The sequence below is a fragment of the Mastigoproctus giganteus genome, chromosome 1, assembly GCF_048544385.1.
Source record: "Mastigoproctus giganteus isolate SK-2022 chromosome 1, ASM4854438v1, whole genome shotgun sequence".
Taxonomy (NCBI): Eukaryota; Metazoa; Arthropoda; class Arachnida; order Uropygi; family Thelyphonidae; genus Mastigoproctus; species Mastigoproctus giganteus.
In genome coordinates, this window is record NC_143575.1 from 162079235 (window position 1) to 162223413 (window position 144179).

A 144179-nucleotide genomic window follows, 5' to 3' on the forward strand; every position below is an offset into this window, starting at 1 on the left:
AACCTGTAACTTAATCATTCACCGACTCAAAATGATGTCTATTCTGTTTACAATACAAGTGACATTACCGAGGAAATTCAAGCATAACTTATAGAATCCATTTCGATGAAAATGGCGTTAACGAGTTGAGAAATTATATGCGGGGGGGGGGGGGGTATTGCGGCATACGCCTTCTATTTTAAGAATCTCGGGTTTTACATTCAATTTTCTGTATTACAGTATTAGTTATCGAACAGACCATTCGTGCAGAAAATCCTTATTCCACTCAGATATTTTTTGTCTCTAGGTTTCCAATCTTCAAGAGCTTCTTTGTCCTTGCTCCAGTCGATTAATTTCAAGGTGGTTTAATTCGGTTGAATACTCTTCTGGAATATTTACGAATATTGTCACACTCAAGCTGTTGCCTTTACTTTTTTAAAAAAATCAGAGTGGAAGAAACCCTAATTAAAATTGGTTCTTAATCCTAAGGGAAGAAATTTAAGCATTAAAACGAAGCATAATTGTTTAAAATCAGGGCAGGATTTATGAATCCCTGGAGATTTGTGATGCATCTCTTATATTGATTATAACCTCGATCATTTCAAGTGTTACACTGTCTGAAGCAAAAATTGGATTAAATTCACAAGGTCCGAGCAGTTACGAACGTATAAGCATTCTCTCTCTCTCTCTCTCTCTCTCTCTCTCTCTCTCTCTCTCTCTCTCTCTCTCTCTCTCCTACCAACATTGTTGCCTAGTTTGAGAACAATTAAAACTTATTTTTATGGAGTTAGCGCTTTGTATGCATAAAGCACTGGTAGAGTCTGTTCAAGAATTGATCAGTCCAATCATATTTATCCTGACAGATGAGGTTTCAATCCATCATAACAGTTCAATGAATGATCGTCATCTTAGAGTCTTTAGCTATATACATGAAAATTCTCTAACGGCAATATAGTGTTGTTAATAACAGTAGTTAAGAGGAAACTTTGATGGTGCTGACTGCTATTACCGTGATCTACATAATCACACAAAAAGGTAATAAGGCCAGTAAGCAAAGTTAAACACAAAAAATATGGTTGGAAACAAGACCCTACACACACGATCGGTGTTTTGTGCTCTTTGCAGATTGACCGCCATGTGACCTTGAGACGATACTGGTGACTGGACTTCTTCTTCAGGTTCTTTCTTCTCATCATCTTGATCTTTTTCTGCATGATCCCTCTGGAAGAAAATAATAACATTTGCGAAATAATTAATTGAATACATTAGGAAGTAGATTAAAAACTAAAATATGAATCTTAAATGTTTTAAATAAGACAATAAACAGCTCAAGAAGCAGGTAATATTTTAACCATAATAATACCATTAATATTATTTAATATTACAATACAATAATACAATAAACTGTAAAAATTAAACTTTCAAAGATGAACTGACATTGCAAGTTTATTACATGCATGTTCACCGCGTTTTCATTAGCAATATAAATCTTGTAATCTTTCTTAAGTCAGAATGTAAACGCGTTAAGCATAATGTTCGGCTTAATGCATTGACGTTAAGCAGAAAATGGTGCTAAACGATTATTGCAGTCCACAACCTTATTATATTTGATACCCACACTAATGAAAAATACATCAGATGTATTTTTTACCAAGCATGGCGTCAACAACCATTAAATAATGAAATATTATTAAATAAACTTACAGCGAAGATCTTGAGGGACTTCCGCAACTCGTACGGTCTAGTCTTACTTCTTGACAGATAATTGACGAGGGTGAATTCTAATAGAGCTCCAAACACCATTATGGAACACACTCCGATCCACACGTCAATAGCTTTCACGTAGGACACAGGAGGTAGCTGAGTCCTCACTCCTGATGCAACTGTGGTAAGTGCAAGCAAAGTGGTAACACCGAGGGTCACCCGTGCTGGAACTGCATCGATATTAAGCCAAAATGACACCCACGAAATCGTTACAATAAGGAAAGTTGGCAGGTAAGTCTGGACCAAGTGATAGCCATTCTGCCTTACAAAGATGAACGTAGCATTCAGGAAACTGAAGGACCCTAATCAGGAAATCAAAAGAAAGTAAAGTGTTTGAAATGTAACTGGGATGAAACATATGGATAACAATGAAAGAGCAGGTGCAACAGAACTCTTTTAAATATTAATTATCTTTTCCAACACTAGTTGCGAAGATTGGTGAGGGTGTAGTTCTTGAGTTTGTGCCAAAGCAACTTAGACCATGAGGTGGGGCGATTCGTGTACTTCATCTGTGAATTGCGCGTGTTCAATGGTTAGTTTACTTGTTTGTTGGATGAAAAATCTGAATTTTAATGAGGAAAAATAGCGCACAAAAATTACTCTCATTTTAACATAATTCGAACCTAGGCGTCATCCACATGGTGTGGAAGGGAAGCGATCATAACCACTGTGGTACATACCAGGGGGTTGATAAGATGTGTTCTAGTGAAAAATATGTGGAATGTGGGCCCTCAACAGTTTTGTTTAAAATAATTACTCCTACTTAAAGCAGAATAAGAATTAAATAGATAATTAGGTATACTTCCTGTTACAGTTATTTAATTAGAATCACGCTGAAAATTCTTAATACTTTAAAGAATCTACTAGAACGTCTACTGAGGTAGAAGTTCAAAAAAAAATAAAATTTGAAATATAGCACAGAACAAGTTTACGCAATGCCTACATATGGCTATTTTCAATCGTTAAATCGTTCGCCTCCATTAAATGTGAATTCTGTGGGAGGAGTTGATAAATTTCGAAAATAGATAATCCGCCGTTTAATAATATTCTATTTCCAAGGGTTATTTGCAAACAATAGCTGTAAAGATTGCAATATTATAAATTGTCATGAGAAAACATTACTTTGAGAAACGTTGAGCAAATTTTAAAAACCTTAACACTTCTTTTGCCTGAATGAGTTAAGCAAGCATGAAAAATACATCATCTGTCATGGCGACTATGCTCACCATCGTGCTTATATTGTTAGTCAGGTCATGAACTCTTAGCATAGTTTATATTCTCAGAAAATGTGATAATCGGCAGATACGATGGAGAAACGTTACTTGCTGGATACTTTGAGGTTCCTGGCTTAAATTCGGTCAGTTTTGCCATAAATGTGTGCTATATTTCTCCTGTGTAAAATTTCACAGTCCATTGATTTGTCATAAAATTATGGAAAGGCAATCTGATGGAGGTTCCCTCCTGACTTTGTTTAGTTCTTAAAGGAGAAACTAACTAATCCTTATTTTTGGCATTGCATCAACATTTACCATATTCAGCGCTGACCATTTCGTAAGCGTAATATTTTAATTCGATACAGTGTTCAAATTGAACGGGAATACACTGGAAAAAACGTTCTGTTTGTGAAACTTCCAAAAAAAAAAGTTTTAGAAAATGCTAAGAGGATCATCGTTGATTGCAACTTCAAGCACATTCATGATTAATCATGGCATCCGAATGAACTAGTATATAATACAAAGGGTACTAGGAAAGTTTTGCAATACAGCTTTGTTTATTTAATTTTTTCAAAGTAATTTCCTCTACATTCAATACACCTCTCCATCCTCCGAAACCAATCTTTAAACCAGTTCTGCCAAGTTTCACTAGGGAGTAAAGCACACTCGTTGTCCCAATAGAAGGTCCGTAGAAGGTCCTCATCACTGGAAAACCGCCTCCCTTTTAGCTTCATTTTCACATTCGGGAACAGTGCAAAGTCGCAGGGAGCAAGGTCTGGACTGTAGGCAGGGTGCTCGAGAAGTTTCAGTCCTGTCGTGGTCAAATATTCGGTGCAGGCTTTGGCGCGGTGAGCTGGAGCATTTTCGTGATGGAGGTACCAGGTGTCCATTCTTGACTTTGGCCGCAGGTTCTTCATAGATCCAATGACTTTAGGCAGGCATTGTTCAGTATACCACTTAGCTGTGACTGTCTTCTGCGTGTCCAAAACGACACGTTCCACAATTCCACTCGATTTGAAAAATACAGCTATCATTTTCTTCTTTACAGATCGGGATTTTCTGACAATTACGGGTGTGTCGTCATCATCAAAGACCCAAACTTTGTTTTGAGCCTTGGTCGGCAGATCGTAATAGTAGAGCCAAGTCTCGTCACCTGTCACGATGTTGTTCACATACCGAGATTGTTCCTTATCAAACTTTTTTAACATCTCCCGGCACCAAGTCACATGTCGTGTCATCTGCTCTTCAGTCAGTTGATGCGGCACCCAGAGAGAACAAAGTTTCTTCACGTGCAAATGATCTTGCAGAATCGAACGAATTGCTGGTGCATTTAGGCCCAAAGTATCCTCTATCTGTTGGTAGGTCACTCGCCTGTTTTCGTCAAGCATTTTCCTCACAGCAGTAACGTTTTCCTCCGTAACCGACGTTCGTGGCCTTCCCGGCCTCTCAGAATCCTCCAGAGTGAAATTTCCCCTTTGGAATTCTCTATACCACCTGAATATCATTGTACGATGTGGACAATCATCATCTAGTGCAAGAGTCATTTCTTCTAAGCACTGGTCTGTGATTAAACCACGCACGAAATTATACCGCAAAACTGTCCTTATCTCATTTCGTGACCACGATGCCATCGCAAGCACTTTACACTCTCACTACTAATGAATAACTGAGCCCATCGACTTGCCGCGGCGGCTACTATGCACGTATGAACATATCTCAACATGCAGCAACAAGCAGCTTCCTGTGATTCATTGTTGCGTCATATTGCAAAACTTTCCTAGTACCCTTTGTATTTGCATGTTGGATAAAATGTTTGACGAAAAAAAATATATATTTGTCCTTATTTTTATTGTCAAATATTAGCATTTCGGTTTAATACAAATATTAACAACAGGAACGCTTGTATTTTTCAATTCCAACCGTGTTTCGATCATAATGATTCAGGCTACGAAAAAATTACCATGGCAGTAGCACAGTGGTTACAAGCACTGTCTTTCTACACAGTTTAGAAAAGGCCTGGAATCTAATTCTACCACGACGGCAATCATTTTTATAGGATCGACCTCGTCCGTCTCGGGCAAGGATCGCATGGCTCACTTCTTCTTGGAAACTGATTTTAAATCCATCAAAACAAACAAAGTGGCATTATTACATATAATTTACAAAACTCAATACAGTGATGTTTCAGCCAGCCTTAATTGCTCTGACACAAAAACAAAACAATAAGCCTTTATTAGTGTTACCTATCTGGTGACCTCCACAAGGAATGAATTGAATAAACGCAAGACTAAACGGAAACTAAAAGAAATTCAATTCTTTTTGGTGTAATATGTTTATGAAATTCATCCAATTTTTTTAAAATACAATCTAAACAAAGAAAATGATAAATGCCATTGATACTTAATGCAACTCAACCTAGTGCGTATCCATCTAATATGGCTTTGGGAATAACATTATGCATATGCTTGTAGAAGAGTGTGAATGAAAGAAAACACTAAATCTACGTGAATGTAATTAACTTTATTGTTATAGTTTAAAGAAGAAAGGCTGCAAACCTCACTACCTAGCACAAACAGTCGCTATAATTATTGATTGAAAACACTAATAATACTAACACTAGGATTCCACTATAGGAAGTAATCCTATCATCTGAAAAAAGTTTCTATCAAAGTTTATATCAAAAAAAGTTGGAGGATGCGCCAATATTCTAAACAAAAGGAAGTTTCGCTTCCAGCAAGAGAAAGATTTTGATTAACAGAGGAGTTGCTTTTCTTCTATTAATTCATCCCCCCACAACTTTTTTTGCCCTGGTAAGTAATCGGATTCCTTAATATAGCCAATTAATAATTTCGGTAGTTGTTTGTGATAGGTAGTCCTTAATATATATTCGAACGATAAACTAAAGTTAATTCTATTTCACATTATACAGTTTTTAGTTTATTTGAACAATAAACTAAACTTAATGATATTCACGTGAATTTGGTGCTCTCCTTCATTCAAATATTTCAGCATTTATTTAATATTCCTTATATTTATCCTGTAGCAGGCCATAACCATTTATGAGCGTTATCCTCCAGGTGGGTAGTACAGCGAAGAGTAGAGTGTGAAAGTTATGTAGTTCATTTAAAAATGAAATAAGGCATAGCGAGGATAGAAGAATTTTTAGTTTGGCTTGTATGAGATATTTGAGTGAAAAGGGAAAAAATCGAAGTTCTATTGCTTCTGAACAGCTTTCAAATAGACTTTCCTTTTAGAAAATTATTTTCAAAGAAGGGAATAATTAAACATTCTTGTAAAATCCTTCCAATTTAAAGGGATGGCCAACAACTCACATACCTGTGTCGATGACCCGAAGGAAGCTGCCATGATAGTAATCAACGATGTCAAATTCTGGTAACTCCATTGCACCTTCAATAATCAATGGCACCTTATCTTGCCATTTGATTGTTACCTGGTCAGAAGCTTGTGCATCTGAAAAATAAAACAGTCACATGCTTATTGTACTAGCCTTACAAAAAATTCTGTATATCTATCCTTTAATAACATTTGCGAGATTAATATCAGTATTCGCCCACTTAATAACCACTTAATATAATCATATCCATCATGTGCGGATAAATTTAGTTCCGATCGAAACTAAATTTATCCGTACATGATGATGTTACTAGAAAGGAGGGATGCTTTTATTTCATTTGCTAAAACAAGATGGCTACCGCTGTATAAGCACCACCCACTCAGAATTGTGTTTACAGTTCCATTCAAATCAACATTTTACTTTTTTAAAAATTAAAAATTTTAATTTTGATCTGCCATTGCAACAACATTAAAATAGACTCCGTTGTGCAGTATTCTGAAAGAAATAGAAACTTCTTGTCTCCTCTGGTTCTAATCTTGGTTAAAACCATATGTGGACATGCGGACATGTGTTTATGTAAGAGGCGGCTCCTAGAACGTCAGTTCAATTCCGTCTCGTATCTCTGTGAAGAACAGTATCACTACAATTGGGCCAGATGTGTGTGACGTAGGTTTGTGTGTATTATGTGTGTGTTCTGTTGTTCTGTTCTGGCCGCTTGGCTACCCCAGAAGCATCAGCTGATCACCTGGGCAAATGATTCTAGGTACTCGTCCACACCACGGGAAGGTGGGCCAGTCCCAATAAAACACGTACCGTCTCTAAAGAGACTCTGACCCACCTAGTGTTGTCAGCAGGTGGGCCAGGAACCTCTGGGGGCCCATTCCAGAGGGAAGAGAGGAGAAAGAAAAAAAAAAAAAAAAAAAAAAACTACCCGTGGTGCAGGTTGTAAAAATAAATAAATAAATAAATAATAATAAAAAATAATAAAAAAGCTAGTGGTGCGTGCAGGTAATATATTTATGTATGAGAAATAAAAATAAAATAAAAATAGATAGTATGGCATATTGAGCAAAAAAGAAAAAAAAACGATAATAATTATAATTCCCAACGGGATATTGAAATCGTCGACTGTTCACGTGATTACCGCCAGCGCTCTGGCTTGAAGCACTGCACATAGCCACCAATAATATTACTATGAATCGGACGAGGGGGAGTACACTTACACCCTATTATAGAATGTACTGCATTGCAGTGCGATGAGCGCTGGCGATCATCACGTGTACGTAATTCTGCTTTACCGACACCAGACTCGTGATACATGATCATGCCCAGCTGACTTGTGCTAATGTAACTATTAATATAAACTGAAGTACACCATTCACACACTAGCTGATGAAGAGGCACTCCGCTTCGAGAGCTACTATGTATTTTAACCCTTTTATTATATATATTTTAACTCTCTCATCTTGTTGTATTTTAACGCTTTTATTATATATATTTTAACTCTCTTATCTTGTTGTATTTTTACGCTTTTATCTTATTTCATTTCTGTTTTATCTTATGTATATATCATTTTTATTTTAATAAATTTATTTTAACCAGTTAGTCGGTCGTCGCAAGAAACTTTGATGATATAATGGAACCCGAAGCACAAGGCCTGTTTTCTAAAGAATAAAAATTAATGCTGAAGATTCCATGATTTCAACGTTTTTCTAACACATGGGATCGTCGTGACAAGCTATAAATACTTGAACTGGCTACGAGTAATCTTTTTGGCTTCATACCTCTGCAGTGCGGAGACTTAATCCACAGTCCATATACCAACTCGACTCCTGTTTGGTATTCCAGTAAGTTATTACTTTTTCATTTTCTGTCTCTTTTTTTTGCCTTTCTCGGGTCAGCCATGAAATATTCGTACGCCTTTCTTTTACCTACCGCTACTTTTTGGTCTCACTTCCTCTTCCGCTAAATTCAAAAATAAATATGGCTTCACCATTTTCACCACGTGTACGTATATTTCATATCAGAAACGGGCCTTACTTCTTGCTGTCTTTCTTGTGGTTTCGACGGTTGACCCTTGATGAAGACGTTGAAATCATGTGATCTTGAGCATTAAGTACTGTATTTCTTTTTTTTATTTATTTTTATTCTTCATGTACCTTCCGGGTTTTCCGTAGTTTCGATTCCTGTTTATATATATATATATATTATTTGTGCTGTTTGTCCTGGTTAGGGGTTAGTGACATGAATGGAACGCTTGTCGTTCCTTCATGTTGATATGTCCAGCCGAATTTTTACAAGCAGGTTGGCCAGGCCTGACGATGGTGGTTTTATTTTGGCGTTTCCTTCACCCGACGCCAATGCAAACGTTTATCGTATTTAGCAGTGAACCATAAAAAATTCTCAAAGAGCGTTTGCCACTGCACTCGCGCTCCTGACCACTCAGTTTATGGAGTATTTCTTCACACCTGTCAGCTGGTCGCAGGCGAGAATTAGTGTAATATATGCAATTTACAGCGGTACGATTACATCTCTTTGCCTTAGTTGCCTTGCTTCAAACTCTAAATACCTCAATGTTTTTGAATAGGCACACTGAGAAATGTTTATTCACGCTAAACAAAAGTTTACTTACACGGTCCAACTACCACATGGCAGTACTGGGTATCAAGAGGATATTTCCGGAAGGTCATGTGACAAGCTAAACGTAGGGTTAATCTGAAAGTAGATAAAAGACAAAACTGAAATGTAATACACAAAGTACTAAAATAGAAATCTGTAATCACAGAGTTGAAATTTGGGATGAACAACATTGAACCTTTGTTGCTAGAATGGCTTCTGATAGTAGCCACTTTTTAAATTTTTCAGTTATATTTTTTAAATTTATAAATGAAATCAACTCGTTCCGTGTACCTTTGCCTACCAATATTATTTAACTAGTTATATAGTATTTAATTTTTTTTTTTTTCTTTTTGTTTGTCGTTTAACAGCTGTTTGCGTTTAGCCGTCGAATCCAATGTTCTATGACAAAATCTGACACCAGTCTCTGGAGTCTCACATACGCCAGCGACAGGTGTCTAATCTTGCCAGAGAGCTTTTATTATAATAATAAATTCTTTATTGCTGATAAGTACAGAATTTGTACTATAGACAATAATACTCATCACGGCGACATGGCCAGGAGTTTTACATAATAAATGAGATTAATTGGAAAAAATCTTTTACCGTTACATGGAAATTATTAGTTACAAAATTAAACATGTAAAAAATGAAATTATAATAATTAAAATATGAGGACTGACGTCATATGCAGGAATTATCCCAGTTCCACAGATGTAATCCACTCGAGGAGCATGTGACGATATTTGTAGTCGGTAGCCAATTTCTGAAGGTCGACTCCAAGACGGAGCAGTGCCTGAATTTTGGGGAGTGCCTGGGCAGGTAGGAACCGACTACACAGTTTCAGCCGGTTGTATTTGAGGGTTAGTGTGGGCTCTGACCTCAAGGATGGCGGAGGATTGTGCCACTGACAGAAATCCCAGATGTTTGGGGCGTTTATCGCTCCTGTATACATTTTTACTGAAGTCATTAAACGCCTGCTGTCAATTAACCTCGGGAGCCTGGGTACATTTAGCTGCTCAGCCATGTCAGTTGTTCTCAATTGAGGGGGTCGGTGATGCTCATTTGTGGCCCATTTCAGGGTCCAGTATTCACACGAGAACACCGGTTTTTGAAGTGAGGGCGACGCAGATGCCCAAATCTCAGCAGCGTATAAAATAGCCGGATAAACAGTGGTTTGAAGATATCTGGTAGATATTATTATTATTATTGGCTTTTCTCGCTTATTTTAGTTCGATATTTTTTAATTGGGTTTAGCAAACGAAATTAACAGATCACAGTTTTTTCAGTAAAAAAGCTAAAAATAATTTTTATATCAAAATTAAAACAAAAAGAGAAGGTGTTTCATAGACTCCAAGCACCAGCGTCTTTGTTAAATTGAGGACACGAGTGATGGAAAGTAAGACTTGACACTCTCTTCGTCTATTGCCTATCCCTGATTCCGTGTAAACTAATCAAAATTAAAATTTTGTCATTTGTATATAATAAACCTGAAATAAAAATGATGAGAACTGTAAAAAATATATTTTATTTTTGAATAAATTTTATCTTTGAATAATTGATGATTTTATAATTTTCAGTTAAATGTTTTGTATAATCTGTAATATTAAATTATCACTTTCTCAATCTTAAACGGTTATTAAACTGTCAAGTGAAACAACGTACTCAACATTAAATTTACTTGTTTTCACGTGCATAATGCGCGTGACCTATAATAACAAGAATTAAGTACTGGGCATGCGCATTTTTTCTTTTTATTTCCGAGGTTTAAAAAAGGAAGGAGAAGCGGTAATTACTTTTAGATGCGTGACATTTATGGCTTGTGAATTTGTAAAGTTTATGTGTTATTTTGTGTTTAGCTTTTGGAAGCTGCTTCTCCCACTCTATAAGACTGTGCTACAGAATATTAGTGATATATCTCAATTTATATGACGCACGTGTCGACATACCTTGTGAATGGGAGTTTGTAGAAGAATTCCTAGTGTCCTACAGCTGTTCTCAATAAATATAATTATCCAGCTCATCTTGCCTAAAGTAAAGGGTTGACTGGGGAATGTATATCCTCCTGGATAACTGCTCAAGTAATTTCTAGAGAATCAGGTAAGCTTTTTATAATATGCACATGTTTTAATATAAGCCAATAAAGGGTATTAATACCATTTAAAAAAAGGTATATCAAAAAGTATAAAAATCTTATAAAAAGTATTAATACCTTTTATAAGCTTTTCATATTATACTTTTTATATATTGGGACCAACCTCGGCATTAGTAACTTGAGCAAAGTTAACTGCTCGATTTGGTCACTAGTAATAAGCCTTCAACATAATATCAAAGGTGAGTACTGTTGAATTAACAGAACTTGAATAAAATCATTAGAATTTTTAAGTGTAGGAAAGAAAGAAGGAAAGATAATCTTTTAATGTTGTTGACTATCTAAAAAGTATATGTCGTATACATAAATAAAATGGATCGAAGTGTGTCTCCCCCAACCGTTTTTTGAATACAGTAGAGCAGTGGATAGGAAATCTCTTACATTGAATAATCTTTTTTATTTCGTAGTGGAACAGCACTACTTTTGTACTTTTAATATTGTACCACACGTACTGTAATATATGTACTTTTAACGTAGGTAAAACTATTAATCTTTAATACAGTATTCCTAAACTTAAATTCAAAATGCTATATTAATAGTTTAAAATGTATGCCTTTGTTATTTAGTATATCTATATTTTTAAATTTAAACTAAAATACTTTTTTTTTCTAAGTCATAAACAAAAGACTTATTGCCATATCTTGTTCATTAATAAATTTTATAAACTATTTCCCTAAGTCAGTCCATTCTGTTGCTACTATACTGTAGTTACAATAACCATGTCATTACTGACCATTTAGATAGTACCGTTTGTCAAAGCAGAGCCATTATCAGAAATGGTTATATTTATACACCGTTCAACAAATTAAAAAACAGTTTCTGATCTTCGGTAGCTCGATATCCGAACTCTAACATCTCTGTTTAAAGTGTATTCCCAGTGGAGTATAAAGGTGTCAATAAATTGTTGTCTTATACTTAAAATTAAAAGATAATATGTTTCTGTTCTAAACTCCATAAGGCCAATGATAATTTTAACATTAATATTTGATGGCATGAACTAGAGCTATAATACTCAATACGCTCTACGTTGATATCAATATTTGTAACTTCTCTTATTCTTTTACAAATTTTAACATTAATATATGTAATAGTCTTACCTTGAAATACCTGTGCAGAAATTATTTAGTAATATGTACTGCATTTTCTCGAATACCTTTCTCAGTTTTTTTGCTAAAAAAAAAAAGCTGCATGTTTTATTGTGGAGCACGTTCATAAACCTCCTAAGGCCTTTGGAGAAATTTAAATGGATAAAAAGTTGGAAAAATCGTTGAATTAAAAATGGTGGAGGAAGAAAAGGATCTGGGAGTTACGATACGGGCAGATATGAAGTTTTCTGAGTGGGGCAGACAGGCAGCCGGAAAGCCCATAATGTCCTATCGATGAGTTATCGAACGTTATCCTGTAGAGATAGGGAGGTCATAATTCCACCGTATAAAGCAATTGTAAGACCATATTTGGAATGCTGTGTTCAAGTATGGGGACCTCATCTGAAAAAAAAAAAAAAAAAGAGAGATTATGAAAGGGTCCACGGACGGACAATTCGCATGAAGAGATTAGCAAAAGGACGACAGTATGTGTAAAGACTCCGATTATGTGGGCTACAGAGCTTGGCAACCAGACACCTCAGAGGTGAGATTGAGGTTTATAAGGCTCTGAGAGGGATTAATAATATGAATGAAGGTGGAATTCTCACTGTTCTAAACAATTCCACAACAAGGGATCATAAATTAAAATTACAGGGTTGAGATTTAGATTAGATTGTAGGAAGTTTTCTTTTAGCAGGAAGTCACTGATTGCTGGAACAAGTTGCCCTCGCAGGTAGTTAAGGCTGATAATTTGAATTCAAAGGTCAACTGGATAGTTACCTATATGAGGAAGGAAACATAATTTGTTTTCTTATCTACTTCTTTTTTTTCCCTTTGCCAGTGCAGCAAAAGCTTGTGGCTTGCTTGCACTATATGGCGAATACTATTACTACTATTAGATTTCGTTTAATTACGAGCTGCAATTTTACATACACCACAAGCAAAAAGTCAGATAATATTAAAATGGTTTTTTTTTTTTACAATTTAAATAATATTCAGATTATATAATTAACAATGCACCAGTCTTCTGGTCAGTTTAGTTTAGTTTAGTTGGGTTTCGTTTCAGAATTAAATAACGATGATATAATACTATAATATTCTCAACGTATGTTAATAGAGACAAATACCTCATACTGAAGAGAATCTCTCCTTGAGGAGATATCTTGATCAGCTTGTTAGGAACCGTGACCATGTGGAAATTCGCTTCTTTCACATTCCGGAAAAATAAATCGGGTTTCCATATTTTCGCTATTATGTCTTCCCCATTCAGTGTAACGGTGTGGTTGATACCATGCGAAGCCAGTTGAAGGCGCTCGTCCACCCAAGACTGACGGAGATAGATATCCATTATGAAATCCTGTAAAATTCACAGGCTATAATCAGCAAATAATAATGTTCTTGTTTATACTTCGGTCAGAGGAGGTTACATAATGTAAACTCCTTTAAAAAAAAAAAAAAAAACTCCTAATGTAATGTAAATTACATTAATTATTTTGACAATGAATGCGAATAAAATCATTAACTGTATTTAGCAGTTACGTAAGCTTGAACCACGGTCCACTCATAGCGCGCGCGCGTGCTTTTGCCCCCCTGATAGGCTTGTAATTTTATGCTGTACAGTTTTAATGTGGTAATTTTTAAAGTTTATTAATACAAATTTTAATTAATAAAATACTACTGATTTTATCTTTTGTTATTTACAACTGGTGGTTAAAAACAACACCGTAACAAAGTGGGAGAGAGAGAGAGAGAGAGAGAGAGAGAGAGAGAGAGAGAGAGAGGTTTATCGGTGCAAAAGGGGAGCACCGAAACAAGTAGAGACACATTACTTATTAATTTGCACATCCCCATAAAATTTCATACGTGCTGTGTGTAAAAAAATTTATACTAATTACAGTTGATAGAATAGAGTTGGATCCGTGTTTGGATTCTAACAATTCAATCCAACTTCACTTTCGGGATCCTCTCTCAGGCTTTTAGACTCTCTTCAAAAGAGGACAATTAGATTAATAAAGACTCATCTCTTACAGAAATAGCTCCATTCTCTCTCTCTCTCTCTCTCTCTCTCTCTCTCTCTCTCTCTCTCTCTCTCTCTCTCTCTTAGATATTTAATTCGTGATTTTCTTTAGATATTCCCATGAAAAATGTTCTTCCGAATTGGATTTTCTAATTCTATCGATGTTTATTAATTTTATTTTGTGTTTTATTCCAAAGCAGTCCGATCATGCCTCTACCAGTCGACATCCATTCGCTCTCCAATTCCAAACTTAAAACCAAATTTTCCTTGTTTATCTATTTTACTTCTGTTGTTTAGGACAACTTTCCTTCACACGTATTTCCTAAAAAAGTATACGTAACTACAGAAATTCATCTTCTTGTACCTTTCGTTTTTAGGTTTTTAATAAAAAATAATAATTTTAAAAAATCTGTGTGGGAACCTGATTGAGGTGTTTAAGGCGATTAATAGCTTTGAAAACTTGATGGAGGCGTATTTTTTCTGTCTGGTATAATTCATACAAGATGAAGTGAAATGAAATGGATAGACAACTGCAGACCGGATGTAAGAAATATGTCGTTAGCCAAAGAGTAATCACCTCTTAGTGTTATTTGTCCGATTATGTGGACTACAGAGTTTGGGAGTCGGGCACCTCAGAAGTAACATGATTGAGGTTTATAAGGCACTGAGAGGGATTAGTAAATTGAATGAAGGTGGAATTCTCACTGTTCTAAAGATTTTCAGAAATAAGGATTGCAAATTCAAACGAGGTTTGAGGTTTAAAAGATTGTGGGAAGTTTTTTTTAGCCAACGAGTCGTTCATAGCTGGAACAAGTTGCCCTCGCAGGTAGTTGAGGCTAACAGTTTGAATAAATTCAGAGGTCTACTGGATACTTACCTGTGTGAGGAGGAAAGTATATAATTTGTGTTCTCTTATCTATTTTTTTTTGTCGGTTTTTTTTTTTTTTTTCGCTAGTGCAGAAAAAGGCTGTCGCTTCCTTGCACTATATGCCGAATACTATTACTATTAATTAAATTGAATGTAGAATGTTAGAAAGTTACCACAGAGGCTTATAGAAGCAGAGTTTATCCGGATTTGAACAGTGATTAGATAAAATGTTTTCCTAGTTTTATATTTTATCCTTGTTTTTTATTTTTTATTTTATTTTTGTTTAGATGATACATAGTCGTTGCTTTCTCACATTCATTCTGCATTGTAATATTAGTATTAAAATGCAAAATGAACTTCTTTACATTAAACTACTCTGACCATGTAGTCGTCCCGGAATATAAGCAGAAAATTTATTTATTTAGTTGCCATGGTATTGCACTACTTTTAAACAAACAGCATTGCTTAAAGGTTCATTTGCTATTCATTTAAAGGATCAGGTACTATTATATCATCCTTTTTACTGAACTTATGGTCCATCATCAGATATCTGGCGGGCTCTAGTAACAATTTCCTGATAAAGTAGTGTTAAACAGGTATTCGATATGGGTTGCTATGTGGTATGTGAGGTAAGAAATGTTAAGAATTAAACATTTTGAAAAGGTCAAAATTGGCTTTTAAAGTTTTCAATCGCATTTGAGGATGAAATAGGCCTTTTAACGTTTTCAATCGCATTTGAGAAATAGCCACGAACGGTTGAATGACGATGAGTTCTGTATATACAAGTTTGACGCGAGGAATGCAGTGGCATGACAATAGGGTGTCACGGGAAGGAAAATGCAAAGAAATTGCAAACACAGTGAAATTTCACCATGGTTCCATCTACTTTTATGTAAGCACTGGGAGAAAGGTGCTGTTAATCTGTTACTGTTCAGTCGTTTGTTATCTCACGAGAATTTCACCTCTTATTTTATCTATATTTATATTATATATACAGTGGCGGACAAAAAATTTGCATCACTTCTGAATTTGCAAATAATGTGTTTTTCGCTGCATTGTGTGTTGTAGAAATGTTCGAAATGCATTGGTTAGATGGGATATATATCTCTGTGAATGAAATAAAGTAAACAAAATAAATATTAAATGTATTTTGTGCTTCCCACTCAGGGCCGATCTAGGCTACAAAAGCCTGGGAGCAAAACCAGTGTCGAGACTTCTTATCTTGATTCCAATGAAGTTCTATATCTGTTTCTATATTCTACACTGGTGTTCAAAGAAAGTGTGCATCACCCCTTAAAATTGTAATTGTCGTCTGAATAACGTAAGTATATGGCAATATTTCTTACAGATTGCATCAGATAAGATCGACACGCGTAGGTGATGGCGTAATATTGCATCAGCTGTTACTTTTAGCTATATAAGCACGCCCTGCAAGAGTTGCAGTCATTCTTGCGTGTGTCAGGATGGCGAGTTACGTGCAGTTGACGACACGAAGAAAGAATGCTATTTTTGCATTACGTGAAGAAGGATGTTCTTCCCGTCATATTGCTTATAGAGTGTCTTGTAATCAGTCGACAGTGAGCAGATTTCTTTCCAAACTCAAGAATGTTGGTTCTGCTGATAAGAAAAAAGGAACCGGACGCAAACCAGTCTCTACGCCAAAACAGGACCGCGTTTTGAAGCGCTTATGCCTTAAAAACTGTAAAACTTCTTCGTCTGAGCTGAAAAGAGAATGGGAATAACAAACATACAGGAGTGATAGCAAGTTCAGTAACAGTCAGAAGACGCCTCTTCAAAAATGGACTTGTAGCCCGTCGTCCTAATAAGAAGCCCCCTCACCAAAAAATGAAAAAGGCCCGATTAATTTGGTGTAAGGAGCATGTCAAATGGACCCCCGTGCAGTGAAAGTCAGTTATTTTCTCGGATGAGAAGAAATTCAACCTGCATGGCTCTAATGGGAGACAAACGATTTGCCGTAGACGTGATGAAGAATACCATCCAGACTGTATGGTGTCTACATTGAAATTCCCTACCAGCCAAATGATATGGGGGTGCATTTCGTATCGCGGAGTACGTCACCTGCAATTTATAAAAGGTTCCGTAAATGCCAATGAATACCTGGCTATATTAGAAGGCAAATTGCTGCCAACCATTAGAGACCATTTCAACCTGCTATGTAACTGCATCTTTCAGGACGACGCTGCTCCTTGTCATCGGGAGAAAAGTGTAAGTAGACACTTCTGTAGTTACTTTAGCTTCATTTCTGCATTACAGGTTCGACAGTAATGTGTTTACATTTGTTATAGGTGAAAAAAATGGTTGGAAGAACCGTCCATTACAACTGTTAGCTGGCCAGGAAACAGCCCGGACCTGAATCCTATAGTATAGAGAACTGTTGGCATCGTGTGGAATCTGCAGTTGCCAGAAAGAAACCAAAGACCCTCGTGAACTTCAGGAAGCCATAATTCATGTTTGGAACCGCGAACTATCAGTTGATTATCTTCAGAAATTGATCTTGTTAATGCCTCGACCGTGTTCTGCTGTCATCAGGGTCAGGGGCGGTTCAACTAAATATTAGTTCGGACCTGGTGAACTTTTCATTTTGTTTTCCATTTAAAATGATAAACTGAAGCAAACTGAGGGCGTCTGATAATATTTCAGCCATAATTGTGTTTACGAAAACTGTTGTATAAAGGTTGCAAATGCTCATTTTGGAATATTTTGAGAGCACCTGTCAAATTTACTTAGCTTTACCTTAATTATTAATAAATATCTTTTGTTTATATTTCTATTTGTGACGGTAGTCATTGCATAGCGAAAAAAGGTTAGAAATGTGAAATTCCTAGGTGATGCACTTTCTTTGAACACCAGTGTATACATATACACACACTACCCCCCTCCCTCCACTTTAAATAGTTCCTCACAGCTACTGCATTCCCCAAAAGGCCGGCACTGCTCTCATTTGTACACTCAGTAATAAATCTATGCAAAATAATGCTCAGACACATCGATGTCTTTAATAATTTACTTCCTTCCATCCCTCTGTTCAGGAACGCTCTTTGAAAGCGAATAACTCAAAGGCTAAACAATCTTTTTACCTCATTCCCTTTTCAATAGCTCTTATTTAGCAGTAAAATTGAGGGAAAAAAAAAAACAATTTGCAGTAAAATTTTCCAACCGATTTTCAAAATTTACGTTATTTTATTTTTTTAATTTTTAGAAAATAGAAATTACCAGGAGAAATTGCTTCTCACAAACGTTGCCGACAAACTAAAGAACGAAAGAAACGATATAGAGCTCGACAGAGTGATGAAATAAGAAGAAACGAGGCTGAAAGTAAAGCACACAAGCGAAGGAATGCAAGATAGGAAGAAAGAGATAGATGACGTGAGCTTGATAGAGAAAGATTTGAAAATAGAGTAGGTGGCTAACGAAACTGGTGAGCAAAATCAAATTTGACTTCAACGTAATGCTGAAAGGCATGTACGAGCAAGAGCGAATCGAAGAACAGCCCAACAAGAAGTGTCTTCCATAGTTGACAACAATTATCAAATTGCATTTTTAGTCACTTTATTACACGAGTCCGTCCACACGAGCAGCGAAGAGAGCCGAGGAAGAGGTTTTGTAATTAATTACTTCGGTATTAATTAATCTTTACTTCTCTGAAACGGTTTCAGCGAAATATTCGCCACGGGCATTCCAGTTATATAATACACGAGTATGAAGGAAGCCGTTAAGTTTAATAATGTGCTTCTTTCCATTATGAATGATATACTGGGTTACTGAAAGTACCTTTCAATTTCATTTAAAGTGGTTAGCGCCTCCACTCAACACATTATTTGTTAATACATCATAATTTGAAAAACAGCTCCGCCATATCGGAACCAAAAAAACAGGGAATAAAAGAGAAGTGACACCATTTTTTCAATGTGACATATTACTAAGACTTATGAAGTTATTTCCCGCACACAGACACGCGCACACGATGCGCATTAAAACATGACGGACGACTTAATAACGTACTGGGTCTCTTATGCGCCAATAAAACTGATATCTTGTTACAGGCATGAAAAGTAAGTTTACTTTATAGATTTTGGGGTGCTGAACAAGGAAATAATTGTTGAAATATTGCAATTATTACTGCAATAAATTTCAAAAAATATTGCAATTATTATTGCAAATAATGTTGCAATATTAAGCAACATTATTGCTTAATATTGCTTCATTAAGCAATAATGCTTAAAATGGCAGAATGGCTCCAGTTTTCGAGAAAAGTAGTTTTTTTTATATTTATACAAGGTATTTTTTAATTATATGGCAGTAAGATGTAGCTACGAACATTCCTGTATCACGGAACCTTTCCGCCTTTCATTTGTGCTTCGGGAGCATCCCTTTTCACTAACCAACAATAATCAGCTAACATGGCCGCACTCCATTTGCTTTTGTATTTTTGTTCCATCGCTGCGATGTCTTGTTGATGGAAGCGCTCACCATGTTCGTCGCTGACGGCACCACAGTTTGGCGGAAGAAATCTAGGTGTGAGTGCAAGGAATGCATCTTCAATTAACTGTCGCGTCCCAGTTTTTCGTAAGAAGTAACAAGATCTTCCACAAGCTGCCCGTAGTTGCCGGCTTTAACATTTCCTAGAAATTCAGTGGAAACATTTTAAAAGGCTTTCCAGGCTGATTTCTCGCCATCGAACTGTTCGTCTTTGAAAAATTACCTTATTTGTGCACCAATGAAAACGCCTGCTTTGATCTTCTCTGTACTAAGTCTTGGGAATTTCTCTTGCAAGTATGTGAATGCAGGATCGTTCACTTCCAAAGTCTTCACGAAATTTTTCATGAGTCTCAATTTGATGTGGTGTGGTGGAAGCAAAACTTTATTTGGCTCTACCAGCGGTTCAAATGCTGCGTTCTTCATTCCAGGTGTTAATGATTTTCGTTGAGGCCAACTCCCCTTCTCATAGTACATATCCCAGGCACGACTGTACCACTCGCAGAGAAAGCAACAATACTTAGTGTAACCTTTTTGTAGTCTTAATAAACGGCGATTATCTTTAAATCACCACATATCTGCCACTCATACTTCTGATAGTGTACAACTAAGAGGATGTTCTCCATGTTTGCGTATGTATTTTTTGTGGACGGCATACTCAACAGGTATTGAAGGCAGCATATTTCCATTGTGTAATAACACAGCCTAAAGGCTAACTTTAGAAGCGTCTATAAATTGTTGCCATTATTCGGGAACGTACCTCGCATTTATTGCTGCCATTAGACCATCAATCTCCTTACAAACATTGAGTTCACCTTCTGTTTGATAGAATTTATCATAGTCTTTATTTCGAGTATGAAATGTTGTCACTTTCATAGAACGACCTAGACGTTTCCACTGTTGTAGCCTCAAGGCCAAAAGCCCTGCCTTATTCTTTATCAGTTCGAGATTCCCGATGAGGCCATTAAGCTCACTTTCTGTGATCTTATGTAATTCAGAAGGATAAAGGTTTGGACAAAAGTGTGAATCCCTTGACGAAGACGGCTGCTGTACTTCTCCGTGTATATCAGGCTGATGTTCATCAGTGTCTTCATCTTCAGAGTGTACAGAAAAACGGTAGATGGTTCAGGAACAGGTATTACTTCACCGTGGGCACTGGACGAATTGCAGATGGTATATCACCTGGGATGTTGGTCTCACTTTTCAGCCTCACTTTGCCAGGATGAGGCAGAAGACGTACGCTGCTCTTTGGGCAGTGCGTCAAGAACTCGTTGGTGTGCATCAGCCAGCGCTGCTTGTTCGGCACATCCTGAGGTGTATTTCGCCGATTCCTCTCTATGCTTCAGAAATTTGGTCATCTGCCCCTGCCTCATACCTACAAAAGTATCTCAGTTTAGAGTACTGGTTGCTTAGATGGATGAACAGGGTGGTAGGCCACCCCCTAACTATCTCCAGATCTATCCTACAAGCAAATCTGGGCACCACTCCCTGGAGACATATCATCATGACAAAAATGTCTTCACGCTCGCACGGCTTCTAACGAGGCGAATTGATGCTCCATCGGTATCCACATTAATCTCTGGCCCGAGGAGAGAAAGGGGGGAGCACCCCGACTCCTGTCTTCCTCTACGTCTTACGCTGTCAAACATTGATTCCCTGAGGAACATGTTTCCAGCCAATTGTCTTCGGATCTTCAATAAATTTAGGATCCACCCTGATAGGTTCTGTGAAGACAAGCCCTACAGGAAGGAAATCCTGAAGAACTGCTACCAGATTATGAAATTATAATACTCACCTGCTCCTGGATATGACAGACTGTTTGTTTTTTTTTGTTTTTTTTTTATATTACTGTATATCTTGTATATTATTGTATATTTAATCCTGTAAATGTCTCGGGTCGAGCACGCATGTACTCTTGTTTATTGTGCATGTGTTCCTCGCACCTTAGTCTGTAAATATTTACACCCTTCTGGCACAGAGCCGTCCCAGGGTGACCCAAGGTTTTTGGGAAATAAACTGATTTAATAAATAAATAAAATATTTGGGTACGTCACTGTCCACTTTTTGTTCATTGTTATTCCTTTTCTAATAAGAGGCACCACACAGAAGTAACAGTCTGTGACGTGATTTGTTGGCTCCCTCCATATCATGGGCACTGCACATAAAACGTCCCTTTCGATTCACCAACGCGTTGAGTTTTGATGAACAGGTAGTGCAGCGTATGTGTGGAGCCCAGTTCTTCTCCTGGTCGCCTACTTTACACCCAAAGTACAAGAAGCAGGCCCTTTTTTATGGTTCGATTTAAGGGACGCTTTCTTGAAGCTAACGTGACTTCTCCACATAACTAATAGAAGTCATCCGGACTATTCATACAATTATTAATCTTACACGACACAAATACTAGGCAAAAAGTAGGAATCTCACAGAGAACAACCGTTAACTGAGAACAAATCACCCAGTACCTATTCGTATTCAAGGATTACCGCAACAGAGTTGAAGAGGCATTTGAGGCGACACCAACTTATCATGATGCAGAGCGAGGCGACAGTTGCCGATCACGTGATAAGTCGTGGTACTGAAACTGCAGCGTTGCCATGCATTTTGCCCAGAGCCGTAGTTGATAATGTAGAGTAACTTGCTAATATGAGATCCCAACTGTAATTCCAAAACAAAAGCCAGTCGACAAATTTTTATGTAGTTTTGTTTTCGTGTTCGGCTGCATAAAATTAGTCAAGATTGGGTATTTCGTTTTCATAACATTTTACAAAATAATGAGAGGAATTACCTCGATATATGCACGTAGGACTGTTCTTTACTAAAATTCTCCTTGAATTAAAGGAATTTTAAAATAATAAATGACTTATAATGCTCGGAGGCAAAACATTAGTGATTCAATGCGCCCGGAATCCGTCGCTCGAGAGCTCTAAACCAGTCACCAAAACACATCAGAACTCCAACGAATTTGTCAAAGAGTAAGAGAAGACATTGTGTCTACAAAAAAAAAAAAAAAAATAAATAAATAAATAAAATATATATATATACTGTATATATATATATTTTTTCACTTTCCTTATCAACTTGTACTCTGCATTTACATTAGTATGTAGTGAGGTGACGTCCAGAGAAGATAACAGATCATTGTCTTTTAAACTATTAAAAAGTGCATTAGAATTTTTTTATATCGAAGTTTATAGCTTGTCTAAATGGTTTTACTATATTATATAGATGAGTGGCTAAGGACGAGAAAGCTGAACGTTTTGTATGACGCAATTGGACGGACGGGATAGTTTGCCTTATGTGGCTTAATTTGACCAAAAAGTGTTCGAATGTTATATGTTCCGGCTTTTAAACCTTTGAGTTGGGCCATTGAAATGTAATCCTTCTTCCGGTATAAAGTCAACGATTTGTTATTTTGGTTCACCAGATTCGGAAACAAGTCTGAGCTAATTTCTTAATAAGTAGAAGTCAGAAATCACGGTATTTAATTTGTCTATGTAATCTATTTTATTTGAGATAGCGAGATCCGGATTCATGAAATATAAATCGCTGGTTTCGAAAAAACCCCTTTCACTGGCAACACGCATGAAGTTTGTAAGGTGTGGCCACTACTTCTATATGGAGTTGAAACATGGACACGCAGGACTTCAGCGGCGAAGAGAGTGGTGTCCTTCGAGATGTGGATGTATAGAAGAATGCTGGACAAAGCGGATGACACATGAACAAGTGTTAGAAATTATAGGACATAATCGGCAAATGATGAACACAGTGAAAAGACGAAAGGTAAAATACTTGGGACACATCATGAGAGGAAGCAAATACGAGTTGTTGCCGGTGGCCCTGGAGGGAACGATGGTGGGGAAGAGGAGTTGGCCGACGAAAAACCCCATGGAGGCAAAATATGTAAATTGTAAAGTGTATTTAGTGTCAAACGGCATCATGGGTTTCTCCCATCTCCGCGTTGCTTTCATTGTAGGCGTACCAGTTCACTGGGAAGGCTAGAGATTTAAAAGTGTATGGATATTGTATGAGTGTAGTGTTGTGTATCGTTGTTCTTCTGGCCATTTAGCCGCTAGACTGCTGGAGCCGAACGTTGCCCACACTTGGCCCCGTGGAGGCAAACTAGGTACAGTATTGAGAAATTATTTACTCTGGCAGGCCCTGCCAACTAGTTTTCTGAGATTTCAGTGCTTGGGCCGACGGAAAAAAAAATATATATATATAGGGGATGATGGACGCTAGAATCTAGTTAAGCCGAAATTGTTCACGTATGCGGTGAGAATTTGGACACTTTTAAAAATTTTTCATTGAATCTCATGGATGTAAAGTGTGTTTAGGGTCAAGCGGCACCAGGGGTTTCCCCCATCTCCGAGTAGTTTACATTGTCAGCTGATACTGTACACTGTAAAGGCCAGAGATTTAAAAGTGTGTGGATCTTGGGGTGTGTAATGGATGGATAACATCAAGAGATTGGCGGGACTAGGATTTGAACAACTTGTCAGACGGGCTGAAGATATAAAATAGTTAAAAAAAAAGTTATCGCCGACCTCTGAACTCAGAGATGGCACTGAAATAAGAAGAAGAATATATTTTATCAACTAATACGACAGTGTCCCCTTTGTCAGCACTTTGTATAATTATGTCATTATTTCTTTTGAGGTCATATAACGCAGAAAGTTTGTTCTTATTAAGTTTTGGTGGGGCGCGGAATTTTTGGATTGTTAACCACCTGGTTTACCAGCTGGATGATTATGTCTTTTTGTGCCATATTTCGAAGACCGAATTTGACGTCTGTCACTAACTGTTTCTTGGGGAAAGTACTTGGAGGTAAACTGCAATTTAATCCCTTTGATAGAAAGGCTTGGTTTTGAGTCAAATTAAGTGAAGAGAGGTTGTTTACATATGGATGGTCTAGTGTGGACTGAGATCTAAAGGGATGTTCATTATAGATACTATGCAAGTCACCAAATTTCTGAGAAATTACGTAAGTTTGTTGCGGTGTCGGTTTATGATTTTTGTTGCTAAAGCCTCAAGGCGGAAATTAATAGAGGTCTTTAAATGAAATCAAATCATTGGAGTGTAAATATTTAAAATAAATAAATTTTCTATTTATACTCCGGGACGACCAAACGATCAGAGAAGTTCACAAGATAGACAGAATACAAGAAACAGCACCGTATTCACCAGTCACGGGCTTGAATCCCGGTCACTCAAGGCACGTGTACTTATGCACCCACGTGCCTGACCACTAGGCTATTTCTTTGATCTGTTGCCTAGTTTTCTAACTTCATGAAGACATTGTCGTTTCTTTGAATAACCTGATTTCAACGCGTTTCATTATAACGCTAATTTCATTTTTTTTGTTCTAAAAATTCTAAATTCTAAAAAATTGTATCTGCAAGCAGTTCCAGTGTTCCCCGCAAAACCGCCGCTGTGAAGAAGCAAAATCTGCCAAGGCCAGATGAAGGTGTGAGTAATGTTGGTATCGTGAATAGAGTGTTGTGTTCTTACTTAGCTGAGTGATTAGCGCAGTATACGTAGCGAGTGATCAACATGAGAGTGCAGCAGCACACGCATTTGAGCTCACGTGACTGTTGAATACGATTAATGGTTGTATTCTTGTCAAAATGATTAGTTATGAATTCCTCTCACCTGTGTGGACGTGCTGGAGTATAAACAGAACATCATTCACGGTGTACTGAATTATTCACAGAGTTGCTGTAATTCCAGCAGACCTTAGCCCAACTGCAGCCACTAGACATTTCAATTAACAAATCCTTTAAAGCATTCATACATGAAGAGTATATGGGGCGCTATGTTCACTATATATATTAGGTATGTCTGAAAAGTTTTAGGACTGCATTCATAAAATATCGAAATCTCAAGAAAAAATTTATTACCATTTAGCCTTCAAAGTACATTCCTCGTAATGCAATACATACACCCCTTTGCACAGCCGTACAGCTTTTGGATGGCTCTGTGGAACTGATCTTGGGGAACCCTGTTAACCTGCCCCCCTTCGGTGACGCTGGTAGAGTTTCTCTGAAATGCTGTCAAAAAATTTTCGCTTCAGGTAGGATTTAACTTTGGGGAACAGAAAATAATCAGCAAGTACGAAATCCGGCGAAATGGGGGATGGTGAAGCACTGTAACGCCCTTCCATGCGAGAAACTGCTTGTTGTTGTTATTTGATTTTTAGGAGCATTAGCAACTAAGGCCATATTGCTCCGGGATATGCGGTGGTCATTTCGTGACCTTTCCGCATCCTTCGTATTTGGTGGTGACGGGCTCGAACCCCGGTCTAATCAAGAAGCGTGTGCTACGCACTGCTGCTCCTTCCCACCTGGCTACGGAGGCGCACTAGAGAAACTGCTTGAATGGTCGTGTTGTGTGAAGGGGCATTGTCGTGAAGCAAGAGCCACTCACCTGACTCGGCCGCGTCTGGCCTAACACGGTGAATTCTTTCAACAGTCTGTCCATCGCTCCTCTATAAAATTCGATGTTGATTGTCTGTCCTTCCAGTACAAATTCTTTGTGTACAACTTGTTGCCAATCGAAAAAAAAAAAAAAAAAAAAATCACCAACATTATTTTGGTTCGATACTTTTAGAACCTGAGTTTCTTCGTCCTCAGCAAATTGTCTCCAATCCATTCAGCTAATCGCCTTTTTTTGTCTCGGTTCGTACGCAAAAAAACACGATTCATCACCAGTTATGATTAAAAAAAAAAAAATAGAATAGATCACTGCCTGCCATCTCAATCAAATCTCGACACGCAGCATCTCGTTCCTCCTTCTGTTCCGCAATCAGTCCATGCGGTAAAAAGTACAAACCACTTTTACGGTATCCTTGCTGATGCGAAGCTGGTCTGTTATCATTCGGAAGCACAGGGAACGATCACCCATTAACAACTGCATAGCTTTTTCGATGGTCGAGTTCGTACGAGACTGGGTGGGAAAACACGCCGTGCATCGTCCTAAATATATTCCGCCCTTCACCGAACTGCACATACCAGTGAAAAACGTTGGATTGCAATACTGCTTCATATTGATTTATGGTTATATATAATGGACAAATAATGCTTTGTAGTTCTAGATGACTAACCTATTACTGGATCGCTAGTTTTAGTTCAGATGGAACTGCTATTTAAGTTAAAGGTCACAGGGTTGTATTAGTTTTCATCCAGTAACTGACTGGGGTGAATCAACTAGTGGAACTATTGACACACACCACATTACTGAGATTTTCATCCAGGACTTTTGGGTGAATCGGATCTTGGAACTGATATATCCAGTATTGTGACTGATAAATACTATTTTTTCTTAGTTTTCCATCCAGTCTTGGGTGTAGGAATTTTAGTTGTATTTTAATTGATAATAACTGGTTCTACTTGAACTATGTCTGATGAAAGTTTTTCATCCTCAGACATGCCTGGGAATTTGACTGTTTCCCCTGAAATTTTGGATAGTTGTTTGAAGGAACCTTCTGTTGTTTTGGAAGATATTCTTTGTTAAGAGTCTCCTCCTATGAGTCTAGCTCGAGGTGGGCCAGAGGCCCAAGTTATAAATAGCGTAAATATTTTAGACCAATCAGACAGTTCTGTAAATATAGACTTTCTATTTGCTTTATGGATTTGTTTAAGGTTAATACTAAGGTTTCTCCACTGATGATGGTGGAAGTTTGCAAGATCTGGAACGATGTAGAAAGGTAATTATAGACCTTACTTTAGAAAACGATAGACTAAAGTGCAAGTTGGATAAAATTTTTATGCCTGCTGCTTCTTCTGCTGCCACATATGCTGGTGTGGCGGCAGCAAGGGCACGAAAACAAACTGCAGAGGGGTTAGTTTCTTGGGGAACACAAATAAAACATGTGGCACTAATACGTGCAAATGATGAATGTAAATTAAAAACTAGTGAAGAAATCAAATTAGCTGTATCAAACGATTTTAAGACGGAACTGAAGCACTTTAAAATCAAATCCATTACAAAAGTAAGAGAAGAAGGAATAATTATTGAAACTGCCTCTGCAGCGATTTAAATAAATTAAAGAACTGCTCCAAGTTCAAGGAGCATAATTTAAACGTGGATTCGTCGCGTAAGTTGAATCTTACCCTCAATGCCTACGAAATACATAAAGAAACTACGGACAAAGATGACTTGTATGTAAAAAATTTCATTGAATTTAATATTAATGAGGGAGACTTTAAGAAAGATGTTAAGGTTAGATTCAAAATAAAATCCAGAAATAAAAATTACTTCCACTGGGGTTTTGCAGTCCCTGCTCAATTTAGAAAAATCCTTTTTAACTCTGGTTCCAGAATTTACTGGTCTGTACACAATGTGAAAAACTTCGTGATTGCCTCACGTTGTTTTAAATGCTTGGGTTATGGGCATTATGACAAGAACTGCAGGCAAACGGATTTCACTTGTGGACATTGTGGCCAATTAGGTCAACAGACTGAGACGCCCTAATAAGGACTCTCCCTTGGTATGTCCAAACTGCAGGTTAAAAAAAAAAAAAAGAAAGCTGATCATTCCTTCCCAAATGCAAAGTATATACGTGCTCAGGAACTGACTAAATCAAGAACTAACTATACCTAATACATTCAATCCGTCCAATATGGATAATTTAAGTTCAGGATTCTAAGTTGTGCAATTAAATTGCCAACGACCAACTTCGGTAATGAGTGATGTATTTAAATTAATTGTTGAATAAAAAATCTTTGTCCTAACAAGGGAAAGGTTAAAGGACTCCCTTTCCAATTGTGCAGTCCAACACAAATTTATGGTGAGGGTGGAAATGCGGTGGCCAGGGTTTGGGCGGCCTTGGTTATTACAGATCCACAAATTACTGTTACAAGGATAAACGGACTTTGCTCTGATCACGCAGCATGTGCCTGTCTGGAGGGTTTTTTTTGGACAGTTGTATTTCATCTCACTCTATATGCAGTGTTCACAGGCTAACCAACAGATCGAACCTTTCCTGAATTACCTTGAAGATGCTTTAATTAAACTTTCAAGAAAATTATCATTTTAACCGACGCAAATGCATCTTCTACCATGTGGGGTAATCCCTCAACTGATTTTGGAGGAATTCGTCTTGTCAAAAGAGCTGTCTCTCTGGAACACTCGAACCAAAATTCCAACATTCGTTTCTGCCTCCGGGCAATCTTTTATAGACATTCATTTATCAAATAGAGCGTTTGGGCGTTGTCTGGCGGATTGGAAAGTCCATTCTTCTTGGTCTTGCAGCGATCACAGTGTTATCTCATTTAATATCGTCTCTTCTTTATCTCTTGATAGTCATAGATTTAATCTTGATTTTCCAAGAAACTACTCAAGCTGACTGGAATCTCTTTGATGAGAACATTAAAGAAGATCTTTTCTTGGAAAATCTCCATCGTATCGGTTGTTTGGCTCTTAAGCCGCAGCTTGATGAAATAATGCATACTATTGCGGCTATTTGTGATAGGTCTCTAGGAAGGAAAAAGAGGATGCATAACTCAGTCCCTTAGTGGTCACAATTTCTAACTGATCTTCGTAAAAACCTAAAAAAAAACTCTAGGAAGGATTTACAACAAGCTAGAAGAAAAAATAGACCTTTGGAAAAAATTGCTAGGCTAAATGAATTATACAGGAATGCCCGTAAAACATACTTCAGTTCCATTTACAGAGAGAAACGCTCTGCGTGGGAGAGCTTTGTCAAGTCCTCTTTGGATAAGGATCCATGGGATTTGCCGTATAAATTCGTAGTTGACAAATTATATCTGGCGGAGATTTTCTCCTCTGTTTTGATGGAAAATAATACTGAATCACTTACATGGGAAGAATCCATGAATTCCATCTTGGATGAATTGATCAAGCAAGATTATACTGTTCCGGAACATTCTGAACAAATAAGACTCAGAAAGGAACACTTAACTTATGAGGGCTCTGCTCAGAAGCAGGAATTTACGCAGGATGAAATTGGTTATGCTCTTCTCCATGAAAGATAGAAAGTGTCCAGGATTGGATCTTATGGAAGTTGCTGTAATGAAGAGAATCTGGACTTGTCCACTGTTTCTTATAAACCTCTTTAATACTTGCTTGAATGAAAGGTGTTTCCCGGTTCCCTGGAAGCGTGCCAACCTTAAAATTCTTCTCAAAAATCCTGGAAAACCTGCAAATTTAATTTTGTCTTATCGTCACATTGCACTGCTTCCAGTTTTCTAAAAGGTTCTAGGAAAGCTTATTGTTATGAGATTCTTGGAAAATTATCATAGTAAAAACTTGTCATATCAATTTCAGTTTGGCTTTGTGAAAAGCAAGTCAACTGTAGATGCTATTAGAGTGGCTTTGGACTCGGTTTCTTCTTCTGAGAATAAATATGTCCTCGGTCTCCTTGTGGACTTCAAAGAGGCCTTAGACATAGTCTGGTGTCAGAGTGTCCTGGCAAGGTTCCGGGAAGCCGAGGTTTGAATTCCCATATACCGTTTGATCTCTGACTATTTTCAGGACCGGTGTCTTGTTGCCTCCTCTGAATTCAATTCTGTGGCGAGACCAGTCATCGGGGCTGCCCTCGGGGATCCGTTCGTGGACCTGTATGTTGGAACGTTGTCCTTGATGGGTGGCTTACTATCAACCAGGAAAACATCTTGAAATTGCATATGCGACTTCGTCGTCATTGTTTATGGAAACTCAAGATTTCGAATTTAAACTAGGGCAAATGAAGTGCTTGCTGATTTGAACGACTTGTGTCAAGCGCACAAATTAGAAATTTCCACTGCTAAAACAAAGCAAATGCTCTTTAAAGGGCGATTAGATCAAAACAGGCCTCCTACTATCAGATTATTAGACCAACCTATTAAATTAGTAATTGTTTATAAATATCTTGGCATATTGTTGGATTCTAGATTAAATTTCATCTCCCATGCAAAATATATCCTGCAAAAAATAAAAGTGCTAACAGGAAAACTAATAAAAGTAACAAAATTCTGTTGGGGTATTAAACCCTCCACTTTGCGGCAGTATTATAAATGTATTTTTATACTTGTGGTGTGCTACGCAGCAGGCGCATGGGGCCCCTGCATTAGTAAATATATTATTAATAAACACATAACCCAGGCCCAAAGGATTTTCCTCCTAGCCACCTCTTGCCGTACAATTTCAACTGCGGCTCTAGAAGTTATTTCGGGTAAAATATCTATAAAATATGAAGTCATTTTAATTATCTTCAACATTTCAGAAGGTACGGTTTCCTAAAACCCTTGGACAGTACTCCATTAATTTTGATGTACCTACTAAGAATGATATAACAAGACTAAGAAATCAATTCATTAGTGATTGGCAAAATTAATGGATAAATGCCAATTACTGCCGGATAACATTTGGCTTTTTGCCTAGGGTAGCTGAATTTGATAAACATTCCCTTTGGTTTAATCCAGGGCTAAATTTAACCTTTTTGCTTTCTGGACACGCCAGTCTAAATTCAAAGTTGCATACTCTGGGTTTGGCTGCTTCTCTGATGTGTAAATGTGGTTCTCCGGAGACTGTCCAACATTTAATATTTGAGTGTAATTACTACGTTGATTATAGGTATGAATTACAGATCTTAATTAATGTAATCTCCCGAAACTTGTTGAAAACAAAGAAAATTTTGGGGCCCTTGCAAATTTTGCTGATAACATATTCCATAGAAGGAGGAGAATAATAAATGTTATCTGATTGCTATTTCTAGATTGAATAATTGGTTGAATCATTTTCTCATTTTAGTTGAATACTTTGGTGTTGATTACCTACTTTGGTTTTCTCACTTGGCAACATTATTAAATTTCTGTTTGTACTTATGTTTAATAATTGTTTTGATCTGAAGATTTTTCAGATCTTACCTAAACTGTACATATTGTAAACTCTTTACTGTAAACGTTGTAAACTGTTTAAAATTGTAAACTCTTTACTGTAAATATTGTGAATAGGTTGAACTTGCCTTTTGGGGTGCATAAAAATTCTGTGTTGCTACTTGTTCTGGGTCTTAAAAAAAATAAAATAAATAATGTAATATGTTAAAGTACTAATTTAATACTCCCCAAACTGGTTGATTTTTTCCTGTCCTAAAGTACATTAGGCAGGAGTATTTTATTGTGCTAGCATAGATTGGAATGTTACTAGCACTCTTTTGTTTGTCTTCTTGTGTTAGGTCCTCTCTTTGGGATTTGTATACTTATTATTCTGCGTCGAAGACTTTAGCATCAGAGTTATATGTTATGCGTGAGGTTGAACAGTAAATGGGTATTTCTCTTACAGGTTCTGGACTGTTTTAGTTTGGGAACTGACGCAGACTATTTGGCAGTTTGGCTACGTGTAAGGATCATGAGTATGAACCTCTCTTAGGACTTGTTTACTTGATACTCTGTTGTTAAGTGTTGTAACTTACACTGTGCTGCCAATTTATTAGGTACGCCCCTACTGTGCACACAAATGGTTTGTCCCACAAGTCACATGACCACCGTTGTGGATATAAATGCATCAGAACAACCTTTCTACTATCAGTTAAGCGTACAAACCGTAGCAAGAATGAGAAAAAGGAGTGATCTAACGGACTTCGAACGTGGCAAGGTAGTAGGTGCAAGATGTGCTGGACAAAGCATCTCTGAAACGGCAGTTCTCCTGAACTTTTCACGCACCATCGTTTCAAGGGTATATCGAGAATGGTGCAACGAACAGAAAACATCCTCTCAACGGCACTCCTGTGGAAGAAATTCGCTTGTTGATGAGAGAGGTCAGAGGAGGAGGATGGCTAGAATTGTGCAAGCAAACAGACAGGCCACAATGTCGCACATCACGTCAGAATACAACCTTGGTGCGCAGAAAAAATATTGCAACGGACCACTAGTCGCCCCAACTTTGTCATGAATGGGCTACAACAGCCGACAGCCACATCGCGTACCTTTGTTATCAATAAAGAACAAGAGAGCATGCCTTCTGTGGGCACAGCAACACCAGCACTGGACTATCGAGGATTGGAAAACAGTTGGTCTGACGAGTCGAAGTTCCTGGTGCATCATATTAATGGAAGGCTCAGAATTTGGCGAAAATAACACGAATCGATGGACCCGTCATGTCTGACGACTACTGTGCAAGGTGGTGGGAGCAGTGTTATGGGTGTGAGAATGTTTTCTTGGCACACGTTGGGTCCATTGATACCCATAGATTCACATCTGAATGCCATATCGTTGCTGACCAAGTGTATCCGTTCATGATGACAGTTTATCCTCAGTCAGATGGTTACTTCCAGCAGGATAATGCGCCGGTGCACAAAGCCCGAATCGCTATGGAACGGTTCCAGGAACATGACAATGACTTTTCTTTGCTGCAGTGGCCCACTCAGAGTGCGGATCTCAATCCTATTGAACATCTTTGGGATGAGCTAGAAAGGGCTGTTCGCTGCAGGCCTGTCATGCAGTTCCTTGAGATTCCTGTCATGCAGTTCGCTGCAGGCCTCTTATGCAGTTCCTAGAGATTCGACGGAGGCCGAATCTCAAGGAACTGCATGACTCATTAATGTCTGCATGAAACTCCATTCCTGTACAACGTTTTCAGCATCTTGTTCAATCTATGCCTAGACGAATTCAGGCTGTTTGAAGGCTCAACACGCTACTAGGTAGGTGTACCTAATAAAGTGGCAGCACAGTATGGTCGGATATGCTCACTGCAAAGAGTCACACATTTGCACCACAGTGATGTGATCGGTCTTATTTCACAGATAGGGGTTGAGAACTAAGAAATTCAGTTCAATACACTTATTTATTGATGTAAACAAGGACGCAATTCCGTCTTGTGTGTGTATTTATTGAAAAAACGGAATAAAAGGGAAATTCTTTTATCAGAAAACGAATAATTAAGGTTTAATTCGCTACGTAGAATTATTCTCCTCTTATCCTTTCTGAAAAAAGTCTGTAAAATTGCAAGTCTTTTATTAGGAACCATTAGCAGTTATAAAAATCCAAAAATTAAGAGACAACTTACCATGTTTGCAGCACTTATAGAGCCAATGCTGTTGATATAAATGTTCACTGTAACCATCGTTGGCACGTCTAGAAAAACAATGTATACACACACAAAAAAATGCTGTTTTAAAAAATAATTATCTTTTTATTAATTTAAAAATATTATAATAAAGGTTCCCTTTCTATATGAACTATTTAAAATTCATTTACTAAAATTAAAATTACTAAAATTCATTTCTATTTAAGAGTTAAAAAATATATAAATGTTATGAGAAGTGCAGTAAAAGTTACACCAGCCACAGCCGAATTAGGTATTTCTACGCCTGGGGCAAAATAAAAAGTTGTGCACCTTACCATTCCCCAAAAACGTTATAAATTAACAATGACATTCCCATTATTTATTTATAATAGTGAAATACTTCATGCACACTCACTATTTTAGTTATTCAAAATTTAAAAAAAGTAACAATAAATCAATAAATACAAGTACAGTATACTTGTACTTATGTTAATAAGATGGCTGGAAGAGCGGAATGTGGACATGTGTGGACATGTGTTTATGTAAGGGGCGGCTCCTAGAACGTCAGTTCAATTCCGCCTCGTATTTCTGTGAAGAACAGTATCACTACAAATGGGCCAGATGTGTGTGACATCGGTTTGTGTGTATTATGTGTGTGTTCTGTTGTTATGTTCTGACCCCTTGGCTACCCAGAAGCATCAGTCACCTGGACAGATGATTCTGGGTACTCGTCCACACCACGGGAAGGTGGGCCAGTTCCAGTAGATGGGACACCTATGGTCTCAGAGTATGAGACAAAAAATAAAATAAAATAAAATAAAATAAAGTAAAATAAAAAAAAAATAAAAATAAATAAATAAATAAAATAAAATAAAATAATTTTTTTTTTTTTTTTATTTTATTTATTTATCTGGAGCGGGCCCCAGAGAAGGAAAAAAAAAAAAAAATTTTTTTTTTTTCCTTCTCTGGGGCCCGCTCCAGAGGGAAAAAATAAAATATAATTAAAAAAAAAAAAAAAAACCGAAAGGAAGAGAAAGAAATGAATAAAAATAATTAACTAAGATAACAAAATAATAATAATAATAATAAAAAAAGGAAATAAATAAATAGAAAAAAAAAAATATATATATATACTAAGTATATATATATATTGGTTTTTAGCATATATACGCAAACATGCATACGTATATATATCAAAAAGTGAAAAGGGAAAAACCAGGGGGGGGGAAAGATCAAGAAAAGGGTAGATCTTCCAGTTGTGCAGCCAGTAAGAACGGCAGCATAAAAACACTTCGGTGCCTCCAGCCAGATGGATCTTATCAACCTCGTATCACTGGAATCATACTTTTCCTTAGTTCAAATACTTCTTTAGCAAATACCTGGAGCATCTGAAACTTACTAGAGTCTCTTAAAAATATAGCTTCTTCTCCTGGAGCTATACTCTCAAGAATTACACGTATCGCTGTCCTGGCATTGTCATATATTCGACAATCATATAGTATGTGCCGCCAGCCTTCCCTGGCCCCGCAAAAACAAAAGTCCGTGTTACTTAGTCCTAATGCATATAATTTCTCATTCATTGACCCGTGCCCTGTTAACAAAAACGACGACTGTAAACTAGGTGTAAACCAATTGCGAACCTTTTTATCATTCAGAAAAGTCACGTTCGGGATAAACAAGTTGGTCACTCTTCCAGTAGTTATGGTATCCCATCTTGTCTGCCATAAATTGATTATTTCATTCATACATCTTTTCTTTTCGCCTCTGCAGTCAGAGCGAATATTTATCTCTATACCAAAAAGTTCTGTAGGAATTTCCCTCTTAATACGGTAGCAAAAACCACGATACAACAAATGTAGATCCAAGGGTAGCGCTCCGGCCAACACCTGCAGCGCGGCAGTGGACACCGTTCTGCACACTCTTACAATACCAAGAAGCATGATGCGTTGTATGGAATTTAGAAATGTAGCTATTTTAACTCTATGGAACCAGGCTCCTGCAGCGTACGTAGTTATAGGAAGGAATACTGCCTTGTAATACAGAAACAGTGTTTTGTTTCTGTATTACAAGGCCCCAGTCAGACTTTGAAATTCTAATGATAGCACCAGAAAATTTCCTGATTTTATTGCTTAAATATAATAAGTGCTGGTGAAATGATAACTTACTGTCCACAATAATTCCCAGGTATTTGGTATCAAGGACCATAGGTAACTGTACACCATTCAAATTGATCTGAGGAGGTCGATTTATATCTAATGCTGTTTTAAATAACATCATTTTAGTTTTGTAAGGACTAATAGCAAGCTTAAAGCTTTGAGCCAAAGAACTTAAGTCTGTCAGCAAACTACTAGCTCTCTGTTCTAAGAGTGAGCGAGATCGTCCTGCAATTATAATTGTCAGATCGTCTGCAAATGCCAGCACCTTACAATTAGGGAATGTGCGAACCAACCAATTCTGTAAAACTAGGTTCCAAATAAGGGGTCCCAAGACGGAGCCTTGAGGACATCCTCTCACAACCTGTTTTCGTAGCTCAAAGTGCTTGGACTTCACTAGCACATATCTATTTGAAAAGTAACTCTTGAAAAGCATATATAATTCCTTGGAACAATCAGCGTTTCTTAACTGAGCCATCGCTGCCTCCCACCAAACAGTATCAAATGCAACTTCGAAATCCACGTACATTGCTAATTCATATTTGGATGTAGAATTCTCAATATGCGTTCGAAATGCCACTAGACAATCTTCACAGGATTTCCCAGGAGTGAACCCATATTGCTGAGGCGATATCATATCCTGTTGCACTAGCAGGTAGGTTAACCGTGCAGGGGCATTGTTATGATGCAAGCGCGAAATACCTGAAGCCCACTTTCTGGCCATTTTCTCCGAACAACATCAGTCAATCGCTGTAGAACGGTTTTGTAGTATATTTGATTCAATGTTTTCATTGTAGGACGAATTCATAATGAACAATGCGTTGTGAGTCAATGCGCCTCTCCCAAATGTTGGATTGGTGGAGCGCATTTGATGGATTGTATGATTTCTCGATTTTATTCCTCTCTTAATTCCTTTCGTTAAAAATATGTGAAGGGCCATATTTACATCCTATCATTACCAGCAATACAGTGGCGGACAAAAAACCTGATATACCTAATTATCATAAATATTGGGTTGTTAAAATTAAAGTATCCCTATGTAGAGGGCTCTGGAGCGAGTTCTAAGGCTCGTAATGAAGAGAAATTTGGCCGACAGGTACAATAAATAAGGCGCTAGCCATTTATTGGAAAAAAAATAGTTACAAAATTTGTCACTATATGGCGCTGTGGCAATACAAATCACTTGAACACCGCTACAATTGTTCAATGTGTCCTCCTCCATTTTGGTCAACAACAGTTTCCATTCGAAGAACAGCATTTTCTACAGCAGAACATAACAACATGTCAACTGGAATAGCCAGCACATGACGTCTAATGCTGTCCTTCAGATCTGCCACAGTTTTACATCCTTCCCGATACACCTGGTTCTTCAAAAAACCCCACAACCAGAAGTCGCATGGGGTGATCGGATGTCCGTTGATCGGGGTGGCCAAGATGTCTGGAAACAACGGCTGATTACCAGTTCGGCCTTAGCAATCTTTGGACATAACGACGGATGTAGGGTGGCGCACCATCTTGCATGAATATGGTATCCTGAAGGTACCCACATTGTTGCAGCTCTGGTATTGCGAAATTTGCCAACATTTCATAATATCGCTTTCCAGTGACGGAACAGGTGCGGGGTCCAGTCGGTGTTACCTGTTCAAAAAAATATGGCCCAATCATGAATGTGGCCGTAAATCCACACCACACTGTCACTTTTGGAGAATAGAGCGGGACCTCTTGGATAACTTGAGGGTTTTCTGTTGCCCAAGTGTGCTTCATCACTCCAAAGGATGTTCCATGGCCAAGTGATATCCACTGTCATTCGCGCCAGAAACTGAAGTGAGCACAAAGATCTCGGATTAGTGTGGGATGATGGGCTGACATTCCAGGCTCACCTCCTGAACACAAATGTATTCCGCTATGTGGGCGATCCGCCAGGAACTAAAGGGAATTCATGACGCCGACCTGGTAAAGAAATATGTTGTCCGATGTGTCTATCCTATACCTCTCTATGCCGCAACCATTTGGTCCTCTGCTCCCACAACACACTTCAACAAGTTCCTCAGCCTGGAACACTGGCTCCTGAAATGGCTCAACTGGCGGACTGGCAACCAATACACCATTTCTAGGGCTCAGTTCTACATAAATCTGGAAGTCACCCCATGGAAACAACAGATTGTGGCAGCAAATCTTCTTACACTTGCCAGACTAATCACAAGACGACTTGACACCCCTGACATCACTGATTTAATAAAAACTCCACGCATTGCCGGAAGGAATCAAATGGACCCAAGGCTCCCACTCACAATCAGCTTGAACAACCTGAAAGGATTGAGACGCATGTTCCCAGGAAACACGGTAGATTTGATGAACAATCTAGCCATCGACCTGGATAGATTCTGCGAACAGCATTCATACAGACGTCAGAAACTAAAGAACACATATGCAAGCATACACTTATGAGACGCCCCCAGAAGGAAAATGCCACCACAATGCATCCCGTTAAAGACAGGTGAAGCCATCGCTGGTCCTCTCTTACTTAGAATCTACTACTCCAAAGACGCCTGGCTGCACTATTACGTTCAAGATTGAAGAATTGAAGAGATACACGTGTAACAACCGGTGAAGGACTGCCTCATTTCTTTATATTTTGTATATTTCCCTCATGCTTATGTAATTTATAGCAATTTTGAGAAAATAATATCCTTTAATTCTTTTAATTATGTAAAATAATAAACACTAAGTTCTGTACCTGTCGGGTTAAGCATACATGGGCCCCATGTAACTGCCAGGCACATGTCCCTGTCTTAACCTCTGTGTGTAATATAACCCCCCTAGCTTCTAGCTGTCCGGGGGGTGGCTCTTTGGCAGAGCAATAAACAGATTTAATAATAATAATAATAATAATAATAAATGAAACGAATATCTGCACCATCCTGCTTTAGTTGCTGTAGCATGTGCTTCTTGTAAGGATAGTACCGCAACACCTGACGCATTACTAGCCTTACGGTGGAATACGGCATGTCCACTTCATGAGAAACAGCTGCCGCACTTGCGCTACCACATGGAGATTGACTGGATAAATCCACGACAGCCATAGCGCCTCCGTAGCCAGGTGGGCAGGAGCAGCAGTGCGTAGCACACGCATCTTGATTAGACCGGGATTCCAGCCCGTGACCATCAAATACGGAGGGTGCGGAAAGGTCAGGGAATGACCACCGCATATCCCCGGAGCAATATGGCCTTAGTTGCTAATGCTCCTAAAAACCAAATTACAAACAAACAAGACAGCCATAGCCACATTTTCAACACGAGAGGAGTCCACTTGTTTTCGACCTCTACCTGGTTGAACAAGTGTGCAAAGTGCAAAGTGTGTTAAGTGTCTAACGGCACCAGGGGTTTCCCCCATCTCCGCGTTGGTTTCATTGTGAGTGTACCAGTTCACTGGCAAGGCCAGAGATTTAAAAGTGTGTGGATCATGTGAGTGTGTAATGTTATGTACCGTTGTTCCTCTGGCCATTTAGCCGCTGGACCCCTGCTGAAGCCCAACGTTGCCCGCACTTCGCACCGTGGAAGCAGACCAGGTAACCACTAGTTTAAATCGTAACTAAGATAGTTATGCGCCATACAGTGACAAATTTTGTAACTAATTTTTTTTTCCCAATAAATGGCGAGCGCATTCTTTATTGTACCTGTTGTCCAAATTTCTCTTCAGTACGAGCCTTAGAACTCGCTCCAGAACACACTACATAGGGATACTTTAATTTTAACAACCCTGTATATTTCCAAAGGGGAAAATGCGTAATTAATGGAAATATGAAAAATCATGCAAATGGCAACCATGACAACCAAACATACATTTTATTGTATTTACGTGTACAAACTGAAATGACAAGTTAACGCAGTAGTATTACGTATTGTAAATCAGCAAAATAAGTCCTTAATATTTTGTTCCTCCTCGAGCTGCAATTACAGCCTTGCAACGATCTGGCATAAAGTTAATCAACTTCTGGATATACGGTTGCCCAATTTCGTGGTACCACACCCTTACAATGCTCTTCTGCAGCTGAATCCTACTTGTTGGCTTCTTATGAGCAATTTTAGACGACATTATGTACCAGCAATTTTCAAAAAACGGATGATCAAAAAACAGTGCAGTTCAAATCTGCACTGTTTCCGGGCCAGTCTACATTGTAATGTTAACATTTCTGAGGTTTGACTGCACCTTAAGAGAGGAGAAACGAGGGAAAACATTGGCGTAAGTATGTTTTAAGCCTTGTGAAACAAGAAGACAAACTCATCATTAAATCTAAATAGCATAAACCTTGCCAATTTTGTTGTGTGGCAAGGTGCTGAGTCCTGTTGAAAAATGCAGTTTTGGACGTCTGTGTGGTGATCCCTAAAAACGGGTTTCAGGCACTCCTCCAAGATAGCAGTGTAGGTTTCTGCATTCACCGTTCCGTTAATAAACTTAATTTGCCCCACCCCTATGCTTATTATGAACCCCCAGACCATCTGACCGGCAGGGAACTTTACAGTCGGTGTTATGCATTCAGGATGGTATGCCTCCGATTTTCGTCTTCTGATATATCGCTTCCCATTCGAGCCATGCAGGTTGAATTTCGATTCGTCAGAAAAGATGACGGTATACCATTACTCTTTTGTCCATGAAACATGCGTTTTAACCCAAGCAAGTCGCTTCTTCCTCATTTGTTGGGTTAACAAAGGCTTCTTCTTGGGCCGATGGGCATGCAGACCACATTCCGAAAGCAGTCTTTGGATAGTTCGTGCTCTTGTTTCAACACTATCTCAGAGGCCATCTCAAAATCCAGTTTTAGATCAGGAGCACTAGCATGGCGATTACGAAGGCATAGCCGTTTCAAATATCGATCTTGGGAAGGCGTAGTCACTCTCTTACGGCCTGATCCAGGTATTCTCTTCACATCACCGGTTTCACGCTTTAATTTCAGCACCCGGGATACTGTTGGCTGGTGGCAGCCTATTTTATCAGCGATAGCACGCGTAGAAAGCCCTTCCTGGGACAGAGCAACAGCTACACTTTTTTTCTTGGTGTCAACTGGACATATGGAGCCATGCTTACACCTCTGCAAAACATGATACTAATGAGCGTGTATACCCGTCCAACGCCGTATTTATAGAAACGGCGGATGCAATTCCTGTCTGATGCAATAGAAGCTTTATCTAAAGCATTACCTTTGCTTTGCGACAAACAAAATGACTGTAATCAAACAATATCTTATACATTTCACTACAAATGTTGCAAGTTTTTAGGGTGATGCAGTTTTTTTGTTCGCCACTGTAGATAATCTCAAAATTCGCACAGTTGTCAAAATGATCTGAGAGCGATTTTTAGCGAAAGTGTAGCGTGATTTTCTTTATTCCTTTTCATTGCATGTTGCAGGTAGCTTTCCTATTCGTAGCTTTCGTTAGCAAAATACTGTATATGCTTACGTAAATTAAGTTGATTTACTACTATTTAATTATTTATTTACATAACACATTACAGGTTTCCCAATGTGTGATGACGCTATATACAATACAATATGAATAACACTTATGCAGTAATGGTATGATATTTAAGCGTTAGTCTATTTGCATAATCTGTCTATTGTCTTCCGCATGTCCGTCAGCATGTAACATCGACTCCCAGTGGGTTGAGTTTCATGAAATTGTGTATATTTCGCTCTTTCAGAACAATTTTCAGATTTCTATTGGTATATTTCATTAAAATATGCCAATAGAAATCTGGGAATTGTTAATCCTTTATTTATTTAGTTTTCTTATGACTATCCATAGACCATATATTGAAGCTGAAGCACTAGATATTATATTTGTTACCATGTATTAGCTAGAGGAATGAATGAGCAATGCAGCGGACATTCAGAAACGAAAATTTTTTTTTTTTTGCTATTAGCATATGTTTTTGCGTTTTTTTTTTTTTTTTATGGAAATCATGAGTTAACCGCCCAAAATGTAAAGCACCGCGAACTTTAACTAATTTGTTTCGTCAAATTTTACATATAGTGATATACGTATTTTCGTTCATAACATGAAGAACGTTTTACACCAGTCATTTTTTTTTTAATGAAAACTTCAAACACGCATGGTATCAGAACCTACGGTACTTAGTACCGTAGGTACCCCGCACTGGTCGAAGGTGGAGAAGATGAAAGATGCTTGTTGACATTAGACTTGAATATCTGTAGATTTTTAATTTTCAGGAAATAGGTGTGAAGGAAAGTTGTTCCAGAAAACAGAAGTTGAAGGAATAAATGAGGAGGAAGAACAGTTAGTTCTGTGAGTTTGAAGTTGGACAATAAAAGGATGTTGACTGGTTTGGAAGAGAGAGGGAATCATAGAAACCAGTTTAGAACAATAGTGCCCATGGAAGTCTCTATGGAAAAGGCATGCAGCAAATCTATCGAGTAAAAGGAATACCGGGAGATCTATATAAACAAACTATACGTATAAAAACATATATGCTTTAAGTTTTGCTCCTATATTAGCTGGACCACTCGCATTTATACAGCATTCAAGTTTATTTGTGCTTGAATTCTTGTCTCAGAGAAAATACCTGCTCCTTGTTTCAAATGTGCTTGCGTACACAGTTCAGTATCGTTTCGTGATATTATCATTTTTCTAAACTGCAGTGATTCTAATTACGTATTTTTTTTAAAAGAACACGAAACAACTCGCTTAGTGAAACTAAATACAAATTGGAAAGACGTGAACAATATACTGTACACTGACCTTACGTAATGTGTATGCAGTACATATGGCTAGTCGATAACTGCAGGCCCGTAATGATCACGAAAAGGCAGTGGGGAAACACGAAGGTCTGACACAACAGCAATTAGGTTTGGGCAAAAAAAGTGCTTTCTATTTCTCAAGGGCATCAGTGAAGGTCTTGCTCACTTGCTGTTGTTGGCTTCTAGATGAACCATTACTTTCACGTATCGTGAGTCTCCTCCATCCGAGAGTGATCGTACTCAAATCCAGCTCTCTTTTTTTTTTTTATTTTTTGTTTTGTTTTGTTTTTTTCTGAGGTACGCATGAGTGTCGTAGTGGCATATTTTTATAACAACATAACGATGAAAATACTAGTACTACTAATAAAATAGTGTAAAGGATTTGTGTACTGGTATTTCGTTTTCCCCTTGGAGCATTACCACTGGTTTAGCATGTAGAATTACATCATGAAATTATAGCGTCAAAAGATTAGAATTACTAATCTTATTGGGTAATCCTGAGCTTTAGCGTCCTTAATTGCGAGTTTTGGACGTTAAAAAGGACGTATTATGATTGGACACTATGCAAGGCACAAGATCGCACAACGATTTGGCATTATATCCTTTTTACAATAAATTAATCATAAAACGATTGTTCAATATATATATTTTGAACAATATTCTGGGGTCACAATGTTTTTAATTACTGTGCGAGTTGTCGAAGCAAACGGTATATGCTTTCTCTGTTCCAAGTTGTGTTCCGTTTGTATCGACGTTGACGGCAGTCTATCACAATTGTAGTATGGAAGTTAAAATTGACGTGTTTGAATCAGAGAGGTAAATGTTACCTTCTGATAGAAAATTGTTTTTTTTTTTTAATTTAATGAAATTATTTAGGGAAAAGAAACGAGTAATTGTCTTGCGATACGAGCACAATCATCCTGTTCTCTCAGATAATTTAATAAACCGTAAAAAAAATCAGTTCGATTCTTAAGCGAAAATCACAGGAAAACCTAAATGAGAGGCCAAGCAAATTGATTAGGAGAGAACGTCAAAGCAATACCTCTTCTGTTATTAGTCATTGCGATCTTCATCTAATAAGAAAAGAAATATATGATGCAAGAAGTTAAAAATTGCGTACCATATCGAAAAATTTAAATGATGCTTTAACTCAACTGTGTAACACGCAAAATCAGTTGGTTACCGGCACTGGAGAAAACTTGGCATATGCACTGTAACCGAAGTGTGCATATATTTACCAGTAAAGAAAACATGGAAATGTTAAGAAACTCAATAGACGTTTTTGCATATGGCGCGTTTTCTAGCTCCCAAAATGTTTTCACCAGTTGTATACTGTTCATGTACGGAAGAAAGGTTTTTATTACTGTTTTATGCAGTCAAAATCAAGTGACACTTAGTATTAGTATTAGTATCGGCCGTATGGTGCAAGAAAGCCTATGGCTTATGCTGCACCAGCCAAAAAAAAAAAAAAAAAAAAAAATCCGAACAAAACAATGATAAAAACAAAAATTAAATAAATAAATAAATAATAATAATTAATAAATAAATAAAAATAATAAAATGAAATTAAAAATTAAATAAAAAGGAAATTAATCCTATGCGCTTCCCTTACCCGAAAGTACTATCCAGATGACCTTTGAATTTCCCCAAACTGTCGGCCTCTACCACCCATGAAGGCAACTTATTCCAGTAATTTATAACTCGCTGGCTAAAATAAAACTTCCAGCAGTCCAATCTAAACATTTCCCCGCGTAACTTGAATTTATGTCCCCTAGTTCTAGCATCATTTATAATCTTGAAAATTTTGTCCTCATTCATTTTACTGATGTCTCTCAGAGCCTTAAACACCTCAATCAAATCTCCTCTAAGGTGTCTAGTTTCCAAACTCTGCAACCCACATATTCGAAGTCTTTCTTCATACGGACGCCCTTTTGCCGATCTCACCAGGCGAGTTACCCTTCTTTGCACCCTTTCAAGAAGCTCGATGTCTTTCTTTAGGTGCGGTCTCCATACTTGAACACAGTATTCCAAGTGTGGTCTAACATAGGCCTTATATAATGGGATTATCACGTCCCTATCTCTACTTGCAAAAGTTCGATAGATCATCGATAGGACACCATGGGCCTTCCTTGCAACCTGTTTACAATGCTCAGAGAATTTCATGTCTGACCGTATCGTAACACCCAAGTCCCTTTCCTCCAGTACTGGGTTTAGTTGAACTCCACCAAGTGAATAAGTTATTTTGGGATTACTGTTTCCCAGGTGTAATACCTTACACTTTGTTGGATTAAAGCACAGCTGCCATTTTTCTGACCATTCTTGAAGTCTATCTAGGTCTCTCTGAAGAAGCTCAGCTTGACAGTGATCATTAACTACTCTACCAATTTTAACATCATCTGCAAATTTAGACATCACGCCCTCTATCCCTTCATCAATGTCGTTTATGAAAATTAAAAACAACAGTGGTCCTAATACTGATCCTTGGGGAACCCCACTTCTTACATCAACCCAATCTGAGGAATAGCCATTTATCACAACCCTCTGCCTCCTGCCCTGAAGCCATCCTTCTATCCATCTAAGGATTTTTCCAGTGATTCCAACCTGTTCCAGCTTATAAAGCAACCGCTCATGTGGGACTGAGTCAAAAGCTTTGCTGAAATCTAAATAAACAATGTCGAAATTATTCCCTAAATCCAGCTCGTGAGTGACCCTTTCGAAATAGCGAACCAGATTTGTTAAACATGATTTTCCCTTTACAAAACCATGCTGAGTATCCTTGAGAATTTCAATTCGATCCAAATGATCCTGAATTCCACCCTTGATCAATGCCTCCATGATTTTCCCTACTACTGAAGTCAGACTGACAGGTCGATAATTTCCCACTTCACTTTTAGAGCCACCCTTATGTATGGGAGATACATTTGCACTTTTCCAATCCAAGGGAATCTCCCCAGAGTCTAGTGATGCTCGCATAACCAGCCTCAGTGGTTCAATGCACTCGCTTGCCGCCTCTCTCAAGATTATAGGGTATATTCCATCAACTCCAGGAGCCTTACTAGTCTGTAGGCTTGAAAGTTTTTTCATTAAATAATCTTGCGAAATTTCAATATCATTAATTACATATTTTTTAACTTCGCTCCCACAATTTCCCATTGCCACAAAAGGCTTTTCATTTGTAAATATCGATGCAAAATAACTGTTGAGTTCATCTGCAACGGCAGCTGGTGTATTTATTACTATCCCCTTTCCCTTACGTAAAGGTCCGATCTGGTTTGTCCTGCTCTTCTTGGCATTTATATATGTGAAGAATTCTTTATCCCCCCTCTTTGCTCTGTTTGCTAGTGATTTCTCATAAACTGCCTTTGCCTGTCGAACCTTTTCTGTGGCTCTATTACACATCACCTTGTAGCTGTTATAGGCTTCAGTACTTTTTATTGCTCTGTAACGTTTCCATGCCACCTTTTTCTGCTCAAGTAATGTGGCAACTTCACTATTCATCCAACTTGGAACCCTTCTCGTGGAGTATTTTTTAATGGTATATACGCATTCAAGGCATCTGTGATTAATGTTTTAAAAGCGTACCACAGTTCAATTGTATTCATTCTCTGCGCGATATCTACCCAGTTAATAGAGGCCATGTAGTACCTTAAGGCATCGTAATTTCCTTTTCTGAAATTAAAACCCATTCCTTTGCCTTTTACTTCTGCTACCTCTCTCGTCATCATCCACTAGAACTCCGTGATCACTTCCTGCTACTGGTTCCTCTACTGTCAGCCCTGTTATGTCATCTGATTCATGTGTGATGATGAGGTCTAGGATATTCTTTTCTCTAGTACTTTCCCTGACATGTTGATACAAATAACAGTCATCTAGTTGATTTAAAAATTTTGTTCCCCATGTCGAGTTTCCTTCCCATTTACTCCAATCAATTAGAGGCAAATTGAAATCACCCATAATAAGGCATTGACGCTTACTTGCCCATTCCATTTGCATGTAGAGGCTTTTGTCATAGTCTTCACAATCACCTGGTCTGTAGATTACGCCTACTGGCATTGTACCTTTGTTTCCAACTATCTCACACCATACAGACTCTATACTAGCATGTGAAATGTCTGAATCTGGGAAAGCTATCGTCGCACTCAGGCTGCTTCTGATAAGAAGCATTACCCCACCACCCCTTCTATCTATTCTATCCTTCCTAAATACATTATACAAGCCGTACTGAAACTCATCATCCCCAATTTCCGGGTGGCACCACGTCTCCGTAAGCCCTATTATGTCCGCGTTACTTGTTTTAACCAGCAGTTCGAATTCGCTCATTTTATTGACGACACTTCTAACGTTACTGTATAAACAATTAAGATTTACTGTTCTTGTATATTTAACAACCCTAACACAACCCTTGAAGTTTTTTAGGCTCTCTTCCCTGATATTAGCTACCTGCTCACGTGAAACGTCTTTGCCCCCAGAACATCTAGATAATACGTCCAGTTGGGGTAACAGATAAGAACTCTTAAGGTATGTAATGTGGTCCACACTTACACTGAAGTGTGGACCACATTAAAGGAAATTTGTATGGAATTTACTGGTCATGAGGTAAACTTTACTAAAATTAATTTCGACTTCGAACAAAGTACTCATTCAGCGTGTTTCGATTTCATCTTGGGTAACGTTGGTACTGGAAAATACAGGAGGACAATAGTCTCAGAAATCATTATGTCAAAATACAGAATAAAGTACGTGACGAGTTTAGCACACTGATTGCTATTGCTACGATAAAAGATATGTCTTTTCCTGATTACATTCTGGACAACTATGTGGCAGAAGACCCCCTTTATCCTCTAGCAGTATGGGCAGAAGAATCTTCGTGTGAACTAAGAATGACAAACGGTCCGGAATCCTTCCATTCTCACTATAATCAGCAGTTTTACACCCCTCATCCCAATATTCATAAAGTCCATATGTGCTTCTGGATATTCAGCCTGAAACGTACGTTAAAATAAACAGTTTAAAAAGAACTTGAGGAAAGAAACCAAAGATCGAAATAAATTTATCCTGGAAACATCGGATGATCACAGTAATAAAAACATTGACTTAAAATTTAATTGTTGTTTATGAAAATAATGGAACCCCGCTTACAGGCGAGTAAAATAGTAAAACAGTAAAACAGTACAGTAAAAATAGTAAAATACAGTAATTAATATAGTAAATATATGATGCAAGAAGTTAAAAATTGCGTACCATATCGAAAAATTTAAATGTCCTCACTCCTGCAGGAGCGAGAGTGGGGAGGGGCCAAGGAAAGGGCAGAGAAGAGACAGGAAAGTGGAAGACAGCATGGAATAGCAAAGCGTAGGCATCCCCCAGCAAAAAAGGAGCAGGAAGAGTGCTAGGTGCAGTTGGGGGAATCCTGGAGGACTGTAGGTAGGGAGAAGAGAACAGGTAAAGTTCAAATTAAAGAGTCCGAGATCGTCACAAAGGAGAAACACGGAACGGCGTCGGCGGGGCTTGCCGCAATTTGCAGTTTCATGACTAGAAGTTTCCGGTGCTGCATATCAATAGTTGCTGTGTGGAGGAGGTTATCTAGGAGTAGTGTTGCAGGTGATGCCAGCGACGACGAATGACCTCGTTGACATAACTGGTCAGTGCACGGAAGGCATCGTTAGATTCCAATAACTTGGTTTCTGGCCGAAGTGATGTAGTGAGTGTGGAGGTCTAGGAGTAGTTGGGTTCTTAGGTCTAAGAATACGTTGCATGAGTGCATCATGCGGTCCCAGTCTTCAGGTTCTCCGCAGATACAGAGGGCACCCTCGACTAGGCCGAACTCTAGAAGGCGTCTCTTGAAGGACCTGTGGCTAGTTAATAGGAAGAAAGCAGAGACGTTAGGAAAGAACCAAGTGGAATGTTGTTTGTTGATTTAGGTTACCTCAGGGAGGAAAGGTTTAGTAGTTGTACCAATTGTGGAATTATTCCAGTAGGTTTGCCATAAGTTTATCAATCTAGCCACACACGTTTATATTGGTATCAGTACAGGTTTGAACAGCGCGTGGAATTCTGCTTCCTTATTCTTCTTAATGGCATGAGAGAGTCAGATAAAAGCGACGTCCAAGGGGAGGCAGCCTGTTAGTACCTGTAGGGCTGCAGTTGATGTCGTTCTACACACGCGGGTAATTTTAGTAGCATAAGTCATTGAATTTGCTGAATTTGACGTTGTGCATGCATTATAGTCATTCGGTGGTACCCCATATGTGACAATTGGTATAAATACTGCTGAATATAGAAGGCGTATAGTTGGTCCTTTAAGACCCCAGTCCTTGTGAGTAAAGCGTGCTAACATAGTGATGTAATTTTTTATCTTTTCTTTGTATAGTTTGGATATGCGGGACAAAAGTTCTCCTGTCGTCCAAAATTACTCTTAGCTATCTTCACCAATCGGTAGTTTTTCAGTGGGCGACTATTAAAACGTATGGTAGGAGGTCTGGAGAAGTCCAGCTTGCCTTTCAATAGGAGGGTTTTGCTCTTCTCAGTGGAGACAGAGTTTATTTTCCATGGCCCATACAGACAGAGCATAGAGAACAACTGCAGCCTGGGTTTCTATGGTGGCGCGGGTGGGGCCCTCGACCATGATAACCATGTCATCGGCATAAGTAGTGTGTAGCTGAGTAGTGTGTGGTCCCTTAGGAGCCAGTCATCGAGTATCATATTCCAGAGAGCTGTCCCAGGATGGAGCCCTGTGGACAGCCTCGGGTTAGATGTCAGGTGATGCAGTGATATTTTGTTTTGATGCTGACCTTGTGGTTAGAGAAGTAGCTTTTGAGGCAATGGTAGAAATGTATCCAACATATAAATGTTAAATATACAAGATTCTGTGACAAAAATAGTTTTGAACTTAATGGTCTAGATAGCTTTTTTGTGAAAAAGGATAGCTTGATTGTGCATATTATAAGTCTCGCATCCATTTGTATTGAAACGGCAGAGTAACTTCAAAAATGAAATTGTTGTTGTTTGGTTTTTAGGAGCATTAGCAACTAAGGCCATATTGCTCCGGGAATATGCGGTGGTCATTCCCTGACCTTTCCGCATCCGGTGGTGACGGGCTCGAACCCCGGTCTAATCAAGAAGCGTGTGCTACGCACTGCTGCTCCTTCCCACCTGGCTACGGAGGCGCCACAAAATGAGATTAACGCCGCGGTGAAAATAATATTTTAGTCTGTTTCTATTCCATGGCCCATAGCGCATATGGGCAACCCCCGGCCGCGGACAGTATCCGGCTCTCTACTTCTTTTGATCCGGCCCTAATCTATTTCAGCGAAGTTTGTCTGATTCATGGTGGGAGAAAACGTGGTATGTTTTACTAACTCACATTAAGCTGACGTCATTGACTTGCGCAAAACACACCATGTTTTTTCCCACCAAGGTCTCTTTCTCACTTTGATTAGCGGCATGTGTGTGTGTGTGAACGTGTTACAACGTGTCAGTTCGGTGCCTGCATTGATGCTGGGTTCTGTTCGGTGCCTGCGTTCATGTTGTGTTCTGTTCTGTTCGGTGCCTGTGTTGATGTTGTGTTCTGTTCGGTGCCTGTGTTGATGTTGTGTTCTGTTCGGTGCCTGAGGTGTAGAAGACAGTTTGTTTGACAGTTCTGAGTATCGCTTATAAATTTGGGACAATGTCAGGGGTTATGACAAAAAAAAAGAAAAGTAGATGCAGAGAATCGTCAATTTCAAGACAACTGGACGGAGGATTATTATTTTATTCTGAATAAAGGATTTTATTCAGAATAAAATTTCCTGTATGTTTGCTGTGCAAGGAATCCGTATCTGTCAACAAAGAATACAACTTGAAGAGACACTTTACTTCGAGACATGCGGATCACCAAAAAATTGATGGACAACTACGAAAAGATGAAATACAGAAGTTGAAGAAGAACTTGGATACCCAGCAGCAAATGTTCAACAAGCAAAGAACGTAGCACCACAGCATTGCCGAAGCCAACTTTGTGGTAAGCGAAAAAATCCCTAAGCATTCTAAGTCATTTGGTGAAGGAGAATTTATCAAAGAATGTCTGCTGGATGTTGCAAGTATAATATGTCCTGAAAAGAAAAAAGAAATCGAGAATATTCGTTTGTCGAGACGTACTGTTGTCCGACGGATAGAAATTATGGCTGATGATATCAAAAAAAGTTTAAAAGAGAAGATTGCTAGATTGAAAGCATTTTCAATTGCTTTGGATGACAGCGCCGATGCCTCCGATACAGCACAACTAGCAATATTTCTTCGAGGAGTTGATGTGGATTTCAGCATCACAGAAGAATTATTGGCGCTTTGGCCGTTAAAAGGAACAACTACCGGTGAAGATATATTTGAAACAGTCACAGTCTTCGAGATATTTGGGCTTAAATGGAGTTCACTATCTGGCATATGCACTGATGAAGCCCCTGCAATAGTAGGAGCACGGAAGGGATTTATGGGAATAGTTCATGAAAGAGCAATAGAACTACAGATCCATCAGAAAAATTTAACAAATTTTCACCATTACCCACCAACAAAATCTACGTGCAAAATCGATTAAATTCACAAATGTTATGGAAGTTGTAGTAGCCATTATTAACTTTATTAAGTCACGTGCACTTAATCACCGCCAATTTAAGGAGTATTTGGCAGACCTATTTTCGGATTATGAAGATGTGTCTTATTATTGTGAAGTGAGGTGGTTGAGTAAAGGTAAAATGTTAAAACGATTTTATGATCTGAGACAAGACATTGCAAATTTTATGGACATAAAAGGAAACACAATTAACCAAGTAAAAGATGAGTGGGTGTGTGATTTAACATTTCTTGTAGATGTCACCGGATACCTAAACGAACTGAATCTCAAATTGCAAAAACAAGGACAATTGGTTCATGAACTGCATGGACATGTCAAAGCTTTTTGTAATAAACTAAAGTTGTTGGAAAGTCAGATAAGAGCTAAAAATTGTTATCATTTTCCTACTCTAGCAACTTAAAAATATCTCTTATAATTGTTATGGAGAAGAGCTGAAGGCACTAATAGAGCAATTTGACAAGGTTTGCCGACTTCCAAAACAAAGACTCCACATTCGCTATATTTGCTCGTCCGATGGATGCTGATATAAATAATGTGCCAGAAAACTTACAGATGGAACTTATTGAGCTTCAGGCGGATTTAGTGCTAAAATCACAATTTAACAACATTGCTTTTACAGATTTCTATAAATTTTATTTGGTGGAAGAAAAATATACAAATTTATGCGCCTTTTCATGAAAAATCATTTGTCTTTTCGGCAGCACATATATGTGTGAACAGTTTTTTTTCGAGGATGAAATACAAGAAATCAAAACGGACAAGAATAACGGACGAAAACCTCGAAAATTCTATGCGATTATCCTTAAGTAATATTAACGTCAATATTGATAGTCTCGTAGTTCAAGTACAAGGTCAATCTTCACATTAAATTGTTATGTCGTTCATTATATTATAAAATTTATGTACAGCTTTATACCAAATCAATGTATTATAAATAAATGAAATATGAAGTAGCAACTTGCTTTAATTCATTTAATATTAATTTATTTTATTTAATAATTTGGTCCGGCCCTTGACTTGGAGACAGAATGATAATTTGGCCTCCGAACTAGGAAAGGTTGCCCATGCCTGGCTATAGCATAAAAATGTCTGCAAGCTCTGCTGTTTATGATGGCTTATCTACTAAAGTGTGCAGTTTCTTCAACTTCTATTTTATTAGCTCAACATTTGGAATGGCTACCACCACTAGCACTAAATGCGAAGTGCCAAAAAAGCTTGATGCAGAAACTTGCATTATGATTCTCGGGAGGGGTGGGGGGTAAAAAAAAAACAGGTGAAAATAACGTTGGTTTTGTTTTTGAGATTCATTCCAAGATCAACATACTAAACGAAGTTCAGGACAATTTAACATCACTCTCGCCAATCTGTCTTTGCCTGTCTTGGTGCTTTGGATCTACAGAGGCGCCGAGATAGTTATCTGTTATTCTCTCCCTAGGGAATCGTGCCAGACACTTCTTTTCCACATTTTTAGGACGAACTTTGCTATCTCCATCTTATTTATACTCGTTGGTCTTTCTTCTCATGTTAATTATTTGCATTCATTCTATGTTCTATGCTTTCTAATCATTCTGTGCATACGAAGCTGTTATTATTTATTTTCCCTCCGTCATCAGAATACTGCATAGCCAGCTATCTTCATTCTTACCCCAGCTGCATGGTTTATACGGGGCTTATTCTTCTTTTTTAGCACTTCAATTTCATTTTCCTTCTAAGCGAGACTCCTTCCATTTTTAATGCAGTTCCAGATCTAACTTACTTTTTTTTTTCTTATATGTCTTTCAGTTCAGTAGGAATGTAAGAGGACAATTCTCTCAATACTGAATTAATGGTTCACCTCCAGATTTATGAATTTTGCAGTTTCCGCGATACCAGCAGTCATATCCACAAGTATTTCGAAACATCGTCAAAATTGGTCTTTAAATGGTTGTGTTTGTTTTTGTAAAGGTTTCTTTCGGTCTGGTTTTAATATACTAGATCACTGATAAACTAAAAAATTTACGTGGAATCCTGTTTTAAATCTGTTATTAGAATTAATTTATGAAGAATATTATCGACTGATAATAAATATTTTTATCAACTGGAAATTGACTTTGCATCAGTTCAGTCATTTCTCATCTGCTGTAATAATATTTTGCGGGTAAGGTTGTCGTATTATGGTGTGGGGGTGGGGGGAATAAATTTGCTGCTTATTACTCCGGGACGGCCACAAGCCAGGAGTTTACAAGATAGATACCGTTGACTAGAACCACGGTCAACTCAAACGCATGCAGCACTGTACCTTTGTGTTTGAGCACTCGGCTAGGGCAGACACATAATCAGCAGAGAAAATAGGAGGCTGATTTCAGATTGTCTACAAAAAAAAAAAAAAAAAAAAAAAAAACATTTTAGAGAAGCATTTCTGGAAATTGCTGCTCAGTTTCTCAAATTGCATCTGATATCACTTTTATTGTTCTCACCTGTTACAAATTTTGTGATATGAAATCCTTGCATAGCTTCAAAACATTCAAGAATGTTTTTTTGCCAAGGAAGTGGTCTCAAGTTTAATTTGTTGAATTATAGCTTCTGTTTTATCCTGCGTGTAAAGGGCAATTCTGCTCTCTCTCTCTCTCTCTCTCTCTCTCTCTGAGAATAATAATAATAAACATATGAATTGCCCCTCACCGAGCTTCAAACAAGCATATTAATAAAAAAGGCGTACAGATTTTGAATTCCTGCGAGATGTTCAAATGGCTTTCTCTGGTAGTTACAACCATACTCTCCGGCGAGCTCTTTCCACGTCACGGTGTCATACTTGGGGATACCGTAGTTCCACACTGATCAATGCGTGTTTGTATAACATTGAACCTGAAGGAACAGATCAATGCGTGTTTGTATAACAGTGAACCTGAAGGAACAGATCAATGCGTGTTTGTATAACAGTGAACCTGAAGGAACTGCTCAATCCATTCCAGTGCTTTGGAGAATCTGTTACTTGACACTGGATTTGGACTTGAGACCTGATTGCGATTTTTAAATAAGAGTAAATCTGTAGATTGCAAATATGTATCTATGTGGTAAATAAACTGTAAGGGGAGGGGTTGCTAAGCTTTGACCAGTACAACTAAATAGTACAATAAATAAATTTAAAAAATGCAGTATCAATATCAAGGAGCATTATTTTATCAGTTTATAATTTTAACTTTTTCATTCAACAATGATTGCAATATTACCTACTGCCCTTACTGCAACTCTTTCTAAAATAATACAGAAATCCCTTAACTTCCAAATCTTGCACTATCTTAAGATTTATTGACTTAAAGGCATGTCTCAGGTATTTGATCGGTTTGACATAACGGCGTTCTAAGTAAACCCTGCTGGACTTTGGTTTGATTTTTGCAATTCAACTACTACTTTTCTTGTCCTCTCCAACACGCGCATATAAGCACCCTTATCCTTATCCTGAGTTATTCGATCTCAGGTGAGATATGCATGGGTTTTACTCCCTGAAGCGCAGGTTTTCGTACAGCAAACGGGTAAGTCGACCACAGAACATATTAAATTTACAGACATAATATAAAGTATACAATACAATGTGGCCTAAGTTGCTGATGCCTAAACCCTACAAAAAACGATGACTAGTTTTCTTTCTACCTGTCTAGCTTTCCAGCCAGTACTAAAGTATCTCGAAGTAACTACAGTATTTTGACCTGATGGAGATTCTGTTCATGTTTTTGTTGATGCATAATATTGTTTTACTATTATGTTTTTTTCTTTCTTGATACTCTTTGCTGTGCATAAACCACGTAATCAATGCCACCGGTGATCAATCGGTGGTATGCGTATCCCTGGAATTATGTGAGGTTCTTTTAGGAGTACGTTGATAATATCAAAATAGATTTTCCCCCTTCCCATTACAATCATAGGCTTCTTATATTTTCATATAAATAACCTTTCTTCATAATAAGTAAAAAATAAACATAATGAAAGTTTTGATTTAACTTTAAAATGAACTAGGGTATCCGAAATTTTTCAAAAATATTGACTACCACTGATAGAAAGAAGCAAAATATCCAACCATATTCCCTGACGAAACCACTAAGAGTTAATAAATAATGACTTTCAGGTCATTCTATTCTCTAATGAAGGATGGAAAATCCAGTTAATGTCAAACATTCTAAAAGTTCACCTTCCTCCCATTTCAGGTTGAGTTCGATTTCGAGGGGATGACTCTTCGTTTTCACCCAAGCAAGGCGATTATTTTGTTTGCTGTAGGGTTTTCAGGCGCATCAACGACTTAGGCCATATTGCACTGTTTTAACACAATGTTTTAAGAAATAGCTTTAATGCAAATACACGTACAATACAGTTATATGAACAAAAATCAATAATATTTTATTTTACGTATTTAAGATAGCTTCCTCCCACGTTGATACAGCGTTGCAACCTACGCTGGATACTTTAAATTACCTTATCACGAAGGTCGTGATCATTGTCAATTTCTTCAAAGGGTTCTCGATGTAACTTTGCAACTCTTGAATTGTTCTGAGTTTGCGTGCATACACATTATCTTTGACCACTCCCAAAAGAAGAAGTCCATTGCTGTAGGGTAAGGCGACGTGGGTGGCCATTCCACTACTGCTCTTCGTCCGATGACACAACCGCCGAAAACTTCATTCAAGAAATTAATAAAAACGTTAACTACGTAATGGGGTGGTGCGCCATCATGTTGAAAGTACAGTTCGTCGCGTGCTGCGGACCGCGTAAAAGGTAATTTTGTAACGTTTCTAGATAGGACATTCCAGTAACGGTGGCTTCGAAGAAGTATGGGCCAACTACACCGAAAGAAGAAATACCTCTCTAAACACACAACTCCTTGTTGATTGAACTATTCTTCAATTGTGAGGTGGAGATTTTCTCTATCCCAGTACACACAATTGTGCCTGTCAACATGACCCGATAACCTGAACATTGCTTCTTCACTCCATACAATTTTATGGAGTATTTGGGATTCATCTTTCAATTGATTCAACACTATCTCGCAAAACTGTAATCGCCGGTCATAATCGTCTTCGAGCAAGCTGTGAATTAAACGAGGGATGTAAAATTTAAATTTGCATTCCTTCAAAATGCGTATCAAGGAACGGCGTTCAATGCCCAATTCGAGTGACACTCGGCGTTGATTTTCCAGGACATGGAACCACTGCTTGCGCCACAGCATTCATGTGTTCTGTTCTTGCCGATCGTGGTCTGCTACTCCTTGGAGCGTCTACCACGGCGCAGCGTTTTATAAAATTGTCTCTCAGACGGTAAATGTGTTTTAGAGTACGTTTATTACTTGCGAACTTCTCGTGCCACTGTCTCACAAGAGCAGTTTGTTTGTTTGTGGGCTTTACGGCGCAAGGACAACATGGCCATAATGCGCCTATGGTACACAAGAGCAGTGGCACCGTCTTTGTAGACGGTTTTTAATGCGAAAATCCTTTCTTCCTTTGACAACATAACTGCAGTCTACGTCTTCAAACGAACTAGTTAGTGTCCCACGGCATGCTCTACACGCACTTACGCTGTCCTTACTTTTGCTCTTTTGTCCTTACTATGCCCTGACTTTTGCTCCACCCTGTATATTACGTTTGTAAATTGCATGTGGTCTGTGGCCGATTTGCCTGGTTGTTGGGCGAAAAACCAGAGTTTTTCATCCAACAACCAGGCATATGCTACCCTCTCCTGAAATCAACTAACTCAGCCACGTTGTGAAAAAAAACCCATAAAAATTCCTTACGTTATTGACGGAACTCAAACTCAAGTCATTTCTGCTGGAGGGGGAGAAGGGGGAAGACAGCAATTCTACCAACTGTGCTACTGCGAGGGTGCAAGTCGATTATCCGAACTTGTTAATTCCCAATTCGTTCGGAAAATCGACGTCTCACTGTACTCTTTCCAGCTTGCTGAGACTGCATGAAGAATCCAAAGAAGACTGTTACGTCATAAATAGCATCCACCAAGTGAGACCTCTGGTGAGGACAGTGCTATTTTCACGAGACATCATATTTGAAAAACTTAAGCTTTCATTATATATTAAATAAAAAGAAGTATAATGAATAATTTCTTGAGCTATTTGTCTTGAGATTGCAAAATATAAACATAAAAAATCGTATCTTAGTTAAGAGGCGGTTTGAGAACTCTCTCTCTTTCTCTCTAATGGTAGCATAAGCGTATTTACCTGTTCCATAAGTAGGCCAAGCACGTTTATCGTAACCTTTTAACATATTGTCGAGGAAAGCAAGTCTGTGCTGTTTTAGTGATACAAGTTTGGACTCGTCCTGAAGAATTGCAAGGGCAGATTGATCAAAGGACGTCGCCTCGTTTCCTAGATATCTTCCGTAGTGCCTCTCTTTCTCACTAAAAAAAAAAAAAAAAAAAAAAAAAATCTCTACTAGAACTAAAATAGTAAAACCTATTAGCGTGAATATTACGTTCTGTAAAGTGAAATAAATAAAAATAAATAAATGTGTGTATAATGTAAGAACGAAAATGCTTAACTGTTATTACTCGTAACTTAATGACCCAGTTTTTATTGTTTGGTAGAATACTACTGATTTTCAAACTGCACAGTTCACATATCAGTATAATAAATAATGATTTATTGTATTTTTACAGACGGCTCTTTGCAGCACCTAACTAGGGGCAGTAAGGTAGTAGACTCATGAACAAAAATGAATATTAGATTTAATAAAAATACATAACGTCTCTTTAGAAAGATAAACAACGAACATGATTTTCACATGATTTTATACTTCTATTTTTGCAAATTACAAAACAAGATTTGTAAATACAAGTTTTGTTTGGTGTTATTTGTGCAAAGGCAGAGAAAGTCATGAGGCGTCAGTGAATTCTATGGTAGGTTTGCTTGCTTTGCTGAATAAGAAGCCAGAGTTTTTTCGGGTATGGACGGTGAAACCGTAGCTCGGGACCGACAAACTCTGCCATGATGTGAAAACAATAAATTACTTATGAGCCTTCATTCATTAGTGGAATCCAAAAAACTTCCCCATACCCAAATTCAGTTTGTGTTTTCTTGTCCCATTACTAAAACCGTTGGCCACAGTTTCTGATTTCTTTTCTACTCGTATGTAAAGAAACTAAATGATGCGATGACTTGGAAGAAAACATAAATTCCTATTGTCGAGATAGGATTCAAAGCTAAGCCGTTTCCGCACAGTGAAAACAGACTGGGTGTTACCTGCGAGGACTATATACTGGAGTCCTGCCCGTGTCCATTGTGTTAGATCCGCACTCGAACCCAACCACACTGTTTATACCCGTAAACAAAAAAAGAAAAGAAAAGAAAAAGGAATATATTGAGGAAATTTGTCTTAATTTGTTTATACATGTATATCAATATTAATACAATAATAAATCACGGTATCAACAATATTGATTTTTTAATTGTATATCATATACAAAAAAGTATATATATATATACAGTAATAATAAACAAATAAATAGAAAATTACTGAAAAATATATTCATTGCATAATGTATAAGTTATACATTAAATTCTTGAAATTATTTTGATAAATTACAAAAAATTTCAGAGTTGCGAGGCTCAATAACTTCCACGATTTTTCAATATATTAAAAAAATAAGAGATTACCTCAATCTTTTTCGTGGAATGCTTCCAGTCAATTCTCTCCAAATGTAACGAATAAAATAAGATGAAAAAAAAATGAATTAATGAATTCCCTCACTCATAGAGATACGAATAGTGATTTTAATTATTTATTATTAGAAGCGGTTTTAATTATTTTTTATTCTGACACAATGTCTTCTCGCACTTATGGTCTTGCTGCGGTGGTTTGATGTGTTTCGGGGTCGGGTTGGGTTTCTCGGTTTTCGATTCCGTTGCGCGTCGAATTTGGTCGTATCTCTATGAGTGAGGGAATTCATTAATTCGTTTTTTTCATCTTATTTTATTCGTTACATTTGGAGAGAATTGACTGGAAGCATTCCACGAAAAAGATTGAGGTAATCTCTTATTTTTTTAATATATTTGACAAATTACATAAAAGACTCCTGTACAAACTGGAGTTTTTTTCGTTTATTTATTACACACAATTTACAATTTCAAGATTATATACATCAATTTATATACAAGATTTATTTACATATATTAATATGCTCTCCGTACAATCTTATTTCATGTATGTATAAGTGTGTATTTTCTTGTATCGGAGTGGCTTCCAGGCATAAGCCCATCTTCACCTTGGCAACCTGTGTTTTGTTGTTGTAGAAACTACATAACCGGCCTGAGGATCATTTAGAATAAAATTGTAAGGTGAGTCCTGGTTTACTATTACCGTATGCGCATATTGCACGAATTGAAGGGGAAAGCCTTGTCTGACAAATTTGATTGTATATTATGATGTGGTTACAAAGGAACTGGATGCAAAAAATTATTTTGATATCATATACAGTACTTGAATTTCAGGAAAGCTTTTAACACTGTTACACATGGAAGACTACTGTACAAATTTGAGCAGAATGGTATTAAAGGTAAGTTGCTATAATGGATAAAAGGATGGTTGAGTGGGAGCAGACAGAGGGTGCTAATCAATGGGCACTGCTCTTCGTGGACTAACGTTATTAGTGGAGTTCCACAGAGTTCAGTGTTGGGTCCACGGTTCTTTTGTATATTTATCAATGATATTGATGAAGGTATATCAGGCTTAGTGTCGAAGTTTGCAGATGATACAAAGGTTGGCAGGGTTGGTAATGGCAGTGTTACTGCAACAGGATCTAGAACATTTGGGAAGATGGGCTGAGAAGTGGCAACTGAAGTTTAACATTGACAAATGCAAATACTGCATATGGGTAGAAGTAACCCCAGAGCAACGTAACAACTGTGTGGTACTACACTTCAGGTGGTAGAAAATGAAAAAGACCTGGGAGTAATTGTGCAGTCAGATATAAAGTTTTCTGAGCAATGCAGACAGGCTGCCAGGGCAGGTCATGGGTTTTTGTCAATGATATACAGGAATTTTGTTAGCAGGGAAAAGGAGGTGATTATCCCTCTGTATAAGGCAATGGTCAGGCCACGCCTTGAGTACTGGTCTGGAGGCCTCATTTTTGGAAAGATGCAGATTTGCTTGAGCGTGTACAGAGAAGGGCAACATGATTGGTGACAGGAATAAAGGGACTCTCTTACCAAGAGGCTTAAGTTCTGCAAATTGCAGCGGCTGGAGACTAGGCACCTGCGAGGTGATCTGATTGAGATGTATAAGGCCCTGAATGGGATTCTGAATTCTGATGGGGTTCTTCCACTTATTCAGATTACGAACCTAAGGGAGCATAAATTCAAATTGAGGAAAGACAGATGTAGAATAGATGTGCGGAAATTTGCCTTTAGCCAGCGGGTGGTTAATTGCTGGAACAAATTTCCATCTGTCGTTGTGGAAGTTGATAGGTTAAATAAATTTAAGGAGGAACTGGATAAACATTTATAGGGAATGGTTGTGTGAATTTTCTTTCTTTTTGGCTGATGCTGCATAAGCTCATACTCTTGCATTCTTGCATCACATGCCACTACTACTACTACTACCTCACCCGTAGGAAGTAGTGCAATACCAGTGGGTGCCTGCAATCTCGCTCTCAGGCCACCCAAACTTGAGAGCAAAAAAAAAAAAAAAAAGTGGTAAATAAACCGAGGCCAGACATCACAACAAAATTCAAGTCTAGCCTGCCAGATTCCATGAAGATCACCAAGAACCAAGGAAACAAAGGTTTCCAAGTACAAACTGGAGCATCGTGGCAACGTTAATCCACGAAGAACAATGTCAATGGACATAGTGTTTGGGGAGGGGGCGCCACAAGTGGTTTCCCGCAACGTCGCCATAAGTACTCTTAGAAGTATACATCACATGGTAAAAGCCAGACAAAAGTATTGTGTGTTGTATATAAGAAGTATTATGAAAATGAAAGTGTATTGATGTCCAACAGCACCAGGGGTTTCCCCATCTCCGCGTTGCTTTCATTGTGGGTGTACCAGTTCACTGCGAAATGCCAGAGACTTAAGTGTGTGGGCTTTGTATCTGTGTGATGTGTACCGTTGTTCATCTGGTCGTTTAGCCGCTGGACCCCTGCTGAGGCTCAACGTTTCCCCACTTTCGCCCCGTGGAAGCAGACCAGGAACCCAGTAGACTTATTTACTCTGGCAGGTACTGCCGCGTAATTTCCTGAGATTTCGGCGGCTAGGACCTAAAAAAAAAAAAAAAATTAACTAATCGATTGCGCGATGGTGGTGTCGCTTGAATTTGAAAAGGCCAAAATATGGGCGAAAGGTGATTTAACATATAAGAAGTATTATGTTGGGTTCTGTTGTTATTGTCTGGCTTTTGGCAGCAGGACCCCTAATGGGACCCCCACGTTGCCCGTACACACCGCTAGGAGGTACGCTAGGCTGCTCATTATTCTCTGGCAGGTCCTGCCACCTAATTGCCTGAGCATTCACTGACAGGGCCTATATACACTGGTGTGCAAACTTTAAGGACCAGTCAGGTTTTCACCTGTAGCTTCTCATAGGAGTGGCCTGGATTTGGGAAAAGGATACCAAAGGAATCTCGTGAGGCACAGAAATGAAGAAGGAAAGAACACCGACACAACAACGGAAACTAAACGGTACAGACTGACTTTATTAAAAAATGACAATATAGCACTGGGGGCCATGATACAGATGGCATCACTGCCAAAGATGGAACAAAGGGAAGAGGTGGTCCTCAGTAGGAGATATGGCTACCCCTAATGTCGACGCAGACTTTGCACTGCCTGTCCATACTTAGAACAATGTTGTTGATAAGTTCTTGCGGTAACATTGTCCATTCCTCTGTCAGCGCCATCTTCAGCTGGTGAACATTTTCTGGTGGGTGTGGACGTATCGCTAGGCATCTCCTCAGAGCGTCCCATATGTGTTGGATGGGATTCAGATCGGCAAATCGATCGGCATACTTTGTTGCGAATTTAGTGGTGAATGATGTGGCAAAAATATCTTTTGAGACAATTTATTTTTTTGGAATTATACAGGAACTTTATAATTTTTTTTATAGTAGTACTAAATGGTGGGCATTATTAAAAAACAAACTTTCAAATCTTTCTCTGAAACTTTGTCTGCAGCCAAAGCAAATTAATGTATTTTCGTTATTTTATTTTTAACATATTTATTTAATGTATCATAATATACGTTATTTTGTGTTTTAAAAAATAAAATTATATATTATTTTGGAAATATTATTTTTAAATTCCCAAAAAAAAATTGATATAAGAAAAATGACCGTGGGCGGGGCGGAAATAAGAAGTTTGCACCAGGGCGACTATATAGTCTGGCGCGGCCCTGCTTACGTGGCAAGTAATAAATTTTGAAGACGATTATTAAATATAAATAAATAAATTTTCTGTTTATACTCCGGGACGACCAAACGGTCAGAGGAGTTCATAAGATAGACAGAATACAAGAAACAGCACCGTATTCAGCAGTCACGGGCTTGAACCCCGGTCACTCAAGGCACGTATACTTATGCACCCGCGCGCCTGCCAAAAGCAGTTACAATGAAATGTAAATTGAACACCTTGGAACTGTATCGGAGCATAAAAAACTAAGAAAAATTTATATAATGAGGATGATTTCATTTTTTCTATTGACCTCTTTTAATTTAATGAACTTTTCTGAGCAGCCCAGATAGGCTGCTAGGTTTAAGATTAATGATGTACAGGAATTTTGCCAGCCGGGACAAGGAGGTGATTATCCCAATGTACACGCCTATACGGCATACAGGTCTGGAAGCCCCATTTTAAGAAGGATGCGGATCTCTTGGAATTTTTAAATAGTGCAAAGAAAAGCAGCAAGATTAGTCAAGGACATAAAAGGGCATTCTTACCATGAAAGACTTCAGTTCTGCAAATTGGAGCGTTTGGAAACTAGACACCTGCTAGGAGACCTGATTGTAGCGTTTAAGGCTTTAAATGGATCGAGTAAACTTAATGCTGATGGCATTCTTACTCTTTCTTGGAAAACATACACAAGGAGGTATAAACTGACAAAGGATGGCTGCAGGACAGATGTGCGAAAATTTGCCTTCAGTCAGAGAGAGAGAGAGAGAGAGAGAGAGAGAGAGAGACAGAGAGAGAGAGAGAGAGACAGAGAGAGAGAGAAAGAGAGAGAGAGGTTGATTATTGGAACTACCATCTGGTACTTTGGAAGTGACTAGTTTAAGGAAGAATTAGACAAATTATTAGAGCTGACGGACAGATGAGTTATGTAGTTCCTGCATCCCAGACTATCAGAAATGATGTTCTGCAAATAATAATAATCTTAAAAACTTGGGAACAGTGCGGAAACGCAATGTCGACCTCGGCAAGAAACACTGAATGGTAGTTAAGCGTCGTAATGTCCGCTGCTGGAATGATGGCAATACACGTTGGTAGGTGGCCTACATGACTAGTTAGATCCAAAAATTATAAGCATGAGTTGCAATTCAGTGTTTTACTTTACTTACTGTACGCAGGTCCAGCTAAACTCGTCTTATTTTTGACTGACTAACATAAAACACACCAGTATTACATGTTAGTCAGCAAGTGAATGTGAGAAAATAGATATTCTCCATTTTAAAAGAATAATTAAAAGTGTTTGTGTTGTTATTCGATGAACTTTTGGATATTTTTGAAGAAGTGATGAATAAGGAAAAATAAATAAATAAAATAATTCTGGGCTAAAATTCTGGATATTAAGAAAATTTATATGTAGAGGTTCTTAAAAAGGCAAAGCCTCTTTATTTAAAACAGTATTCTGAAGATCCTCAAGAATACAATAAAGTGCTTAAGAACCACAGGGGCTCACATCTGGTGAGTATGGGATTAGCACACCCAGGATCCTGAGCCGGATAGGATATCATCGTTCTTCGCTTTCTTTCTTGGTGATTCTCTTCTCTCTCTCTCTCTCTCTCTCTCTCTCTCTCTCTCTCTCTGTGTTTCTCTCTTAGGGTAATTCAGAATTTTTTTTTGGCTGGTGCAGCAAAAGCCTCAGGCTTTCTTGCACAATATGGCTAATAATAATAATAATAACTGCCCAAAACCACCTAACCGTTCCTTTAATGCAACGCTCTGAAATTTTAAACGGGGGATGCTTTACCAGCGAGAACAAAATTGCAAATGATATTGTTGTATTCCTTACTACAGGAAAGAGTTACGATTTACTGAATGTTTAATAAAGCAGCATCCCAGATTTACTTGTTTCGATACTGTACAACTGTACATTTATAACCATTCGTGTTCTCTCTACAATTCCACCAACTTCAAAGCGGTGTCTTCCTTCCACTTTGACATGTTTCAACTCTGAAAAATCACTGCAGTTACACGAGCCACAAGCACTGAACTGAAAATACTAAGAAAATGAACGTTCACAAGTGATTAGTAACCAGGTGAGAAAATTTCGTGGTTGGAAGAAGCAAGTAGGCTAGTGAACAGAATTTGTTTCTGTTACACTCGACTCGCCTTGTTACTGGAAGCGAGTTGCTACTAGGCGGTATTAAAAAGTAGATTTATTCGAATCCAGTGATTAAAATAGCTTACTCCAGCTACTCGTACTAAGCCCTATAAACAAAGCTCAGTAGATGAGATCTGCAAGTGTAAATAAGACGAATAGTATATTTTTGTCATAGCCAGCCAGTTGGCCAAAGCAATCACAAAATGCCACGGGTCGGAGCTGAAACGCTGGGAATTTTGGACCCTCTTCTATAGGATTATTTTTACTGCTGAAAGAAAGCAGAAAGAAGATGACATAACAAGTACAATGAACAATTTTAAAATAAAATCAAAGTTTATCACCCATCTGTAATTCATGTACATCATGAGTAAGAAAGGGAGAATTTTCTATTGATAGTCTATGCGCCCAGCCTGCCGCCGGGAGTGTTTCTCATCCTTTTCGTTGCTGCGGCACACCTCTTAAAGACGCTAAAATTTTGTGGCCCAATACAATCACAACTATACTAATATATTCACAATCGGGAAGTTATTTCGGTTGGGTATATTTAATAATACACTTATTATTTGTTTAAAATGATTTTAATATCTCTTTTTTGAACGTATATGAATTACATGAAATTTAAAAGAAATTTTTTGGACATAGCTGACAAATCCAGTACAGTACGTACATGCAATTTAAGAGAAAATATGAAAAAAAATAACATAATTATATAAAAACAAACAAAAATACAATTAATTTTTATTATAAAACTTGGATTTATTATTATTTTTTTTGTAATTTGTATTTTCCGTGGCACACTTGAAGCATACTCAAGGCACACTAATGTGCCGCGGCACACAGGTTGAGAAAGACTACATGAAAACATGACATTAACGCCTTTTTGTTCAAACTTTGTGTTTGAACAGAGCTTTTAACTATGAACAAGTTTTTTTTTTTTCTTTTTTTTTTTAAATCCAAAATAAGCGAATATTTGTGGTTTAGCACCAATCACTACAATATTTGAGTGACAGCCGCATTGCAGAGTGTCAGACCAGACAGACTCATTCAGTAGCCTGCAGCATAACAAAGCAAGTATTGTAACATAGTAAAGAGGATGCAGGTTTAATATTTCCTCTCAAAGCCATTATAAGTCTTACTGACTCGTCAATAACATGGACTATCCATTGGATTTCATCGTTAGTATTATTATTTTTTTCTTGCTGTTTCCAGAGTTTCTAGTTAGTATTAGTATTAGTATTAGTAACGGCCGTATGGTGCAAGAAAGCCTATGGCTTATGCTGCACCAGCCAAAAAAAAAAAAAAAAAAAAAAAAATCCGAACAAAACAATGATATAAACAAAAATTAAATAAATAAATAAATAATAATAATTAACAATTAAATAAAAATAATAAAATGAAATAAAAAATAAATAAAAAGGAAATTAATCCTATCATCCTATGTGCTTCCCTTACCCGAAAGTACTATCCAGATGACCTTTGAATTTCCCCAAACTGTCGGCCTCTACCACCCATGAAGGCAACTTATTCCAGTAATTTATAACTCGCTGGCTAAAATAAAACTTCCTGCAGTCCAATCGAAACATTTCCCCCCGTAACTTGAATTTATGTCCCCTAGTTCTAGCATCATTTATAATCTTGAAAATTTTGTCCTCATTCATTTTACTGATGCCTCTCAGAGCCTTAAACACCTCAATCAAATCTCCTCTAAGGTGTCTAGTTTCCAAACTTTGCAACCCACATATTCGAAGTCTTTCTTCATAAGGACGCCCTTTTGCCGATCTCACCAGGCGAGTTACCCTTCTTTGCACCCTTTCAAGAAGCTCAATGTCTTTCTTTAGGTGCGGTCTCCATACTTGAACACAGTATTCCAAGTGTGGTCTAACATAAGCCTTATATAATGGGATTATCACGTCCCTATCTCTACTTGCAAAAGTTCGATAGATCATCGATAGGACACCATGGGCCTTCCTTGCAACCTGTTTACAATGCTCAGAGAATTTCATGTCTGACCGTATCGTAACACCCAAATCCCTTTCCCCCAGTACTGGGTTTAGTTGAACTCCACCAAGTGAATAAGTTATTTTGGGATTACTGTTTCCCAGGTGTAATACCTTACACTTTGTTGGATTAAAGCACAGCTGCCATTTTTCTGACCATTCTTGAAGTCTATCTAGGTCTCTCTGAAGAAGCTCAGCTTGACAGTGATCATTAACTACTCTACCAATTTTAACATCATCTGCAAATTTAGACATCACGCCCTCTATCCCTTCATCAATGTCGTTTATGAAAATTAAAAACAACAGTGGTCCTAATACTGATCCTTGGAGAACCCCACTTCTTACATCAACCCAATCTGAGGAATAGCCATTTATCACAACCCTCTGCCTCCTACCCTGAAGCCATCCTTCTATCCATCTAAGGATTTTCCCAGTGATTCCAACCTGTTCTAGCTTATAAAGCAACCGCTCATGTGGGACTGAGTCAAAAGCTTTGCTGAAATCTAAATAAACAATGTCGAAATTATTCCCTAAATCCAGCTCGTGAGTGACCCTTTCGAAATAGTGAACCAGATTTGTTAAACATGATTTTCCCTTTACAAAACCATGCTGAGTATCCTTGAGAATTTCAATTCGATCCAAATGATCCTGAATTCCACCCTTGATCATTGCCTCCATGATTTTCCCTACTACTGAAGTCAGACTGACAGGTCGATAATTTCCCACTTCACTTTTAGAGCCACCCTTATGTATGGGTGATACATTTGCACTTTTCCAATCCAAGGGAATCTCCCCAGAGTCTAGTGATGCTCGCATAACCAGCCTCAGTGGTTCAATGCACTCGCTTGCCGCCTCTCTCAAGATTATAGGGTATATTCCATCAACTCCAGGAGCCTTACTGGTCTGTAGGCTTGAAAGTTTTTTCATTAAATAATCTTGCGAAATTTCAATATCATTAATTACATATTTTTTAACTTCGCTCCCACAATTTCCCATTGCCACAAAAGGCTTTTCATTTGTAAATATCGATGCAAAATAACTGTTGAGTTCATCTGCAACGGCAGCTGGTGTATTTATTACTGTCCCCTTTCCCTTACGTAAAGGTCCGATCTGGTTTGTCCTGCTCTTCTTGGCATTTATATATGTGAAGAATTCTTTATCCCCCCTCTTTGCTCTGTTTGCTAGTGATTTCTCATAAACTGCCTTTGCCTGTCGAACCTTTTCTGTGGCTCTATTACACATCACCTTGTAGCTGTTATAGGCTTCAGTACTTTTTATTGCTCTGTAACCTTTCCATGCCACCTTTTTCTGCTCAAGTAATGTGGCAACTTCACTATTCATCCAACTTGGAACCCTTCTCGTGGAGTATTTTTTTAATGGTATATACGCATTCAAGGCATCTGTGATTAATGTTTTAAAAGCGTACCACAGTTCAATTGTATTCATTCTCTGCGCGATATCTACCCAGTTAATAGAGGCCATGTAGTACCTTAAGGCATCATAATTTCCTTTTCTGAAATTAAAACCCATTCCTTTGCCTTTTACTTCTGCTACCTCTCTCGTCATCATCCACCGTAGAACTCCATGATCACTTCCTGCTACTGGTTCCTCTACTGTCAGCCCTGTTATGTCATCTGATTCATGTGTGATGATGAGGTCTAGGATATTCTTTTCTCTAGTACTTTCCCTGACATGTTGATACAAATAACAGTCATCTAGTTGATTTAAAAATTTTGTTCCCCATGTCGAGTTTCCTTCCCATTTACTCCAATCAATTAGAGGCAAATTGAAATCACCCATAATAAGACATTGACGCTTACTTGCCCATTCCATTTGCATGTAGAGGCTTTTGTCATAGTCTTCACAATCACCTGGTCTATAGATTACTCCTACTCGCATTGTACCTTTGTTTCCAACTATCTCACACCATACAGACTCTATACTAGCATGTGAAATGTCTGAATCCGGGAAAGCTATCGTCGCACTCAGGCTGCTTCTGATAAGAAGCATTACCCCACCACCCCTTCTATCCACTCTATCCTTCCTAAATACATTATACAAGCCGTACTGAAACTCATCATCCCCAATTTCCGGGTGGCACCACGTCTCTGTAAGCCCTATTATGTCCGCGTTACTTGTTTTAACCAGCAGTTCGAATTTGCTCATTTTATTGACGACACTTCTAACGTTACTGTATAAACAATTAAGATTTACTGTTCTTGTATATTTAACAACCCTAACACAACCCTTGAAGTTTTTTAGGCTCTCTTCCCTGATATTAGCTACCCGCTCACGTGAAACGTCTTTGCCCCCAGAACATCTAGATAATACGTCGAGTTGGGGTAACAGATAAGAACTCTTAAGGTATATGCAAGAGTTACATTGACCAATATTATCAGATAAACGCGTGTCAGTATTACCCACATCCCCCCTAACTAGCAGTTTCCCTGAACCTTTAAGGTATCCTCAATAATACTGGCAAAAACTTTTGCACCACCTTTGTTTAAGTGTATCCCGTCTCTACAAAACAAATTCCTTCTACCTACAAGTGTGGGCCATGCTGATAGAAATTTACCCCCTAAAGCCTTGCAGATTCCTTCAAGTCTTGAGTTAATCCACAAGGCTCTTAACATATACTCCCTCCTATCGTGTCTGGGCAGAATTGCAGACACATAGACATTATGGCCTAGCTCGCGACATTTCCTCAGCATGGTCCTGTATTTTTCCAACAAATCGTCAGATCGTGTACGTTTAATATTATTTGTTCCCACATGAATAATAATATTTTCTTTACCCCCTTTAAAATCTGACAGTCTGTTGGTGACATCATCAACAGTTGCTCCTGGCAGACATACCCTGGTTCTGCTCCATCTATCTTTATTACAAAAAATATTCCCCGTTTCCCTGACAATGGAGTCTCCTAATAAAACAATGTCCTTTTTAACCAGGGTAGTTTGCACTTGGTTTTTCTGTTTTGAGGCTCGAATCGGGTGTGCATCACTTGGTAGATTGCTGGAGTTTTGAGTCCCTGACGAGCTCCCAGAAGCATTATTTTCGAGGGCAAGCACTCGTTTTTTCAGGGATTCAAATTGTTCCATCAGTGCACCAAATTGTAATTTAAGATCGGTGCACTCCTTACATCGATCACAAAGAAAAGAATCCCCAGGTGAGGTAGGATTAGTCACCAGGTCGACCTTGGAAAACATTCCACAGGTTCCACAACGGATTAAATCATGACTCACCCGTAAATCGCCATCTGCTATTTCCGTGAGTCACGATACCCTGTGACGTGTTTAAGGCAGATCTCGTAACTACCATTATAAAATTAAATAATTATCAATGAAAGTAACTTTAAAAAATTATATCTATAATATTATTAAAATCAAACAGTTACAGGAAAACCTACAACAAAATAATCCAACAATATCTAAATAAATATTTAAAAGCACTATCCAAAAGTAAACCACTTAACTGAGGAGCCCTGTCTAAGCGCGTCCGCTCACCTCGAATGCCAACGTACGTAGTTTTAGGCAAGAAACATGTACAGTCAAGAGAAAGAAGCTGTTTCAAAAGCAACAAGTCCAATAAAATACCGTAATTGATATTAATTTTTTTCAGTATTAATCGAATTCTGTTGAAATAATAACGAAGTTTTCATTACTTTTGAACTTGCTTTTTCTCATTGAACTTTGTAACTCAACTTCACTTTGGAAAAGTGTACTGTATATAAGTATATTTGTGCTTGCAGCTTTTACGGTCGAGGTTTGCAATTTGGGTTCTGTTATCCGAGCAGTGCTCAAGCCTAAGAATGTCCCATTTTTAAACGCTAAGAATAAGTCATGACAAAATAATTTAACTTATTTTATTTTGATGTCTTGAGGTTAAAGGTTGCAAGTAGAAAAGTTACTTCCCATAAATTTAAAAAAAGGGAAAAATGTCCAAACTGAGATTAAGTAATGTAGTTATTTCGGGGAACTGAAGGGGGGAATAAAAATGGAAGAGCCAATTAATGTGTTTAGAAGTTTATCAATTGTTAAATTACGGCTAACAGGCAATTCGACCAAATCGAGACGATCATTATAATATTATCAAAAAATAAGCTTCATAAATTATACTCTCGGCTGAAGTCCTTTTACTTTCATTTGTACATTAGAAACACTGAGTTAACTCCGCAGGTGATAGTAACAGAAACCTCTCTGTAAAAATATTTCCATATCTACATAAACACACAAAGCGCATTACCGTAACTATGGTGACACTGGTTGCAACGTTAACGATTCTGAACAAAGTGTATTGTGTTTTGATGATCAAATAAACTGCAACGTTTCTGAACAAATTGTATCGTGTTTTGATGATCAAATAAACCGCAACGTTTCTGAACAAATTGTATCGTGTTTTGATGATCAAATAAACTGAAGGCTGCTGACAGTAGCATAGCAACCCTTTTTCGGGCCCGGAGGCATAGAACATGTTCGGGCCCCTACTTAATGAAATTTGCAAAAACAGGAGACAGCCAAAGACGCCGGGCCCCTAAAGGGCCCGGGCCCGGAGGCAATTTCCTTGCATGCCTACATGTGGTAGCTACGCCACTGGTTGCTGATGATTACTGGTTTTGTTTGCTTTTTTGGGGGGAGAGGAGGGCGGGGCAGAGACAGGTACACCTTGGCACTATCGACATTGATTTCAATAAATGGAGACAGTGCAGTATGGCGTTGTAATTTATATCTTTCACTGTTATGTATATATCGTCACCGTCCTCCCCACTCTAGGTGTAAAAGGCCCGGGTTCGAATCCCGTCGATGACGCGAGAAACTTTAGTGGGCTTTTTCACTCCGTAGCTGAGTTAGTCGGTCTCAGACGCAGATAGCAAGGTTTTCACCCCCAGAAACTGGGGGTTTTTCGTCCAGCAAAACAGGCAAATCGATCATAGAACACACACAATTTACAGACATTTACAGACACACAATTTACAGACATACATAGGTCTCAGACGCAGATAGCAAGGTTTTCACCCCCAGAAACTGGGGGTTTTTCGTCCAGCAAAACAGGCAAATCGATCATAGAACACACACAATTTACAGACATTTACAGACACACAATTTACAGACAATTTACAGACATACATAGGTCTCAGACGCAGATAGCAAGGTTTTCACCCCCAGAAACTGGGGGTTTTTCGTCCAGCAAAACAGGCAAATCGATCATAGAACACACACAATTTACAGACATAAATACGAGTTTATGTATTAAACTACGGGTAACTCTAATATAATATATATTTTTTTTGTTATGCATATATCCTGGGCCGTGTTACCACCCAGGCATTCGCCGACGACCTCGCCATATCGTTCGTTGCAGACTCAAGAGCATCCCTTGAAGCCATCGCAAATCATGCCATTCGGACCTTACAGGATTAGCCTGAACTCCACAAGCTACCTATCTTCCCACAGAAAATGCAGTCCAGCCTCCTTAAGGGATCCTTGCAGACAACAAGACCTCCACAGATTAAAATCCAAGGAATTACCACCAAACTGGTCATAGAACTTAAACACCTGGGCATCGTCTTGGACTCCAAGCTCACCTTTTTCCCGCATCTTTCTCATCTTCATACCAAGGTTAGGAATTATACAGCCCTCATTATTCGGATCAGCTGGTCAGACTGGGGGTTAAACTGCCGCACGCTTAAGTTGCTATACAAATACATCTTTCTAATCTAATTAGAAAGATGTATTTACATACGGTTCCGGGCCTGGTTTCACCCAGCTACATTGATCCGCAACCAGCGCAAACTAGAAACTATCCAGCGATGTATCGTACTAACTATCACCGGGGCCTGCTGCAAGGTCAGATCCGCAGCCTTCCAGGTCCTTGCGGGTGTCCCTCCACTCGATCTAGAGATCATCCGTCGAGGACTCTATTACTGCCTGTCCAGTGGTTTACCAACGTCCATTCTTGGGTATACCATCAACACCCTCAATGAGAGAAAGACTGAGAAGAGACTAATGGTATCCAAGCTTTTACAGAACTGGCAGACCAGAATGACAGACACTGACAAGGGTTTAATTATAAAAACAAATTATTCTCGACGTTTCACTTGTTTTCCCCAAAGCTCCACCGTGTTTCTCCCCAGGTCTTTACACAACTTATCTAATAACTGGACATGGTTCGATCAATCAAAAATTGATTTCCATGGGCATAATAGATAATCCCTACTACTCTTGTGGAGAAATCAAGGACTGGAACCATTTACTATATCTCTGCCCACTCTATGAGGACCTTCGTAGCATCTTTTACACTAGGATCCAAGACTTACCACAGGGACATGAACATTTGCTCATTACAGAAGAACAGTACTATCATGCGTTCACCAAATTTGCCTAAGATCTGTTCTCAAGGCGGACGACCATACCGCCTAGTCATATTGGGAACCATGATGATGCCTGCACTTTAGCTAGCTAAATACCATATGTTTCAAAGGCTACTCTGCCGAATATATATCTACTAATTGGATTTGCTAACCCTGTCTTTTGAGAGAGCCTACTCTGTCCAAAGACAGAGTTATCAAATAGGATAGTGATCTTTGACCATAGGATAGTGATCTACAGCCATTTTGGCGATACCACCCGGCTCCCCTGCTGTGTGACTTTTTTCCCTTTCCCGTGACTTGTTCCCTTCCCCTTTCTTTTGCCTGGTGGACCTTGCTTCACTGAACTCGGGCGGCTGCCTTCTCTACAGCTCCCACATATTCTCCCAGCTTTACTCCCTTCTTGCACTATACCCCCATGCTCTACTATAATAATAATTATTTTTTATTTTATTTTTATTTTTTTATTTATTTTATTATTATTTTTTTTATTTATTCCATTTAATTTTTTTTTTTTTTTACTTGGTCTCCACTCAGGAAGCTCAGGTGACCCTGATGGAGACAGCCAGAGAATAATGGGCAACATGGATCTGCGACCAAATGCAACGACACACAACAGAACCCCGTTCAATACTACACATTCACAGTAATACTTACAGTGTGAAGTATTCCTTCACAGCGTACATATGGCGCAGATGTGGGAAACCACAGGTGGCGCCTGACCCTAACGCCATGCACACTACTGTATGTTATGTATATACTGTATATTAAAGTGACCAGATCCTTAGTATTCCAATGCGGGACACTGGGGGGAGGGGGATTTTACAATCCCCTAGAAACAATATATATACATACAAAATATAAATTAAATACAAATACTTCTTTGAACTAAACCTATAAAAAAATATATCACTCTTCTAAAAAAATAAATACAGTCTATATATATATATATTTTTTTTTTTTTTTCCCTGAAAGGCTGAAAATCAGTATACGGTACCCCCGTGTTACGCTAAGTGACGAACAGAAGGTTGCGTGAAGGACATGAACTGAGAAAAATAGTTGTAATTAGAACGAAAAAATAAATACTTATTAGAGGGGCCATGTTTTTAATCGACTCATTTTTGTTTAGTGAAAAAAGTTCTTTTCTGTGAAATAATACTACTAATAAAAATACATACTTCTTTTAACAATAAAACAAGAGAAATTAAATATTTTTCTGCTGAGTGAATTTTCTTAATTCTTCATTATTTGCTATTTCTCCGAAAATTTCTTAACAAGAATTAGCAAAATTGCACTTCATGTGTAATATTATTTTCAGCGTTTCTGCGGATAGTGCGGAAACTCTTTCCGTTGTACCATTTGTTCCCGACAAACATAATGCAAATGATTTGCATTATGTTTGCCATTAAGTATGGAGACTACATGTTCAATCCGGGACAGGTTGCAATGTAGGGCAAACAACGAAATCCGTGACTGTCCCGCATAATCCGTGACGTCTGGTCACTTTACTGTATATGAATCGTTAAACCACTCCCCATGAATTGTCCTTTGCTCCTTTTAAAGAAACAAAGTTAAATCCACCCTTTCGTTCACTGATAAATTCGTCACCTTATATATAGTTACACTTAGAAGATTGTACAGTATAGTGCATGCCACTTATTATAATCGCGAATAATGTTATCATTCGTAAGGCGATTTTTTGGGCTAAACCCTCAAACTACGTGAAAATTTCAGTAGCGAACAGATTAGTGCCATTGCATCATGTTTGTATGTAGTGAATTTCCGAAGTAAAGTGGCATCGTTTTAATTATATCTCATATTGCGAAGACCTTCACAATGCGTTTCCATGATATTGCACTACTTCGAATAAGTTACGCTTCACCAATGTAGAAGATTAATGTTACTTATTTTGGCGGATACCACCACCCAGACGGCACCGTTTGCAAAATGGTATGAGATGAAAACTCTGTTATCCACATCTCTGTCCCTAGGAAAGCAAAAAGGTAGAGGAAAGTAACAGCAGGAGTAGGAAAAGAAGAAGACATGCCGTCGAAAGGGGCAGTTACTCCTCAAAGTTACACCCACTCAACGTGGAAGTATCACTAGCGGACAGGTTAGTGCCATTTCATCATGTCTGTACGTAGTGAACTACCGAAGTAGATAAATTGGCATCGTTTTAATTATATCTCATATTGTGAAAGCCGAGTTACCATGATATTGCAGCACTTGGAATAAGTAACGCTTCACCAATGGCCTTCAGACATCTTTCATATTGTGGAGCTATACTTCATAACTGGGTTGTCACTATCACAACACCAACGTTTGGATGACTTAAATCTTTTGGATGGCCTGGCGCGTTATCCAATAGTAATAAAACTTAGAAAGCTAGATTTTTCCGCTTTAAATAGTTTTCTACAGCTGGCACAAAACAATTTAGAACCATTCTTTAAATAAATCGGCAGTTACCCAAGCTTTTTTATTTGCTTTTCAATATACCGGTAATGAATTTTTATTTACACCTTTCACTGCATGAGAATTCTGAAACGTAAAATAATGAACCAATGTTTACCCCCCACCATGACTTATGGAAGTGAAACTTGGGCACTCACCAAAAGAATGGAAGAGAAGCTGAAAATTATACAGCAAAGAATGGAACAAATTATATTAGGAATCAGACTGTTGGATAAGAAGAGAAATACAGGGATTAGGCAGCAAACTCAAGTAAATGACATTCTTATCAAAAGTAAAGAATTGAAATGGACTTTAGCAGGACACATAGCTCGAAGACATGGTGACAGATGGACTAAGAAAATAACAGAATGGTACCCAAGAGAAGCTAAAAGAAAACCTGTAAGACAACAACGGAGATGGACAGGTGAAATTCAAGAGTTCGTGGGCAGTAAATGGATGGCCATTGCACAAAACAGAAGGAACTGGAAAGTTGCAGGAGAGGCCTTCATTCTACAGTGGATTGAAAATGGCTGATGATGATGAAACTGGCATAGGTTTTATCATGTAATCTCCTGATGCGTTACTGCACATAAGTAATTACACAATATTTTGATTCCTTAAAACCTGGTGCACTTTTCCTCTTTTTTTGTAATAAACGTTCTGTTGGGCATTTTTTTCCACCAAAGACCTGTCTCATCGACATTGAAAACTTGATGTGGTGTGTGTCCGTGCTCTTCAATAATTTTTTGAAATTCCTCTACATACTTCTTGGCAGCTTCATTATCAGCCGGTGCACTTTCCCCTTGAATTCTTATATTATGTAATAAGAAGCGGTTTTTAAATCGCTCAAACCAACCTTTACTGGCAACAAACTCCGGGTTAGTAGAAGATTCTCTATTTTTATTTAAATGGTTATAAATTTTTAGTGACTTTTGTTTAATTACATTGCCGTCTAATGGGATGCCGTCTAACGAATCTAATGGGATTCGTTTTTACTGCTATCGTCAAGCCAAATACTGAGTGCTTTTTTCCATTTTCTCAATTATTAGCGCTCGGGGACGAGCTGTCATATTTGCGGAAATGAAAGATCCTGTAGCAACAACACTTCTAATTTTCTGTTCGTTGTTCTTCATGGTCCGGATTGTTGCTTCATTTGAATTTTAACTTTTTGCAACATATGATACTTTTGCCCTTTTTTTAAGACGATCCAAAACTTGTATCTTTGATTCTAGAGAGAAATAAAGTTTATTTTGAGGGATGATTTTTTTTACTTTCCTTAGGCATAATTAAGGCGGGAATTTAATTCACAACAAAGAAATTATTCCAATATGGTTCTTAAGAACAAATTTTAGTAATACATATCCGGAAAAATTTATAAACGATCAAGTTCAGTAGCACAAACCTAACACGGAGATTTTCCAAAAAAAAATCAAAAAAAAAAAAAAAAAAAAAATCCGGCGCTTTCCCAATAATTTTTTTTTTTTTTTTTTTTTTTTTTTTTGCATAACGACTAGCGAGTTAACAGCAGGGAGCAGAATGTAAATTGAAAAATTACTTCCAGCACAATAGCAGGGTTCCCCCTCACAAAAGCTCAAAAATACCCTGTTATGCGAGGTTTGTCACAATTCTCTAACCATGTTAGAGTGAAACCGTGTTGTAGAAGTACCATGTTATACGGTAATTGCCTGTACTTAGGGGGAAAAAAATTGACGTTTATTGTATAATTCACACTTCGGATTATGTTATCGCTCTTTTGCCATATCGCGGTTTACGCATGTGCAGTGGAAGTGATTACGTAACATTTCGATTTGTTCTTGAAATCACATTATAACAGTTTCATTTTTATTGATGACTTCTCAGAGGAATAGTGGACAGTCAAATTAAGGTATTTTATATCGCTTGATTTTCATGTTTTCTTTCTTTCTGTCCAATTCCACCATTTTATGGTAGAATTGGACCGTTTTATTCCACCAATTCCACCTTCCGTTCTACATCAATAAACAATGTTGAACTTTCTTCAGTTATTAATTAAGCTGCGACCCGAAGTGATCACAATAAGCGGCGTCCGCTGTAGAGTTATATAAAGTTATAATCTTAGTAATTAATTGATAAGGGGATAACTGTATATACTTTTCACTTTTATTAATCACAGAAAAAGAAAAAAAGGAAAAACTCATTAATTTTAGGAGAAAAAAAAATTGAATCCGCCTTAAATGCAGCGCACTGCGTGCATCGACTTTTTATTTTCAGACAGTTCAATAATCCCACAATAGATAGGACCCTTTTCCCGCCTATTCACAATTAAATTCGTCTCATAAAATTTTCTCTTTAACTGTACAGTATTTATATTTCCAGTTGTTACTGCACTTGTTTTTTGACTCAAGTCGCAGCTTTCGTACTGCTATGGCTGTTGCTTAATTACCAAAATTAATTAAGCTATAGTTATTAAATAAGTTATTAAATTAAGCTATAGTTATTAAGTAATATTAAATAAGCAACTGGAACCCTAAAGTTATAAAAATTTTCCCAAGATTCAGTACTACAGATCAAGGTCAGATTTTTCTAAAAATACGTTTCCTAATATTGGGCAATCTTGAATTATTTCTTAAGTGATTTTTTTATGATATTCATGTAGGATTTCAAATTTAATGTCAAATCAAATTTTTTTGATGATACAAAGCGAAACAGGGGTACTTAGTGACATTAATTATGTTATATCCGCTGCTGGGACTGCTACTGGTTATACACCACTTCACGAGGATGTAGTAAACTCCGTAGCTTATTGTCGATGCATTCATCGTACTCCGCCGCAAATTTCTCTGCGCTGGCTATACGTGAGTTATTAATTCCGCCTAAAAAATTAAATTTTTCTGTTTATATTCCAGCACGACAACCAAGCCAGTAGAGTTTACAATAAGTCGTCAATACAAATATTTATCGTATTTAGTAGTCACGGATTTGAACCGCGGTCCACTCAAGGAACGCGTGCTATGCACCCTCGCTCCTGACCACTCGGCTACGTCAGTAATGTTAGCGTGTTAATTGAACCGTATCACGTGACCTTTCCTGTCAAATAATTTGAAGAAATATGCGACTTCCCAGTTGTTCCTGTGCTTTCTTTGTTAGTGTACTTCTTGTGCTTTAGCTGTTAGTGCTGATATGAATCCAAATATGAATCTTTTTGATTTACAGCCGGTTTGCAAAGATGAAAGAACCGTGTTGACTTTTTTTTTCTTCATGGAAAAGAATTTTTGGAGGAGCGCTTTGTTTTCCTTCGATTGTAATGAGAATTTTGAATTACGTAGAAACAAGAGGCACCGTGCAGGGTATAATTGGCGATGAGGAAAGTGCCACAAAACTGTTGTGGCACTTTCTAAACTTTCTACATCCTATTGTTGTAATAGGATTTTATGAGCATCAGCGACTAAGGCCATATTCCTCCGTATATACTGTCTGTAAATTGCGTGTGTTCTGTGGTCGATTTTCTGTTTTGCTGGACGAAAAACAGGAGTTTCCGGGAGAAAAAAACATGTTATCCTCGCCTGAAACCAGGCGATTAACTCAGCCACCTTGTGAAAAGGCGCATAAAAATTCCTCACGTCATCGACGGGACTCGAACTCAGGTCTATTTTTGCTAGACCTGAGTTCGACATGTGTGAAATTTTATAAAGAATTACGGGACATCATGTATTTGGAAGTTTACAGAAGAACTGATTCGGTTAGGAGAGATTGGAAACACTATAGAAATAGACGAAACTGTCTTCGTAAAAAAAAAAAAAAAAAAAAACAACAGAGGTGCAACGTAGTGAAAAAAAAAAAAAAGGCGGCTTTTCGATATTTACGAACGAGAAACAAAATTGTTTCTCATTTATTAAAAACTGAAACGCCAAATACACTTGTTGGAGATCATACACCGGAAAATAAAGAAAGGCATCACGATACTGTAATATCAGATGAATTTCCAGCCTAAATTAAAATCGAAAATACAACAGGAAAAAATTACAGCCATTTAACAAAGAAACACAAGCAACACTTCGTAGACCCGGTTTCGAGAGCACACACACGCGACATTAAAAAACTATGGAAATGCCTAAAATCCTACAAGAAAAGAATAAATGGAAGTTTAAAAATATTGATTTCGGGACACATCAACGAATACCTGTGAAGGCAAAGGTACGGACGTAGTTTAGGCGATATTTTTGAGAACTTTATAGACCAAATAAAATACAGAAATTCACTTTGATATTGTTGGTGTTTTCATGTTTTGTTTTATTTTTCGTTCACGTGTTTAGTTTTAAACACGTGAACGTGTTTAGTTTTAACGTACCAACTACGTTATTTTTCAACAAAAAACAAAACAATCCCTAAAAATATATATATTGAAAGAAAATATGCACAAACTATCATAAAAACTGTCAAAAAATAAAATGAAATTTGTAACAATATACAGTATATGGATAGCCTATGCGTTCTGTATAATTAACAGAAATAATAATTGATTTCTGATTGATTTCATTGTAATGAAATTTCGGAATGCCCCCAAACCGTTCTAAAACAGCGAAATAAAAAAAATAAAAAATTCAGATGAATACGGACATTTATGATGGTTTTTGGTATTCAGATGAATACCAAAAACCATCATAAAAATGAATACAAATACATATTTATTAGTAATTCTTTTACATTTTCATAACGGGTTACGTGTGGACGACAGTCACGTGATACCGTCGCTAAGTAAGCGGTACTACCAACAGACTACCGAAGCACGCCACAGCTCCACTGCAGCGAATTTCGTTTTCCTCTGCTTGGCCTTAAGCCGAAAAATGAGCTGCATTTTATTGAACATGTGTAGAACAAGGATGTGATGTTTATACTTTTTAAAATTAAAATAAATAAATTTTCTGTTTATATTTCGCGACAACCACACGATCAGAGGAGTTCAAAGGGTAGAGAGAGAGAGAGAGAGAGAGAGAGAGAGAGAGAGAGAGAGAGAGTACATGAAACATCACCGTATTTGAGATAACCAAAGAGGAGAAAAAGCAGTATGTTCTGGAACATAAGAACAAGTTTGAGCTTCTGCAGACTGTTCAGGACCAAGATATCGACGAAGAATTCTACAACCTTCTAAGAGTGATAAAGCCCAGGAAACCTATACGTAAAAAGAAATCCAAAGAAGAAAACATTAGTCAATAAACGCTTTCTATGATGAACCGAAAATGACAAAAGAAGAGCAAGATAAACATTGACAAGGACAAAATTGAGTATACTGAGTTATGCAAAGCCATTAGAAAGATATACAGAGAGGACATAAGAAGATTTAACACAAGAAAAGTAGGGAAAAGAAAGGACTTAAATCAGCAGCTATGAGCAGTAATACAGAAAGATAAATGATACTGAAACTAAAGAATAGCAATGGTGTACTTATAAATAGCAGAGAAGGCATAATTCAAATAGCAGAAGACAACTAGAGAGAATTATACAAGGAGCGAGGGAATGATGCCAGCAGTGGGGAAGATGGAATGGATTGCAAATTAGCAACACATACGACATACCCGATATTCTTCCTGATGAGGTACAACATGCATTGAAGAAAATGAATAATCAGAAAGCCCCGGGGGAAGATGAAGTTACTGTAGAGTTGTTAAAATTGGGAGGAACAGACATGACACAGAAACTGGCAAGACGTTTCACGAAATGCATTAGAAAAGGTGTGACGCTTAAGGAGTGGAATAATGTAATCATAGTTTTGCTGCATAAGAAAGGAGATAAATCAGAAATTGGAAATTATAGACCAATTAGCTTGTTATCCCACATCTACAAGTTGTTCACAAGGGTCACTACTATCAGATTAGAAAGAATACTTGATGAGAATCAACCTAAAGAGCAAGCTGGCTTTCGGACAGGATTCTCAACTATGGATCACCTTCACGTAATATCACAGCTAATGGAGAAAACAAATGAATATATAACACCTTTATGCCTGGCATGTGTGGATTATGAAAAGGCATTTGACTCCATACAGCATAAGGCAATGTTTCGAGCACTGGAATGACAAGGCATAGAGACCCCATATATTATGATTTTGAAGAAATATATGAGAATGCTACCTCCTTTATTAGACTAGACAAAGACAGTAGCAAATTTAAAATTGAGAGAGGAGTTCGACAAGGAAGTACCTCCGAAGTTGTTTACTGCTGTCCTTGAGGAAGCTTTCAGAAGATTAGACTGGTCGCAGAAAGGAGTCAATGTGAATGGAGAGTACCTAAACTATTTACTATTTGCAGATGACATTGTGATCATAATCCATGATCACAAAGAATTAGAGGAAAACTTGTCAGTTATGCAGAGTTAGTAAAGATTTCGGAATGAAAGTGAACATGGCTAAAACAAAAATAATGATTAACAAGTATGCCACAGAAAGGGATATAATCATTGAAGGAGTAGTAATTGAAAAGGTGGATTCCTATACTTATCTGGAACAAGTCATTAGCTGTAATATAATGATAAATTGAATAATTATAATGATAAAGGCTGGAAGTCAAGAGAAGAGTAAATTTTGGATAAATAGCATTCAGGAAATATAGTCACATACTGAGGAGCAATATTCGAATTTGTCTAAAACGTAAAGTAATGAACCAATGTATACTCCCCACGATGACTGATGGAAGTGAAACTTGAGCACTCATCAAAAGAATGGAAGAGAAGCTGAGAACTACACAGCGAAGAATGGAAGGGAAGCTGAGAACTACAAAGCAAAGAATGGAACGAATTATATTAGGAATCAGACTGTTAGATAAGAAGAGAAACATAGGGATTGAACAGAAAACTCAAGTAAAGGACATTCTTATCAAAACTAAAGAACTAAAATGGTCAGGCAGAACACATAGCTTGAAGACATGATGACAGATGGGCTAAGAAAATAATAGAATGGTACCCAAGAGGAGCTAGAAGAAAACCTGGAAGACAACGACGGAGATGGACAAATGAAATTCACGAGTTCGTGGGTACTAAATGGATGGCCATAGCACAAAACAGAAGAAACTGGAAAATTGCTGGAGAGGCTTTCATCCTGCAGTGAATTGAAAATGGCTGATGATGATGATGATGATGATTTAGCAGTTATGGGCTTGAACCGCGGTCACTTTTCAGAGCATGTGTACTTATTCACCCTTGCGGCTGATCATTAGGGTGTCTGGACAATGGTATCGTCACCGTCCACCCCATACCGACTGGAAAAGGCCCGGTTTCGAATCCCGTCGACGACACTAGGAACTTTAATGGGCTTTTTTTTACTCCGTGGCTGAGTTAATCGGTCTCAGGCGTAGATAGCAAGGTTTTTCCCTCCAGAAACTGGGTTTTTTCGTCCAGCAAAACAGGCAAATCGACCAGAAAACACACGCAATTTACAGACATATTACATAAACGGGTATATGTAAGAAATTACGGGTGGACTTAATATAAGAATTTGATTTGATTTGACAATTCAGGTACGGCGGCCTTTTTTTTCCACTTTTTACATCTGCGTCATCCAAGGTTGAGCTGGTTGGAGCATTTGATAAGCGAGGAAGCGATCTATTTAATATAACCGAGAAATAAGATATTTGCCGGGATATTTTCCTGGAACCAACCAGCTCTTCAAGTCCAACTGTCTTGGGATTGGAGAGCTGGTTGGGGGATTTAAGCACACGGAGTTACAAATGTTGGGCACTAAGATTCTTTCGCAATAATTTTAATGGTGAAAATCTGCCTTTGGTGCATTAACCCGCTAATTCAGGTTAACCCAGATGAAAATCTAGATTTTAACTAGAAAATCTAGTTAAGGCTGTGTGGTGTGGTGTGCTGCTAAGGTGGAAGATGACACGTACAGGTCTGGCGCATAATGGCCTTTAGCTGCCGTTGCGCCGTGAAACCTCCAACAACAACAACGTACAGGTCGGCCGCTTCAGGAACCAATATTTTGCAGCGTGTAATAGTTCGCTGCAGTCGAACCCCACATCTCTGCACCATACAACACACCTTCGAAAATTGTGGTCCAGATATACGTTTTTATCAGATCTGTGTTCTGAATATGTAATAGGAGCTGTCTGGCAATACAGCGTTTCCTGTTGAGTAACCCAACTCTGAACACAAATGTTTAAGTTCTTGATACATCATATCACGGACTGAAAAGAATGTTATTAAAAAAAACATGCAGAAGCGGCCCCAGGACTATCAGCGCCCTGTGCGAGATTTTTTGGTGCGCCCTCTCCGACTTGAAATTTCCAGCAAATCAGTGAATTTTCAGAGATTTTTTTTTTGCGCCCCCTTGAAGAGTAATGCAATTTATATGTCATCTTTTTCGTGTATATTTATTGTATATTTGTTGCCCTTTCTTGTATATTTTAGACATTCTTTTATTCACATTTTATGGTAATCCCCTGGCATTGTCTGCCGTGAAGGGAATTTGTCGCTTACCAATGTACGCATATATTTTAAATTTGGTAGGACAAATAAAGATTTATTTATTTATTTTGGCACCCTGTTTGGGGGAACCGCTAGCTCGTGCCTTAAGCCATCCCCGAAAACAAGTATAGTTATTTAAGTGTTTCGGAATGTTTGGTTAAAACGTATGTTAAGTTCTGAAGTGGAAAAAAAAAAAAAAAAAAAACCAACAATAGTAGGGTTAGGGTTAGAGTTCAAAAAATAAAATCGTATGATTAAAAAATGCAATTCTGGCCAATAGTACGTGAATCAAAACAGACATGAGAAATAGATCGCTATCTTCAGTTTAGAATCTGAAAATTAGTATTCTTTCCTGTTTATAAGCCAAAATTTACCCTCTTTGCTTACATTTGCCCATTTAGCGAAATGCCTATATATATAGCATGGATAATACAGTGCCGGCAAAAAAAAACTGCATCACCTTGAAGAAAGTAACATTTGTAGTGAAACGTATAAGATATTGTTTGATTACAGTCATTTTGTTTGTCGCAAAGCAAAGGTAATGCTTTAGATAACGCTTCTATTGTAGCAGACAATAATTGCAAGATTCTTGCAATTACTGTCTGCTGTAATTACAGACAATAATTGCAGACAGTAATTGCAAGATTTTATAGAAACGGCTGATTGCATCAACTGTTTCTATAAATACGACGTTGGACGGGTATACACGCTCATTAGTATCCTGTTTTGCGGAGGTATAAGCATGGCTCCATATGTTCAGTTGACACCCAAGAAAAAAAAGTGTAGCTATTGATCTGTCCCAGGAAGGGCTTTCTACACGTGCTATCGCTCATAAAATAGGCTGCCACCAGTCAACAGTATCCCGGGTGCTGAAATTAAAGCGTGAAACCAGTGATGTGAAGAGAAGACCTAGATCAGGCCGTAAGATAGTGACTACACCCAAGATCGATATTCGAAACGGCTATGCCTTCGTAATCGCCAAGCTAGGCTCCTGATCTAAAACTGGACTTTGAGATGGCCTCTGAGATGGTGTTAAGCAAGTGCACGAACTATCCAAAGACGGCTTTCAGAATGTGGTCTGCATGCCTATCGGCCCAAGGAAAAGCCTTTATTAACCCAACAAATGAGGAAGAAGGGACTTGCTTGGGCTAAAACGCATGTTTCATGGATAAAAGAGTAATGGGACACTGGCATCTTTTCTGATGAATCTAAATTCAACCTGCATGGCTCGGATGGGAAGCGATACGGTCAGAATCGGAGGGATACCATCCTGACTGCATAACAACGACTCCAAAGTTCCCCGTCGGTCAGATGGTCTGGGGATGTATAAAAAGCAAAGGGGTAGGGCGAATTAAGTTTATTAACGGAACGATGAATGCAGAAACCTAAACCTACACTGCTATCTTGGAGGAGTGCCTGAAACCCATTATTAGGGATCACCACACAGACGTTCAAAATTGCATTTTCAACAAGACTTTGCCACACAGCAAAATTGGTAAGTTTCATGCTATTTAGATTTAATGATTAGTTTGTCTTGTTTCACAAGGCTTAAAACATACTTACACCAATGTTTTCTCTCATTTTTCTCTCTTAAGGTGCAGTCATACCTCAGAAATGCTGATTACGGTGTTGGACTGGCCCGACAACAGTGCAGATTTGAACCTATTGAAAATTGCTGGTACATAATGTCGTCTAAAATTGCTCAGAAGAAGCCAACAAGTAAGATTCAGCTGCAGAAGAGCATGTAAGGATATGGTACCACGAAATTAAAATAAATTTTCTGTTTATAGTCCGACACGACAACCAAGTCAGTAGAGTTTACAATAAATCGTAAATACAAATATTTATCGTATTTAGTAGTCACGGGCTTGAACCCCGGTCCACTCAAAGAACGCGTGCTATGTACACTTGCTTTGACCACTCGGCCTAGGCAACTGTATATCCAGAAGTTGATTAACTCTATGCCAGATCGTTGCAAGGCTGTAATTTCAGCTCGAGGAAGAACAACAAAATATTGGGGACTTATTTTGCTGATTTACAGTACATAATACTATTACGTTAACTTGTCATTTCAGTTTAGACACGTAAATGCAATAAAATGTATGTTTGGTTGTCAAGATTGCCATTTGCATGATTTCTCATATTTCCATTAATTACGCATTTTACCCTTTGGGAAAATATTTATGGCAATTAGGTATATCAGGTGGAGTCTTTTTATTGGATTCACGGAGATATACATCTCCGTGAATCCAATAAAAAATGCATTTCGAACATTTCTGCAACCCACAATGCAGCGCAAAACACATTATTTGCAAACTTCACAAGTGATGCAGTTTTTTTGTCCACCACTGTGGGAATAACGATTCCTATGCATAAAGTTTTTGTTGTTTTTCCCTTAATATCAGTTTACTGGGCAGTTCGAGTAAGGTAATCAATAATGCCAACAGCGACATCTATCGAAAGCTAGAAGGCAGGAAGTGTATTTTGATCCACTTACTAATCTCATTGTTGAAGGGGAAAATATCATTTCTAGACTGTGCAAAGAAATCTTGGATACAGGCCAACTTGTATGGTGTTACAGAAAATGGAACACGCCTTTTGCTGTCCCTTATTTGATACTGAACCATTTTATTTATCGTTTACGGCATCAGAAACGATAATGGCAGCCGACCTACATTTAGGGTTTAGTGACAAGTTTTCTACCATTTCTAAGTGAACATGTGACAATTAAGATGCTAATTAAGATTGCCTTTTCCATGACTATACAAAGGCAGATTAGGGAATATACACAGTACGTTACATTTCAGGCGCGTTCGATTTTTATTTCTTAAGTAAAATGTGTATTTACAGGGATTTGGGTGAATATTACTTTGTGGTTTATGTGCAGTGAAGTGGAAACAGTTAAAAGTTACTTTTATATATTAATAGTTAATTTGAAAAAAAGATAATTTTATTTACTTTTCTCTTCTATTAAATCTGAGAAATAGAAAAAAATCAATTTAATTTCCTTCTGGATTTTTAAGGAAAATTAAAATGGATCGCTACTTTTGCTGTCCTCTATTTGATATTGAATCATTTTATTTATCGTCGAAGACATCAAAAACGATGATCGCAACCGATGTACGTTCAGAGTTTAGTTGCAATAGCATTTTACCTTCCTGCTGTGATTAATATAATTAGCGATAGTAGCAATTCATGGTTTGTTTATTTAGTAAACTGATAACAAAAAGACCAGATCTTCAAAAAGCAATGACTTTCATATGTCTACTGTTTTAAAATCGATAACACTTTATATTCTGCGTATCTGCATGTTGTCCATTCATTCCTCCAATTAGAGCACGGCAACAAACTTAAACTTGTTACCTATACTTGTATATTTGATAATCAAGCTTAGAGCCTTGGTTTTAGGCTTGGCAGGAAAGATTTCGTGCTGTCAACGGTAAGTTATCTTTTTAATTTTTTTTTTTTTCCCTCACACCACGGGAGTGGTTCCCCCCTCTGGAGTGGGCTCCCAGAGAATTACTTCACTCACTGGTTTAGCAATATATCCTGTGGGTGAAGAGGGTCAGAGTTATCTACTGGATCTGGCCCACTTTTCCCCTAGGCGCCTCCGTAGCCAGGTGGGAAGGAGCAGCAGTGCGTAGCACACGCTTCTTCATTAGACCGGGTTTCGAGCCCGTCACCACAAAATACGGAAGATGCGGAAAGGTCAGGGAATGGCCACCGCATTTCCCGGAGCAAATATGGCCTTAGTTGCTAATGCTCCTAAAAAAAAACCAAACCAAAACCAACAGACTTTCCCGTGGTGTAAACGAGTAGCCAGAATCATCTCTCCAGGTGATTGATACTTCTGGATAGCGAAGTGCCCAGAACAACACAACAACAGTACACATACAATACATACAAACCAACACTATTCGCATATTACAGTGGTGCTGTTCTTCACAGAGATACCAGGCGGAGTTGAACTGACGTTCTAGGAGCCGCCTCTTAGAAAAACACATGTACGTACATTTTCATCCCACGTAATAACAAAAAGTTAACCGAGCGGTCACGAAACTATAGCGTTTTCAAAGAGAGAAGCACACAAAGCGGAGATGAAGACTTCGAACAGATGTGCAGAATACAAATGAAGGCTGAGACCAACCCAGAAAATCAATTTTCGATTGGTTTTCATCCTGCAAAAACGCAAGCTATCGTTGCTGCTTCCGTTATCGGTAAAATAATGAATCGTAAGATTTCGGCGCGTAGGAAAAACCAAATTCTCCGGCTAATGGCCAGAGAATTTGGTTTTTCATCTCACATAACGACAAAAAGTAGAACGAACTACAATGAGATTGTACCCTTCCCCAAGAATCGCCCGCATGTGATGATAAAGATGCCTAACAGATATGCAGAAGTTATAATAAAGGGTTTTAAAATGTTTTTGTCCCCCTGAAACCAGTATAATGGCGCTACTGTATAGCTATAGCTTACGCATCGAGAGAATTACAGCGGCACTATTTACTAGAGCTAGCCGAACTAGAAAATGCACTTTCCTCAAAATCTTGGAAAAAGCCATACTTCCTGCTCTCACCCATCACATGTTCGGCCACAAACCTCCATACCTCCATAGTGTACTACCTGGACGTTCCACGATCACCAACCTCTTGGACACACTGTTCAGAACTGAAAGTACCTTAAGCAACAAAGAGTACTGGATATTGTGTTCCTCGACATTAAGGGGGCCTTTGACAATCTGTCCACCCATGCATTATGTACCATACTGTGCAACTACTTCAAAACCTCTGGCAACATCCTATTTCTCCTTAGGAAACTCATTCAGTCCAGGACCCTATGGATCAGAAATCAAAATCATAATCACCACATTCTCTGCTCCAGAGGGCTCCCCCAAGGGGGCGTTCTCTCTGCCGCCCTCTTCGCCGCATCTTTAGAACCCTTCCTATCAAACCGTACTAATTTTACCACCTACGCAGATGATATTAAGTTCTTCATCATCACAAAATGCCCCTAAGTCTCTCCAGTCTATTACTGTGAGCTCCAACCGACAGCTACATGAACTGGAAAACTACCTTCATGCGATTGGGCTCTCCATTAATAAAGAGAAAACTGCACAACTCTCTATCACCAAGAAGAAAAATACCAACGATGTGAACATCATTATAGCGAACTCTCCAGTTAAAAAAAGTCACCCAACATAAAGATTTGGGTATCATCTGGGACAAAGACCTCACGTTCTTGCCTCACTTTAATGCCACTCGAACGAAAACATATTCGGCTTTATGGGCAGTTAAACAAGAGATCTCCAACTTCCATAACCCGGACCTTATCATCAAATACATTCTTCGTTGCATTTTCCCAATTCCATTATATGCCTCGACTATATGGTCCTCAGCACCTTCATCAAACCAAGCCAGGTTCCTCTCCCTGGAATTCTGGATCTTGAAATGGCTAAATAGGGTTGCCGGGCTAACATCTACAATCTCAAAATCTGTTCTGGTCACCAATCTTAATACGTTTCCTTGGAGGTATCTCATCATCTCTAGGAACCTTCTTACCCTCTCTCAGCTTCTATCCGGAAAACTGAGGTCGCCCGATATATGGGATATCATCGCCAGACCGTCCGACAGGAGAAGATGCCAGTCCAACACCTCCCCATACAGATCGAAGCTGCGTAGCATGTCCTCCCTGGACAACATGCTTCCACATAACTCCTTCTAAATATTTAATAGATTAGCCATAGACGCTGAGAAACTTTGCAAGGACAGAACCTACAGATCTTCCATTCTTGCAGACATGTATGCCTTAGTCATGCTCTAGGTAGACTCTCTGTGATGCCGCACTATCCACGCTCCGATGTATCCGTATGCACTTTTATTTGTTGTAACTTTATGTTTTTGTATTTGTTGTAACTTTATGTTTTTGTATTTGTTGTAACTTTATGTTTTTGTATTTGTTGTAACTTCATGTTTTTGTATTGGTTGTAACTTCCTGTTTTTGTATCTTCACCAGTGGCTGTTTAAGGCCGTATATTGTATCTCTCTCTGTATACAATGCATTTGTCTGTATTTTATGTTTTATCTCTGTATGTAATTCATGTTCTCTAGCTGCATAGCTGTAAAGGGACATTTCTTCGGAAATAAATTGATATTAATAATAATAATAATAATAATAATAATAATAATAATAATAATAAAAACTGGAAGGAGATGTAACGTTTCGGCATGGATTATGTTTATGTCTGAAGCTTTTATTTATTATTATTATTTTTTTTGTAATGAGCGTAGTAAACAACATTGCAACTGATAGTCCGAACCGATCCACTAAGAAAACTGTCATAACTTTTTTATTCAAATTATACACATGCCTGAAAAGTTATTTCTGTAACAATTGTAGCTGCTTAGTGTGTGTGTGTGTGTGTAAGTACAAAAGGAAGTAAGACTATAAGGCGACGCGGTATTGTGTCTGTAAATTGCGTGTATTCTGTGGTTTGCTGGACGAAAATCCGAGTTTTTTCCGAGGGGAGGGGCCCTTCTCCTGAGACTAACTAACTCAGCCACATTGTGAAAAAATGCCCATAAAAATTCCTCGTCATTGAACTAACTACAGCCTCGATTCAAAATGACTTAGAAATTCATCCAGTTATAGACGGGAATCGAACCCAGACCTCTCAAAACGAGTGACAAGTGGAGAAACCACTATATTGTCTTGGAAGAAGTAACAATTGTAGTTAACTTCTGTATGTTACAAGGGGATGGATCACACACGCGCATAAAGGAATTATTAAAAACTAAGTTAAAATTAAAATCATCTTTGCAAGTTGTTTTGTTTCTTCCTTAAGGTTGTGACTGTAAGCGGTATGGACTATACATGTGAAAACTCTCTACATTCGCTAAAGCTTGAGGCGAACTCACCTGACCGGAAAGAAAACATCCAATTCACCTTTTCCTGAAGGTGTGACAACCATTCAACACCTGTGGGGTACCAGTGTGTATGGTTTACGTAATCATTGTTTTTCCGATTCAGTTAATACCGATTGCTTTTGTATACGTTTCAAATTTGTTATTTTTATTGTGCTCGCATATCCGAAATTTTCTTTATTTTTATTTATTTATAATTATTTTTTAAATTCATCTGAAGACTGACCGTAGCGCTCATTGAATTGCCATATTTTAAATTATAAATACCCTGTAAAGCTCGAACGACGAAGTCACCTTACAGGAAATAGGAGAGGAAGGGAGAATTCAAACAGTTCAGGCTCCCTTCCATGCCCGAAAGGCTGCAACCACCATTGTTGATAAGGGGTGTTTGACTTTTACGTTATTATATCAGTTTATTAATCAAATAGGATTCACTCCTGAACAACCACAGTCCAGGAGAGTGACAGTACCGCATGGTTGCTTCTTCGTTTCATTTTTATTCGTAAAAGAATTTCAGAATCACACATTTAATAGCCAAAGTTAAATTCTTCAATTCGTGCAGAACAGCTTTAAATTGTTAAGAAGTTAAAATTTTCTGTGAACGGTATAAATAACCATCAGTCGATAAATATCCAATTATTCACTTGAAGTAAGAAAATCCAGTTATAGCCAGAAACACAGCAATAGGGGCTAACAGAGAGAGAGAGAGAGGGGTTATAAGAAGATGAGTATTTGTTATAAGGGGTTATAAGAAGATGAGAGGTAAACAAGGGTAGCGCGCGGGTTATAAGAAGATGAGAGGTAAACAAGGGTAGCGCGCGGGTTATAAGAAGATGAGCAGTAAAAAAGAAGTAAAAATATATTAATTTAAATATTAAAATTGCTATATGTCCTAGTTAACTAATAGAAACACAATATAATAATAATGGAAAAAAAACGATGAAATGTTTTTAGTACAAAATATATTAACCAGTACACATATAAAATCAGTTATTTATGATATTAATTGAAAAATGAAAACTGTCTTTAGCCTGTAGAGTCACAAAGGTCGCCGGTTCGAATCCCGCCTCGAGCTTGGATCACAGTATAAAATGCAAAAACCTTGGGAGGTGCAATATGGCCACAGAAGCCGATGCGCCAACAACTAACAAAATAAATAAATAAATATAGTCACAAGGTGAATTTTGTTAAGAAGGTTAAACACACACAGCAGTTCTGAAGACGAGGGTGAAGCTATTTTGTCCTGAAGGGGAAAAAATTAGAGTAAAGATTTCTCAACGGATAATACAGATAACACGGTACAGATTGTCTTTTGGAATATGTAGTACAATGTGGTGCAGATTATACATGTGAAGAGGGATCCGCAATAAATTTTTTTTTTTTTTTTTATCGACTTGCACAGCCAACCGCGATAATTGAAGTAGTTGAATTCAGCGACGCAAGAGTAAGATTAGATTAGGCAAGAGTTATGTGAAAAGAAGACACAAAACGACAGATCCACAATCTTAGGGAAAGGCACAAATTATAATGACGAAGATGAATCGAATCGCCCTGGGTCGACTCGGTTCATCTGAAAACAACAGAATAATTAAACAGAAAAAATATTAAAATTATATACATTAGGTACAGTGGAGGACAAAGGCAGCCATTACATATCAATGTCAAAACGCGTCGTCAATTAAACAATCAAAACATTTTCAACTCAATCACAAGTTGTCCTCCACTGAAGACGTTAAGTACGAATAAGGGGAATAAATTATGCTTTTTAATTACTATAAAACTGTAATTTAAGTTTAGAATTTTATACTCGGAATACAAATCGACCTTGAAATTTTAGACGATTTTTCAGTGCTTCAAAATTCTACTTATACACCAGAATATATGATAAAAATACCCCTCCACGGTACCCTTGAAGCATTCTCACAGGTACTGTAAGTTGATTTGCACGCGACCTTTAAACCCATTAGTTATAAGCGGATGGTGTTTATAATTTGAGTGGTAGTCTTTTCCAGGTGACTAGATCGAAACAAAATCACCCTTGTCAGTATCCCCTAGGATTCTTTCAATCATAAATATTTGTAAATTTGGCCTCGATCGGATTGTAATAACAGAGGTTAGGTAGATGACACGCATACATAGAGATCCCGTAAACTAGCTTTACATTTTCATAAAGTAGACTAATATTTGAGCCATGTGACAAAACCATGGAGAGTACTGAATAAAACCTAACTGACTCATGGACGTGCACGGTGCACGATGCACGCAAACCCACGAAACACTTTTGTTAGAAATGTATTGTGTGCCGCCAGAAGACACATCCTGAATCGTCACTTCCCATATTATCTGAAGTGCCAGACACCGTACGCACCTCGCATGAATATTAAGTTTTGTCAATAATGTAGGTCTGCTCAGACTGTTACCTTTCCATAAAATAGATAAACACGCAAATTCAAGCCAACCTCCTCGTATATGTTGTTTTGTTCATGCATGTGCTTCAGGAAGACACCATAGCAACTGTAGCAATGTTTAGTTTTGAGGGTTCATCCATAATTCAGTTTAAATGGTACTATTTCTACTACTATTGAAACGCCATGGCATAGAAGTGTCAAAACAACTACAGTGGTATCTCGGTATACGTCCTTAATCCGTTCCAGATCCTTGGACTTATACCAAACAGGACGTATACCAAACGAATTTTTCCCATAAGAAATAAAGGGAAAATGATTAATCCGTTCCCATGAAAAAAAATCCTATTGTTATTGGCTTATTATACAATGTCCCTGATCTTTGTTTGATAATCGATTTCACCCACTTCGCAACGCTAGCAGATTTAATAACGTATTAAATCTGCTAGCGTAATTCAATCGTACATACCGTCGTTCTCGGCATACGGTATGCAGCAGCCAAGTCCCGGATACGCATGCCACCTTCATACTTATCAACAATCTCTTTTTTCACCTCCGTGGTGATCCTGCCCCATTTTCTTCGTTGCTTGGCTCTTCTCATTAACTTTCTTAGAACTTGTGGTTAATGAATTTACAAAACATTTACGCGAAAAAATACAAAATCACGTGAAAATTCACAGAGAGTTATAGTGCGGGCTGTTCACTGAATGGTGGACACTGTCGTTCTGACGCTCGTGGGCAGTCGTGGCAGAGATGCCAGATCTTACCCCCATCTCCAAAAACCGAATTCAGTCGATCGAGGACGTAAGCGCGCACACGTCCTCGGTCGGTTTTATTCGGAAAGCCGAGTGAGGACGGGCGCGCGTACTTTGCTAGAGTCCGTCCTTGGTCGGCTTTTATTCGGTTTTTGGAGAGTGGGGGTAAGATCTGGCATCTGAGTCGTGGCTTTGTCTTGAGAGAGGTAAACAAGGGTAGCGCGCGGTGTCGTGACTCATTTTGACGCACGTGAGTCGTATTCCAAACAAAGGTCGTAAACTAAACAAAATTTTTCGCGTCCGAACACGACGGATATCAAGTTGGACTTATTCCAAAGCGGACGTATACCGAGGTAGCACTGTATTATATTTTAGAGCTAGTCGAGTGATTGGATAATATGGATTTTATATTAGTATTAATAATGCGAAGTGATCGATGTAAGGAGGCAAACATTTTCGGCATTAGCTAATAATAATAAGAATCAGAGCCGGAACTAAGGTGGGGAAAGCCGGGTTCTAACCCCAGGCGTATCATTTTAAGGGCACACTCGATCAGTTACATTTTAAAATTGCTTCATTCAAGAATTAAAGGAATTACGTTCTGCAATATAAGTGGTGCCCATAAAACCTATGCAGTTTTATGGGCACCACTCTATCCAATTGCTTTCCATTGCCAGTCAGAAGATTAAGGTGTATTCCCGACACGGATAATAGCTTCTGGTCAACCTGTGTGGTGGTCTCAATTAATAAGCAGATTGATAAAAAAAATCTCCAAGAAATACGGGAAAGTGAATTTCAAGATATTTTTGAATATGCTGAGCAGAAAAAACGGATATACAGTATACCAGCTACATTTTCAGATGAAAGAAGAAAGAAAAAAAAAAGAATGACACTTTACGAATCTTCGGACGATTTCGATTTATCTACCGAACAATAATTTTGTATTGAAATTAAATACGTTTTGAACGTTCTTATGAATGACTTAAGCACTATATTTTAAAAGCTGAATACAGTACTATTTCTTCAGATTTTGATTTTATATTTGGAACTTCACTCGCATTAATTAATAAATCTGGCTTGCAGGAGGCTGCTTCCGACCAACATTAAAATACAACAAAGATTTAAATGTGTCAGATATTTCAGAAACTGAAAGTTTCAAAAATCATGTTTTATCAATCCTGTAGAATATAAAATCTGTAACCCCTTTTCAACTTTCATGAAATATGAAAGTTAAAATTCAATATTCATGAATGAATATTGTCTAATAGAATCTTATCCAAACATAGAACTAGTATTACGAATCTTTCTTAGCCTGCCTGTAACAGTAGCTTCTTGTGAAAGATTCTTCAGTAAACTTAAATTGATTAAAAATCATCTTAGATCAACAACTGGACAAGAAAGACTATCAATTATATCCATTGAAAATCACGTTGCACAAAACATAAATTATGATAAAATTGTTGATTTTGCTTCGGCAAATGCGAGCAAAATTCAATTAAAATATATCTTTATTGCATAGTTTTAGTTTATATTATAATGTTAAAAGTACTCTATATTATATTTCGTTTCTATGATTTTATTTTGGATGTATATAAACATAAACTATCTGATTTTTTTATTTCTTTGTAGTTATATGCATTATCTATGTAGCTTATATAGAAAAAACAGGATCTGTAGATATAAACGAATATCTGTAAATTTCTTTTTCTTTGATATTTTGCTCTTTTTTATTTGATTGTATTATTCAACTTATTATTCTATTAATATATGCAAATTCCAAATATATGCAAATCATAGATCATTGCAATAGCAATTTTTATAAATTCATAATGATTGACTACCTGCATATAATAACTTATATTGCTTTTGTCCCAGGCGTTAAATTGCCTAGTTCCGTCTCTGATAATATCAGATGAAAATTTATTCCAACAATCAATTATTCTAAAGGCAAATTTTCACACGTTTCCTCTGCAACCATCCATTTTCAGTTTATATCCCGGTGTGTAATCTGAGAAATAGCAACGACGCTATTAGCATTTACCTTTTAAAGGTTAAACAACTCAATTAGATTGCCACAAGATGCCTCGTTTCCATACGCAGCAATTTACAGGACTCCGGTGTTTCTTGGCAACAATATGCTTTTGTTCTTCCTACCCCTAAACTAATTTCGTTGCTTTTCTCTGTATCCATTCCAACAGATTCATATCCTTTTATAAAATAAGGCTTCCATACCTGTATTCAGTACTCAAGATTCACCCTATCCATTACCTTATACAACGGACAAGCAGGGACAAGTAACACGTTACTTATCCCTGCTTGCAAAGTTCCTGTATATCATTGACAGAAAGCCATGAATAGTTTCTAGCAGCTTGTTTGCACTGCTCGAAGAACTTCATACCGGATTGTACAATTATCCCTAGATATTTCATTATCAAACTACTGCCTTGCATTTTTTGTGCCCTCCCTGGCGTCCAACTTTTTTTTTTTTTTTTTTTGAGCTTGGGATTCAAAACATAAAATGCCGTAAGTCGTGGGCCATACAGGTTTTCGCCGATTGCGAGTTATAAGAACAGTTCCTTGTTGCAAACGTTTATATTTACAGTTTAATTTTTTTACATTTAATAATTAAACACGAAAATCCAACATAACGTCACATCTAACATAATAACATTCCTACTGCATGTTAAATAATATTGTTAAATTCTGAAACAGATACATAAAACATCATAAGAAAGCAATACAGGAAAATCGAATATTACTAAAAATTTTCAAACGTCACTTTGAAACTATAATTCGTGACATGCTAGACTCAGGGGATGTGTAACATTTAGGACTTCCTACATGACACTGGGGCTACACAATATGAAAGAATGGGCCGGATGCGGCCTGCGGGTTTGGACACCTTTGTACTACTTGAGTTATACGTTATTCTGGGATTATTGTTACTTCAACTGTACCTTGCATTGAACAACTATATTTTAGTTGCTTTTCTCCCCATCTGTCTAGTTTCTTTAGATCAGGGATAGGAAAATATACGAGAACGCGGCAACCCAAGAATTATTTATATTATAAAAAAAAAATTATTTGAAGTCAAATTTATTTTACATCTTTCAGTCATACTTCGTGTTGAAAACCTTGATTGGGTTAATGTTATAAGTGGGTTCCAGAAGGTTCATAATGGGTAAGGTGACCAGAAGTCTCGATTTTCATATAAGACTATTTTTCTGAACTAAATACTGTATATGATGTTGATATTAATTAATAATATATAATTTTGTTAATTTAGATATTAACATTATTGTGTTAATCAGTAACACCCGTACATGTTATGTCAATATCTTTTTTTTTAATTCTCCAGTTCCCAAAGGCCATGCCGTTAAAACAAAAAATCTAAATAAAATGGGATCTAGTGAAGAATACAGTGATAGTTACGAATAATCTGTTATTTTTCAACAAAAAATAGTTTTGCTTTTTCGGTTTTTAGAATATATAAGATGATAATTTGTTTATATATAAGATGATAATTGTACCTGGATTGGAATTTTGTGCTCCTGCAATTGGCCGATTGATAACTTTACTTGAACCAAAAAATTAAAATTTACAGATCTTTTTATGCACTTTTTTATGAAATTATACTAGTCTTGCTGATATTAGGATGCCTTAGAAAAGCCAAAGCAATAAAATTACATCGCCTTGAAATTTCTCGATTTTTTTATTTTTGGAGTACGTTTTTGACCCGATTTTTTTTCATCTCCAGAATTCATTTTGTCCCGATTTTCATCCTTGAAAATCTGGTCACCCTAGTAATGAACCACTAACTATTCCTAATATTTATTAATGTTATTGATGTAGTTATTTCAAGGTTAATTAAGTTTGCTAAGGACACGGAGGTGTTTAATGACATTATTTATAGTATTAGTATGCCACTTCATCAAGATATAGATCAGCAATGGCGCACCTTTTCCGCACTGCGCGCCAAAAATAATCTGAAGCAAAAATAAACAATTTGCGAATGCTATATAAAAAAATAACAATTTTCGCATGCCACAGAAAGAATAAAATGGAAAAAAAAAAAAAAAGACTGAAATTAGTAAGGAGTCATTATTGGTATTACTGTATTAACATATTATACATGAAAGTTTCTAATGAGAACTCTCCTGCTATAAGTTACACTTGTATGTGAATATGCATATTTATATCTCGTTTCAGGCGACAAAATGTCTAGGCTCGACCCTAATCCTAGAACTTGTCCTGTTTTATTCTCATCAACGACTTAGACCATACTGCGCCACTGGTATTACGTCTAGGGACGTAATACCAGTGGCAGCCTAAACTCAACGTTATTTACTCTCTGTGTTTGGCTGCGTCTCATCTGTGTAAATGTGGCTCAGGGAGACAGTCCAACATATAATCTTAGAATGTCGATATTATGTAGACATTCGATTTGAACTTCAGACATTGACAGAAGTTTATGATGTAAATAACTTCACCAAGTTTTCAGAATGTAAGGAAAATTATCAGGCACTGGCTAACTTTGCTGACAAGGCTTTCCGCAGAAGGAAAGGACTTGCCGACCGAGAATAAATATTATGTAATAAGCGTACTACCACTGTATATAGTTGCCTTGGTATTAATCGTATTGTTACAGGACCTCTGATGAGGAAATCTGTTTGTATTTATTGCCGGAAGGCAATATTAGCGTTTATAATATATAAGTCGATGTGCCAGGATCACTGATAGGTGGGCGGTGTCCTGGGACTTCGGCCTCTAATAATGTGCATAAATTGTAAATCTTAAATTGCATAAATTGTAAGATATATGTCGGACCTCATTGTAACCGAACTGGTAGGTCCTAACTATCTGTATAATTGTATAAGTTGTGAAGGTTAATATAGAAATTGGTGCCTTCAACAATTGTAATAACTGAGTTGCAAGTGTTATGGATATACAGTATGGTCAAATGTGCGGCTATACTACATTGGTCTCAGGCAAGAGACTTATTGTTTGTAATCATTCCTGTGAAGCTGCTGGATCAAAAGATGTTTTGCTAAACCACAAATTGTAAATAATGTACAGTTACTCTTCAGCGGCGGATAGGGGAAACCCTGGAGCCAGCAGAAAATAAAATACTTTGAATTACGTCTATGGAAATACGTGTTGCCGATCTGAATGTTGTGCGGACTGAAAACCAGGAATAACTACAGAAAATCCTACTTCTTCTGTCTGATATCTGCTAACTACATCTCGATTGGAGCGGACTTTAGAAATTCCTCCAGTCATAGACAGAAATCGAACTCAGACATCTCCAAACGAGTGGCAAGTGGTGAAACCACTATACCGGCACAGAGGACCCTTAGAACTTGAGATTTAATCAAGAAGCAAGAGTTGATGTACATGGGTGATTTAACGGACAGAAAGTGCGACAAGATTCCGAAGGTTCTAAAGCCCCAACAAAATAAAAAGATTGAGGCAAATAACTATATTTTATTTTTTTCTGTTGTTTACGAATGGAGGGGGTAAAACTTTAAATTAGCATTGAAATTTCATACGCTTATACATCATCAGTCTTGCAAATCAATTGACTCAATGAGAGACGTGTTGTATAAGCTGTTTGAAGACTCTGAACTGTGAGAAATACAAATTATCAACGCTGCTTGATTATTTGAAAAGTTTTGTAATCTTGAATTACTGTTTATAAATTAAAAAGAAATGTTTTTCGATAAATTCGCATATCATCAATAGGATCTCTCTCTCAGCTGCGAAAATGCAGACTTTTCTAGAGTTACTGAGAATTTGAGGTTTTCTGTTAGGATTAGGAAATAAATTTTTCTCTCTTCGATACTCAGTGGGCAGAGGAGAGGAACCGACTGACAGCAGTACAATCCATTAAGGATACATTCGTATAATCATTTATGGCCAACTTGAAATCTGCATAGATCCTTCAGGCATAGGCAGGGAGACATCGAGAAGGGGAGAGGTGGCAGGCGAGTCAGCTGCCTCTGTTACAGACATAGTGTGAGGCAAAGGAATTAAGAGTTCGGATCATTTTTTTCAAGAAAGGATGTTTTTCTTAGAGAACTTGCTGGCTCTGGACGCCTTCAGGCATGCAAAAGAAAGGACAGGAAGCAGGTTGGCTTTGTACATTCCGGTAAGCCAGGTGCTCTCTAATTAAACATGAAATATACAGGTAGACAAGCAGAACAAGATAGAAGATAACAAAAAAAAAAAAGACTCGCCCTGTTTACATCCAAACTGACCTATAAGAGTTGAACACGTCTACCATAAATTTCCGACATGAACCTTGCTCGTATAAAAAAAAAGTGAACGTATACATAAAAACTAACCAATATAATCGCTTCATGGTTGGTACAGATGCAACGGTAGACGTGCTCAACTCTTATAGATCAATTAAAGCCTGAAAAGCATCGCAGCACTGATCACTGCATTGCAAAAACTACATTTAAATGAAGTTGGAATGCATTGCTAGGTTATTATGTGCAATCATGGTGATCATTCTGTTCCCTCAGAAGATCGACGACAAGTACTCGGCGCTAAGGCTTGGGCTTACGTAGACACTAGACACATACTGTAATCCACGGTTCAATCTAAGTTGCTGATCTTTTTAAATTATGTAGAATCCGCTATACAATTGAAACTCTGAGACGCTGCCAGGACAGTTGTTTAAATTTTGGGATTTAAAAAAAAAATTCTAAATCTCAAAAAGGCCCAAACAAATGGTAAGCGAAAGCCAAAAAAAAAAAAAAAAAAAAAAAGGAAAGAAAAGAAAAAAGTTAATGCAGCTCTAGAACTGAGCTGCATTAACCAGTTGCAATATAATATACGATAGAAAGAGACTGTCAAGATGAGATTGACATTTAAATTTCAACACAACTGCATAGTTGACATTACTTTAAACTATTCATTTGATAAGAATATTATCATTAACCATATTTGCGAGTCACGTGGACTTGAGCCAGTGTCAACTCAAGCGCCTGTACTACTGCATTTGTGCTTGTGCCTTGGCCACTCGGTCATATCATTCTGCAGAGGTTTGCTATATCTAGTAAGACAAGCAGAACATTTAAGTGTGTATCAAAGAGCCACAATTCCCAGAGTTATTTTATTTATTTATTTATTTTTTTTTTTGCCATTAGGCAGCAGAAGTTAGGGTTTAAATTTAGACAATTAATAGTATTAGTATTAGTATTAGCAACGGCCGCATGGTGCAAGAAAGCCTATGGCTTATGCTGCACCAGCCTAAAAAAAAAAAAAATCCGAACAAAACAATGATAAAAACAAAACACAAAAAAAAATAAATAAATAAAATAAATAACTAAATAATAATAATTAATAAATAAAAAAATAAATAAAATAAAAAATAAATAAAAAGGAAATTAAACCTATCATCCTATGCGCTTCCCTTACCCGAAAGTACTATCCAGATGACCTTTGAATTTCCCCAAACTGTCGGCCTCTACCAACCATGAAGGCAACTTATTCCAGTAATTTATAACTCGCTGGCTAAAATAAAACTTCCTGCAGTCCAATCTAAACATTTCCCCCCCGTAACTTGAATTTATGTCCCCTAGTTCTAGCATCATTTATAATCTTGAAAATTTCGTCCTCATTCATTTTACTGATGCCTCTCAGAGCCTTAAACACCTCAATCAAATCTCCTCTAAGGTGTCTAGTTTCCAAACTCTGCAACCCACATATTCGAAGTCTTTCTTCATAAGGACACTCTTTTGCCGATCTCACCAGGCGAGTTACCCTTCTTTGCACCCTTTCAAGAAGCTCGATGTCTTTCTTTAGGTGTGGTCTCCATACTTGAACACAGTATTCCAAGTGTGGTCTAACATAAGCCTTATATAATGGGATTATCAGGTCCCTATCTCTACTTGCAAAAGTTCGATAGATCATCGATAGGATACCATGGGCCTTCCTTGCAACCTGTTTACAATGCTCAGAGAATTTCATGTCTGACCGTATCGTAACACTCAAGTCCCTTTCCTCCAGTACTGGGTTTAGTTGAACTCCACCAAGTGAATACGTTTTTTTGGGATTACTGTTTCCCAGGTGTAATACCTTACACTTTGTTGGATTAAAGCACAGCTGCCATTTTTCTGACCATTCCTGAAGTCTATCTAGGTCTCTCTGAAGAAGCTCAGCTTGACAGTGATCATTAACTACTCTACCAATTTTAACATCATCTGCAAATTTAGACATCACGCCCTCTATCCCTTCATCAATGTCGTTTATGAAAATTAAAAACAACAGTGGTCCTAATACTGATCCTTGGGGAACCCCACTTCTTACATCAACCCAATCTGAGGAATAGCCATTTATCATAACCCTCTGCCTCCTGTCCTGAAGCCATCCTTCTATCCATCTAAGGATTTTCCCAGTGATTCCAACCTGTTCCAGCTTATAAAGCAACCGCTCATGTGGGACTGAGTCAAAAGCTTTGCTGAAATCTAAATAAACAATGTCGAAATTATTCCCTAAATCCAGCTCGTGAGTGACCCTTTCGAAATAGCGAACCAGATTTGTTAAACATGATTTTCCCTTTACAAAACCATGCTGAGTATCCTTGAGAATTTTAATTCGATCTAAATGATCCTGAATTCCACCCTTGATCATTGCCTCCATGATTTTCCCTACTACTGAAGTCAGACTGACAGGTCGATAATTTCCAACTTCACTTATAGAGCCACCCTTATGTATGGGAGATACATTTGCACTTTTCCAATCCAAGGGAATCTCCCCAGATTCTAGTGATGCTCGCATAATTAGCCTCAATGGTTCAATGCACTCGCTTGCCGCCTCTCTTAAGATTATAGGGTATATTCCATCAACTCCAGGAGCCTTACTGGTCTGTAGGCTCGAAAGTTTTTCCATTAAATAATCTTGCGAAATTTCAATATCATTAATTACATATTTTTTAACTTCGCTCCCACAATTTCCCATTGCCACAAAAGGCTTTTCATTTGTAAATATCGATGCAAAATAACTGTTGAGTTCATCTGCAACGGCAGCTGGTGTATCTATTACTATCCCCTTTCCCTTACCTAAAGGTCCGATCTGGTTTGTCCTGCTCTTCTTGGCATTTATATATGTGAAGAATTCTTTATCCCCCCTCTTTGCTCTGTTTGCTAGTGATTTCTCATAAACTGCCTTTGCCTGTCGAACCTTTTCTGTGGCTCTATTACACATCACCTTGTAGCTGTTATAGGCTTCAGTACTTTTTATTGCTCTGTAACCTATCCATGCCACCTTTTTCTGCTCAAGTAATGCGGCAACTTCACTATTCATCCAACTTGGAACCCTCCTCGTGGAGTATTTTTTAATGGTATATACGCATTCAAGGCATCTGTGATTAATGTTTTAAAAGCGTACCACAGTTCAATTGTATTCATTCTCTGCGCAATATCTACCCAGTTAATAGAGGCCATGTAGTACCTTAAGGCATCGTAATTTCCTTTTCTGAAATTAAAACCCATTCCTTTGCCTTTTACTTCTACCTCTCTCGTCATCATCCATCGTAGAACTCTGTGATCACTTCCTGCTACTGGTTCCTCTACTGTCAGCCCTGTTATGTCATCTGATTCATGTGTGATGATGAGGTCTAGGATATTCTTTTCTCTAGTACTTTCCCTGACATGTTGATACAAATAACAGTAATGCTAGAAATCGGCTTTGGAATTTTGAAATGAATTTTTAAATAATTTTAATGCTTTTGTAAAACTTTTTAATTTTTTAATTTGTTCTGATTTAGATACATAAAGAATTACGTATATTAAAAAAAGAAAAAAAACCCTTGAAAACCCATAAATCAAGACAGCGTCATTTGTATGAGATAAACCACCAAAAACCAGCATCCCAGTGAATTGCCTGTAGCTTGGGTCGGCCTTGCTGTAACCCCTCACAAAAAAAAAAAAAATAATAATAATAATAATAATAAAGACTGTATTTGTCCTCCCCAGCTAAGCAGAGCCGGTTCAATGGACGTGTCAACGGCACGTTGTATTCGAAATATGCATTTTTTAAAAATAAGGATACATTTTTGAATCGTAAGAGATCAGGCACAGACACTTACTTTTGGGGCCGCACGATTTTTCAAGCCAGCTGTACAGTTAGGGGTGAAATGAAAGGGAGGGACAGAGTGCAAATGAGTATCAAATGGAATGGAAAGCGGTGCATAAGTCTTTCGAAGGGCTACTCATATTATACTCACTTGGACTCCCACATACTAAACGAGGTGTCTCCCGTGGGAGTGATAACGATCACTATTATCCCTAGAAGCCAACACACAGACTTCCTAGTCATGACAGCCAATCTTTTATCCACTTCGGCAGCGTTGTGATTTAAACAGTTTCAACTTTGCAATACCAAAGACCCACTCGCAATAAGTGCGCGCGCACTATTGCAACCCTAATACCTCACTGGGCGCCAACGCCAAATCAATCCAGCTGACATATGTGAGAAGTACGAAGCTCATTCGCAGCGTGACTCTGGTAGAAGGAGCAGCGCCACAGTAAATTTAAATAGTTACAGCGGGAGAGGAGTAATGGTTATGCGGAATTTGGCTGTGACAACATGCTCTTTTTTTTTTTTTTTTTTTTTATTTTGCTTATTTATTTCTTCACGAACGCAATTTACTTCACGATGAAGAAGAAAACAATGTATGTTATCGGAACAAAGTGTATTGCTTGTAGAAGTATAACTTCAAAAAAAAAAAAAATCTCTTTACACCCAGGACGACCGATGAGGTTAGAGGTACACAAAATAGAAAGAATACAAGAACAGCACTGTTTTTATTTGAGTGAACCACGGTCACTCACACGCTTGTACTTCTGTAGGCTCGTGTCACTTGTCTACGGCGGTCTCAGCTCGACGAAGTTAGATATTTTTTACTGTTGTAAATATTTTTCATCTTGATGTCTTATGACGTCAAGTGATAATAACCTATATGAGAATGCTGGAGGATACAAATAATAAATGATATCAGAGTTTAGAAAAAAAAAAAAAAAAAACCCGAATCCAAAGGAAATGATTTTTCTTTTTCTTCACCATTGCACAGACTAGTTTTTGATATAAATTATTATTATTAGTTTTTTAACTTCCACAGTTCAGAGCAAAAGGCCTTGTGATTAGAAATCGTATTGCAAGAATATAAAGAAACATAAACATATAAACATTAGATTAAAATTAATAAAATTAAATAAAAACTGGTCAAATAAATTATTAAAAGTGATAAAAGAGGCATTCAGCAGGTTTTGAAAGTTCTTGCTTCTTAACTCACATACTAGATAACGGTTGCATCTCCCTGCATGTCTATGGCCTTAGCAGTGGCGAAAGTATCATACGCCAAGTCCGCCACGGCGTTGGTTTGGAAGGGGAGTCTTGCGAGGGTGGCTGGTTAGAGAGAGATTCTTTATTATTATTATTAGCCATGTATTGCAAGGAAGCCTGAGGCTTATGCTGCACCAGTCAAAAAAAAAAAAAAAAAAAAAAAAAAATTCTGGATTACCCTGAAAGATTACCTTTTCTCTCTCTCTCTCTCTCAGAGAGAGAGAGAGAGAGAGAGAGAGAGAGAGAGAGAGAGAGAGAGAGAGAGAGAGAAGGGAATCACCAAGAAAGAGAAGAATGATGGTATCCAGCTCAGGACTCTGGGTGTGCCAAGCCCATACTCACCAGATGTGAGCCCCTGGGGTTATTGCAACAGCATTTGATTGTAAATAGTGTTGCACTTTCCCTTCACGGCCAAAAGACCAGGGGTTTACAGATAAAAAAGTAAAAGTAAAGTGCAGCCATTATCAACCCACTGCAGGATGGAAGCCTCCTCAACAATTCATGCTGAGGGAAATGGACCATAATCTGCCACGCTGGTCCAGTGCGGGTTGGCAGATCGACCGTATTCAGCAGTCAGGGGCTTGAACCCCGGTCTACTCAAAGAGCGTGTGCTACTGCACTCCCCACTCGGCTACGGAGGCAAAAATAACATAGACATTAAAGAACAAAACAAGATGGCATTAAATGATATAGGGTGCCATTAATTTACACATTAAAGTGACGAGAATTGGCATTAAACAAATTACATTACAAAGATGGCGTACCACGAGATTTAGAACATTAAACTTAAATAAACCAAATGACAACTGATACATATATGATTTACAGTAGTGACTATTGTCCTCAGAGTTTATGGGAGAGAGCAGCAACAGCTGTTTGTTGTTTGGTTTTTAGGAGCATTAGCAACTAAGGCCATATTGCTCCGGGGATATGCGATGGTCATTCCCTGACCTTTCCGCATCCTCCGTATTTTGTGGTCACGGGCTCGAACCCCAGTTTAATCAAGAAGCGTGTGCTACGCACTACGGCTCCTTCCCACCTGGCTACGGAGGCGCCTGCAGCAACAGCAGTGCCAGGCTCGTTTTCCATTATGCTCATTAGTTAATTCACAGCGATCTCCAAGTGGTAATGAAGGGCATGCTGTATTTGGATGTGAAAAAGAATGCTTTTCCTTGTGCGCACTGTCTTGACCAATGTAGAGTATTCCTTACTGGGAGCAACCGGGGTTTCACTTCCCTCTAGATCAGGGGTTCTTAACCTTGTTAGTTCCACGAACCCCTCTGCCAGTCAGGTGAATGCCACAGACCCCTTCTCAGAATAATGTTTTTAAATTCATAAAATAAAATTACAAAAAAAAACAGTTTAATGAAATAGTTACCAAAATTAAAAAAAAAAACATTATACAGTAATATATGTGTTTCTTTCTTAACACATTGAATAATAATACAATACATTTAAAATATAGGAAAGTTGAAGTTAAATTTTATTTTTTTAAGGACATCGGTGTGAAGACTGTTGTTGTTTATCTTGAATAAGAACATTAAACTGTGGTGTGGTATTTGACAAGGCACGCATGTCATGTTGGACATCTAATCGATTTCGATTTTTTGTTTTCATTGTTACAAGTGCTGAAAATCCCGATTCACACAGATATATTGTTGCAAATGGTATCAAAGCTTCCATAGCTCGCTTTACAAGACGAGGATAGGCTTCTCTCAGGGAATACCAGAATTCTCCAAGGCTTTTTGAGGTAAACTCCAATCGTAGTAAGTTTTTTGACCCAAGATCAATGAGTTCATCTTTGGTTAAGTCAACATCTTCGATATAGTTTATATCAGAAAGAAAAGGATTTCGGATCCATGGTTCAATTTTCATGCCACCAAGATAGAAATAACTTTTAAAAGAGTTCTGTAATGTTTCCAAGTGTTTGCAGATATCTCTTTTCAAAAAAATTGAGAGAGAAGTTTGCATTTCAACTACATCTTGGTAAAGCACTTCCTGCAACAGTGGAAAGTTTGCAAGAATGTCGGTCTCTACTCTCCTCTTCCATATTGGTAACTTAGCCAAGAAAGCTTGTAATATTTCAGTTGCATCCATAATGGTGACTTCATGACCTTGAATGGAAAGATTTATCTCATTCATATGGTGAAAAATATATGCCAGGTAAGCCAACCCATGGATAAAATCCTTCCTTTCAAAATGTTCCAAGAGTGGGTTTTCTCTTTCTTCCAGAAAAAGTGAAACTTTTGCCTTTAGTTCGAACAAGCGCTTCAAGACTTGTCCTCTTGAAAGCCAGCGCACTTCTGTGTGGTAGAGAAGCACTTCATATTCTGCTCCCATTTCTTGACAAAATCTTTTAAAAATACGATGATTCAGAGAACTTCTTTTGATAAAGTTGATAACTTTTATGGCTATTGACAATACTTCTCTAAGGGTTGTTGGAAGAGTCTTTGTTGCCAGTGCATTTCTGTGTAAAAAGCAATGAGTGACGACGACTTGAGGAGCGTCTTTTTTCACTAAAGTATCAAAACCAGATGTATTACCAAGCATCGCAGGAGCTCCCTCAGTGCAAAGAGAATGAAGTTTTCCTTTCCATTCAAAGTTTCGTTTGTAAAAAAACTTTTTACCATTTTGAAAACGTCGACGGCCTTTGTAGTTTCCGAAAAAGACTCACAAAATAAGAATTCTTCTTTGATGGAGTCAGCATGCACATAACGAACAAAACAAGGAGCTGGCTACATTGAGTAATGTCTAGTTTCATCCAATTGCATACTGAAGGGGAATGGCGAGGCTGCCATTTCCTCGATGACCTGCTTCAAAATATTAAAAGACATATCAACTATTCTAGAATGTATTACATCATTTGACAAGGGAACAACTTCCAGTTTTTTTCTCTGTTCCAGTCCACAGACCAGTTCGACCATTTCCAGTGCACATGGCTTTATTAAAGTGTGGAGCTTCTTTTGCTTGGCAATCCGGTAAGCAACTTTATAGGATGCTTCAAGAAAAGGTTTTCGTGAAATGGCAAATCCAAGTTTTGGAAGTGTCCCTGCTTTTTTGAATTGAGATTTTTTTGCACGAAAAAAAAAAACCAGCATCTTTAGATGCATTTTCAGCATGGACAGACTTGAGATGGTCTATCAGCTTTGCTGGCTTCATACTTCCGTTCGCAAGAATTTTTCCGCACAAAAAACACTGCGGTATTTGAGTCCCGTCAGGTTCATTAATGCAAGTGAAACCAAATAATACATAGTTTTCATCATACTTCCTTTTCTTCGACATTTCAACTTAAAATTTGCTCTGTAACAAATGTTAAATAATTAATGTAAAAATAATGCAATATTAGCAACTAAGAAAGACATATACGAAGACTGTATGCATCGACAGACACACGGTGGGCGTGCATACACGCTTGTAGCACTGCAGGGGCCTCCACCGTTGGCCGGTATACGCGCACATAGCGGCGAAAAGGTTAAATTACACACTTCAACTGTTATCTAAACCGTAGGACGTGTTTGAACATACCTGGTCTACACTCGTAGCCAGCGTGTCTATTCGTGTTAAAAGTGGCCCACTAGGCGCAATTTTCCGGATAGTTTGCCAACTACGTCGCACGATAGTCTGTCCACAGCAGGACTGTAATCAAGTGCGATCAAGCGGCAGGTCTAATAACTGCCGTAATTTCAAAGTAACGATCAGCGTAAGCGATTTTTCGAGATATGCAATAACTATAATATGATAGAAAAATATCTGTTATTTCTATTGGTGACTACAGATACAGCTAATACAATTGTAATTTATTACGTACATTCAAAAGTGGAGGAAATTAATGAGTTGATTTTTTTCCCATCCAAGCTCACGGACCCCCTGAAATCCTTCCACGGACCCCTGGTTAAGAAACCCTGCTGTAGATGGTTGCGATGGGTTGTAAAGATTGTAAAGTCTTGCTTTGTCAAGAGATGGTGGTGCCACATCTCCTGGGGTCGCCATTCCTTATTTTAGTTAAGGGGTTTGATGATTGGCAGGTGCAGCTGACAGTTCGCGGTCTATGGTGTGTAGTGCCAAGTATCCCACGTCTATATCGTCGGTTGTCAGCAAATTTCTGAAGATCGGCATCAATGTCCAGGATTCGTCAGAGCATCTGGTATGGTAGGAAACGATCTGATTAAGTGGAGGCGTGAATGAAGAGGGCAAATAGCGGGGAGTATATAATGGTCCTGACATATTTTGTCGCTGTGACCCTGTCTGAGACGTAATGCAAGTGTTGTTTCGCTTTCTATTCGCGCAGCATAACTGATGAGTTTGTCAGTGTCGGTTGAATCTCAGTTTTGTGTCAAAGACAACCCCCAAATCTAAATGATATGGAACAGTCAGGATGGAAACTCCACTGATGTTGGGTGAGATGGTTGTTGTTTCTTTCTTCACGGAGTAGAGCATGCACTTAGACTTTGCTGGGTTAATGTGAAGGCCAAATTGTTTAAGGCTAGTGTAAGGAGCACTGTTAATTTCCTCTGTGATCCTAGAGGGGTCAGCGTTCACTTGGACGGTGGTCAGTATTTTTAAATCATCCACGTAAGACAATACATCTGGTCTCTGGCTTATAAAAGGGGAGATAATTACAGTAAAGAGGAGGCTTGAGAGGACTTCCCCTATGGTACTCCTGTAGATATTTTCTTGGTATAGGTATGATAGGTATGGTTTGTACCCCTCGTGGGGCCTTCGTTTTTTATAGTAAGGCCAGCAATGCCAAGTTGTGACAGGAGCAATCTTTTCATGTTCCAGACATAGTGGTAGGTTGAAATCTCTACAGACAATTTTCGTTGGTGAGGTGTGGAGGTGGTGAAGGATCCAGTTGGTCACCTCTTTCATTTTTTCTGGTGTAGGATTGGGAGGTATATAGATGACAATGACTTAAATGGAAATGGACCTCATTTTAAGCAATGCATAGAGCACCTTGTAATCATTTGAGTTACTGGAGATGCTGTTCTCAATGGTGAGGATGGATTTATTGTAAAATAGTGATGTTCCTCTTCCCCTCCTTTTATTCCATAGCCACTTGGAGTCGTAGCTGCAATGTAATGCTCACTGAGTTCTAGCCAGGTCTCCGTGAGGCAAAGCATATCAAACTCTTCGAATAACAAAATTTTGTCAACAGCTTCAATTTTATTCCTTAAACTGTAGACGTTGATAACGTATGTGATCACGGGGGTCAAAGGGACTATTTTAATTGTCTAGACTCGTCGTTTGGTTCTTTCAGGGTGGGCTGTTTCGTTTTAATGTGATTCTGGTAGTGATAGGCATCTCAATTTGGTGGATTATGTTTTGAGGTTGTGGTTCAAGAAGACATACAGGGAGGCAACTCCGGTGGAAAGGTGGCAGGCGAGCATGTACTGGAGCAGCTACCTTTGGGATGGGTTGATCGCTACTGAGGCTATAGGTGAGTCAGCTGTTTTTTTGTTTATTTTGACATCTGGGGACCTCTACATTTCCCAGTGAGTCATTATGGAATGTTGCTCTCCTGTAAAAGAGGCATATGATGGTTTCAACTGGCCATGTAGATGGACTTTTAAAGTTGTAATACCGTTCAGAGTCGTACTCGAGGTTGAAGGAGGCATAGCTCCAGTGTTTGGCTGGGAGTTGTTCCACTGCAACATCAAATTGCCACTCATCTCTCAAGGCCATCGCGATTTGATCGGTTGTGGTCTGAGGAGAGAGGCGAGAGACATATATGCTCCCTTTCGCTTTTCCCATAGTGCTTACTGCTTGGAGCTGTGAAGTGGTGGATGTTCCTATAGAATAGGAGCGGCTTGATCTTCGTCTGAAAGAGGAGCTGTGTTTTGGCTGATTCTTTTCTGCCGAACTCATTCCAGTTGTCGACTGTGTCGCCACGATCTGGGCCCGGGTAATAGGCTGGTGTTGCAAGGGTGCTCTGTCGATTGGCATAGTGAGGGTGTTGTCACATTTTTTAGACTGAGGCTCTGTGGGTTGGGCAGGTGGTATATTCAGTTTGTCTGCACGTGTAGCACAGTGGTTTCGCCACCGTCCCCCCCACCCCAGGCAGAAAAGGCCCGGGTTCGGGTGGTCAAAAAATAATAGTTTGGTTTTTTTTTTTTTGGTATATTCAGTTTGTTTGGGCTGATCAATTGATGAGTTTTGGGCAGGAGCAGGCTGCAATTGTGTGGCATTTTTCTGAGTTGCATGAAAATGCTGTATGCTTGATATTTTGCTCAGATTCGATTGACTAGACTTAGGCTGAGTTTCAGTGGGGACTTCTTTTCCATCTAACTGATGATCTGTATGACTGGAAGGGTTTGAAGAGAACCCTTGAATGCTATTCCGGTGCCCAGGGTTATATTGTGATCTTTCGCTAGGTATCACAGTTGAGGAACGAAGTGTAAGATATTCAGGGCAGCTATTGCTGCTCTGAGAGGGACGGGAGGCGGTTATCAGGCAGCACAATTTCTTCATTTTCTTTTCAATAGTTTGGATTATAGATGTTTTAAAGATGCCAAGTATCGCATGTAATTGGACTGGCCATTCGCTATCTTGCACTTCAGATAGCGTAGACGTCCGGCAGTAGCGTAACTACCCTTTTTCGGGCCCGAAGGCAAAGAACATGTTCAGGCCCCTACTTAATTAATGAAAATTGCAAAAAGAGGAGACAGCCAAGGACGCGGGGCCTTTAAAGGGCCCGGGCCCAGAGGCAATTGCCTTGCCTGCCTACATGGTAGCTACGCCACTGACGTCCGGCATTTATGGCAAGATACAGGTACATGGCCGTATTGCTTTGCGGCTCGACACATCTTCGACTGGCAGTAGGTGTGCAGACGTTTGTGTTGTTGCATCTTACATGTCCCGTAATCTTATCATTGATGCTATTTTTCCGTTAGCGCCAACTGTTTGACGCGGCTGATACACATCCCCTTTGTACTGTTTTGTGTGTATCTAGAGGGGTTATATATGGGATTTTGTGGAGAATTATTGTGGTACATATTAGGGGTAGGGGCTCGGTCACGTAATGCGCTAACTAGCACAGGCAGTGTGTTCCCACAATGACCGCAGGAATATGCAGCCCGGGAGGCACTACACAGTTTTGAGACTTCTACTTTACTACATTTTTAGCAAAGAGCCTGTGCGCAGGGACCATTGTGCACTACTCTGTGCATGACTTCCCGGAAACAGCTCTGGCAGGTTTGTTTAGCGTGAGTGGGTAGCATCCTGGAGTTTTCTTAAAAGATCTTTTCACAATCAGGCAGTACAGTTGCAGAAAGTTTATTTCAATCTGAGTTACTCAGTATAGGTTTATACAAAGGTCATGACCTAGTTTCATTTCACACTGAGGGTGAAAGTAGTGTACCTCTGGAGATGCTGGAGGCGTTGAACACCTATTTGTTCTGACTGCGTTAATCCTCCACGGATTTAGGATTTAGTGGGTGCGGATGACCTTGTTTGCCAGCCGTTCTCTACTTTTTATTAGAATATTAAAATTAAACTGTAAAATACATAACTACCTGATGTTTATGCAGTGATGAAATGTCCACCTTCCTGTTTGGCTAGGCATGGGGGGTACATTAAAATCAAACATTCGATATACAGGGTGATTCACTACCAGTGCGACAAACTTGCAGGAGGTGTAGGGAGCACAAAGACGAATCGGAATCACATAGCATTGCAGGGTCCGAAATGCCTTCGTCATGCGGTAGAGGACGTTGAACGGGAGGTCGCGTGAACAGCGATCCCTCTGGAAGTCAGCACTTGCGAACCGTTTCTGTTGAAGAAACCAAGTAGCAAAAGTCGTCTGGAGTGGATAATCCGCAGGTTCCAATGATTGGAAACGTTGCAGATAGTATGAACTCATTTGGTTTGTTGACAGTATCCTCCATACAGTGGATTGGGAAATACCCAACCGTTGGCCTATCGTTCGAGTACTCGTACTCGGATTGCCTTCTGCAAGACGTAGGACATTCTCCTCATTGTCTGGCGTTATCGTCGTTCGCTCTCGATTCATGGTACCTCTCGTGAAACAACCAGTCTCACGTAACCTTCTGTGCACAGGTGCGAAAATCGTATGATGAGGAGCACGCCTGTGCGGGAAACATTCCTGGTACAAGCGCAGAGCGGCACGTCCGTTACAATCCGCAGCTCCATTCGCGAGGTATAGGTATGTTGAGGGTCTGACGGCTCCGGAGATTTCTCCCATCTCCGCGTATGTTCTATGTATCGAGTGACAGTACCCTGTCTATGCCAGAGGTTTAAAAATAATGTATGGGTCATGTGGTATGTAGTTTTTTGTGCCCATTGTTCATCCGACCTGTTTGCCCCCGGGCCCCCAGTGGCACCCGGCGTTACCATACCTAGCGACGGGGACGCCGGCCAGGTGTACCAAGAGACTAATTATACTCTGGCAGGTCCTGCCACTTACTTTCCTGGGCTTTCGGTGACTAGGACCTAAAATAAAGGTTGGAGTTATTGCTGTTGATTTAAGTAAAATTGTATTTAGAAAGCGCTGCGTGGGGTTTTACGCTGAAAGAACTATATCTAGAGAGTCTAAAAGGTTGGGCAAAATTTGATGTAATTTAAATTTGGACATGTGGGGCAGTCGCTGTACAAGAGAAAGTAATGGGAGGGAGGGTGTAGATGGAAGGATGAAATAGGAAGAAGAGGGGATCGGATAGGAAGGTGGCCCCCCATTTTCAGTGGGGCATGCCCATGCCCCACGACAGTGAAAATATGGGGAGGCGAGGAGAGGAGAAGAGCAAATACCCCCTCCCTGAAAAAAAAAATGCACAAGGGAGTGCAGTTTTGGGTTGACAGTAGGCCATCCAAATTATCCTAAAGTCTTGTCTTTCTGTGGTATGGTGAGTTTTTTTTTTTTTTTTTTTTTTACTTGTTTGACCTCCTGCATTCTTTCTAGTCGGGTTGCCTTTGGTATATTTCTATCATTGTTTTCCTTCTAGAAAATAGATCCTGGGCATATTGACTGAGTGCCTTGTAGTCCTCTTGAGTGTCTAACAGTCTGGGTTCTTGGTTGTCTGGGATATATTGGATTGCCATTATTAGGCGTAGTCGTAGGTCATCATACAAATCGCACTCAAACATTAAGTGTCGCCAGGACTCTGGGTTGCCACAGGGACAGTCCCGCGTTATTTATGATGCCAAGTTGGTGAAGTATAACTTTAAACGGGCCGTGTCCTGTAAGGAGGAAGGTGGTATTTCGACCAGGGTGAAACCACACTGGCGCCTTTGGGTACAGCTTGGTAACAGTGGGGAGGAATCTTCTGGTCACTGAACTTTTTTCTGTGTTGCTCCATCTCCTCTGCCAAATCTGGACGAGGTGGTCGGTGATTCTTCTCTTCTCATAGTTGCGGTCATTAGTGATGTCAGTGGTGAGGTCATACATTGTAGCCGATATGTTTCTGGCAACATGGTAGAGCAGACCACAGCGGATAGCTTCGAGATCCAGGGGCAGAACTATTACCAGGACTTGGAGGGCAGCCGTGCTAGTCGTTCTAGTTGCTCTCGACATAGTAAGGAGGATGGTCCTCTGAATGGTTTCGAGGATCCGTTTATTCACTTCTAGTGCCACCCTCGCGTACCAGACAGGGGAGCCATATGTGATGGCAGGGATGAGGAGAGCTTTGTAGTACAGAGACAGGGTAGTACGTCTGAGTCCCCAGTCCCTGCGAGTGACTCTAGCGACGAGGGCCGCGTATCTTCTTATCTTTTGTTTAATATATTCTAGGTGTGGCTTGAAATTTAATTTTCTGTCCAAGATTATTCCTAGGTATTTAAACTGTTCGCACAGCTTAACTGTTTTGTTCTCAATCTTAATTTGTGGTGGTCTCCTTAAATCTAGCGTACCTTTTAGCAGCACCGATTTTGTCTTGTCTCGGGTGCTAGTTTGAGCAAGTGTAGCTTCGTCCAATCTAGCAGCTTTTGCAGGGCATCATTTGCTTGCATTTCTAAGGAGGATCTGCTGTCAGCCTCGATGGTCAAGACCAAGTCATCTGCATAGGCCTGGGCCTCCACACCACTCAGATCCATGGCGAGGTATTCCTCTAAGACAAAGTTCCACAGGAGCGGCCCCAGGACAGAACCCTGGGGGCAGCCTATGCGGACTGGGCGACTGAGGCATTTATATGGTGTGGTAACTTGCACTGCTCTATCAGCCAGGTAATCCTTCATGCAATAATAAAGATTCAATGGAAGGTTAGCAGCTCTGAGTCTCGCCAAGACGCCGGCCACCAGAGGGTGTCAAACGCCCCAGCGAAATCCATTGCGATGACGAGGAAATATTTCCTTTCACAATGGGTGGCTCTAGAGAGGAGGTTCTGTATTGCTTCGATAGTGGATTTGCCAGGAGCAAATACGCGAGGTGCATGTCGGCCAGTTCAAAGTTTGAATACTCGTCCATCCTATTACCTCGGGAACCGGTTCGCAAATTCTGACTTCCAGCGGGATCGCTGTTCACGCGACCTCCCGTTCAACGTCCTCTACCGCATGACGAAGGCATTTCGGACCCTGCAATGCTATGTGATTCCGATTCGTCTTTGTGCCCCCTACACCTCCTGCAAGTTTGTCGCACTGGTAGTGAATCACCCTGTATATAAGAAGGCTGCCGTAGCCTAGTGGTCAGGCGTACGGGTGCATAAGTACACGTGCATTGAGTGTGACTGCTGAATACGGTCTGTATTTCCAATACAGACCGTATTCAGCAGTCACGGGATACACAGAATACACTTGTATTCTGTATACAAGATACAAAGAATACACTTGTATTCTGTGTATCTTGTAAAACTCTTCCGACCGTTTGGTCGTCCCGGAGTATAAACAGAAAAATTATTATTATTTATTACTACTATTGCTTCTGACGAGAGCATCATATTATGCAACCGTGCACTTCGGAGATACTATGGGAACAGGTACGCTGAGTTGTTCAAAGGAACGGGGTGGTGGGGAAGCTTTCGAGAACCTCATGAGGGGCACAAAAGTTGTAGTTTTGCACTAAGCTTTTATCTCAGGGTTACTCTCTTTATTCTCTAACAATTATTGTGGCATAACGTTCACTGCAAGCATGTAGCTTGTATGTTACCATTAATGCATGCTAACATACATGCATTAGAACAACGTTTCCCAAACTTTTTTAGTCATGGAACACTTTTCATCTCACAATATATTTGCGGAACACAAGTTTAGCGGGATCCAAAGAAAAGTTTGCTAATATTTTATTACATACGATGCACTGTGCATCAGGAGCATCTTTATTTCCAACACATGTAAAGCCGCAATGCAAATAACTGTCATCATACTTTCGTTTTGGGTTTTTATTAGTTGGTTACTGTATTTTCACTTCCGATTTTTGGGGAACAAAAGGCTGTAATTGTTCATCCTCACTTTGAAGTGTGACAATATTGTATTCGTTTTCATTGACTACAGTTGCAATACTAGAAATACTTACTTCTCTTTTTAAAGTTCCTGTTTTTTTTCATCCAAAAATCCATGAGCATTTATTTTAATAATAATAATAATAATAATAATGTATTTCGAAATACCGATAATTATCAAAAAAATTTATGCAAGGAAGTGAGTTTAGTTTTGATGTCGGTTTGCATCCCTCTCCTTCAACCCGTGTACTCCAGTCTAAATCGCATAAGAATGGCATATTAGATCACTACATTGCTACTTTTTCGTAGATGTCATTACCTCTACGTATAGTTCTCTATGCAAAAGCCCGCCAAAATAAAGTGTTCCGCGGTCTATTTGATTTTTAGTCTATGCCAGTATATTAATAATCGAAAAAAATTATGTTAAAAATTATAATGATACAAAAGTGGTGTATGCTACAAATATAAAAAATTTATTTATTTTATTTTATTTTATTTTTTTTTTAATTATTAATTACTAGTTTTCACAGAACACTTGTTCACATCTCACAGAACACTAGTGTTCAGTAGAACACAGTTTGGGAAACGCTGCATTAGAAGATGGTATATGATGCAAGAAAGCAAGCTTATACAGCATCAGCCAAAAAAAAAAAAAAAATTCCCATCTCACCTATCCATTTGCTCCAAAAGTTTGTCCAGTTCTTCCCTCAATGTTTGCGGAGTTCAGCGCGCTGATGATGCTGTTCAGAAAGTGCCGCTTGAGGGTCGAGAGCTGCTGCAGGTCAGAACAGAGCACTGGACGGTTTCTGAGGGCTCTAACAGGGATTTTCCAGCGTACGATTTCCCAGATATTTACGAAGTTGAGAGCAGCGGAGCACAGATTAAACGCTATTGTGAGCTTCCTCGCATATGCCAGGTGCTGGGCCGGGGTGGATCTCAGATTTATGCAGAGCTGTGATTTTGATGTTGTATAGGGTAGGTGAGCCCAATTGTTGGCCCACTTTAGGACCCAGAATTCCAGACCCCAGAGTATCTTCAGACTGGACATAGGAGCAGCCGACCAAACTTCTATACCATAACTGATGATAGAACTAAAGTAGTAGAGGAGAAATTTTCTGACTGTTTCCTTGTTTTGCGCCTACAGAGATCAAGTTTCATACCCCAGAAAGCCCGTAATGCTCTTGAACGCAGTTGCTGGATTTGTTCCTTATACGTTAGGTTTTCGTCCATTACCACTCCTAGGAATTTTACTGAATGAATGGGGACGCGAACATGCCCTGCAATGGACGGCTGAAGAGAGGCTGCTGGATTGAGGTCTGCTTGTGCTCTAGGTGAGATTTCAGGGTTTATTTTAAGCTCAAAATAAGTAGCGTATTCACAGAAAGAGGACAGATATTTGTTCAGGATGATAGAATTCGATAATTCCTCTGCCCGGTCCGGTGAGGTGAGGTGAGGTGTTAGTCGGGCTTGAGAGGTAACATACAATGTCGTCAGCGTAGGCCTTAAACGCTGATATTTCATTCATTAATGGAATAAATATTGCTGAAAAAGGCAGTGCCGACAACGATCCACCTTGGGGTATACCGACTTCCACCTGTTTTGTGATGCAGTTATTCCCTTGCTGGAAGGTAATGCACCTCTTGGTCATCAAATTTCTGAGGAGCTTTGAGACATTACCCGTGAAACCGTAGTAGTTCTCCAGGAGGCATATAAGTGGCTTAACTTGCACTAAGTCGAAGGCCGCTTTCAGATCCAGAAAAACAGCATGCATAACATAGACTTGCTCCCAGGCTTGAAGGGTTTTCAAATTCAGAGCCTGTATGCATGTTATCGGCGATCTTTGTGACAGCGCGTAATGTGTATGCTGAGGTCTCTGGGAAAGGATCTGATTGGCAACCACTTTAAACAAGCACACTTCTCCAGGCATTTGAGAAAAGGGGAGGAGATTGAAATAGGCCTATAGTCAGCAGTAGAGGTCGGATTCTGCACCTTTGGAATTGAGATGACTCTATAATTTAGCCAAGCGTTTGGGACGACTCCCTGTTGTGAAATTCTATTAAAGAACTTTGTCAGCTCGTCACTGATGAAGTAGGAGGCAACTTTAAGGCAAAAGGTGGGAATAGAGTCACTTCCCATTGATCTTTTATTGGACAGGGCGTTGATGGCTTTGATTAGCTCCTCTTCACCAATCGTCACGTTAGTGAGATTAGTGATGTCGTAGTGTGCACTGTTCCAGGGGGAGTCTGCAGCTGCACTGTCTGTTTTGACGAACCAGGTTACATGGTTACATGATCACACCATTCGGCCAGGTCTAACGATCCTGCTGACCGGATGTGATTGGCCGACCAGGATCGCTGGCCATCCGCTATCCTCTTCTCAATGAACGAGTTTATAGCCTGCTTCTTGGATTTCTGGAAACTATATCTGGCTATTGAGTACACTGAGTATGATCTTTCTGTGGGTGATCTCTTGAATTGGGCATGTAGCCGTTGTTTTTCTTTAAACTGGTGCATAAGGGTATTGGACCACCAAGGCTTCGAGTGTGGGCAGATGACGAAAACTCTTGACTTGGCCACTCTAGCAATGAAAGACCATTTCTGAAGCCAAAACACAGCTTCCTCTATATCTATTTCACTGAGAGTTCGCCAAAGAGATCCATTGCTGTTTCAATTTTTAGGTATTTTGGATCATATACAGTTTTCCTGATCTTTTCAATCGAGGCCGATTGGTTTGGTTATAGCATTCTTTCAACAGGATGAGATCAGTTCTTAAAATATTGTGCAAAATGTCGGAATCACACGGATATTCAGCTACTGTGACTAGTAAATTTCTCCTGTCTTTTTGTAAACATAGACAGGAGAAATTTACTGGAAGACTTGGACCACTCACTTCTCCGAAAAACATACGCCCGTTTGTCGGAGTAAATGGGAACCACAACACAGCTTTGACCAGAGGCTATTGCCCATGTCGGGAATCTTCTTAATCCTCTGACTGGCTATGGAAAGCATATTTACTAGCTCGACTTCTCGGTATGTGACTGCATAAGTTTTACTGACACCACTAACATTGTGAAACGGTAATTCCTTTCACATTCGCGCTTTCTAATTACCTAAAGGCCAAAGGTGAGAACAATGCATACAAAGTTCTCTCCTAATCCGTTCGTTACATGGAAATTATTTTCGTTCAGCGGAAACTACTGTATTTTAAATGTAATTACCAAGAGGAATATAAAAAAATTCGGTATAAAGAAGTTGGTTAAACAGAGGGTCGACTATAATTAAATCAAAAATGAAGCAATTTTAAAATACATAACTGATCGATTGCGCCATTAAAATGCTGGGAATGGACCCCGCTCGCCCCACCGTAGCTTCGGCTCTGGATACTCAATAATTGCATCCAGGATTTCATTTGTAAAATAATGGATTGTCTCAACAATGGGCTCGCAAATTTTAAAAAAAGAAAATAACAGTGGGCTCTTGCGAGCCCACTATAGCTCACCACTGTGGCCACCCCTAATGTCGATGCAGGCTTTGCACCGCCTGTCCATACTTAGAACAATGTTGATAAGTTCTTGCCGTCGTCCATTCCTCTTTCAGAGCCACCTTCAGCTGGTGAACATTTTCTGGTGGGTGTGGACGTGCCCTAGGTGTCCCATATGTGTTTGATAGGATTTAGATCGGCGGATGGGGAGGCCAATCCATACAAACAATGTCCTCACTTTCCAAAAGCATATCAACAGCTGCAGTGCGATGGGGTGTGGCGTTATCATCGATAAACACGAATTCCAGGCCAATGGCACCTCGGAACAGATGCACATGTGGAAGGATTACCTCAGTACAGTAGCATGCACCAATTACAGTACCACCTTCCAGTATCTGGAGTTGTGTACATTCATCCAAGATAACGCCCCCCGAGATGAGAACACCTCGACCGCCATATCGATCCCTTTCAGTGATATTTGCAGGGTGATACCATGTGCCAACCTCTCGCCAGATTAGCTGACATCCAGAATCGCTGCTGAGACTGAATCTATTCTCATCAGTAAAGAGTACCTTAAGTAAAGATTTTGTGGTTGCAACCTTTAGAAATAGTGTTGGTCCTTAAGTTTTGCACACCAGTGTAGTATTAGTAATGGCCATATGGTGCAAAAAAGCCTAAGGCTTATGCTGCACCAGTCAAAAAAAAAAGGCGTACAATAACAATAACAATAATAAAATAAAATAAAATAAAAGGAAATACACAACCTATACATTTCCCTCTGGCACATTTTGGCCTCAGCTGTCCTTGTGCCCATAAACACTAATACCAATACATTTCCCTCCCCCATAGGTAACTGTCCAACTATCCTTTGAACCTCCCTAAACTATCAGCCTTAATCACTCATGTAGGTATCTTATTCCAGCAATTTATAACCCTCTGGCTAAAATAAAACTTCCTGCAATCCAATCTAAACCTCCTCCCCTGTAACTTCAATTTATGACCTCTAGTTCTAGGATCATTTATAACTGTGAAAATTTCTTCCTCATTCCTTTTACTTATGCCTCTCAGAACTTTAAACACCTCGATCAAATCTCCTCTAAGGTGCCTAGTTTCCAAACTGTGCAACCCACATATTCGAAGTCTTTCCTCATATGGAAGCCCTTTTGCCAATGTCACCAGTCGAATTACCCATCTCTTGACCCTTTCAAGAAGCTCGATGTCTTTTTTTGGTGTGATCTCCATACTTACTTGAACATAGTATTCCAAGTGTGGTCCAACAATAGCCTTATATAATAGGATTATGATGTCCTTATCTTGACTACACTAGTGTGCAAAACTTAAGGACCAACAGTTTCTAAAGGTTACAACCACAAAATCAAACGAAATAGCCTGTGGCGATTTGCATAACTGTGGCTGTTCAGTAGAAAGCTGGTGCACATGCAAAAATTTGAATCGTGATGGGAGGGCTCACATAAACAGATAAAAGCAGCAGATAAGCAGTTATGTGCAAATTACTGAATGGTGAGCACGATTGTTACAGACGTTTGGTTTCATACAGTGCTATAGACAACAAAATGGCCACTAGACATCTGGAAAACTTTACCCAGGGTCGAATAATTGGGAAGGTTGAAGTGCAAGGAGTGTGGCTGCAGAGTTTGGTATTGCCATAGCATCATCTCACGTGCGTGGTCGGCCTTCAGAACGACAGGTACAGCTGTTCGAAGGCCCAGTGGTGGTCGTCAACAAAAAACAACCCCAATGATGACTGCTATATACTCCTACATGCCAAGAGGGACCGACACCAGACAGCAGGATCCATTGCAAACCAGCTGCACAGGGCGCAGGATATCAAGGTTTACTGTGGCCAGGCAACTCCACAAAGGTGGACTGTTTGCCCGATGGCCATTACGCTGTGTCCCTTTAACACTTGCTCATCAGACTGACACCACTAACATTGTGAAACGGTAATTCCTTTCACATTCGCACTTTCTAATTACCTAAAGGCCAAAGGTTTACAGTGGTGCATCGAACACAAGGACTGGACAGCACGGCAATAGGGTAAGGTACTCTTTACTGATGAGAGTAGATTCAGTCTCAGCAGTGATTCTGGGCATCAGATAATCTGGCGAGAGGTTGGCGCATGGTATCACTCTGCAAACATAACTGAAAGGGATTGATATGGCGGTCGTGGTGTTCTCGTCTGGGGAGGTGTTATCTTGGAAGGACGTACACAACTCCAGATACTGGAAGGTGGTACTGTAACTGGTGCATGCTACTGTACTGAGGTAATCCTTCCCCATGTGTGTCTATTCTGAGGTGCCATTGGCCCTGAGTTCGTGTTTATGGATGATAATGCCACACCCCATTGCACTGCAGCTGTTGATACGTTTTTTGAAAGTGAGGACATTGTTCGTATGGATCGGCCTGCCTGTCTGCTGATATAAATCCCATTAAACACATATAGGATGCTCTGGGGAGACGCCTAGGGCATGTCCACACCCATCAGAAAATGTTCACTAGCTGATGATGGTGCTGACAGAGGAATGGACAATGTTACCGCAAGGACTTATCAATATTGTTCTAAGTATGGACAGGCGGTGCAATGCCTGCATCAACATTAGGGGTGGCCATATATACTGAGGACCACCTCTTCCATTTGTTCCATCTTGGGCAGTGATGCATCTGTATCATGGCAGCAAGTGTAATGTTGCCATTTTTGAATAAAGTCCCTCTGTACTGTTGGTGTTGTTTCCTACATCATTTCTGTACCTCATGAGGTTCCTTTGGTATGCTTTTCCCATATCCAAGCCACTCCTATGAGAAGCTACGGGTGAAAACCTGACTGGTCCTTAAGTTTTGCACACCACTGTAGCATATGTTTGATATCATCGATAGGACATCGCGGGCTTTTCTTGCAACCTGTCTACAATGCTCAGAAAACTTCATGTGTGACCATATCGTAATTCCCAAGTCCCTTTCTTTTACTACTGACTTTATTTCAATTCCACTGAGTGTATTAAGTTATTTTGGGTTGCTGTTCCCTAGGTGTAAGACCTTGCATTTTGCTGAATTAAAGGTCAGGCAAGCAAAGGCAGATTAAGAGAAATCTTTGGCAAAGGATGCAAAGAAAAATAGCAAAGACTTCTTTTCTCATGTAAACAGTAGAAGGAAAGGAATGAATCACACAGGTATATTTGATATTGATGGTTCAACTGTTGATGATCCTCCTCAGCTTGCTGACAAGATGAATAAGTATTTTGCATTTATATTCACACATGTGTTATTCTTTAGAGGACTGAATGCTGGAAGCTTATCAAATTTTACCAGGGGGCTAAATGATTTTGTAATAACTGAGAGTAAATTGGATGAGAAATTGCTGAAGTTGATTGTAAGAAAGGCAATTGTAGTGAATGGGATACAACCAATTATATTAAGAGAGAGAGAGAGATAGCAAAGGGGGTAAGCAAACCCTCGGCCATAATTATGAGAGCACACTTGGATTTAGGGAAACTCCCAATGGACTGGAGATATGTGAATGTATCCCCAATTCACAAAGGAGAATCAAAGAGTGACACAAATAATTACAGACCTGTTGGCTTAACTTTTGTTCCAGGGAAAATAATGGAGTCCCTTGTTAAAGAAGCAATGCAGAACCTTCTAGATAGGAGTGCAGTTAAGCTTCTTTCACAGCATGGATTTTTAAAAGGGTGACTTGTCTGATAAATTTGATTGTATACTATGATGCAGTAACAAAGGAACTAGATGCCAAAACTAATTTTGATATCATGTACTTGGATTTCAGGAAAGCTTCTGATACTGTTGCAGATAATAGACTGCTGTACAAATTGGAGCAGTGTGACATTACGGGAAAGTTACTGCTATGGATAAAGGGCTGGTTGAGTGGGACACTGCTCTTCATGGACTAATGTTATCAGTGGAGATCCACAGAGTTTGGTGCTGTGCCCATTTGTTTTCTGTATTTATTAATGATATTGATGAAGGTATACCAGGCTTAATGTCTAAATTTGCAGATGATAGGAAGGTTGGCAGGGTGGTTAATGATAGTAATGATGGTATGCTATTGCAACAAGGTCTAGAAACTTTAAGCAGTTGGTCTGAGAAATGACAATTGAGGTTTACATCAACAAATGCAAAGTAGTGCATAGGGATAGCAGTAATCCCAGATTAATGTACCAACTGTGTGGTACTACACTTAGGGTAGTGGAAAATGGTAAAGACCCGGGGTAATTGTTCGGTCAGATATAAAGTTCTCTAAGCAATGAAAACAGGTTGCTAGACCAGCACATGGGGTTCTGTCAATGATATACAGGAATTTTGCTAGTAGGGATAAGGAGGTGATTATGGTCAGGCCACATCTTTTTTACTGCATACAGGTCTCGGGGCCCCATTTTAAGAAGATGTAGAGCTGCTGGAGTGGGTGCAGAGATTGATGAGGGAAACAGAGAGGTGCTCTTGCCAAGAAAGGCTTAAGTTCTGCATATTGCAGCATCTGGAGACTAGGCACCTGCAAGGCGATCTGATTGAGGTGTTTAAGGCTTTGAATGGATTGAGCAAGCTCAGTGCTGATGGGATTTTACTCCTTGCTCAGAGTATGCACATGATGGGCCATAAATTCAAAATTAGACCGGGGTTCGAGCCTGTCACCACCAAATACGGAGGATGCGGAAAGGTCAGGGAATGACCACCGCATATCCTGGAGCAATATGGCCTTAGTTGCTAATGCTCCTAAAAACAAAATAACAAACAACAATAAATTCAAATTGAACAAGGATGGTTGTAGAATAGATGTGCAGTGTTTGCCTTTAGCTAACAGGTGGTTATTGTTTGCTGGAACAAACTTTTGTCTGATATTGCGGAAGTGGATAGGTTGAATAAATTTAAGGAAGAACTAGAGAAACTAATGGAGGAGAGGGAAGGTTGAAATGGGCAGGTTATTTTTTTATTTGGTAGTCATTTGCCACTACTACTAATAATAATACACTATGCATCATCCTTGATGATAATGCATTTATACAGTACTGGGCAAAAGTCTTAGGCACCTTCTGAAACTTTAAAGATATGACATATGAGAAACATTAGGTCATTAAAAAATGATAATTCTGCTTGTTTATGTTTAAATTATCGTAAAATGATACGTGAATAAGCACAGTATCTTGAGAAAGCAGTAAAAGTTGCCCAACAGCAATTCTGGCATAAAAATGTGCAAGTAGGTGTTGCCTCTGTGGTTACTGAATACTGAAGGAAAGTGGTCTGATAGTCTATTACTGCTAAAATAATGAAAACAGTTGATAGCCTATTATAGGTAAAATATTGAAAACAGTTTATAATCAATATAATTCATGCTGTAAAATATAATAATGTGTGCATTTCTCTTTTTTGACATGAAAATCTAAAAAACCTAAAACGAACTTCATACAAAAAAATCACAAGTCATAGGTAAAGTAACGGTGGCTAGAAGGTATAAGATAGATATTTTGCACCAGCAAGATTTTCAGAATGAAATTTCCCATCAAACAGGAGTTTCTAGATGTGCCATACAACATATTTTGAAGAAACACATAGAAGGCGGCAAGGTGAAAGATAAAAATTCGGAGTGAGAGAACAAAAAAACTGGCCAGAAGTGATGAACAATACCTTAGGATAGCATCTCTTAGAGATAGAAGAAAATCAAGTGCACTTCCCACATAGCTTGCTCAAGCATCAGGCACCCAAGTACACCCATCTACTGTAAGAAGAGCACTCAACAGACATGGCCTTAATGGTAGAGTTGCAGTCAGGAAACCACTTTTATGGAAAGGAAATAAGACTAAAAGGTTTAAATATGCACAACAGTACAAGGCTTGGGGAACCGAACAGTAGAAAAAGTCTTATGGAGTGACAAGATGAAATTTTTGCTTTTTGGAACAAAACGAAGGCAGTATATTAGAAGAAGAAAAGGAGAACAATTGAAGGAGCAATGCCTACAACTAACAGTAAAACATGGAGGTCAATCTGTCCTCGTTTGGGGCTGCATCTTTGCAAGTGGAGTTGGTGATTTGGTTAGAATCCATGATACAATGACTGTAGAAAAATACAAACAAATATTGATTCACCATGCTGTGCCCTCTGGCATGAGGCTAATTGGTCGAAACTTCATCTTTCAGCATGACAATGATTCTAAGCACACTGCTAACACATTAAAATCTTACTTAAAGAGAAAACAGGATCAAAATGATCTGCAATAATGGAGTGGTCACCTCAAAGGGCAGATTTGAATATTATAGAGCCTATTTGGGATTACCTTGACAGAAAGAAGATGGAACAGCAGCCAAAATCAGCTGATGAACTGTGGAATGTTCTGCTTGATGCATGGAACAATATTCCACATGAATATTTACAAAAACTTCAAGACAGTATCCCTAACAGAATATCAGCAGTTTTGCAAGCAACAGGTGGACATACAAAATATTAAAGATACTGTTCATATTTGTTTTGTTGTAATTTAACTTTAATCCACAATAAATGTTTTATTTATTTCAGTCGATTTTATTGCTTTATACTACACAATTTTTTTCCCACAGAGGATTTCAATGCCTGTCTAAGACTTTTGCACAGTACTGTATATGAAGAGAATATATCATTCAAATATCCTCTTCTTTATAAAGCTTATTCACAACAGTACATTAATTTTCACAGACAGGACATTTATATTTTCTCTTCTGTCAACATTTCATTTAGAAAATCATATGTTATATTTGGAAGCTTAACAGTAGAACACACTTATTTTATACTATTTGCAATTGATGCAAACAATATAAAAATAAAAACTTGAATAGGCAGAGTTTATAATGTACATATGTATATTAGAAAGAATTCATATTTAATTATAGATGCATCTATCAGTCATCTAAGAATCCAAAACTGCTTAAACAGAAGTTTTAGATGTGTGGACATATAAGCAGTTTACTTACTTAAAATATAAATATGCACATTCCTATTTTGAAAATTTATATTTCAGTAAGGTATATCAATTTACTGCCCCTAGTATCATTATTAAAAAAAAAATTCACTTCATAATTGTTACTGGTGTATCAGCATTTCAGGCTATATTATGCCAGTATAAGTGTGTGGGTGGGTGTATTCACAGGTTGATTGATCTGCCTGTATAAGGCTGAAAAACCCAGAATAACTCAGGGAAAACCCAATTTCCCCAGCCTGTGAAATTAGTTAACTACAGCTCCAAATAAGTGATGTGGTGAACACAGTGTCTTCTGTGACTCCCCCACCCTTCTCGCCAATCAGTTTACTATTAAAACTTTGAAATATTTGACATAGAAAAAGTTTAATGTGTGTTTACTCCATGTACAAGAATATTTAAAAAGCATAAATGCATATTCTTTTTTTGTTGCCTGACAATTTTTTATTTTTGTATTAAATTAATCTTACTTCTTAATTGAAACAAAATCCAAACAATTAATATAACAAATTTTATTTCTATACATAATGTCCTGTAATATGTAACAGCTATTATTAGCTGTGATTATGTTACAAACTGATTTGGTTTCATTTCAATGCCATCATATGAAATAGGCTTTATATACTATTCCAATTGACAATGGAAGAAATCTTCATCTGTTATTGCAAGCTGAAAGAACATAAATAAATTCCGTTTATTAGCTCTTGGTCACTCATTCCTACACTGCATAGAGGCAACCGCTCCAGACAAGCCGGTGGTTGCACGTTTGTCCAAGAGGCATTCTGGACAAAGTGCCGTACCAGCGTGGCCATGTGGAGATGTGCCATCGATACAGTACAAAAAATATGCTGACAATGCTGAGCCCGAGACAACTAATGCAACAGCTATAGGGGCTTATATTAAAGCATAAAGACACATACAATTAGAAAAGAGTACAAGGAAAGGCAAAGTTATTGACACATGTGGTTGACATTAAGTGCACACAACTTCGTGACTTGGTTATCACTAATTCTTGACATCAGCTAATGCATGAGAACTGCAATTGAACAAAACATAAAATACCAGAGTTATCTGATGAGTGGAAGGCGTGTGCTCCCCTAGATATCTGGACTGTAAAGTCAGGATGAAAGGAGAGGAAGGCTGTAACATTGTGGTTATAATTAGTTCAGTGGAGATTCGTTAGTATGAGTTTAGCCGCTTGTGACAGGAGAGCTCTGTAGTGTAGTATCTCAAATAGAGAGTTTTATGGTAACTGAAAAAAGTTTCTAGCACCCCAGCTTGGCCTAAAACTGAGGAACTAACAAAAACATTGTCTATTTGAGTCTTTCCAGTTGTTGTGAATGAAAAGGGTGGAAGAAGCAATTAAAACCCCAGGGGCTCACATCTGGTGAGTATGGGCTTGGCACACCCAGGGTCCTGAGCTGGATATCACCATTCTTCTCTTTCTTGGTGACTCCTTTATTTCTGACACTCTCTCTCTCTCTCTCTCTCTCTCTCTCTCTCTCTCTCTCTCTCTCTCTCAGGGTAACTTGAATTTTTTTTGGCTGGTGCAGTATAAGCCTTGGGCTTCCTTGCACCGTATAGCTGATAATAATAATAATAATAATAGATCTTGGGGGAGAAGTGACTGGCAGGTGAGGGCCGGGCAGGACTCTGCGCAGGCACCCTCCCATCACTGCCACCTCAACACTGGCTCTCTGAGTACCTCCTAGCCAGGGACAACTCCAGCTTTGAAAAATTGTTAAAAAGTACTTCTTATTGCAAAATTAATAAATGACCTTTATAGGTCATTTATTAATTTTGTAGAATTATTAACTAACTATTTAGCAACCTTTTTGTCACCAAAAGGAGAGTTACTTAGTACAAAAAAGCACACTATGGAAGTGCAATAAAAAATTGTTTTTTTAATTTTAACACAAAAAAGTAAATGATAGATTTCAATTGGAATTGTTTTCCCTTGATAAGCATTGAATAGCGCATAGTAAATGTGATTTTGAAATATTTAGCTCCATTAGTGACAGAAATAGAGTGGAAGGACATGAAAATTACTCACATTTTCCTGTCTGGTGCCACTTTTTAATTTAAAAAATATTTTAAAATTATATTTTAAACCTACTCGTTGAGCTCTTTCCAACGGTGTATAAAAAGCTATAGGTTGTTGAAAACATTTTTTGTCCCCTACCCCCAACATTTACCCCCCCATTTATCAGACAAATTTTTGTCAACAACGATCAATATGGTATTATGTTGGCCCATATGATGTACAAACCCATGCAAAATTTCAAGTCAATAGGTTGAGTGGTTCCAGAGATACAATGCTGTGACAGACGGACGGACAGACAGACAGACAACTGAGTGATATTATAAGGGTCTTTCGTTAGACTCTGGACCCAAAAAAAAAAAAAAATAAATAAATAAAGAAAACTCTTTTCAAGAAATATTCTATTAAATAAAATTAAAATATGATCCATAGATTGTGTTGGGAGCTGTTTTATTATTTTGTAGTGGTTAATATATATAATATCTTTATTGCAATTGGTGAAAATTTTACATGCATGCCTGATGCAATGCCCTTAGCAGCAACAATACTAGAGGTTTAACATAAAAAGGATCAAAAACAGGAAAAAACAAAAAAAAAAACAAGTTGTAAAGAGTTTTTTTGTTTTTTTTTTTTTTTATACAAAAAAAAAAAAAAAAAAAAAAATATTGGAGGCTTAAAGTGGTGGAACCCATGTTTAGTCTCCAGAGCTAAGTTCCAGTCAACCCTTCCCCATCTCTTCCATCATGCAGTATGACTGATGACATTTGAGATTATGTGGACATCAAGGTGAGATCTGATCTTCCTTACATTTCGGAGTACAGTTCTAAAATGGTGTTTGCAGGACAGCCACTAGTTAGTACACTGGACCAAACCTATTGGTAACACTCTAGGAGGTTTCCGGATCAGCTAGTGTATAATCCTGCTACCTCTACTCTGCCAGATAGTGATTGGAGGGAGTCTGAGTAGGTGTATGCGGGAGGGGGGGGCATTGTCAAGGCTACCTTATGTCAAGGATTTGGGTATATTCTTACCACGTAGTAGTAGAAGTAGTAGGGGCATGTGATGCAAGAAAGAAAGTGTATGAGCTTATGCAGCATCAGCCAAAAAAAAAAAATAAATAAATAAATCACACCATTCCCTCCAAATGCCTGTCCAGTTCCTCCTTAAATTTATTTAACCTATCAACTTCCACAACGGCAGATGGAAGTTTGTTCCAGCAATTAACCACATGCTGCCTAAAGGTACATTTCTGCACATCTAGTCTATATTTGTCTTTTCTTAATTTGAATTTATGCCCCGTTAGGTTCGTAATCTGAACAAGTGGAAGGATCCCATGAAAATTCAGCGTGCTCAACCCATTCAAGGCCTTATACACCTCACTCATATCACTGCGCAGGTGCCTAGTCTCCAGCCACTGCAATTTGCAAAACTTATGCCTCTCTCTTGGTAAGAGGATCCCTTCATTCCCCCACCAATCTTGTTGGCCTTCTCTGTACACGCTCAAGCAAATCTATATCCTTCCTAAAATGAGGCCTCCAGACCTGTACGCAGTACTCAAGGCGTGGCCTGACCATTGCCTTATACAGAGAGACAATCACCTCCTTTTCCCTGCTAGCAAAATTCCTGTATATCATTGACAAAACCCCATGACCTGCCCTGGCAGCCTGTCTGCATTGCTCAGAAAACTTCATATCTGGCTGCACAATTACTCCCAGGTCTTTTTCATTTCCTTAAGTGTAGTACCACACAGTTGATACGTTTCTCTGGGGTTACTTCTACCCATATGCAGTACTTTGCATTTAGCAAGGTTAAACTTCAGTTGCCACTTCTTAGCCCATCTGCCCAAATTATTTAGATCCTGTTGCAGTAGCACACTGCCATTACTGTCATTAACAACCCTGCCAACCTTTGTAAAATCTGCAAACTTCAACACTAAGCCTGATATACCTTCATCAATATCATTGATAAATATACAAAACAACAGTGGACACAACACCGAACCCTGTGGGACTCCACTAATAACATTAGTCCACGAAGAGCAGCAACCATTGATTACTACCCCTGTCTTCTCCCACTCAACCATCCTTTTATCCATTGTAGCAACTTACCCTTAATACCATTCTGCTCCAATTTATACAATAGTCTTCCATGCGCAACTGTGTCAAGCTTTTGACACAGTTGCACACTTTCCTGAAATCCAAATATATGATATCAAAATTATTTTTTGCATCCAGTTCCTTTGTAACCACATCATAATATCCTATCAAATTTGTCAGACAAGACTTTCCTTAACAAACTCATGCTGTATCTGAATTATTGCTGCAGTCTTGTCTAGATGATCCTGCAATGTATCTTTAACCAGTGACTCCATTATTTTACCTGGAACAGAAGTTAAACTAACTGGTCTGTAATTACTCGTATCACCATTCAATCCCCCTTTGTGAATTTGGAATACATTTGCAGATCTCCAGTCTGTGGGGATCTCCACTGAGTCCGAGGATGCTCTCATAATTATGGCTAAGGGTTTGCTTAGTTGCCATCTCATTTAATATAACTGGATAGATCCCATCCACCCCAGGTGCCTTTCTTATGTTTAACTTCAACAATTTCTCCTCAATACGTGTATACCATATCCAAAAATTTCATTACTTCATACAGCATGTCCCCCGACTTTTTCTTACTATTGAATACACCATGAATTGTGAAACTAATAGAGTAAGCTTATCTGCGAAAAGATCTAAACCTTCTAAACACTTCCTAGTTCATTTCACAAATATACGTGGTCTCAATTCTAATCTCAACGATGTCCATTTTCACTTGCAGTCTGCCAAACCCCTGGCGCCTCCATAGCTATGTGGGTAGGAGCAGCAATGCGTAGCACACGCGTCTTGATTAGAGCGGGGTTTGAGCCCGTGACCACCAAAAACAGAAAGGTCAGGGATGCGTTGTTGTTGTTGTTTGGTTTTTAGGAGCATTAGCAACTAAGGCCATATTGCTCCAAGATATGTGGTGGTCCTTCCCTGACCTTTCCGCACCCTCCGTATTTGGTGGTGACGGGATTGAACCCCGGTCTAATCAAGAAGCGTGTGCTATGCACTACTGCTCCTTCCCACCTGGCTACGGAGGCGCTAAAGGTCAGGGAATGACCAGGGCATATCCCCAGAGCAATATGGCCTTAGTTGCTAATGCTCCTAAAAACCAAATAACAAACAACAACAACAATCTGCCAAACCCCATGTAGTTTTTCTGACAAAATCTCAGTTATAGGTTGATTCAACTACTGCTCATCTCAGTTGCCCAAATTATTCGCTTTATGATTCCTTTCGCCTCAAAGGTGGTACTTGTGCATATGTCTGTATCGATATTTCTTGTCAGAGACTTGGTAATTTGGAATCTCCTCTTTTCGATCTTCTCTGGCTTAAAATCTCTCTACCTCATTCTGTCAAATTCATCTGTTGTCTCTACCGTTCTCCCAATTCCACTAATCACTTGGAGCACTTTGACTTCCTCTCTTTGCAATTTGACTTTCTCCAGTCCAACTTTCCTAACAGTGAGGTAATTTTCCAAGGTGATTTTAATGTTCACAACTCTAGCTGGCTTCCATTTTCTAGTCCTACCAAGCTGGCTGAGATGCTGAGGGTTTTGCAATTAATAATGACCTTGCACAGATTGTTCATTTACCTACAAGAATACCGGACAATCCTAACCATATAGCCAACAAGCTTGATCTTTTTCAGACAAACAACCCTTCTAAGTACACAGTCGAAGTGAGTAGTCCTTCAGGCACCTCAGTTCACGACTTGGTGATTGTCTCTTCTCCAATGGAGCCTTTATCTCATGGCTATTCTCAACCTCGTGTTGTTTGGCATTACAAGAATGCAAAATGGGATGACCTGCGAGATTTCTTTTCTTTTCTTTGGTCGGATTACTGTTTCAAAACTTCTAATTTCAACATTTGCTCACATCATGTCAGTGAAATTATTCTTGTAGGAATGGAATCCTTTATCCCATACTCCACTTTAAAATCTCGTCCTCTATCTAAACCTTGGTTTTCGAATAAATATGCTAAGGCCGTTCAGAACAAGAATGTTGTATATTGTAATTGGCTTGTTTCCAATTTTTCAGTATCATTCTCTGCCTACACCAAAGCTCACAACAATTGTAAAGCAGTTATTTGTCAGTCCAAACTAGATTTTGAACAGGCTAAGAGCACAAAACTTGCTTCTTGCCCTAATGGTAGACCAGCATTCTGGTGTCTTGCCAAAGCTTTTGGCTGCAACTTTTGCACATCTCTGCTCTCATCCCTGTTAAACCCAGATGGCTCTGTTGTCACTTCAGCCAAGGATAAAGCTGACCTGCTAGTATCCCATTTTTCTTCCAACTCCTGTATTAATGATCTTGGTAAAACACCTCCCATAATTTCCAATACACTCCATTCAATGCCTCCTGTGGTCTTCCGTCAAAAGGATATCAGAAGGATTTTGACAAATCTTTATGCTCAGAAAGCTCCAGGTCCTGATGGTATTTCTCTGCTTGTTCTCAAAACCTCTGCTCCTGAACTTACTCCTGTTCTTTGCTGACTTTTTTCACTTTCTTATTCCAAAGGTGTTTTTCCTTTTGCTTGGAAATTTGCTCATATCCAGCCAGTTCCTAAAAAGGGTGACAAATCCCCCCCCCCATCCAATTATCGTCCCATTGCAATTACTTCTACTCTTTCTAAAGTAATGGAGAAATCAAGTAACCACCAACTCTTAAACTACCTAGAAACCTTCTGTCTGATCAACATTTGCTAGTATGGATTCCGTCAGTGTCAATCCACTGGTGATATTCTGGATAATGTTACCCATTTATGGACAAATTTAATGGAAAAGTTCGGTGAAACACAAGCAGTTGCTCTTGCACTTCAAAGGCTTTCAATCATGTTTGGCATAAAGGTCTTCTAAACAAGCTTCCATCTTATGGTTTGCCAATTGTTTTTTTGTAATTGGTTATCCAGTTTTCTCTCTGATCGCTCACTGAGGGTGATGGTATATGGCTCTCTGTCTTCTAACTTCTCCATTAATGCTAGTGTCCCCCAATGTTCAGTTCTTTCTCCCACTCTTTTCCTCTTGTATATTAATGACCTTCCATTGATTGGAAATCCTAACCATAGTTTTGCCAATGTTAGCACATTGCATTCCACTTTCCATTTTGAGAAACCTTGCCCTGCTCATTCAGCTTCAACTTCTCGAATATCCGCTACCAATTCATTAAATGCCAATCTCCAGGTAATTCTCCAGTGGGGCAAAGACAACTTAGTTGATATCAATCCTTCTAAAACTCAGTCTTGTCTTATATCGAGCATAAAGAATTCTTCTGCTGCTATGCTTATCTTTGGTGACACTCTGATTTCTAGGCAAAATATCTTTGGCAATTACCCTGACTTCTAATCTTTCTCTTGGCACAAGCACATTACAAATATTGCTTCCTCTGCATCTAAAAACTTGGTTTCTCTTTTGCTCTCAGCGTTACTTTTCTTCCAAACAGCTGTTCACTCTGTGCAAAATGTAAATCCATCCTATCATGGAATACTGTTCCCATATCTGGGGCGGTACCCCCAAAACCTCACTTAGGCTTCTAGATTCCATTCAGAAGAGGGCAGTTATGTTAATTAATGACTTATCTCTAACAGAGTCTCTCCACTCGCTGTCTCATAGACGTACTGTTTCTGCTGCATGGCTTTTCTACAGATACTTCCATGGGTAATGTTCCTCCGAATTGGCTTCTATAATTCCTGCTCTCTCTTTCAAAACAGCATGAACACGTGCTTCTACCAGCCAACATCCATTTTCTGTCCAACTTCAAACTCACAGAACCAACTTTTCATATTCCTTGTTTATTCATTCAACTGCCGTTTTCCGGAACATCCTTCCCTCATACGTATTTTCTGAAAATTACAGTCTACAGAAGTTCAAGTCTAATGTCAACAGATATCTTCTCTCGTCTTCTCAACCTCCAATCCAAGCACGATACTAAGTACTATAGGTTCTAATACCTCTCGTGTTTGGGGTTTTCATAAAAAAAAAAAAAAAAAAAAGGGAAGATTACCCCTGAGCGCAAGGCTTTGGATGACCTAAGTGCACTTGCTTGTGTAAGAAAGCAAGCTGCATTTAATTTACCTGTGTAAAGGGCAATGTTTCAAGCCCCTTTGACAAAGTTTAATGTATGTTTTTCATATTTTTTTCTTAAGGCCAGGAACTCTGTGGAGAATAATGTTATAGGAGAGATTTTTGTGAATGTTTTTCCTAGAGTATTTGCAACTGCAGTCAAATCTGGAATTGAGCATCCCTTGCACTCCAGGATCAGTGAAGGGCACAGTGGATATTTTCCCTTCATTTTCTGTGATTATGGATGAAATAAAAGCATTCCCTTGACTATGATGTGCTTTAGTATATGCATGTTTAAGGAATATTAAATTTTCTCTGGTGAGATATTGGTAGAATATCTTCAAATCTAACCTTGTTTTGGGTTAGATTTGAAGCGGATTTTGGGTTAGATTTGAAGATTTGGGTTAGATCAAAAGCCCAAAACAACACCTTGTTTTGGGCTTTTGTTGCTGCTGCTGTGCATTCTGAATTCCACTAAGGTTTGGAAAATAGTATAAATTAGTAGAATTTTTAGGAAATTTTAGGAAATTAGTAGAATTTTTGGAATTGAAACTGTTGCTGTATGGAGAATAACCTCTGTAATGTATATAACTATATTACTGATTGTCTCCTGGTTGACTTGTGATGTCAAATGTCAGATGTTTAAAGGCATTCCGGAAATTCAGCCTTATCCACTTTCCACTGAAATGTCCTTGATAGCTGATAAGGTCTTTTCTCAGTTAGAACAGATATCAGGGAAGTGATCACTTCCCTGATATCTGTTAAGTGAATTTCTTCAATCTGCTATGTTAACAAAGGGAGCAGAGAAGGGGAACAGATAGAGAGATCAGTGGTAGTAAACATAGAGTTAGGCAAGTGGAGAAAGGCGCTCATTTCCACATTTGGGAGACAGCTTGTTATTTTTGAGTATGTGCACTATTTTACACCCCCCTCACATTAGTGTCTGCACTACCCCAGAGGGTAATATGCTCATTAAGATCTTCTAATAAGAGAATAGGAGCAGGCAGTTGCATAATAAGATCATCAAGGTGTGTCTGAGAGATGTCAATCCCAGGTGACAAATACAGAACAGATGAAGAGAAATCCTATAAAGAGGTGAGCAGCAACTAGAGGACTGCACAGGCTGAAATTTTTGTATTTTACCCTGCAGCCCTCTAGGGCCCGGCTCAACCAGAAAACAGTTCTACTCGACCCGTACCCGAACCTGAAGGCTACTGTTCCTACCAGATCCATACCTGGTCCCTGGCTGAGTCCAGCTGCAACTTGAAGAGAAGGCCTGCTGAGTCCATCCAGAACTCTTAACTTGGCTGTCAAATGGTGTACATTTCCATACAAACTGCCAATTTCATTAGGAGTTTTTCTTACATCACAGCTGTATCATGTAATTAATCAAGTTATTTAAAACACCACCTGATGTTTGTTCTTAGTAGTACAGAAGAACCTCGCTAATCCAGTTACAGTTAATCTGGATGTCAGATAATCTGGATCGAAATATGAAAAATTCTGTTCACAGTCGAGTACTGTACTTTGAAAGACACACAAGGTTTAGGAAAGTAGATGAGTCACTCTGGCTGGAGAGAGAGAGAGAGACAGAACATACATCACATTGTCTTGCATGTTGCTCAGTCATGTTGTTGACTCTGAGTCAGACAGGCTATTGCTTATATTGCATCATATGCGTACTTCTTTATACGTATATATGTACATAAGTTAACATATTTTATATAACTATTGGCTAAACCACAACACCATTGCCTTGTTAAAGTCCTTGTATATAGACTGTTTCATCGTTTTTCTGATAGTCGTGCCTTTAATGCCATCAGATGTCCCTGCAAAATCTAATAGTTCCCTTTATTTTTTACGATGTTGTATGTAGTTTGGTTACCAACATTATAATGTTTCATTAAAGATTTAATAGATGCACGGTTTTAAACTTTTGAATAATTTCAAGTTTTTGTTCAATTGAAAACAATTCTTTTGAATTTATCCATCATTTTCACGATTTCTAAACAAAAAAAAAATATTTACTATAAAAAAAATTGACACCACTGACATAAATAAGGAAACAAAATTTGTCTTTTTGTGGTGTGACAGAACACAACAATCCACACGAGGCACTAAAACAACTAAACATTTGTTCTCTTTCCATTGTTTTTTTTGAGCAGGGGATGTGAAGACAGCAGGGGTTGCGGGATAATAGGCCATTTCATCCCTCAATCACGACTTACAACACCACTTCTTATCGCTTATTTACGATTTGCAAAACAACTGCGGGGAGCCATTGCGGTACAAGTAAACACATGGGCTGTGTTAGGGTAGCTAAGAATAGAAACAGGTGCAGGTATACTTGCGTGTATACCAATGCTAGAAGTTTAGTAAATAAATTTGATGAATTTGAGGTATTGCTCAAAACATCAAAGGCAGATATTGTTGGGATATCAGAGACGTGGTGTCACACAGATATAAGGGATGCAGAACTGGAATTTGGGAAGTACAACATCTACAGAAAGGATAGACAGGATAGAAAGGGGGGAGGGGTTATGCTATTAGTTAAGAAACACATAAAAACCAAGGAAGTGAAGCCAGTCGACATCGCTGGACAGTGCAGTGTTGAGGCAGTTTGGTGTGACATAAGCATTGGGAGATCAAAATTGAGAGTAGGAGTGTGCTATAGGCCTAATGACTCTGATGAGTATAATAAGAAACTGTACAGGGAAATAGAGTGGGCCAGTAAATCAGAGAGTCTTATAATGGGAGATTTTAATTTCCCAGATATTGACTGGAATTTGGGGGCTGGTCACTCACACACTAGCAGGGCTTTTGTGGATTTATTGGATGATTGTTTTCTACATCAGCATGTTCGGGAGGCAACTAGAGGGAGTAATACTCTTGATTTGATTATCAGTAGTGATTCTTCATGCATTAAGAATCTGCAGATAAATGAACCACTAGGTGGCAGTGATCACAGTGTGCTGAAGTGGGATTTACTCAAAGAGGTAACTACCATTAGGGGTAAAGGGAAGGGTTATTGCTTCCGTAAAGGCGACTATGACAGTATTAAATTCTATACAGTCGGACCAACTGATGATGTTACCAACAGCAAATTCAAAATGGGAAGCATTCAAAGAACTTATCTTGGAAGCTACTAGGCTTTACATACCAACTAAGAAATATTGTTCAAGGTTTAGGCCAAAATGGATATCAGATGAGCTAATGAGGCATATGGCAGAGAAGAAAAATGCATGGGATACTTACAAATTAACACATGACACAGAAGCCTATGATAGATACAAGTTGATATGCAACCAAGTTACAAAGGAGGTTAGGCAGGCGAAGGCAGATTACGAGAAATACTTGGCAAGGGACGCAAAGAAAAACAGCAAAGAGTTTTTTACTTATGTAAACTCTAGAAGGAAGGGGAAGAATCAGATTGGTCCACTTGATATTGATGGGTCAACTGTTGATGATCCTGCTCAGGTAGCTAACAAACTAAATGAATATTTTGCATCGACATTCACACATGAGGAGTTATTCAGCAAGGGGAATGCCAGAGGTGTATTCAACTCTAGCAGTAAGCTACAGAATTTTGAAATAACTGGGAGTAAAGTGGAGGAGAAATTGTTGAAGATAAACACAAGAAAGGCACCCGGGGTGGATGGGATCTATCCAGTTATATTAAAGGAGGCAGCAAAGGAAGTAAGCAAACCCTTAGCCATAATTATGAGAGCTTCCTTGGACTCAGGGGAGGTACCCATAGACTGGAAATGTGCAAATGTGACCCCAATTCAGAAAGGAGGATCAAAGGCTGACACAAATAATTATAGACCTGTGAGCTTAACTTCTGTTCCAGGAAAATTAATGGAGGCACTGGTTAAAGAAGCACTGCAGGATCATTTAGACAAGACTTCAGTTATAGCTCGGACACAGCATGGTTTTGTTAAGGGGAAGTCTTGCCTGACCAATTTGATTGGATACTATGATGCAGTCACAAAAGAACTGGATGCAGGGAATAGCTTTGAAATTATATACTTGGATCTTAGAAAGGCTTTTAATACTGTTGCACATGGAAGACTGCTACACAAATTGGAGCAGTGTGACATTGGAGGCAAATTGCTGCAATGTATAAAGGGGTGGTTGAGGGCGAGAAGACAGAGAGTGGTAATCAATGGACACTGCTCATCGTGGACTAATGTTATTAGTGGAGTCCCTCAGGGCTCAGTGTTGGGTCCATTATTGTTTTCTGTATTTATAAATGATATTGATGATGGTATATCAAGCTTAATGTCCAAGTTTGCAGACGATACAAAGGTTAGCAGGGTTGTCAAGGACACTACTGACACTATGCTGCTGCAACAGGATCTGGAAAGGTTGAGCAGATGGGCTGAGAGGTGGCAAATGAAGTTTAACATTGACAAATGTAAAGTACTACACATGGGAAACAGCAACCCCAGAGCAACGTATCAACTCTGTGGTACTACACTGACTGTGGTAGAGAATGAAAGGGACTTGGGGGTGGTTGTGCAGGCAGATATGAAGTTCTCTGAGCAGTGCAGACGGGCTGCAAGAGTAGCTCATGGTGTATTGTCAATGATATATAGGAATTTTTCTAGCAGGGTTAAGGAGGTGATTATTCCCTTGTATAAGGCAATGGTTTGATTTTTTTTTTTTTTTTTTTTTTGATTTGGTAGTTGTTGGCGCATCGGCTTCTGTGGCCATATTGCACCTCGCAAGGTTTTTTTGCAGTACTTTGATCCAAACCCGAGGCGGAATCGAACCCGCGACCTTTGGGTTGCCGGGCAGGTACTTTACCCACTCGGCTAGCCCGGTCGGCTAAAGGCAATGGTTAGGCCACACCTAGAGTACTGTATAATACAGGTCTGGAGGCCTCATTTCAAGAAGGATGCAGAGCTGCTGGAACGAGTACAGAGAAGGGCAACAAGATTAGTGAATGGAACAAAGGGGTGCTCTTACGAAGAAAGGCTTAAGTTTTGCAAATTACAGTGTCTGGAGACTAGGCACCAGCGAGGTGATCTGATAGAGGTGTATAAAGCCTTGAATGGTTTGAGCATGCTCAATGCTGATGGGATTCTTCCTCTAGCTCAGAATAATCACCTGAGAGGGCATAAATTCAAATTGAGGAAAGACAGATGTAGGATAGACGTGCGGAAATTTGCCTTTAGCCAGCGGGTGGTTGGTTGGTGGAACAGACTTCCATCCCTTGTCGTGGAGGTTGATAGCCTAAATAAGTTTAAGGCTCAGCTGGACAGGTATTTTGAATGAACAGAGGGGTGAAGTGGAAGTGGGTTTTTTTTTTTGTTTTTTTTTGGCTGATGCTGCATAAGCTTGCTTTCTTGCATCAAATGCCTTTACTAATGCTAATGCTAATCTGTTTATGCCCATTCTATATATTACTTGAATTTTATGATTTCTGGTGGATATATATATATATATATATATATATATTTTTTTTACTTTGGAGTCTTGAAGTGTCCTGGTTAATCCGATCCCTGTAAATTGAGAGTCTGCTGTACAACTTCTGTCTTCTATCAATGGATAATTGTTGTTGTTATTTGGTTTTTAGGAGCATTAGCAACTAAGGCCATATTGCTCCGGGATATGCGGTGGTCATTCCCTGAATGACCTTTCCGCATCCTCCGTATTTGGTGGTGACGGGCTCGAACCCCGGTCTAATCAAGAAGCGTGTGCTACGCACTGCTGCTCCTTCCTATCAATGGATAAATGTATTGTCTTTTTATAGTTTCTAAATAAAGGCTCTACAGTGATATTTTTTTAAATTTATTTTTATCAGCACTACCTATATCATTAAAATTTCCATTTATTTGTGTTCTAAGTTTTTTTGTCTTTTAGGGATATCTTTTGCTTCACTAATCCAGCTTATCGTTTAATCCGGATAACCTCTACCTCTAATTAATTCAGATTAGCGAGGGTTTATTGTAATAACAATTCCTACTCTCCCTTTTTTTTGCATGCTTAAGGATGTAACATATGAAATGAAATTAATTCCACTTTTGGGCTAAAGGTTTAGCAGACACTAATTGCATGACAACAGCACTGTCTTAGATTAAAACTAGTATACATGAATTTACAGAATTTTTTGTAGAATTGTTCCACACACCACAAAGATCAGATAAGCTGATGCTTATCTGATGTTTCTGCACTTAGGAGGTGCTGTAAGTTTTATGTATTAATAACATGTGATAGTATATCCTTGACTATACTGTGGAATTAAAAACATTAGGTACCATTCTGAACATTGTGCTGACTGTAAATAAATGCAGAAGTGAAACATGAAGTAAAACTGATGACTATGAAAGGATACTGTAACCTATATTTCATTTCATTATAGTACTTAGAAACATAAATAGAACTTAACATTGATTTTTGAAATGAGCTATTTGTATGTGCAATGTAAATAAACAAATATTCATCTAACACAAACTAAAGGAAAGCATCTCAACTGGGGAACCACGCAAACACAAATTAATCAAAAGCTACAATATATACGGGTTAAGAGTTAACTTACTTAGGGTTAAGGATTAAATTGCACATGACCGAAGCAGAGTGATGAAAAATAAAGTTCAGTGATGTGAAAACTGTGGTGTTGGGGTTCCAAGTGGATTATCTGTAATCATTTACAAATCTTACTGTTAACGAATAGACTATTAAAATCACATACATGTATTCTGAAATGCTTTTAGATGAGTATTTCAGAGGGAGGGGACTACAAAAATCCATAAAGAATTATTTTAAAATAAACATTTAGAGTTTTAAACATTTAAAAGAGAAGTGTTAAAGTGAAGGGTTAAATAAGTTGTCAACTCACCACATTCGATGTACTTTCATGCTGAACATCCTTCGGGCCTACTTTGTTCCATGTTGTTGTGTAATAACAAAATGGAATCAATGCTTTCCGTACTTGGATTCGACACTTGTGAACAATGAGCTTGGCTGCACTAAAATTTTTTTCACTGTTTTTGCTGGTGGCAGGTACACAAAATACATGGCGCCTCTGTAGCCAGGTGGGAAGGAGCAACAGTGCATAACACACACTTCTTGATTAGACCGGGGTTCGAGCCCGTCACCACCAAATACGGAGGATGTGAAAATGTCAAGGAAATGACCACTGCATATTCCCGGAGCAATATGGCCTTAGTTGCTAATGCTCCTAAAAACCAAATAACAAACAAACAAACAAACAAACAAAATACATGCTTGGAAATTCTCAATAGAAATTTGAATTTGTGTCCATGGTTTCTCCATCAATCCAGTAAATCACAAAATTGAACATGATCTATGACAATATTCATATATTTCTCAATTTCATCTTCCTAACTATTCAACTCTCAGTTATGTTTTCACACATGCTGAAATCCAAAATCGTTGGCTTCTTTCTTATGTGATGTTCACTGTTGCTCACACTTTCTTTGGAAAAATTTCTTGACATAACCGCAGTGGTTTGGAATTCTTCGTTACATTTAAACTTTATTATTAAATTTTGCACATCACCCTTTGTTTCTTCTTAGTCTTCGATTTAAAGCATTCTTAACTGTCAGAAATTTGTCCACAAGAACAAAGCGACTCTGTGCAATTTATGTGCTTTGAATTTTTCATTCAGAATCAACATGAGCACAAATTTTGAATTCAGCCAGTTCATGAGTGTCCAAAGCCAACATGCTCAGTGAATTAGTAAATTAAATCATATTGGCAGATCAACCGGAAGTGTTGCATATGTATCTGTTTCAAGTTGCAATGAAGCTTCTTTGAATGGTATAAGGAAGTTCACCAGTATCTGTAGTTGAATGTGAAATATTCTGTCCTTTTTCAGCATTCTATTAGAATGTTTTCAATATCTTGATAATTAGCATCAAATGATTCTTACACGTTTATTCTGCTATACCAATGTAACTTGCACCATTGATGATCGGTGGTTTTTAGGTGATGTACAAGACCAAACTGTTTGAGGTATGCCACAATATTCTTAATCTTGAGTGTTAATGAGTTAAGGTAAGTTTGTTTCCACGAATTCCCTTTTGAAGGTGCTCCTTAGAATGGCACTGATGCACAACTGAAGGATGCATACAATGTTAGCGCCGTGATCTGTTTCAAAAATTAACTTGGCGGATGTCTAGCTGAAGACCTAATTTCACAAGCCAGCAATTCAACTCCTTTTTGATATTAGTGCCAATTTTATAATTGTCTGGAAATTCAAAGTGAACAGTACTTTATTCAACAGCTTCCAGTTATCATTATGTAGAATATGTGCTTATAGTCATCTGTCCACATGTCGATAGATGTACTACACTGTTGTAGATCAATTAATGACTGAAAACTGGGGATGAGTGTTTTGCACAAATTTTCGGCTTCCTTTTGTGCATTGCAGGAAATTGCATTGCAGAAGAATCTGGTAACATATTATTAACATTAAGATTTCACTGCAGTTACCCTCCTTTTATTAAAAACTTGGAGTACTCTATAAAGCCGAACCAGTCACAATGTCAAAGGGTCTAATATCTTTGTAACATAGTAGGACAGAAGTTTTAGTCACTTCATCCTTTACTTTCTTTGGTACATGTAAAGAAAGTGGACGTAAGTGTTTCTATGTGCTACTATTCCCAGTATTGTGAAGTTCCAGTTTTTTGGGCAGTGTAACTTAAAAGAGAGTGGCATTTTATGTACTGAATGGCACCATTTTTCTCTTCAGTAGTAGCATATACAGGTGACCCCTGCTTAACGCTGATCATTCGTTCCGGAAAAACAGAGCGCTAAGTGAATCCGCGCTAAGCGAGCGCCGCTTTCCCATAAGGTAACATATGTATTTGTGAGCTGCGGTCGGTGCCATAGGATATTTCCTAATCAATAATAAACGGTAATGAA

General features: G+C 38.5%; 2 protein-coding genes across 3 annotated transcripts; both read right to left on the reverse strand.

Annotated features, from left to right (window-relative positions):
• Positions 1-660: 660 nt before the first annotated feature.
• LOC150091227 (glycine receptor subunit alpha-3-like) lies at positions 661-104289 on the reverse strand. 2 transcript variants are annotated; one of them, XM_090382914.1, is made up of 8 exons: positions 104140-104289; positions 57261-57439; positions 33549-33616; positions 13293-13522; positions 8945-9027; positions 6294-6428; positions 1684-2045; positions 661-1200 (listed from the first exon to the last, which is right to left on the reverse strand). In XM_090382914.1, exons 1-8 carry the CDS (start codon positions 104229-104231, stop codon positions 1003-1005), a joined length of 1347 nt encoding a protein of 448 aa, XP_090239040.1. In that variant the 5' UTR covers positions 104232-104289; the 3' UTR covers positions 661-1002. The 2 variants fall into 2 exon arrangements, with proteins under 2 accessions (XP_090239040.1, XP_090239047.1); XM_090382921.1 differs by lacking the exon at positions 57261-57439 and having other exon boundaries at positions 104140-104255.
• A 2459-nt stretch (positions 104290-106748) lies between these two features.
• Positions 106749-107132, reverse strand: LOC150091228 (protein ZBED8-like). The gene has a single exon (XM_090389691.1). The coding sequence runs from the start codon at positions 107130-107132 to the stop codon at positions 106749-106751; it is 384 nt and encodes a 127-aa protein (XP_090245817.1).
• Between the last annotated feature and the right edge of the window lie 37047 nt (positions 107133-144179).

Excerpts from the sequence above, each read along its gene's own strand:
- LOC150091227 (XM_090382914.1), bottom strand. The coding sequence starts at position 104,231 with ATGACTAGGAAGTCTGTGTGTTGGCTTCTAGGGATAATAGTGATCGTT. Across the intron at positions 33,617-57,260 it reads TTGGCCTACTTATGGAACAG|ACGTGCCAACGATGGTTACA; the intron begins GTAAATACGCTT and ends TTGTTTTTCTAG. Across the intron at positions 9,028-13,292 it reads GAGATTCTCTTCAGTATGAG|ATTAACCCTACGTTTAGCTT; the intron begins GTATTTGTCTCT and ends ATCTACTTTCAG.
- LOC150091228 (XM_090389691.1), bottom strand. The coding sequence starts at position 107,132 with ATGAAAATTGAACCATGGATCCGAAATCCTTTTCTTTCTGATATAAAC.